Source organism: Gastrolobium bilobum, unplaced genomic scaffold, assembly GCF_033153095.1.
Source record: "Gastrolobium bilobum isolate Gb01-03AN ecotype WA unplaced genomic scaffold, APGP_CSIRO_Gbil_v1 utg4364, whole genome shotgun sequence".
NCBI classification, from domain to species: domain Eukaryota; kingdom Viridiplantae; phylum Streptophyta; class Magnoliopsida; order Fabales; family Fabaceae; genus Gastrolobium; species Gastrolobium bilobum.
The window spans coordinates 131453-275631 of NW_026898973.1; the positions used below are offsets into that span (position 1 = coordinate 131453).

The 144179-nt window shown below is 35.1% G+C and overlaps 6 protein-coding genes, 1 non-coding gene and 3 pseudogenes across 8 annotated transcripts; 3 read left to right on the top strand and 7 right to left on the bottom strand.

The window, feature by feature from the left end:
* Positions 1-21292: 21292 nt before the first annotated feature.
* LOC133285987 (small nucleolar RNA R71) lies at positions 21293-21398 on the top strand. Its single transcript, XR_009748073.1, has one exon. It is a non-coding gene; the product is annotated as a small nucleolar RNA R71 (small nucleolar RNA).
* A 16160-nt stretch (positions 21399-37558) lies between these two features.
* On the bottom strand, positions 37559-41882 carry LOC133285966 (uncharacterized). Its single transcript, XM_061483293.1, has 5 exons — positions 40952-41882; positions 40749-40810; positions 40498-40660; positions 39152-39513; positions 37559-39034 (listed from the first exon to the last, which is right to left on the bottom strand). The coding sequence occupies exons 1-5, from the start codon at positions 41880-41882 to the stop codon at positions 37559-37561; spliced, it is 2994 nt and encodes a 997-aa protein (XP_061339277.1).
* Positions 41883-46424: 4542 nt separating this feature from the next.
* On the bottom strand, positions 46425-54274 carry LOC133285948 (DExH-box ATP-dependent RNA helicase DExH12-like; annotated as a pseudogene).
* An 18817-nt stretch (positions 54275-73091) lies between these two features.
* LOC133285967 (serine--tRNA ligase-like) lies at positions 73092-74260 on the bottom strand (annotated as a pseudogene).
* Positions 74261-78845: 4585 nt separating this feature from the next.
* Positions 78846-81039, bottom strand: LOC133285968 (probable serine/threonine-protein kinase PBL21). Its single transcript, XM_061483294.1, has 6 exons — positions 80943-81039; positions 80725-80838; positions 80609-80615; positions 79873-79957; positions 79627-79762; positions 78846-78904 (listed from the first exon to the last, which is right to left on the bottom strand). The coding sequence occupies exons 1-6, from the start codon at positions 81037-81039 to the stop codon at positions 78846-78848; spliced, it is 498 nt and encodes a 165-aa protein (XP_061339278.1).
* A 748-nt stretch (positions 81040-81787) lies between these two features.
* Positions 81788-82360, top strand: LOC133285969 (uncharacterized). Its single transcript, XM_061483295.1, has one exon. It carries the CDS (start codon positions 81788-81790, stop codon positions 82358-82360), a length of 573 nt encoding a protein of 190 aa, XP_061339279.1.
* A 4457-nt stretch (positions 82361-86817) lies between these two features.
* Positions 86818-90769, bottom strand: LOC133285947 (ABC transporter G family member 21-like). Of its 2 annotated transcripts, none has more exons than XM_061483270.1 (5): positions 90483-90769; positions 89498-90305; positions 88137-88307; positions 87852-88030; positions 86818-87627 (listed from the first exon to the last, which is right to left on the bottom strand). In XM_061483270.1, the coding sequence occupies exons 1-5, from the start codon at positions 90621-90623 to the stop codon at positions 86977-86979; spliced, it is 1950 nt and encodes a 649-aa protein (XP_061339254.1). In that variant the 5' UTR covers positions 90624-90769; the 3' UTR covers positions 86818-86976. The 2 variants fall into 2 exon arrangements, with proteins under 2 accessions (XP_061339254.1, XP_061339253.1); XM_061483269.1 differs by having other exon boundaries at positions 87852-88066.
* A 29372-nt stretch (positions 90770-120141) lies between these two features.
* On the bottom strand, positions 120142-121320 carry LOC133285970 (uncharacterized mitochondrial protein AtMg00810-like). The gene has a single exon (XM_061483297.1). It carries the CDS (start codon positions 121318-121320, stop codon positions 120142-120144), a length of 1179 nt encoding a protein of 392 aa, XP_061339281.1.
* Positions 121321-122379: 1059 nt separating this feature from the next.
* On the top strand, positions 122380-126775 carry LOC133285971 (uncharacterized). Its single transcript, XM_061483298.1, has 2 exons — positions 122380-123243; positions 126701-126775. Exons 1-2 carry the CDS (start codon positions 122380-122382, stop codon positions 126773-126775), a joined length of 939 nt encoding a protein of 312 aa, XP_061339282.1.
* An 8880-nt stretch (positions 126776-135655) lies between these two features.
* On the bottom strand, positions 135656-137414 carry LOC133285963 (uncharacterized; annotated as a pseudogene).
* Positions 137415-144179: the final 6765 nt, after the last annotated feature.

Below are 144179 nucleotides of genomic sequence, written 5' to 3' on the forward strand. Positions count from 1 at the left end.
AATGGACAAGACCAACATTGATCTTTTCGCGAATTATGTGACAATCAAGCTCTATGTGTTTAGAGCGTTCATGGAATGTCGGATTATGGGCCAAATAGATGGCAGATTGGCTATCACAGAAGATAGAAGCAGGTTTAGTGGAAGCACAACCAAGATCCGTGAGTAGAAAATGTAACCATTGTAATTCACATGTGAGGTTAGCCAAAGAACGGTACTCAGCTTCTGTTGATGATCTAGAAACAATGCTTTGCTTTTTGGAACGCCAAGAAACAAGGGCCGAGCCAATGAATATGCAGAATCCAGTTATAGAACGTTGAGTGTCCAAACAACAAGCCCAATCAGCATCTGCAAATGCTGAAATGTTGTTGTCATTGGTAGCAGGGAAAAACAATCCAGTTCCGGGAGAAGCCTTTAGATATCGCAGAACCTTCATAGCAGCAACATGATGATCATGCATGGGATTAGACACATACTGGCTTAGCTGTTGTATAGCAAACGAAATATCTGGTCTCGTGGTGGTTAAGTATAAGAGACGCCCAATAAGACGTCGATAAGCAGCGGCATCTATATAAGGCTCTCCCTGTTCTCGTTGAAGTTTATGAGAAGCATCCATAGGTGTGGAGGATGGCTTAGCAGCTAACAACCCACTATCTTGAAGAAGTTCAAGAGTGTATTTACGTTGATTAACAACTATACCAGTAGGAGAACGAGACAATTCTAATCCCAGAAAATAACGTGCTGGACCAAGGTTCTTAATCTTGAATTTCGTATCCAAAACATGCTTGACTCTGTTTATTTCATCAGAATCATTACCAGTAAGTAAAACATCATCAACATAGACCAAAAGGGCAGTAAAAGAAGCTCCTGTCTTACGAATGAACAAGGAATGATCTGCCTGAGATTGGGTATATCCAATGAACATCAGGGAAGAGGATAATTTTTCATACCACTGACGGCTGGATTGTTTCAAGCCATATATGGATTTCTCAAGTTTGCATATTGTCCGAGGAGAAGAAGCTATAAATCCTGGAGGTGGACGCATATAAACATCTTCATGGAGATCACCATGAAGGAAAGCATTATTTACGTCTAGTTGTTCAAGCAGCCAGTTATTCGAGGAAGCTAGACTAAGGAGAACTCGTACAGTAGTAAGCTTAGCCACTGGGGAAAATGTTTCAAAGTAATCAATTCCCTCCAATTGGGTGTAACCTTTAGCAACTAGGCGTGCTTTGTAGCATTCGATGGAACCATCAGCCTTATGTTTAATGCAGAAAACCCATTTACAGCCTATGGGTTGAGCTCCGGGAGGAATGTCAACAAGAGACCATGTACGGTTTAGTTCAAGAGCATGCATTTCAGCTTGCATTGCATTACGCCAACAATCATATTTAATGGCTTCATTATATGATTTTGGTATCACATGTGCACTCAGGTTTAAACAAGTGTGTTTATAAGATGGGGAACAAAAATCAAATGAGTATACAGAGGATAAAGGATAAGGATTACCTTGGCTACTTTGGTTTGTTGAAGAAGTAGATAGGCTGCAATGATAGTCATGAAGATAATGTGGAGCTTGACGAATTCGTGTGGATTTGCGAGTTAGTGGAGCTGGTTCTGGTGTAGTATGGTCTGTAGCTGGTGGATCTGGAGCATGTTCTGGAGAATGAGTAACTAAAGGAGCTTGAGATAATGGTGGAAAGAGAGGATCATGAATAAGTGTTTGGGAGGTAGGTGTAGTAACTGGGGTGGGTAATATATCTGTATGGGGTTCTGGTGTTGGGAAAGGAAAATATGTTTCAAAGAAAATAACATGTCTAGAAATGAAAATAGCATGGGATGAAATGTCAAAAAGGATATAACCTTTGGTGTTGGGATGGTAACCAAGAAAAGCACATTTTCGGGCCCTATGATCAAATTTAGATATGTTAGCTGTCAATGTAGTAGCATAAGCAAGACAGCCAAAAATCTTTAAATGAAGTAATGGAGGAGGTGAAGCATAAAGAACTTCATATGGGCTTTTATTGGCAATTACTGGTGTGGAGGTTCTATTGATTAAGTGTATGGCATGTGTCACTGCATAACTCCAAAGTTTGATGGGCAAGTTGGCTTGAAAGGAGATGGCACGAGCCACATTTAATATATGTCTATGTTTTCTTTCCACCACTTCATTTTGCTGTGGAGTCTCAACACATGTGCGTTGATGGATGATCCCCTTTGTATTGTAATAGTCTTTCATGATAAATTCTAGGCCATTGTCTGATCTTATGGTTTTAAGTTTATATTGGAAGTGGTTTTCTGCATATGTAATGAAAGTTTGCAAAGATGATCTGGTTTCAGCTTTGGTTTTCAACAGAATCAACCAAGTGTATCTACTAAAATCATCTACAAGGGTGAGAAAGTATTTGTGGCCATGGATTGAAGGAGTGGAATATGGACCCCATATGTCAGCATGTAGGATTTGAAATGGTTGAGTGCTGATAGTGCTACTTAAAGGAAAAGAAAGTTTTGGTTGTTTGGCAAATTGACAAATATCACAAGGGGAAATCTCCTTTATTGACATAAAAGGGAATTGAGTACACATAGTTTTCATTACAGAATGAGACAAATGACCAAGCCTCGATCATTTTCTAATGCAGCATTATTACAAGTGGAAAAATTACTGCATTCTTTTGCTGTATAAACAGTATGCAAATCTGATGGCCAATGGTCTTGTTATCTTTAATGACTAACATATAGAGCCCATCTCTTACTTCAGCTGAACCAATCGTTGCCTTGGTATCCTTCTGTTTAATCAAACATAGAGAATGATCAAAAATGATATAACAAGGAATGTTGCTTAACAATTTGGTTATAGAAATAAGGTTGATTCAAAATTCAGGTACAAACAATACATGTTGTAAGCAAAGTTGGGATGAAAGATAAATGGTACCAGAATACTCAGATATGACATGATGGCCATTAGGAAGAGAAATAGTAATTGGCAAGACTTTAGTAAGGGAATGGAAAAGAGTTTTGTCAAAGCAAATATGGTCTGTGGCACCAGTGTCCAAGATCCAATTTAGCTGAGATTTACCTTGGGATTGAGTTACCTCTGTATTAAATGCTTGAACCAAACTCACTGCATGAGACTCATTTGATTCACTGGTACCATTGGTAGATTGTAAAAGTGCACGTAGCCTTTTGTGTTCTTCTGCAGAAAACATAAACTGCTGCTCATGAAGATTAGGATCCTGAGAATGAAAATCACCTCCAATGACATTTGCTACAGCTGCACAGGTTTGATTCCTGGATTTATATCCAGGTGGAAAACCATGTTTAAAGTAACATGTCTCAATTGTGTGATTGTTCTTCTTGCAATTCGTGCAAAACTTGACAACAGCACATCAATGACAGCTAAGCTTGAAGATAGTTAGTTAGTTATAACTAACATAGTTTGTTGTAACTAATCGAGTGTGAATAGCTTCATGCATGATAGTTAGAACCATTGAGAATTGGTGAAACTAACACAATGGAAGGGCTTTCACTAGGATGAAGGTATAGAGAGTGTCCTGGATTTGTGAGAAACTCTGGTAATTGATTATTGTTTTGGACCAAAGCTGGCAATGCTTCTGCCATGGCTATGATCGTATAGGAAGAAAAGAAGAATTTGAAGAATCAATACCAGAGCTTCACAAAAGAAGCTCTGATACCATGAAGAAACCCATGGAAACTGAAACAAAGAAAACAGAGAGGAAGAGTATCGAAGAAAGATTCATTATCTTGTATATTGGAAAAAATGAATAGAAGGTTACATTCGATGACTGTTCACTCATCTAAATATATATTACATCATGAAGCTATTCACACTCGATTAGTTACAACAAACTATGTTAGTTATAACTAACTAATTATCTTCAAGCTTAGCTGTCATTGATGTGCTGTTGTCATTGGTCAATAATAACTAAAAATGCAACGCAACCTTTGAATCTTTTTTTGAGTTTCTATATCGCACGTTGAAGTGTCGGGGAGTGTCGGAGAGTGTCAAAAAGTATCGAACCCGACACGTCAGGATTTTTAAAATGTTGGTGCTTTATAGTTACTCCCTATCTCAATTATTAATTTTCGTTCATCTAATGACTACAAATTATTTGGAATTAATATGTAATTAATTAATTGGTATAACTTAATAAACTCTAACCATTAGTTTATTGAAATCAAAATATGAGATAAGGAATAAAACTTTTTAGTCTTACGCTGGAGTCAAAAGATTTTTCCTCAATATATAAAATTATAAATATAACATTCACTTAAGTGCTTAAGTTTTTTGATTGAATTGAGTGCATTATATAGTATTGTAGCCTTCCGTGGTCATAAATTAGATCATCATTATTCCTATTCTATTATTAAAAAATTAAATAAGATAGTTTATAGATGAATTTATATGTTACATGTTCTGTCCTGGAGACAGAGATGTCTAGCCCAATAGGCTAGTTAGTTACTTTTGGATCTAGGTGTTCTCTAAGGTATCTATGAGTTAGATACCCTTGAGTTTAGTGGATCATTGTGCACAAAAGAATAAAAGACAGCTTTCGCCAAAGAGATGGTGTGTGTTCACAGTGACAACATAACAATATTAGAGAGAATGATCATACCTGTAGATTTTACCTCTTTGATTAGTATATGGATGTCCTAGAGACAATCTTTTGATTAGATTAGGACATATGTGGACCTTTTTATATTGTCGCAAATAAATAATAAGCACTCTTTATCCTGTTTCATATTTTGTCTCAATATTATTGTTAATATATTATATGAGTAACTGGATAAACCCCTTGGAATAAAATAGGTATCTCTTGAGTATCTGTGATGAGATCACGATCATGAGGATTTAAGGATACCGGATGTTTATTCCTAATTTTATGTTCCTAGTCTAGAGACACTGAGAATGGGTATCAGTAATCTCGGGTAAGACTAGCACGACTTATCTACTTGTATTCGGATACAAGGTAAAGACCTCTTGAGCTACAGATATGGAGATGTCTTAGCTAAAGTCGTGGGCGGACCTATAAGGGTATAGCTTGCACTGAACAGACCCACAAAGAGACTCTATGAGGAAATCTTACAAAAGTATCATTAGAGCAGTCTCTTAATATTTGGGTATGTCTTTCCTTAGACCAAAGTTGTCACCTAGACTGTGTTCTAGAAGGCATGTTTTGATTGTATACCTCATCTGCCTGAAACATGGAGACTCATAGGTATACTTTTGGGCATGTCCTGAAAGAGCATAGGCCTAGGGTGATAAGCTGAAGGAATTCGTCAAATCTCTGTAAGGGATTAGGTTATCCGTAAACCGGAGAAATCGGGATGACATTTACAAGACTCGGGAATCTATGCATAGTAAAAGAGATCACGAGATGATCTGCCTTTAGAGTCAGTAAATTGAAGATTCCCTATTTCGAATTAAAGCTTACCCTAAACCGCAAGGGTTGATACATTTCCTCACCCTAGGTTTAAAGGGAAGGTAACCGAGACGAAAGGAAATACATGTGGTAACCAAATATATGTAATAGGATGATCTTGTCATTAACCTAACTAGCTCTGGGGCAACAAAGCATTGCTAGTGCTCTGTGTTGTCATTAAATGGGTTATGGGCTTGTTGGGCCCAAGCCCATTTATGTCAGTGGCTATGTTGGGCCTAATGGGTCACACACTAACACCTTATTGTCTTGATGAATATAGCATTAAAGATATTAGGCCTAATAAAGGTTGTTAGCCCAAGAAGAAGTTTGGAAGCCCACCTAAGAGGGAAAGGGCGCATGGTACATGTAATGGGCTTGGATGGTCCAAGACATTATTAATTAATTAAATTAGTTAAATTAATTATCAAATATTTAAATTTTGAATTTAAATTTTGAATTTGAATTTTAAATTTAAATGTTTGAACGTTTGAATTTAAATGTATGAATTTAAATTTGAATTGGCTATGAGAAGTTGTTTCATAACAAAAGGATAAGATAAGATCTTGTTAGAACAAATCCCAAGTATCAAGAAGAGATCTTTGGGCATCATCCAAGGCTGATTTGGGGCGCTGATTTTGGGGTCTTATGATGGTCATATGATCAACCAAATAAGCTCCAATCAGATTTGGTTGATTGAGAGAATAAGTGAGTGAGTTGGTTCAAATTTGAATGCAACTACTCAATGTATTTGGACTCTTTTTGGGCTGAATAAGGGTGCATCATATGGCTGGCCATATGATGGTTATTAAGTCAGATTTTTGACTAGGTATAGACTTAGTCTCATGAGGATATGATAGGAGGTTGTTGGCTAGATTTGAATTGCAACAACTCCACTTATTCTTCCACCATTGGGCGCTACATAGGTCAGATTTTTGGGAGAAAAATCTGATTTAATTTCAATCATTCTCTCATCTCCAAGTGTGATTCCTTTTGTGAGGTTCTCTTTAGGGTTTTTCGAAAATTACCTAGCCTTTTCTCATAGAATCCATGCGCCAATTTGTGAGTTTTTCATGCTGAAAATTCACTCATCTAAATACATTAACCTTGCCTCCTTCTTCTTCTATTGGGACACCTAAAGTATCTTCCTTGTGGTGTTCGTTTGGTGGCTTTTCAAGAAGGGTTCTTGCATCTTGACGTAGGGTGGTGTGGATCAACGTTAGAGGGTGTGAACCTTCAAACCTAACACTGATCATCTTTGAGTTTTGAATCACGAACAAGGTACATCATATTGTCTTAAAGCATGTATCTTGATTAGCATGTGTGATTCCGCTTTGAAAAATTCTTGTTTTCATCCTCGCATGTTATCGGCCTTCAAGGCCATTTTCTTTCACATTGTGCAAAAGAATAAAAGACAGTTTTCGCCAAAAGGATGGTGTGTGTTCACAGTGACAACATAACAGTATTAGAGAGAATGATCATACCTGTAGATTTTACCTCTTTTTATATTGCTTACTTGTGGGCTAGAAAGCACTGACACGTAGTTTTTAAAAAACTCCGACACGAGGTCAACATTTTAGGAATAACAGTATTAGAGAGAATGATCATACATGTAGATTTTACCTCTTTTTTATATAGCTTACTTGTGGGCTAGAAAGCACTGACACGTAGTTTTTAAAAAACTTTGACACGTTCCGACATGCGTCCGACACGAGGTCAATATTTTGGGACACGCGGTTAACGCTCCGACACGCATCCGACACATTTTATTATTTAGGTCTAAATTTTATTTTATTAACTAAAAATAAAAAAAAAATTATAAGTCAACTTTTTTATTATGGAATTTGACATAAAAAATTAACAAGGTATGAAAAATTACTTTTGCTTTATATTTATGATATGCAATTTGAATATTTTATTGATTATATGATTTATAATGGATTGTTATATGTATTAAATATAAATTATATTATGAGTAAACACCTTTTTTAGTCCCTGTCAATATCTACGAAGTCCTTTTTAGTCCCTGGCAATAAAAAAGGACCAAATTGGTCCCTGAAATTACAAAAAAAAGGGCCATGTTAGTCCTTATGTCAACTCCCAAATATGTAGAGTGGCCCTTTTCTTGTACTTTTAGGGACCAATTTGGTCCTTTTTTATTGCTAGGGACTGAAAAAGACTTCGTAGATATTGACAGGGACTAAAAAGGGTGTTTACTCTTATATTATATATATTTAAAATATTATTTAATATTAAAACGTGTCCTAACGTGTGAAAATATGGTATTTTTTTAGAATTAACGTGTTGATGTGTCGGTGCAACATAGCCTGTGGGTATTAAGATTCTGGACCTTTTGTGCCTCTTCTAGCAGCCCAAGCCCATGTTTAATGTTGTCGTATTAGGATTGATATCTTCGATGGATACCCTTCTTGATTATATCATATTTATATTTGGATTACCCCTTGTTGGGCTTGATAATAAATGGGCCTCATACATGAGTCCATAACAGTTGCCCCTCAGCCAGGCAGTCTAGGTGTCCAGGCAGCCGAGGTGAATATAACTTTAAAAATATTATGGATTTCTACAGGTTTTATACCTGTCCGGGTTTCTTGAAAAATTATCCAGATTGCCCGAATTTTTCAATCCAGAAGTATCCAGGCTTGGATCCATACTTATCCGGATTCCCTTTTGGGAGTATCCAGATTTGTTATACGTATTCAAAGGGGTAATGTATATGTTGCCCCTCTCTTGGCAAATTGAATCTTTGAATTGTCAAGATATAACATATATTGATTCAATCCAAGTTGTGGTTAGCCTTCGATTATCTTCACTCTTTGATGATGAGTTGCCCCCAAGTCCAACCCTTTATTGAAATCCTGGTTCAACTGCCCTTTATAAGTCTTATCATTATTTTGTTATACAAGAGAGTGTCTTTCTCGGAACCCGGTTCTCAATCTCTATATAATTTCTTATGTTAAGATTTTATATGAAACAAGTTAATTTTCAGTTTTTGGCTGTTTGCAAAACTATGATTCTGAGATAAGAGCTTCACACTTGTTCGAATAATGATGCAATCTTTACACATGGTGACTTTTGCTCTTACTAGTGTGTTGTAACCAACATGCACAGTCTTCGTATTTCGTGCGCATTAAATGCACGAATCATTTCACCCATCTATCATTACTTTTTGGGGTGGATTGACGCTTATGCCCATGACCTTTGCCATTAAAAACTTTAGCAGTTACATATCACAATTCATATTCCCCCTATTTTGTTATTCATTTCGTTTTGATATTTCATTTGCGTTTCTGGGAAGTTTTTCTACTGTTGTGCGTCTCTCCTTTGTTTTCATTTTTTATAGGTCATCTGATTCCAAATGCGTCATTATTCTATAAATAGTTTGTACTCAAGTATTTTCTATGATCCTTTGGACCTTTCTTTGTCTTTGCCTGCTGTAAGCTTTCGCCATAATTTTCACTTTTGAATCTTTGCGTACTTTTTGTTCAATGCGTATTCTGAAACCTTAATCTCTTGCTGCTTTCTACCTCACATCGTTCTTTATTCGTTGAGTTTCTTGGAACTTCTGTGGTATTTCTGGGCAAGCATGCATCGCTTTTTTGATGTTTCTGGGTAAATAACCATGCATTTTTTCCCATTTTATATAAAGCACTCTTAGGGTTATAGTGTTTCTATCAACGATGAGAAAGAAAAGAAACTTCTCTCGTGATGATATAGAGAAGGATGATGATGATGCCTTCCTCCAAAGCCTTCCTCCTGGACCCTGGTTTTGGCTTTTTGGTGTACCACGAACCGAGGAAGAAAAGCAAGAAGCCTTGCTTAGGGGTTATCGGGGTGGAGGTAGTAGAAAAAGATCCGAGTTGTCTAGTTCTAGGAACCGAGGCCAAAGTCGTTCCAATATAAACGTTCAAATTCCTACTTATTTTTCAAGAACTAGATCAAATCCCTCTCAGACAGTTTCTCATCAAACCACTGATGTAGCAACTTCTTCACAAGTTCGCAATCCGGACAAATTTTCAAAATCTAAACTGGATGATCCTTAATATTCATGTGTCTTTTTGAGTTATAAGCTTATAGAGAGAGGTTGTGAATCTTTACCCGAGTCCACCTTGTCAAGTTGGCGTCATGGAAATATTCTGAGATTGAACACGGCTTCTAGTGATGCAAATAATCTGATTTTGATATCGGATAAATCTGCGAGTTTATCAACTAGCGATTCTTCAACTAGAAGCAATTTTGATTCAGGTATGTTTGTCAATTTGTTCTAATTTGATTCTCCTTATTTTAGGTATTTATGGGGTCTTCTCTGTCAAAAATTATAGGGGAATCTTGCTCTACTGAGTCGGATTTCGAACATCCTCCTACCGCTTTGATATCCCAGTATCCCTGGGTCACATATAAAGTATTAAGTACTTTGTCCGAGATGAGCGTGGTGGATGTAACTGAGCTCAATGTCGACAACTTAGAAAATTATGACATTGTTCCTCCCCACGAAAATGAGCTGGTTTGCTCAGGGAGGAACCCGGATAAGCCTTCATTTTTCTTCTTATATCGAGATTTAATCGCAAAACTCGATCTTTGGTTTCCTTTATTCGAATTTCAAATCTATGTTTTGAATCATCTCCACATTGCTCCCACCCAACTTCACCACAATGGTTGGAGTTTTGTCAGCTTTTGAGCGTTTCTGTGCATATTTAACTTTTCCCTGTATAGTTTCCCTCTTCTTTTTCTTTTTTCAGGCCATTACTTCCCGCACTAGTCGTGAGCCTCCTGAAAGAAAGGGTTGGGCTAATATTCGAGGACATACCTTAAGAAAACTTTTCCACGTCTATTCCGAGTCTTTTAAGTACTTCAAAGATAAATTGTTTAAAGTTACTGCTCAAGTCGAAAAAGATCCTTGGTTCTTTTGCTCCCCTAGAGGCTGAGGATGTAGAAGGGAAATTCCTATTATATTGGTTTCCTGACCATCATAACTTTGCTCCTTCCAGTTACCGTTTCAGCGAAATCGAGTTGTCCGATATTGAGGTTAACGCAGTTGTCTCCATGCTTGCATATGTGAAGGAGTATGGTTATGTTAGTGTGGCATCATTCATTTTCAAATCTCAAGACGAGTTAGATTTGGAAATGTGTATGATTTCTCTGTTATTTATTTATTTGATACATGAAACAATAATATCCCATTTTTTACATGGTTCTATTGTTTTAATTTTGTAGTTCCATATATAGAGGGACAACAAAATGAGCAACCGAGTTTCCTTACTACGTTGGGTTGTGGTAAGAAGATCTCGGCCACTGACCTCACATCTTGAAAGTGCAAGACTCCTGATTCAAGGGTTAAGAAGAGTGTTATTGGGGATAAGTCCAAAGGGACCTCGGCTAACAAGTCGAAAGATATCTCCACTTCTCTTGTCGGTGCTTCTTCCCAAGCTTTGGCAGCTACAATCTAAATTCATCCTTCTCATTCTTCAGCTAGTTTTTCCCAAGGTGATATTTAGGAGGTTGGAGTTAGTAGCGATCTCTGTAATGTTCTCTGTCCTCGTGCTCGCTTTTTTTATCCCAATCCTTTCTCTGATGCCGAGATTAAGGAATTAGAGGTGTGATTGAATTGAACTCATGAAGATGACTTCTTTAGTGAGGCCTTTTGATGCTTTGAAATATAAATATAGCAAGGCTCACGCCGAGATGAAGGCTGCCAGAGAGGAGAAAGCCAAAACTTATGAGGAGCTTCTCAAGGCGAAGGAGGATTTCAAGACAACTAACTCTGAGTATCTTTCTCTTCAATTGACTCATGCCAACAATGTTGAAAGCATGTAGTCATTTAAGGTGATGTTTGAATCTACTAAAGCAGAGTTGAAAAAGGCCAAAGTTGATGTTTCTCATTATCAAGCTAAGGCTTCTCAATATCGTGTCGAGCTTGAGAAAGTTGTTTTAGCCTCTTTCAACAATACTTTGAATCAAATTAAGCATCTCAACCCAGGCATTAAGCTCAATATTGATGGGTTGCATCATCTGGCTTACATTAGCAATGGACAATTAATCCCCCCCAGTCTCTTGCAGGTGACTCTACAACTCGGCTAGATAGGGATCAGAGCGAAGGAGAAGAGGAGGTTATTGTCGGGGTCGGTAATGAGATGCCGTATCAAACCGAGAAGCCCTCAGAATGAAGAGCCGGGATGCCAGTTTTATTTATATCTCTTATTTAGGGCCTTGGAGCCTATTTTGATGTTGTAATGAATATTGTCGGGATTCTTCACAGTTTTGTCTCTTTATTTTTAACATTTTCTCACTTCACATTACTTACTAATTGCATGCACTACTTTTCAGCTAGTATTATCTTAGTCGACCTTCGAGACAAGGCTTTTATCATATATTTTCCTTGATAATATGGTTTTATTTGCCTAGATTTTTAGGCTTATTTAGTAACTCAAATATAATTTCGAGCTTTTCAAACCATAACAAGATTATTTCATTATATTTATTAACTCGGATATGAATTTCGAGGACTATTGTTGACCTAGCCATGGTCAATCTATATTATATGGATTTCCCACTATTCTTTGTCAGGTATTAATTTCCATGACATTTTTTATTTTATCTTAGCATTTTGCGAAGTTTTTATTTGAGAAGATAAATATTGATTCCTTCAATCTGTAATCCGGGTTTCATTACCAAGATTTTATCCAAAATAAAGGCAATATTGTCACATGTTCGAGTTTGGTTTAATGACCATAATTTTGAACATTTCGACTTGATCAGAGTCATTATGACAAATCTCATCTTTATTTTGGATCTGTATATGGATGCATCATAATCATAAGGATAAATTTCAAAGAAAATTTCCTCAATTATTGAAATTGAAAAATGTTTACTACCTGAATTTGTCTATGTAGTTGACTATAGACAATTCCTGCAAAAGCAAAAATAATTCGCCTAGAAATTGAAAAAAAAATATTCAAAATAGTCTTTCCATTAAACTCGGATCTTAACTCCAATACATCTTCAGTTTATCTGCATTCTATGTTCTCTTGATAGGCTTTTCTTCTACTGTTTTCAGGATGTAAGCTCATTTATTGAGTTTCTCTCTTACCCGGTAAAGGTCTTCCCGGTTTGCAGCCAGCTTATCATCTTTAGCATTCTTGTTTCCAATATCTGCTCTTCGAAGTACCAAGTCATCTTTTTCAAATGACCTTGGTCTTACTCTTCTATTATATCTGGTTGCTACCAATTGCTTGGTTGTCACATTTTGGCAATGTGCCATGACTTTCATTTCATCTATCAGGTCTAACTCTACTGCCAGAGCTTTACTATTCTCTTTTTCTTTCTCTTTAAGAGTCTTCATTCTCCTCCAAGATGGCTCTCCTATCTCAACCAGGATCATAGCCTCGCATCCATAAGTAAGTCTGAATGGAGTTTCTCCAGTTACTGTTTGGATACTCGTTCTATATCCCCATAAAATGAAGTATAGTTGATGAACCCAACTATCTTTAGCATTCTCCATCTGTTTTTGAAGTCATCCACAATTACCTTATTAGCAGCTTCAGCTTGCCCAATTGAATGGGGATGTTCTACAAATACAAAATGATGTTGAATCTTGAAATCAGCCATCATGTCTTGGAACCTCTTGTCAGTAAACTGAGTTCCATTATTTGTCACTATCTCGGCTGGAATTCCAAATCTGGAAATAACATTTATTTCAAAAAAACTCTAAGCCTTTTCGAGGTAATAGTAATGACGGGTTCATCTTCTATCCATTTTGTGAAATAATCAACAGCTACAATCAACCATCGTAACTGTCCTTAGGACGCTTTAAATGGTCCCAGCAAATCCATTTCCCATTTATAAAAGGGCCAAGGAGCCGAGATATATATCAATTCTTCTGGAGGAGAAAGTATCATCGTGGCATATTTTTGACAGTTGCTACATTTCTTTACATGATCTTTCGCATCAACTTCCATGGTTGGCCAATAATACCCTGCTCGAAGAGCTTTTCGAGCAAGGGCTTTGGCTCACTTGTGTTTCCTATTAATTCCTTTATGTATCTCTGCCAAGACGTACTCGGCTTCTTCCGAGTTCAAGCACTTCAGAATTGGAGAATGAAAACCTTTTCTATATAGTTGATCCTCTACCACTGTATACATGGTTGCATCTCGAATTAATTTCTTAGACTCCACTGAATCCTCTGAAAATGTTCCTCTTTCCAAATAAGCAATAATTGGCTGCCTCCAAAAATCTGACGACGTAATTATGCTTTGCTGAACCACGGTTCTGTGATTATCCGGATTCTTTATGCTTGCCAATTTGGACAGGATATCAGCTCCATTGTTGTCAAAAACTAGTGTAAAAACTTATGTTTTTATGTTTTTACTGAAGTGATACGTGTTAAAACGCAAGTAAAATCTTTCCTCAATAAAAACTACGTGTAAAAACCTAAAAACGATAGAAACATAAGTTTTTACATTTTTACTTAAACAAAAAACTAAATCGGGTCTTATACAGAAAAAAATTGAATTAGGTCAACTTTTAATCCATGACCTGATTTTCTTTTCTTTTTTTTAAAACTATTTCCATTCCCCTAAATCAAAATGCGCAATGAAAAAAAAAGCCTCTCACGAGGTCACTATTGTAGAGAAAAAAGAAAGTGAAACCACTGGGGAAAAGTTGAAGTACAAAGTTGAGGTTGGTTTTAAATCAAAATATTACGTTTTATTGCAACTGAACTTGTTATAGGATCAAGAGAAGAGGACATACAACTGATGCAAGATGATGTATTTGATTTGAATCAATTGATATAAATTAGGAGTTATTAAACTTCATTCTTTTGATGTTTTGGAACTTATTTGTAGGAGTTGTTAAACCTTTTTTGTATTTTTGAACTTTTATTTTATATAGTTATGTGATTTTTGTCTTTTAAATAAGAAATTGTTCATTGAATTATGAGTAGTGACTTATGTGTCATTGAATTATGAGTAGTGACTTATGTGATATATATATATATATATATATATAATTGCTCAAAACGACATCATTTAGGAGTTATAAGATTAAAAAATTACAATGATAAAGACTAATATAACCCTGTAATATATTAGAATTACAAAAATATCTTGATTTTCCTACCAAAACGACGTCGTTTTTGGCTCACCAGAGATAACTTATCTCCATTGACTGGAGAAATCATTTACCCTATATATATATATATATATATATATATATATATATATATATATATATATATATACATATATATATAATTTTGTATCTTAACCTTGAGTAGTAGAAACTTTACGTTTCGTATCGTTTCTGCGATTTACGTTTCTACCATCTCTTTCTGTTTCTACGTAAAAACTAGATTTTAACAACATTGATCAGCTTTGTTGTTCTCTCATCGAGGAATATGAGTGATCATAACTTCATCAAATTCAGATATGATCTTCTTCACTCTATTTAAATATTTCATCAAAAGAAGACCCTTGGCATGATATTTCCCATCAACTTGAGAAGTGACAAGCTGGAAATCACTGAAGGCTTTAACTCTTTTTGCCCCATGCTTCTTTACCTGCATCAATCCAACTATCAAGGCTTTATATTCTGCTTGATTATTTGAAGTTGAAAAATTCAGATGAAGAGAGTGTTCTATTGAAACCCCTACGGGACTTTCAACTATGATTCCAGTTCCATTCACTTTATTATTTGATGAACCGTCAACATAAACCAACCTTCCACATGTAATCCTTCTCAGCACTCCCTCCATCAGATGGAGTGAGCTCTATTACAAAGTCGGCTAGTGCTTGAGACTTAATGGCATGTTGAGTTTCATAGGTTATATCGTATTCAGAGAGCCTTATTGCCCAGTTAGTCATCCTTACATCTGCCATATTGATTGGTTAGTTCTTACTACTATTTGATGTCCTTGAAAGTATAATCGTAGTCTTCTAGGCCATCTTCTCTAACTTTTGGTATCTCAATTCAGGGCCTTGAAGAGCTCTACTAACAAAGTATATTGGCTCTTGGCATTTATTTGTTTCTCTCACCAACACAACATTTATTGCTTCTTCTCCAATAGCCAAATAAAAGATCATTACCTCTCCTGGTTCTGATTTTGATAGAACTGATGGTGCTATAGACATCTCTTAACTATTTCAAATGTAGACTCATAATCCGAGTTCCATCCATGTTCAGCTTTTTTCTTTAACAACTTGAAGAATAAGAGCGCATTTTTAGCCGATTTTGGCAAGAAACTAGTCAAGGAAGCCAATCTACCTGTTAATTATTAAACTTTCTTTTTTGCTTCTAAGGACCTTTATATCTAACACAGCTTTGCACATATCCGAGTTAGCTTCAATTCCCCTGTGGGATAACATAAAACCCATAAATTTTCTAGTCGGGAGTCTAAATACACATTTAACTGAGTTTAACCGAATGCGATGAGCTCTAAGCTTCTCAAATGTTTGATTCAAATCTTGAACATAGCTTGCAAGGTCTATTGATTTGACAATCATACCATCTATATAAACTTCTACATTCTTGTCGATTTGATCTTCAAATGCTTGGTTCATTACTCTCGAATATGTGCCCCCTGAATTTTTTAACCCAAAAGGAATTACATTATAATAGTAATTGGTTTTTTCAGCAATGGAGGTCGTCTTCTCTTGGTCTTCTGGATACATAGGTATTTGGTTATAGCCGGAATAAGTGTCCATAAAGGATAACAACCAAAACCCGGCTAAGTTATCCATGAAGCGGTCTATGTTAGGTGATGCTCTCCGGCAAGTATACCGATCGCACAAGTAATATAAGGATAAGAAAAGTTCGTCTCCACAGGGATTGTGGTCGTATATCAATTAATAGTCCTTTCAAGAATGGAGGAATTCAAAAGGGTTTGTTTGTGACATATAATGTCGATTTGAGTAAAATTAAAAGTAAAGACTTATTTTTGGGATTTTTCTGTGATGAAGAATAAAATTGAAAATAACAATGAGAAGTGATTTGTAAAATATGAGAAAAACATTGTAGCTAGGATACACTCACCAAATGATTACCGCTTCTTGCTCTAGATTGATTTACAATATTCATTTATAAAATTACTCGGATAAATTATTATCTAAAAAATATTAATAGTTAACCATCAATTCCATGCAAGGTTAACCCTTTAAACCCAATTGGAACCCCAATTCCTTGCAATGTTCCTCATGGAATTAAGCAATGAACTCAATAATTTAGGCACCCGCAATTCAATACGCATCTATTCCTAGCATGCATACGAACCGTTATCTTACCCTCTTTCTAGATGAAAATCCCAATATTTCTATCTAGGGTTTTAACCCTCAAACTATTATCAACTATTAGAGTGATCAATTCTAATAAAGAAAATAGAAAATACGAACAGGGTAGAGATAAAGATAATTATATAAACGAAGAATCATAAATCAATCTGTTGTAACAAGAGTTCACATAGGGCTCGTGACCCTAACTACAACAAAAATAAACTAGCCAACCATTATTATGGCTAAATATTCAATATTCATAAACCCTGGTAAATTAATAGAGAAAGAAGAAGAAGAAGTCGATATCTGGAATCCTCTCTGAGCACCACCGTCGTCTTTCTTCAATAGAATAGGTCTCGATACCTAATTCTGTCATGAGGATCCTATTTATACGTCTCTTTCATTCTTCCAAAATTGCCCTTCAGAAAACATGGTGCATCTTTCCCGCAAACCGACGCCAGTTGGCGCCGGTATGGCGCCGCGCTTCTGTCTGAATGGAAAAGTCGGACCAAATTCCTCGTAACTTGGCACCACTAGGCGCCATTCTCCTGACACAAAATGACGCTAGTTGGCTTCAATGTTGGCGCCACTTTGCTCCAATGTTGGCGCCACCTAGCTTCACTTTTGGGAAACTGGCGCCATTGTGTCGGCAGTTGGCGCCACTTGCAAAGTACCGTTGTGAAGTTCGTAAACTGGCGTGGGTGTGCGCCAGTGTGCCGCCATTCCGCGCCATGTTGCTGGAAATTGTACTGTGATACACCAGTGTGGAGTCGCGTCAACAGGCTTTTTATAATTTGTAATCTTTACTCCTTTACCTGTATAAATACAACCAATAGGTGAGAAATATTATTGACAAAGAAAGAATCAATATACTTAGCAAATATGTATTTAAATTGCTCTTTTATGACTCAATTCTTATTAATTTCAACTTGAAAAACCACACTTGCCAGAGGCACATCAAACCATTCCCAGATTTAAACGTGTTGTCCCCAGCAATGTACAAGACTCAATCCAGGAAATATACAATTAATCCAACATAACAATCCATAGACACTCTCATACACAATATGCCATGCATGTTTGACCCAATATCATAAACTCACAATAATGTCATCAACTTATTAAAGATACAAGTCTACATTGATTACCCCTCACACAGATAAATAATGTCCACTCATCACTCAGTGTTTAAGGGTATCATGAGCACTCAATCAATCACAGCTATAACACTACCATAGGCTTGATCATATTCTCAAAAATTCTTAAAAATGAAAAATTAAACACATGCATCAATTGATCAAAAGGACTTCATAGGTTGTAACTTGGCCGGGTTGAGGGGTAGGAATATGTGGATAGTAGCTCAAACAATAATAAAATTGAAAAACTGATATTATTTCATTTTTAACACATTCAACTCAATGATTTTTCTCCACTAACATTCCCACAGAATTTCGAGAATTAATTCCTTCCAACCACCTTTTAAGCACATTCACCCTTTTTCTTTTTCTTTCTTTTTCAATTTTTTTTTATAAGGGTACAGGTGACATCTACATCCCCTACTTACTTGACCTTTGTGGAGCTTACCTCAATTTCTTTGTTTTAACTTTCAACACATCAGTAATTCAATCTAAATCAAGGTAAGTCACTTGGATATAGGCTAAGCCATCAATCAGGCCACAGGTCATTTATCAACAAAATAAGTTCAGGCTCAAAGGGCTAACAATGGAAAAATTCATACAGGTGGGTTATTTTGGCCAATAGCTAACAAGAACAAAATGCCTTTATCACTTCAACCAATGCATGCATAACAGAGAAACATATCAAGTTCTAGAGTGTTACAACAGTGAGGTCTCTCAAAAAGAAAATTCAGTGTTTAAGCTCAAACCTCACAGCTATGGTATCAATATAGACTCAAGAAAATTGACCTCAGGCATTATCAGAATTTCACAACATCAGTCCAGACAAACGAGCAATCATGTAATCCAATTATATCTATGCAATGTCATGCCAGAATGTAATACAACATACTTTCAAAAATTCAATCAAGCATATTAACTAGATAAGCACATTTAAACCTGAGAATTGCTTGAAAAACAGATCTCTATTTTTTTTTTTATATAGCACACAAAATAACTATAAAAATAACTAAGAAAATTAAAAGAGTTAGAATATCTCCCCTGATAGAAGAATTGCAGTTCTAAGATGCAAGCCTACCATTCCCAGATTTAGAGAATTGTTGTCCTCAGCAATAATTAAACCACAAGAAAGAAGAAAAACCTGCACAATGGAACAAACAGTGGCATATAGGATAAACTATAATGCACACATTAAAACATCAGAGAAAGATATACCAACACTAAGTTACTAAAAATACGAAGCAGAAAAATAAACTAATATACAAAATCTTCGTCAGTAAGGAGATATAATCAACCCTCCTCCATGTCATCCCCTTCAGCAGTGTGGGATGACTCAACAAATAGAGGATCCGGTGGTACTGGATGCCTTGGTGTATGAGACCATCATTCCCAGATTTGGTCCAAACCATAAAACCATGTTAAGAACTCTTTGAAGCATTGATTTTTCTGAGAGAGAGAGTCTCGGTATCTCTTGTCAAAGACTCTTCTTTTTTAGGCCTTCATTTGTCGGTGATCCGCACACATCGTCCAACCAGTATCAAAAAGTTAGACCACCTCCTTTCTCAGTACCTTCTTCTGTATAGGATGACGCCTCCCTTGGGGTTTTCTCCCATGTTTGTCATCATCTTCATTGAGAATTTTGTGGGTACGGGAAGAGGGATCTTTATCTTCCAAATCAGTCTCTTGTTCCTTCAGTGCTTCAATTACCGCCTCCTTATTACCCAAGAAGATATCTTTTAAAGTTTGAGGAAGCTCCTTCAATTCCACTTTTGAGGTACTATCTTCTTTGTCATCATCTACTTTTTCAAGAACTTCAACTGCTACATTTTTTTCTTCCTTCAAGACTTCAAGACTAAAACAATCGTCTTTGTGAGAAGAATGTTTTATAGAATCAAAGACGTTAATAGTAACGGTCTCATCATTCATTCTTAGCTCGAGCTTCCTGTTTTCAACATCAATCATTGCACGAGATGTAGCTAAGAAAGGTCTACCCAGAAGAAGAGGCATTTCATTTTCTGCCTTCATATCAAGCACCACAAAATCAGCAGGAAAGATGAACTTGTCCACCTTCACAAGAACATCTTCAATTATTCCACTAGGCTTCCTTAAAGATCTATCAGCAAGTTGAAGAGAAACCATAGTGAGTTTTAGTTCTGTGATCCCTAAGGATTTGCAAACAGAAAGAGGCATCAAATTAATGCTAGCCCCAAGATCACATAATGCCCTGCTGATTTTTGTGTTACCAATTTCAATAGGAATGTTGAAGCTTCCAGGATCACGAAGCTTAGGAGGACATTTCCTTGTAATGATAGCACTGCACTCCTCAGTAAGTGCTACAGTTTGGCACTCTTGTAACTTGTGCTTCCTTGATAAAAGATCCTTCATGAATTTAGCATAATTTGGCATATTGACCAAAGCTTCAGCAAATGGAATATTAACATGAAGCTTTTTGAAAATATCCAAGAACTTTTCATAATGCTTCTTCTGAATGTCCTATTTGAATCTTTCAGGATACGGTGCCATAGCCCTCACATATTCGGGACTCAATTCTTGCTTCTTCTTTTCCACTGGCTTCACCACTTCAGTAGGTTTTTCAATTTCTTTTTCTTTTTCTGGCTCACCTGCAATGTCTAGCTTTTCTTTAACCTCAGGAGATGGAAGTATTTTTCCACTTCTAATTGTAATAGCCATACAATCTTCCTTTGGATTGGTGACTGTGTTACTAGGGAAAGTGCCTGGAGTTCTATCAGCAACTTGCTTAGCCAGCTGGCCAATTTGATTCTCCAAATTCTTGATAGAAGCACTCATGTTTTTAGTATTGGCCTTAGTCCCTTCCATGAAGACATTGGAGTGTTGAGCCATTTGTCCAACTAACCTCTCCAAATCAGAAGGTTCTTTGTTTGGGATTGGTGGAGGCTGCAAGAAATTGTTAGAACTATAATCAAGACCACCTTCTTGACCTCTCCTCTGAAAATTGCTACTTCCAGAAGGAAAATTTTGACCTCTTTGAACCTTTTGTTGCTGAGGTCTCTGATCATACCAAATGTCATTCACTTGCATTTGTTGAGGTGAATCAGAAGGCATCAAAGGACATTCATTAGACTCATGATTGTCCTGGAAATATTCACACACAACGACAGCAGCTTTAGTCTGAACACCAACAAGCTGCATCTTGTCAAGCCTTGATGTCAAGTTTGCTACCTGCTGAGATAATAAACTGTTTTCAGCCAGCACCGCATCATTACCTTCCAGTTGAAGGATACCTCTCTTAGGCATGGATGACAGCAATTCATTTTCATTGGCAGTCATCCTCTCAATCAACTCAAGAGTCTCATTTGCTGTTAGGGATTTGATCGTGCCACCGGCTGCACCATTCAACACCATCCTCACCTCAGGTTTGCAACCATTGAAAAAGATTCTTACCTGATTACCAGCAGTCAAGTTATACTGAGGACACCTCCTCATTAGATCCTTGAATCTGTTCCATGCTCCACACATAGTTTCACCCTCTAACTGAGTGAAATTGGTGATATCATTCACCATTTGGTTGTACCTCTCCATCGAGAAGAACTCAGCAAAGAACTTCTGAGACAGATCATCTCATGTAGAAATGCTTGCTGCAGGCTGCCTTTCCAACCAACTCATAGCCTTTCCCTTAAGAGCAAAAGGGAACAACCTCAACCGGATTGCATCATTCGACACCTGAGGGTGTTTGGTTGAGTCACAGATCCTCAAGAATCTGTCAATAAATCAGTGAGGATCTTCACTCTTCTCTCCTCCAAACTGAGCTCTCTCCACCAATTGAATATGAGAGGACTTGAGCTCCCAATTGTTGGCAACATTTGGCTGAACAATACTCGCATTGGGCCTGTTGAATGATGGAGTCAGAATGGTATCCATGAGCAGATTGTCCGCTTCATTGTTTGCTGCCATCTTGTGTGCTTCTTCAGACAGAATTCCTAACTCCTTGAATGCAAGCTTCTTCCGAGCAAGTTTTCTGTTCCTCTTTTCTGTTTTTGTAATCTCCAAGTCAAGTGAAAATTCTGGCTCTTTATCTCACATACAACTCAGAAAAGAGATTAGTAGCACTGTTCAAGAATCACAGAGAAATCAAAAATAAAATAATATAAAAATCCAATCTTAAAAATCAAAATTAATTGATATAAGAAACGCCAATCCCCGGCAACGGCGCCAAAAACTTGATGCTCTCTGGCAAGTATACCGATCACACAAGTCATATAATTATAAGAAAAGTTTGTCTCCACAGGGATTGTGATCGTATATCAATTAATAGTCCTTTCAAGAATGGAGGAATTCAAAAGGGTTCATTTGTGACATATAATGTCGATTTGAGTAAAATTAAAAGTAAAGACTTATTTTTGGGATTTTTCTGTGATGAAGAATAAAATTGAAAATAACAATGAGAAGTGATTTGTAAAATATGATAAAAGCATTATAGCTAGGATACACTCACCAAATGATTACCGCTTCTTACTCTGGATTGATTTACAATATTCATTTATAAAATTACTCGAATAAATTATTATCTAAAAAATATTAATAGTTAACCCTCAATTCCTTACAAGGTTAACCCTTTAAACCCAATTGGAACCCCAATTCCTTGCAATGTTCCTCATGGTATTAAGAAATGAACTCAATAATTTAGGCATCCGCAATTCAATACACATCTATTCCTAGCATGCATACGAACTGTTATCTTACCCCTTTTCTAGATGAAAACCCCAATATTCCTATCTAGGGTTCTAACCCTCAGACAATTATCAACTATTAGAGTGATCAATTCTAATAAAGAAAATAGAAAATACGTACAGGGTAGAGATAAAGATAATTATATAAACGAAGAATCATAAATCAATTTGTTGTAACAAGGGTTCACATAGCGCTCGTGACCTAACTACAATAAAAATAAACTAGCCAACCATTATCATGGCTAAATATTCAATATTCATAAAACCTGGTAAATTAATAGAGAAAGAAGAAAAAGAAGTCGATATCTGGAATCCTTTCTGAGCACCACCGTCGTCTCTCTTCAATAGAATATGTCTCGATACCTAATTCTGTCATGAGGATCCTATTATACGTCTCTTTCATTCTTCCAAAATTGCCCTTCAGAAAACATGGTGTGTCTTTCCCGCAAACCCACGCCAGTTGGCGCCGCGCTTCTGTCTGAATGGAAAAGTCGGACCAAATTCCTCGTAACTTGGCGCCATTTTGGCGCCACTAGGCGTCATTCTCCTGACACAAAATGGCGCTAGTTGGCTTCAATGTTGGCGCCACTTTGCTCCAATGTTGGCGCCACCTAGCTTCACTTTTGGGAAACTTGCGCCACTTGCAAAGTACCGCTGTGAAGTTCGTAAACTGGCACGGGTGTGCGCCAGTGTGCCGCTATTCCGCGCCATGTTGCTGGAAACTGTACTGTGATACACCCGTGTGGAGTCGCGTCAAAAGGCTTTTTATAATTTGTAATTTTTACTCCTTTACCTGTATAAATACAACCAATAGGTGAGAAATATTATTGACAAAGAAAGAATCAATATACTTAGCAAATATGTATTTAAATTGCTATTTTATGACTCAATTCTATTAATTTCAACTTGAAAAACCACACTTGCCAGAGGCACATCATTAGGCTTGGGTATGAATCTTTAGGACACACTTTATTAAGATCAGTTCAATCCATACTGACTCTATTTTCCACTAGGTTTCTTAACCATAACCACATTGGCTAGCCATATAGTATATTGAATATTTCTTATGAACCCGGCATCAAGAAGCTCTTTCACAAAAGGTAAAAATAATGATGTAGAAAGTGATGCACAAGAGACTTCTTACAAGATCCAAAACAACACAGTAGCGTGAGGTAGATGACATGTTCCCAGTTTTTGACCTAGAGAGGGAGAATATTTCACATGTCATTCGAGACTGTAGTGAAGCCAAATCCGTGGGGCTTAAATTAGTTCCAAGTGACAAAGTTGATGATTTCTTCTTAGGAGATATGAAACAGTGGCTGTCGGAAAATATTGCTATGCATGTTAATGACAGGGAAGATAAAAAATGGCTAACTACTTTCTTTCTAACTGCTGGAAGATTTGGCATTGGCGAAATGAAAGAAAACATGGTGTCTCGTTGACGCCCATTTTAATCAAGGAAAACCTAATCTGAAATCCTACAAAGGATGAGGAAGAGGCCGCAAACAAATGTACAAATTTGGCTTCTGATAGAAGAATCACGGTAGCGGACATATCTTGGCAGTTTCCCAATTCGGGTGCTGTCAAGGTTAATACAGATGGGGCTGCGCGTGGTAACCCTGATCCAGCTGCTTATGAGGGTGTCATTCGTGATGAGTGCGATAAGTGGCTTGGTGACTTTGTGTATAAATTAGGGAGGTGTTATTCATTCAAAGAAGAATTATGGGGTGTCCTTATGTGGTTAGAGATTGCTTGGAATGTTAGATACCGTAACATCATTTTTGAAAGTGATTCAACAAGTGTGATCATTGTGCTCACTAGAAATGGTGCAGCAGTCCGTGAGAATGATTTCTCGCATATAGACATGGATCGATAAAAAATAGTTTGTGACTTTCTGGCATACTTTGAGGGAGGATAACTCGTGTGCAGACTAGTTGGCGAATTTCATATTAGACTATGAGGGGCAAGAAGACTATCTTATTTGGCAGGAACCTCCCACTGGCATCTAGTTAGTGTTGCTTGCTGATCTGTCAGCTGTTGGGAGACCTCACGCTTTGAGTTGTAATATTTTGATTCTTTTTTGTGTTCTTTTTTTGTTTGGTGGCTTAGGCCTTTAGTTTACCAAAAAATAAATGTTACACTTATAGGCAGATAATACAAGTATTTATGTTTAAGCAAGAGCCAAAGACATACCAACAAAAGTATATTGTGTACATCTTGCATAGCCACGATCAAAATAATGAGGAGGTTATTTCATCAAAAGAATATAACAAATAAAATTGAGATGATAAAAGATATATGTAGCATAAATTGTTGGTCAAAGACTGAATCTCATCAACAGTGAAATTTGGTCTCGTTCTACAAAACATGATAAATTGCTAGGATAATAATACATATCCAGAAATTTCAGGATTGACTATACTTCTGAAATATATCCAAAAAATATTAAAAGAAAAAAGCCAAACCTTAAAATAAAAGAGTCAAGAACCTATCTCTAACTTGAATGAATAATTATCATAGCCAAGATGATCGAGTTCCCTTCTCATGTAAATTTTATATGAATCATGGCAATGAAACACATAAGCACTACTAGAAAGTAACCTGATAAAGATCACAAAAGCAAAAAAACAAAAACAAAGAAAGACAACTAATAAATAAATCGAATAATAACAAACAAATATATTTAGTAAATGTAAGGATAGGATGATAAATAGAGCATCATGATGCTAACCAAATCAGCCCTCCTCTCCTCCATCAATCAGGTGCTAAACCATATAGTGAAGGATTCCTTAACATACAGACATACAAGCAAGTGTACAAAATCCAATAACAAGCGTCCCTAGCATTTAGAATAGTACCAAGAACAATTTTAGCATTCAGTTGATCGGCTAGCTTAGACGCAAACGGCCTCTCAATTAGAAGTTGTTGGTTCATATAAGAGAGGTAATATTGCAACTCACTATGGCCATTAACAATTATTCCCTCACTATATAAGTCATATTGGGGCTTTCCAGCACAAGCACGACCCAGCATTTGCATTACATCAAGAGGACTTAGTTTAGTCTAGGCTCTATAATAACCCAAATGAGTAAATGTTGATAAATAATAAAATCTGCTGCATCGCTTTTATAACCTGTTATAGCGATTATGGGAAAACATGCACTAACAAGTATGTAAATGGAATATATGAGAGGTTAAACCTATGAAATGAATAATTACATATATTCTGTGATTAAAATGAAGAAATTATATTAATAATAAAATTTAGAGATTTTTGGGGAAATGTGCAAATAGTGAAAATATCGCGATAAAAATGCAACTATGCAAAATTACCTGGAAACTTGAAAATGAACTACTAAGAGTTTATTAATGGACAATGGTGAATGTTAAAATGATGATTTGATGATCAAAACATGAGTTAGTGGGAGTTTAAGTGAGGGGTAAAATAATCATTTCTTAGGTGTGAAAATTTGACCTAAGTCAAAGCTCCACTTAAGTGGAATCAAGACACAAATCAAACACATTTTGCTCCATCTTCTTTGTGGGTTGTTGCCATCAAAACCGTGAACCCATTCGTAGGAAGCTTGAAATTGTAACTTTTGATATACTCCACCAAATCACTTGAAGTTTGAACGAAAATTGCTTAGAATCCTAAGGGGAGTAAAGCCTATAATTTAGTTTCCATCAAAAATCCTTATATAGAGAGATTTTGTAGCATGAAGGTGGCGACCTAACTTGGTTGGAGAGGCTTGGAAGCTTGCATTGCTTGATTGGAGGCTTGATTTTTGTTCCTTGGACCCTTATGAGTTGATTGGTGGTAAGTTTCCTTGATTTTCGTTGTGTTTCTTGAAGATCAAATTTTGAAGTTGTCTTGGAAGAATGATGTGTTGGTGGGGCTGTTTTGGTGGTGATTGAGATTGTTTAATGTAAAATAATTGGTGAAAATGAGATAAAAACATGGTTGTGGTCATTTTGATGTTTGACCGAAAATCATGTGTAAAAAGTGGTGAAAATCCCAAGTGTTGTCATAAAGGTGTGTGAGTTAGACTTAATATATGTTAGCATAGATGTTGGTGAGTTTAAAAAAAATGATGGAAAAAGATTTAAATGATCATTTGGGATACTAGCAAAATTTTCAAAATTTTGTAGGAAGTGTTGAATTTCAATTCTTTCCATCACTGTTTAAATTTGTTTTATGGGGTTACATACCTCCAAATGGGGCAAACGATATATCAATTTGAAGTCCAAGATGTCTACTTTCTACCATTAAAATTTCAAGTCATTTGAAAATAATTTCTATTTTATATGATTTTTGGAGTATAGATAGTTTTTCTTGAACCCAACTCACCAATTTTCATATTTTGGGCAATGTTGTTAACTATTGATGAAATCCTTTTGTTCTATGATCTAATACAATTAAATGGGATGTGTATCATGTGGAAAAGAGTTTGTGGAACTAAGATTAATGGTGAAAAGTAGTTGAAATAACCATTTGTATGACTTTGGTGTTATGGCTGAAAACTAGCATGAATAAAGTGTTGATTTTCTTGTGTTAATCACTTGGATAGAGTTTTGATGTTGATAAATATGATTGATTCGTTATGTAGTTTGATATCAAGTGATGACTTGATGCAGGATCAAGCATTGAAGGAGACTATTGAAGAAAGTATTGATACTTAATTGGTGGAATATAGGGTAAGTTTTTTAATGTGTTTGGTATTTGAGTAAATAACCATTAAATTAATGGTTGATATTGAATTCATTGTTTTGATTGAAGTAGTGAACCTTGATATAGGTAAATTTGTGGTATAAAGTGTCATCGTGGGCTTACTTGGGTGACAAGAAAGCTTGGTGTAACACCCCGTGTGCACCCGGAGTATTAAACATACATATGGTAATAGCGCAGCTAAATAAATGCGGAAGCTAACTTTTTCTTTCCAATTATGAACTATTTATTATTAACCAAGTGGGTTATTTTTTCCATTTCAAACTATCGCATGTATGTAAATTGCAATATAACTAACTGAATAACCTCATCAAATATACGTGTATCTAGTCACGGAACAACAACACGTACACCGCACAATATCCAGATACGGTTAAACAACTCAAGCATAAATAAACATGTCTGATAACAATGTGGCATGGACAACCCACATGCTCACCAAATAAAACAACATAATAAGCATGTCTCAAATACAATAGTCATAAAATGAGAATTAGGCATAATCATGTGCTACAGGGGTACCTGCCACCTGCCACCAGAGGTCTCAACCTCAAAGGTACCTGTACTTAAAAATGTTCCCCACACAGGGTGAAATCTCTAAAAAGAAATCTCAGTAAGGCAAGGGGTCCTCTAGGAACCAATAAACCATCATGCACATAAATCATCCCTCCATGAGGTATGGTGAAACCAATAATGGGCAAAACTGAGGACACGGAAGCCTACCTCGCAAGCTATCAATCCAACTCCAGAGTCTACACCAGCCCAAGGTCACCCAACAGCACAATCACAATCTATTTAGACCAGAAACCTTATCAACATACACAATCTAGAAGTTCATTGCATTACGACAACATTTCCTTTTTCGTTTCGTGCTCTTAGGCTTCTCCCAAAGCCATAAGCCTTTAATCTAAGTGATTCCGACTTAGTTAACTTATTACAGAGGTTCACATTAACCAATCATGGATCCAGAAATCCAATCTACACTTCTGTTTGGACAGAACAGTGCACAACTCAAAATTCCTAAAATATTTGGATATTTGTCGGGGGCATATCCGGATATCACAAATCCCATATCCGAATATCAATATCTGGATATCTTATCCGGATATTTCGTGACAGAATGCAGTTTCTGCATTTCGCGAAGATATCCCTTCAAGGTTCCATTTTTAACACTCCACAACGTCCAAGCATGCATATTTAGACACATTTAGGTCAGTGTTCATGTTGGTTACTTAATATCATCGTTTTACATGCCAAGACTTAATCTTTAACTAGGAAACTCATGAGCAAAGTTCAAGAACATACCCCCAAGATCAAAACAGAAACAATAGGTGATTTAGAGCTCCCAATGCAGCTCTAAGGTTCTGACTTCACAAGGCCACGAAAATGGCTATCAAGCTTGGTTTTTTCTCTTCAAATGTAGCTTCTTGGAGCATCAAGTGCCAAGAAAATAACTCTCACTTCACTAACCAAGAAGAACAGCCCCAAAACTCACCTCACACAGAGTAAACAACTCAGAAATGGAGTATCTCTCTCCCTCACAAGGTTCACTCACACATAGTTATGATGTTTTGGTGAAGAAACATGAAGAAAAGTGATCCATTGAAGGTTTCTATGGAGGAGGAGAAGGGTGGCAAGTGAGGAACACCAAACTTCAGAAATGGGGGCACATAGAAACTGATGGAAATAAGCCTAGGGTTTTGTGCATTTAGTATATATAGGGACTTTAAGTTTAACCCGTCAGTATTATCACTAATAGCTCCGCTAATCATTATAATCTCAAACTTCAGATTATGAACTTAGCCATTTTTCTAGGATTTATCATATTTTTATAATAATTTTCGCAGCACTTTTGCGATACACATTTTTACGTAACCGGTATCAGTCTTGACGTCAGTTCTCATTATTTCGACTCCAAACTTGCTATACTTGACCTGGATATTATTCTAGAAATATTCATGTACTTATTATAATTTTTTGGGATACTTGATCGGTACACTCTTATACCGTGAAGCAGAACCGATATCTGCATTTTTCATCAGAAAAGCGACTTTCAGCGTTATTAAGACCTTACTACAATTATTTAAGTCTTTCTATATTTATTCAAGTCAATTATGGAATTATTTAACAAACTCATATTTAAATTAATTAAATTATTAATTTAACGGTGCGGGTTTTACAATAACAGTGTCCAGCAAGGTCACGGATCTATTTTTATGACATTCACATTATGAATACTCAAAAGTCTAGTATTTCATCGCATTAGGACTACATTCTCTTATCTTTTAACAAACGTAAGCTTTTTCCAAAGCCATAAGCCTTTAATATCTTAGGTTCTGACTTAGTTACATTGTTACAGAGTTTCATACTATCCAATATAGGGTCCATAATCAAACCCACGCTTCTGTTTGGATAAAACAGCTCACAACACGAAAATTCTCAGAATATCCGGATATTTATCGGGGTCATATCCAAATATCCATATCCGGATATCAAGATCCCCATATTCGGATATCAATGTCTGGATATCATATCCGGATATTTCACGACAGAATGCAGTTCTGCATTTTCGCGAGAATATCCATCCAAGGTTCCGTTTTTAACACTTTTAAACGTCCAAGCATGCATTTTTGGACACATTTAGGCCAGTGTTCATGTTAGCTACTTAATTATATCGTTTTACATGCCAAGACTCCTTCTTTAACCAAGAAACTCATGAGCAAAGTTAAAGAATATACCTCAAAGGCTTGTAGGAAATAATGAGAGGCCTTTAAGGTTGTAAAATCCACTCTTTGTTTCCACCAAGCACTGAGCACGAAAATGGAGTGATGCACTCCACTCCCTTCACCACAAGAAGCTTCCAAGCAAGCTCAAGGTTGGCTCAAACTCTAAAACTCACAAGACTCACACTCTCTCTTCCAAGGCAGCAGCAAGGGGGGTTCAAGAATGGACTTTTCTGCCTCAAGTGGCTTACTTTCCACTCACAAGAAGTATCAAGAGGAAGAGGAATGCTTAAAAATGGACTCTTTGCAAACTCCCATGAAGAAAGGTGAGATCTTCCTAGGGAATGGAGAATAAGGTGATCAGAATGTTAGAAATAGTTTCGTAGGTCTGTTGGTAGCAATAGGAATAATTGTTTGAGTTCCATTTATATAAGGTTACTCATTTAATCCATCGGTATTAGTTATAATAGCTCCGCTTATCATTTTGCTCCAAAATTTAATATTCTGAACCTAGCCATTTTTCTAAGATATATTATAACTTTTGCAGCATTTTTCCAGTACACATTTTATACATAGCTGGTATTAGTTCTGACATCAAAACTCATTATTATGACTCCAAACTTGATGTTCTTGACTTGGTTATTATTCGAGGAATATTCTTATACTTATTATAATTTTTTGAGATACTTCACCGGTACGCAATTATACCGTGAAACATAACCGGTATCTGCACTTTTCATGAGAAAAGCGACTTTCAGCGTTATTAAGCCCTTACAATAATTATTTAAGTCTTCCCATATTTATTCAAAGTCATTTATATAATTATTTCTTAAACTCATAATTAAATTATTAAAGATCCTAATTTAACGGTGCGGGTTATTACACTTGGCAAGAGGAAACCTACTTGAGATAAACTTCTGGCCTTGGGGTTAACCCCTTGTGTGTTCCACCATATTCTATTGGAAGGAACTGTTAGATAATGTGATGTATGATAATGATTGTGATAGTATGCTTATGCATTGTTGGATATGATATCTATATGTATGTGTTATTCTATATATTTCTTTGGCCAGTAGAATTGCACAATTGTGGGGACTTCCACTGGATAGGTCTCTATGATGAAGTTCCAGTTGGTATGATGTCTTAGAGTTGTTATCTATGATGGAGCACTCTAGGAAGTCTCAGGAAGTTTGGAGATTGATTGATGTATGATGTACTATACTCTTGTTATTATATTGCGCACATTGAGTGAACCATTGGGTGTAGTGGTCTTCCAAGACCCTTGGTTTACTGAGATTTATAATCTCACCCCGTGTTTGGGGACCACCATTTCAGGTACAGTTGATAGAGCTGGAAGATCCATGGGTAAGAAGCCCGTACAGGGTCGATGATATTGGATATTTTGGATTCAGCATATTTTGATGTATGTTGGACTTAGCATATGAACATTATGTTGTTGCATGACTTTATGTATGCCATGATCAAGGTTTTGTTTATGTGTTATTTTGTCTAAGTACATATTTGTATTTTGGGACATTTGATGTAATTTGTAAAGGTTATGTCTAATATGTATTTAAATAGTTTGTACCAAGTGATGCAATTCTAATTATGTTTATTTGAGATTTGGACATGTAATTAATGATTGATGCATGATGGAGGAGCTTAGGCCTATTATGGTATGTTTTGATGTCTTATATTGGTTATGGATTGCATAATTGAAGAAACTATATGATTGGTATAGGAATCAAATGGATGAGGTAAATATGTTAAGTGTTGAAAGGGCTAACTTGATGATTAGGTAATCAATGAATAATAACTTGAGGACAAAGAGTGGATCAAAATATGATAGTTGTTGTTGGACGTAATGCTCCATTGTTTGTTGGGCAATGGATGACCATTCTATGTCTATTAGGTACAAGATTGAAATTAATGGCATTAGTTGAAAATGCACAACGTTGCTGCCCAAATTTTCTGTAAGGCTTAGGATTGACCTCCATCTTTTAAAAAAATCATAACTCACTCAATTATTGGTCAAATGAGGCATGTGAGGTACCAAAATGGAGCTTAGAATGTCTACTTCCTTTTCCTAAAATATGAGACAATTCTTGGTTGTAAAATGTACCCATAAAACGGATGTGTGAGGGCTGTTTTGGAATGCAAAGTCACTGTCAGTTCTGGGCAGCAAATTCAAATGCCCATATTTCCTTCGTTTCTTATAGAAACAAGGTGTATCATATGTCAAATTAAAGCTCTAGGTGTCTAGTATTGTGTATAAAAAAAATTAGAATAAAATGGGCGGTGGAACTCACCCAGATTGCATCTCTATTTGCAGTCTTGTCTCCAGGAACCCAGTTTTCAGTTGTTAATTTACAACAAATATATCTTGAGTTATACAAATCCAATTGAGGCTTACAATACCTCGTTTGGAAAGATTGAAAAGTCTAGATGAACATAATAAAAAATGAGAATTTATAGTCAAGTAGATCATCCCCAGTTTAGGAAAAACCAAGATCTGTTCAGTGAGGAGTTTAGTGAAATTGTGAAATTGGTTGTGTTGATTTATGGGAACGACATAGCATCAAAAAATAAGTAATATACGACATGTATGACTTAGAATTAATTATTCCACAAATATGTATGAGTTCTAATTACAGTTTAGAATTTTGTAAAATACGAAATTGGTTTCAAAATAAAAAGGTTGAATAAAAAGGAAAAAAATTTATGATATTTTAATTCAACTATTGTGATTGTAATTGCACTTAATACCACACGTAATGATAACATACCGGTATACAACGAGCTGTTACAGGCTCCCTTTTCAGGAATGTAAATTTATATCCCTTTAATAATCACAATATGAGCAGGGATTGCTTTGTCAGGATTTCTTAATAAACACAAGTGCTTTGTCATAATAGACTTTCATAAGTTATAACTTAGTCCATGTAATGTAACTATCTAAAAATGAAGGAATTAATCATCAAGTCCTTTTTATTTGGTTCCTTCAATCCTATAAATGTTGTGTGGATTTAAACAATCTTTTTGTTCGTATAAACATGCATATTCACGGATGTCTCCAATTTGTTTCTCAACATGTTAATCTCGTAGCTAGTTTGTATACATTGTATGTTTTCCTCCCTAGCATTTTAGGGTGTGTGGATAACTTGTCTTCTCCAGCTTATAGCTCCAAGTTTTACAAAATAAATGCACACTTAAAAATTTTGATTTCTAAGATAGGTTGTTTTTATTTTCCCCACCTATATTATGGGCAAAGTATTGGTAAGTGTGAATTTTCTTTTAATCAAGGTTTTAAGGATTCAAATTTGGTGTTCAGACATAAAATGTACTTATTTTCGATGGTGGGTGTTTTAAGAATTGTACGTTAAAATGTAAATTTTGAAATAAATTATTACTGTTTTTATAGAATTTATTAAAAAAAATTATACATTTATTGATTCATCAATTACCTAATTAATATTGTCGAACTTATTATAAGGAGCGATTCTTCAGCACCGTTATTATTATTATTATTGATTTTTAAGGAAAAAAATAATAATATAAATAAGATTGCATATAATCAATATTCATCCTTACCATTAGAAAAAGGTTTGCCCTTTATTAGAGCTTTAAGAAAGTTACATTTTCTTAATATTTTTTATTCCTATGGGCAAGTTATTTTCTCGGGACATAAAAGAAAAAAGAGTAAATACCTTTTTCGATCCCTAGCAGATTTCATGGTGCCCACTTTAGTCCCTAGCAATAAAAAAAGCCATTTGTGGTCCCTGTAATATTCAAACTAGACCCATGTTAGTCCTTCTGTTAGTTGAGCTCCAACGTCGTTACTAACGTTGCTCACGTTAAATCGCTGAGTCACAATCCACCTTGGACAAAATACGATATCGTTTTGGCTAGTCACACAGTCTTTGTTGGACAGGTGGCTTCAATACTCAAGAGGGGGGTGAATTGAGTTTTACAAAATCTTTTCGCAAGGTACCTCCTTTGATGTTTTAAAGACTATTTCTTCAATAAAGTAATTTAATAAGGAAATGTCTAATTGTAAAAGCAAGTGTAATGATCAACAAAGTAAGCAAGCGAATGTATAAAGACAATCTAAGATGCAATTTTAATACTTAAATAAAGAGATTAAGGTTAGAGAAATTGCAAACTAGATGTATCCTGGTTCGGTCACTACCACCGTGACCTACGTCCAGACTGAAGCCGCTCGATCAATTCTTTTCACTAACTATCAAGCTTGAGGGTGCTTGACAAACCACTACAACTTTTCAAGACTTCGGGCTCTTGATGCCTTACACTTTTTCACTCCAAATTTTCTTAGGAATTTGGTAACCTCTCAAATATAGGGTTCACTCCCCTCTCAAATCAAGAAGTAGGATTGAGGTGATTAGAAGTGGCTAAGTACTCTCAAAGTACAGATTGAACAAATTGAAGAACTAAGAGATGTATAACTTCAAAGGAAAGATGAGCTCAATTGTATGCAATGATCAAAATGAGTAATTAATGAGTAATAAAAGGCTAGCAAGAGTAATAAAGCTTCAATAAATGCTATAGGGTCGTGTACTGTTCATCCCAATTGATGTGGGTATTTATAATGACACCTCCTATGAAAACTAGCCGTTTCTAGTCGTTTATAGCCGTTGTAATCCGTACATATCCGGATATTCATCGGGCTCATATCCGGATATTGTATATCCGGATATTCTTTGTTATATATCCGAATATCTGATATCCGGATATTCAAAGTGGAATATCCGGATATTTCATAGCAGCAGCCTTTTTGTACGAGTTATGAGTTTCTACTCTTTCCAAATGGTTTTTATGACGTGTAATGCCTGTTATTGGTTATGGAAATTATCTAGAAAAGTTTGTATCGCATAGGTACTTCTTCCAAACCAAAATTGTACATATGAAACCATTTGTCTTGACTTTTCTTTTTAAGGATGCATGTTTTTGAAATATATGATTGATGAATGACCTTGAGCTCATGCAATGCTTTGTTTCTATACATCTTTACATATTTATCCTAAGTCCTAAATGAATATACCATTTGAGATTCTGGACTTGGATTGATGCTTGAGACTTGGTGCATACTTTCACATTTGCTTTTTGGATATTGCTTCGTCTTTGAATCATTCCTCTTTGTTATCATCAAAACCATGTTGTCGTGGAATCATCAAGTATATGTTGTATCCACATCATCACTTTGATTCATCAATCTCCCCTTTTTTGATGATGACAAACTTTAAATTGAGAAAGAGAGTTAGTGTTGCATAAATTCATTCAATTGAAATATAGTACTCCCCCTTAGTTCATGGCATAGGTTATTTTCAATTTTCAATATCTCCCCCTATTTACCTTGCAACTTGAGTGATTGAATATTTCGCAATTTAGTAGATGTTTCTCCCCCTTTGGCAATATCAAAAAGAAGTAATCCAATAGTGAAAGGAGTATGCAAGTAAGAAGATAGTGTAATGAAATTGCAAAGAAAATGTGATGCATATCATTAAGCGAAAAGTGGTTACATACATCAAGTAGATACGCGTAGTACTCAAACAAAATATTAATCAAAAAGGAGTACAAGCGTCCAAAAAAGGCATAGTCTAGCTGCGAAACAAAATGACAATAAGTAATCCTATACTAAGAGTCGTCGTCATCACTGGAAGTATCCGTAACTGAAGCAGTGGCCTCATCATCCTCATCTCCCTCAGCAGGAGAAACATGAGAGCCGCCAGCATCACTGATAGGAGAGTGAAGGCAAAGGGAAGTCTCGATGCGAGTGAGACGAGAAGAGACATCCTCACGGAAGTGGTACCAGTCCTCACGGAATGCAATATGAGCAGCTTCTTGCTGCTTAAGGTAAAGCATGATGTCGTGAGAAGTATAGCCACAAGTCGTGGTGTGTGGAGGAGGCAGAGGAGGAAGGCGAGTCGCAGCAGTAGAAGGTGGATCTACTGGCCTATTAGCAGCCTGCGGAGTGTGCAAATCTTCCTCCATGTCAACAGCTGAGGCATCTCCATATGTGGCCTCATCATCCCATTGCCACTGACCATGCAAGTAAACGAAGTTCGTCTTGATCAGCAGCTTTTCTCCAAAGCAGTTGTGAGCGGGCCTGAGCTTCTTTTTTGCTTCACCATCCATGGGCACACCCTTAAGCTCCATGATGCGCTGAATGAGCATAGGGTATGGTAGATGTGCAGTGGAACCATAAGAGGCATCTCTCATCTGACAGCAGAAGGTGTGGCGCCAGTCAATGGGGAGCTGAGTGCCAATGGCCCACATAGTAAAAAGATCATTCTCCTGAACAATGGTATGATTTGAATGCCTAGGGAGAATGATGTGAGATATCACATAAAGCAGGATGCGAGCAGAGATGGTCAGCTTCTTGGCTGAGAATCGGACCAGGTTTATCTGTGCAGTCCGGGGACGAAGGATGGAAGCCAGGAATGCTGCACGATCGTAGGACTGAAAGTCGGAGAAGTGAATCCCATCAAAGGTAAGCGGCTCATCATCAGTCACAAAATCATCGTCAGCAGCATCATTAATCTGAAAGGTATAGCTAACTAGCTCTTCCCAGTCATCAGGTGTGACGGTAATGTCGACACCCTTTACGCGAGAGCGTAAAGTGCCATTAGAGTACTGGATGTTCTTGTAGAATGCTCTAACAAGAACTTCGGAGTAAGAGCACTGTAGGGCAGCAAAATGGAGTAAATTGACAGAGTCAAGAGTTTGGCAGATATCAAACCCCAGAGCTGCCAAAAAAACAGTGTCCAAGTACTTCGGCTCCAGAATGGGGCGTGTGGAGAACCTCTCAATGAATGTACGGGTTTCTTCGGGATTTCCATCGAAGAGATACCCGAAGCCCGAGCGGTCAACGGGGGCAGAGGCAGCAGGGGCAGAGGATGAGGCATGGGTGTCAGCCCTCCTCTTGGAGCGGCGTTCTCGTGCACCATTGTCAGCCATGGCGTGTAGCAGATGACAGAGACAGGACCGGCGACTGAGATGCGAGGACCAGAAGTGGGTCGAACAGGGTTAGGAGAACGGAGAGGCTATTGAGATGATTGGAAATGATTGCAGGGAGAGGGACACCAACGATGAAAAGGACGGAGGCGGCAAGGCAGATGGAGCGGAACGAAGGTTAAAAGAGAAAAGGAACGAAGAAGATGAGTGGACACCTGTTTTAAAAGAACCACAGCGCGACAAATATCCGGATATGTGAAACACAATATCCGGATATCCAGTATCCGGATGTCGTATCCGGATATAGATATTCGGATATGGTATCCGGATATACGTATCCGGATAATTGTATTCGGATATTCAATGTTGAATATCCGGATATATCCAGACAGATACGAAAAAAGACCAGAAAAGGCATACTGAATTCAATCAAACATGTCATATGGCATATACTTCATAGTAAAAAGGTTGAAAGGCATATATAACAGGTATATTGGGCTATGAGTTATGAAAAGAGCAAGATCAAAGCAATGGTCAAGGTATGGTTTGCAAGTTAAGAAGCTATTCATGCATGATTACAAATATGAAGGATCAATCAAACCAATTTCTCGTCGCAAATTGTAAAACACTTCTTTTGGGAGAGGTTTGGTAAAAATGTCGGCCAATTGTTTTGAAGATTCTACAAATTCTAAAATACAATCACCGTTTTGCACATGATCTCGAATAAAATGATGCCTAATATCAATATGTTTAGTCCGTGAGTGCATAATGGGATTTTTGGTGATATTGATGGCACTAGTGTTATCACACCTAATGGGGATGTGATCAAGATCAACCCCAAAGTCCTTTAGTTGTTGTTTCATCCATATGATTTGTGCACAACAACTACCGGCCGCCACATATTCCGCTTCGGCCGTGGATAATGCCACACTATTTTGTTTCTTGCTATGCCAAGAGACTAGTGAGCAACCAAGAAAGTGGCAAGTGCCACTAGTGCTTTTCCTATCCAATTTGCAACCCGCAAAATCGGAATCGGAATAACCAATTAGTTCACATGACGCACCTTTAGGGTACCATAATCCCATGTGTGAAGTGCCTACAAGATATCTCATAATTCGTTTTACGGCACTTAAGTGTGATTCCTTAGGATTAGCTTGAAATCTAGCACACATGCACACACAAAACATAATATCGGGCCTACTTGCGGTTAAATATAGAAGTGAGCCGATCATACCTCGATATTTAGTAATTTCTATGGATTTACCTCCTTCATCCTTGTCTAAAGAACAAGATGTACCCATGGGAGTATCAATGGCCTTGGAGTTGTCCATTCCAAATTTTTTGAGTAACTCCTTGCAATATTTAGCTTGATTAATGAATATCCCATCCTTGTGTTGCTTTATTTGGAGACCAAGAAAGAAGTTTAGCTCTCCCATCATAGACATTTCAAATTCGCTTTGCATGAGATTAGCAAACTCTTCACAAAGATTAACGTTAGTGGCACCAAAGATAATATCATCAACATAAATTTGTGCAAATAATAGATGATCATCTTTCTTCTTTATAAAAAGAGTTGTGTCCACTTTTCCTCTTGAAAAACCTTTTTCTAAAAGAAATTTGCTTAATCTTTCATACCATGCTCTTGGAGCTTGCTTTAAACCATATAAGGCCTTTTTGAGTTTAAAGACATGGTTAGGTAAATCAAGATCTTCAAAACCGGGAGGTTGATCAACATATACTTCTTCTTGAATATAACCATTTAAAAAGGCACTTTTGACATCCATTTGAAAGAGTTTAAAATCCATTATACATGCAAATGCAAGTAGTAATCTAATAGCTTCTAATCTAGCAACGGGAGCATAGGTTTCATCATAATCAATACCTTCCTCTTGATTATATCCTTTAGCAACAAGTCTAGCTTTGTTTCTAGTTATTATGCCATTTTCATCAAGCTTGTTCCTAAAGACCCATTTGGTTCCAATTATTGGATAATCATTTGGTTTTGGCACAAGTTCCCAAACTTGATTTCTTTCAAATTGATTTAGTTCTTCTTGCATTGCCAAGAACCAATGTTCATCAATAATTGCTTCATTTATGGTCTTAGGTTCAATTTGAGACACAAATGCTAAGTGATTACAAATATTTCTAATTGAGTTTCTAGTAGTTACCCCTTTGGATATATCACCAATTACCGCATCAATGGGGTGTCCTCTAGCTACTCTCCAATCTTGTGGTAGATTGTTTCCATCATTGGTTTGTTGACTTGGAGTTTCTTCATTGTTTGCTTCCTTTTCTTTTTCCCTTTCATTTTCCTCTTTGTCATTCAAGTTTATGTTTTCCATGCTTTCTATAACATCATCATCACAAAGTTCCTTTCTAGGCAAGGCATGGTTAGTCTCATTAAATACAACATGAATAGACTCTTCAATGACCATTGTTCTTTTGTTATAGATCCTATAAGCTCTACTTGTAAGTGAATATCCTAGAAATATGCCTTCATCGGCTTTAGAGTCAAATTTGCCAAGGTTTTCTTTTCCATTATTTAAAACAAAACATTTGCAACCAAAGACATGAAAATATGAAATATTGGGTTTTCTTCCTCTGTAAAGTTCATAGGGAGTTTTCTTCAAGATAGGTCTAATTAAAGCACGGTTCATAACATAACATGCGGTGCCAACGGCTTCCGCCCAAAAATATTTTGGAAGATTATTTTCATTTAACATCGTTCTAGCAAGTTCTTCTAATACACGATTTTTCCTTTCTACAACTCCATTTTGTTGTGGAGTCCTAGGAGCGGAAAAATTATGTTCAATACCATTTTCTTCACAAAACATTTCAAATTCTTGATTTTCAAATTCTCCACCATGATCAGTTCTAATTGAAACGATATTTGAAGATTGTTCATTTTGAATAAGCTTGGCTAGTCTCTTGAATGATTTAAAAGCATCGCTTTTATATGTAAGAAATAAAGTCCAAGTATAGCGAGAATAATCATCCACAATGACCAAGGCATAGTAATTGCCACCAAAGCTCATGGTTCTAGTTGGTCCAAAAAGATCCATATGTAAAAGTTGTAAAGGCTTTGTGGTAGAAACAATATTTTTTGATTTAAAAGAAGCCTTTACTTGTTTTCCCATTTGACAAGCGTCACAAACTTTATCTTTTTCAAATTTGAGCTTTGGTAACCCAATCACTAAGTCTAAGGATATCAATTTGCTCAATTGACCCATGCCAATGTGTGCTATTCTTCTATGCCATAACCAAGAGTCATCTTCCTTACTAATCAAACATTTATCGTCATTTGAAGGCATACCATCTAAGTCTATCATATAAATGTTATCCACTCTATGACCAAGAAACTTAACTTGCCCATCAATTAGACTTTCAATTTTACAAGAGGTCGAGTCAAAAATAATTTTATAATTTTTATCACATAATTGACTAATGCTAAGCAAGTTATGTCTAAGGCCCTCAACAAGCAAAACATTTTCTATAGAAACGGAGGAGGAGTTACCAACTTTTCCAATACAGAGGATCTTTCCTTTGTTGTTATCTCCATAGGAAACGTGTCCATGCTCTTTCTTGGTGAATGATTGGAACTTAGTTACATCTCCCGTCATGTGACTTGAGCAACCACTATCCAAGTACCACTTGGAGCTTTTAGCCTTCAAACAAACCTACATCACAAAGTCAAGATTTAATCTTAGGTACCCACACCATGTTGGGTCCTTGTGTGTTAGTCTTGGGCTTAGTTCCCTTAGGAACCCACACTTTCTTTTGCCCAACAATACCATTCTTTCTAACTTTACAAGTGGATGCACTATGACCTTTTCCACCACAATGAAAACATTTAATGAATGGGCTACTTGTCATGTAGGATGGTGAAATGAAAAAGTTTTTATATGATTTTTCTTGTGTGTTAGTGTCAAAGCCTAAACCGGATTTGTTGAACATGCATCTTTGTTTACCAAGCAACACATTTAAGTTGTCTCTTCCACATGTGAATTTGCTTAGAATTTCATTTAAATCATCAATTTCATTGTTTAGATCTTTGCATGAAGTACATGATGATGAAAATGCATGATCATTTGAAGATAGGCATTTAATACAATCAATGCTAGCATCAAGTAATTTGAGAGTTTCATTTTCATCCTTCAACTCTTTTACTTCCTTTTCTAAAGATGCAATTTGTTTTTCCAAAGAATTAATAGTTTTCCTTGATGCTCTAAGAGCTTTAACATGTATTAGTGTTTCATTATGCATTTCTTCAAACATGTCAGACAACTCATCATATGAAGGGGAAAGAGTAGAGCAAGATGAGTTTACCTCGGTTTCGGATTCATTTTTGTCCTCATTTGCCATTAGACATATATGTTGAGTTCCTTTGCTTGATTTCTCCGATGGTCTTCCATCTTGCATAAAGCATATATTTGCTTCTTCCTTGGAATCATCATCGGAAGAACTAGATTCATCATCCCAAGCAAGATAAGCCTTCTTGAAGTTCCTTCTATCCTTGCCTTGCTTCTTTTCATATTTGTCTTTCTTTTGAATATTTGGACAATCCGATTTGTAGTGACCGGTTTTTCCACATTCAAAGCAAGTGATGGTAAGTTGTGAGGATCCTTCATCTTTAGATCTTCTTCTAGGAGGAAATGTGGATTTCTTTGAAAAATTCTTCTTAAAGAATTTTCCATACTTCTTTACGAAGAGACTCATCTCATCTTCGTCAAGACCATTTTCGGAATCTCCATCTTCTTTTTCCTCATCCTTCTCTTTGCTTGGTGTTGAGGCTTTCAAGGCAAGTCCCTTGCTTTTCTTGATGGCTTGTTCCTTCAAGGTTATTCTAGTTAGCTCCATTTCATACTCTTGGAGCTTGCCGAACAAGGTTGCAAGATCCATGGTTTTCAAATCTTTTGATTCCGTAATAGCCGTCAGCTTGGGTTGCCATTCCCTATTGTGCACACTTCTCATCACCTTAGCAATTAACTCAAGGTTAGTAAAAGATTTATCTAAAGCATTTAAATGAGTGACAAGGTGTGTGAATCTCTTTTGCATACTCTGAATACTTTCATTCTCATGAATTTCAAACATTTCAAATTCTCTAGTGAGAGCATTTAATTTTGTAAATTTAACATCACTCGTTCCTTCATGGGTTATTTGAAGAATATCCCACATTTCCTTAGCATTCTTACAATTTGAAACACGAAAGTATTCATCACGACCTAAGGCATTTGTGATCAAGTTTTGAGCTCTAGCATTCCAATTTCCTTTCTTAATTTCATCTTCAGTGTAATTTTCTATATCTTTAGGAATATCTTCATCCTTCTCATTTTTTATAGTAGGTAGTGTGTATCCTTTTTCAACTACACTCCATACTCTTAAATCATTAGATTGAAGAAATATTTTCATCCGACTCTTCCAATAAGAATAATCGACACCATTAAAAAATGGAGGTCTAGTACTAGATGATCCCTCAAGGGGCATATCATGGTTCAAAGAAGTCATCCCTTCTCTTGAAGCGGTTAAGCTCTTTACACAAGAGTTCAAGCTCTGATACCACTTGTTGGACAGGTGGCTTCAATACTCAAGAGGGGGGTGAATTTAGTTTTACAAAATCTTTTCGCAAAGTACCTCCTTTGATGTTTTAAAGACTATTTCTTTAATAAAGTGATTTAATAAGGAAATGTCTAATTGTAAAAGCAAGTGTAATGATCAACAAAGTAAGCAAGTGAATGTATAAAGACAATCTAAGATGCAATTTTAATACTTAAATAAAGAGATTAAGGTTAGAGAAATTGCAAACTAGATGTATCCTGGTTCGGTCACTACCACCGTGACCTACGTCCAGACTGAAGCCGCTCGATCAATTCTTTTCACTAACTATCAAGCTTGAGGGTGCTTGACAAACTACTACAACTTTTCAAGACTTCGGGCTCTTGATGCCTTACACTTTTTCACTCCAAATTTTCTTAGGAATTTGGTAACCTCTCAAATATAGGGTTCACTCCCCTCTCAAATCAAGAAGTAGGATTGAGGTGATTAGAAGTGGCTAAGTACTCTCAAAGTACAGATTGAACAAATTGAAGAACTAAGAGATGTATAACTTCAAAGGAAAGATGAGCTCAAGTGTATGCAATGATCAAAATGAGTAATTAATGAGTAATAAAAGGCTAGCAAGAGTAATAAAGCTTCAATAAATGTTATAGGGTCATGTACTGTTCATCCCAACTGATGTGGGTATTTATAATGACACCTCATATGAAAACTAGCTGTTTCTAGTCGTTTATAGCCGTTGTAATCCGTACATATCCGGATATTCATCGGGCTCATATCCGGATATTGTATATCCGAATATTCTTTGTTATATATTCGGATATCTGATATCCGGATATTCAAAGTGGAATATCCGGATATTTCATAGCAGCAGCCTTTTTGTACGAGTTCTGAGTTTCTACTCTTTCCAAATGGTTTTTATGACGTGTAATGCATGTTATTGGTTATGAAAATTATCTAGAAAAGTTTGTATCGCATAGGTACTTCTTCCAAACCAAAATTGTACATATGAAACCATTTGTCTTGACTTTTCTTTTTAAGGATGCATGCTTTTGAAATATATGATTGATGAATGACCTTGAGCTCATGCAATGCTTTGTTTCTATACATCTTTACATATTTATCCTAAGTCCTAAATGAATATACCATTTGAGATTCTGGACTTGGATTGATGCTTGAGACTTGGTGCATACTTTCACATTTGCTTTTTGGATATTGCTTCGTCTTTGAATCATTCCTCTTTGTTATCATCAAAACCATGTTGTCGTGGAATCATCAAGTATATGTTGTATCCACATCATCACTTTGATTCATCAGTCTTCCTGGCTTCTCCTCTTTTTTCTTCTTCTTATTCTTCCTCCCCGAAAATGTCATCTTTTTGTGGCTCCGCAGATTCTTCTCCGTTAATCCCTTCTGCAACTAATGTCGCTGCATATAGCCTAGCTTTCCTTAGAGGAGAGAAAGAAGCAGAGGGTTCTAGAGTTCTGGAGACCAAACATGAAAACCTTGGATGCCCAAAATGTGAAACGAATCGTTTGGGTATAGTTGAAATTGGGGTTTGTGTTTGGAGATTTTCATTCTTGACACTATTTCCAATATGATAAATATAATACACGAAAAAACAAATTTCCAACCTAAAGAAAAAAAGACACACCAGCCGACCTCTGGCTACTACCCAAAAATTGTTGCTTAGTCTTGGCCAGTTCCCGTCAACTGCCTGTGAATGATATTGTCCCTGGGACAAGTTTTCTTGACCAAAAAAATTATGGATCCTATCTCCTACTTCGTTTCCAGGCATAGGTAATCTAGCCCACAAATTTTCAGCAGACAACTATTTGTAAAGCCTAATTGACCAAGGCACAAAGTTTAAATTTTAAACAGCCTATGTAGCAGGAAGACTGAAAAAAAAGTTTCTCCAAATATTATGAGGTCCAAAAACACACCTCTGAGCAACTACCATTCAACCTTGGAAATTAGTAAAAAAATCCTTACAAGTAAAAATTCATTTGGTGTATATTAGCTAATAGAAATAGCAGTGAATAGATATTGCAAGATAACGATAATAACAAACATGCATGTGTCACAAACATCATATAATTGGGCACCATAAATAAAATGCATCATGTCATTTACAATGTGTTTTGTTCTGAAACAACAAAAGAAATGGGTTTTACAATACTGGAGGTTTTGCCAATGTTGCTGTAAATAATGGACTTGTTTCAAGGAGTAAATACATCCTTTTTTATGGAAGCTGTTAGCATTAACAAAAAAGCTATAGGCTGTTAGCATTAACAAAATAGCTATAGCCATACATCCTTGAATTGGCCAACAAATTTACTCCTTGAATTGGCCATTCAACTTGTAGGTCTCAATGAGACCATGCATCCTTTTATGACCAGCCATCTTTTTTCAATTATTATATGCTTCAAAAGCTTATAGGTTATACTACAACCTTGTTTGATTCATCTTTTAAATAAGCTCCAAAGACTCAAGAATCCTCAAAAACCAGATTTGCAAAGATCAACAAAGTCACTGCAAATATTCAAGCCAAAACTAATTAGACAAAAAAAGTAAGAAACATGGCATAAAAGCATTTCGTAAAGCATTTGGCATAGAAGCTTTCTTGATGTTGCGCTCAAAATATCTTAAGGCACATCAAGCTTCTTGGCTTTCTCAAGTACAACAGCCAAAACTGAATTTGATGTTAGACCACCTTTCTTTACTTTGTCATTTAGTAGGATGAAAGTTACAATATGGTTCCTTGATCAATATAAAAAACTATGGTTAGTTAAAGAAACTTACGCAGACATAACTTTCTTTCCAATCATTGAGTATAGTTTTGCTTTTTTACATCTTGGGCTTATTGCCGTTGTGGTAAATATGAAAATTTGAAAGTAGAATCTTTCAAAGAAAACATGCGTGAAGTATTTTCAACAAATAAGTGTCATGCATACCCAAACTAACAACATCAAAGCAACTCAAAGTTGAAGTGAAAGAGTGACCTTTCTACTAGCAATTTTGCTGGAATGCCTGCCCATACAAATAGGAGTGGAAGTCCATATCTTTCCGACTCAAGAGTGATCAGTATAGGCTGCATGGAGTGGATGTGTTTGGATTGAAGTGAAGTTGTGCTGGGCTACAACGATGCCATTTTTTTATTTTTGCTTAGGTAGAAGCAGTGAGAGAGAAAAGAGATGTGACTCACAGAATGTGAATGTTATCAACGATGTCGTTACTCATCCTATGTGGAATGTGACTCAGATTAGTAATGTTACACGTAAGTAACTTTATTGACGTCGTTGAAGCTTCACTGACGAAAGGACTAACATGGCTTAATTTTTTATTTCTAGGAACTAATGTGAGCACCGTGAAATTTACTAGCGACCAAAAAAGGTATTTACTCAAGAAAAAAATATCCTTCAAAGATTATAATATCCGGTGATCCATTTCTCTACTCTTGAATGCAATCTCTCTTCAATTTCTCTATGCTTGGCAATTGGTCACCAATGATTCTCTTTTCATCCAATCAATTAAATACATTATTTGTACTTGTTTTAGAATTTGATGCGATTTGACTTTTCTTTGATAAAAACACAAGTTGATTATCTAGTACTTTTTTCAAAAAAAAATTAAATAAAATTTGCTCATTTAACCTAACGCTTCTTATCTCTCAAGATGATTTTGAATTTTTCATCAAGTATGTTACTATTTCCAAGACTACTGCAGAATAACCTTATAAGGAATTAGAAATATATAGTAGAATTGTGAGAGCTAAAATTTACTTTCCACAAGAAAGATATATCCAGAAATTGTTAAATACATTTTCAAAATAATTATAACGAAGCAAACAAACTTTCAAAAACATCCTCTAAAATATTAAAAGGTAACAGATCATACTTTTGAATTTAACTTGCGATAGCATTACGAATTGTAGTATTTCCAAAAATCTAATTCCGAGGAATGTTATGTTCATATTATACTACAGTGACATAACTATCCCAAAGCAAAAAAAAAAAAAAAAAAAGGTAACCTATCCACTTTGCTTCCTAATGCTGCCACTAGTGCCCCGCTTGCTACAGTATTCCATTAAGCATCCTACAGTGTTACTTCCTATTGCTGCAATTACTTCCTTGCATGCCAATTGTGTACAATTGTAAGCATCTTATTACTGCTCAATCAACAAGTAAATTCCAAATAAGGATCAGGTGTAGTGCATACCAGAAGAAGACATAATCTTCAACAAGGAAGTAATATCCTTCCATACCATTTGCAGATTCATGAAACTGTAAAGAATACAAATTTTATCAAGTCCAGAACCAACGAGCGCTAACTAATGCCAAATAACAGTTATCATGAAAGTATCAAAATTTTGGCATGAAGGGATGGCAATGCTAAACTCGTTGTATATGCCATGAAAAAGATGATTAAAGAAAAGAGCACGCAAGAGAAATCTAGAGTATCCATTCCCCAAGAGCCAAATAATATTTCAGTAAAAGCTGAACAGATACCCTAGGTTTAATTTCGATAATATAGGCTAATAGCAAACAAATATCTCAAATTTACTAAAAGGAGGTTCCTATGGAATCTGGCAATCATTCAAGCAATTATAAGATATCAGACAGACATTAATGGCAGTATGAGTGTAAGAATCTAGTATGTTACACGTCAATAAAAGTTTTATAATAAACTCATGGATATTTTGATTCCAATGCACCAAATTGAAGGATGGACCAATGCATGTTGCTGTACAAAAGTAACAACGTTGCATTCTTTCAATTTTTTATAAGAGGCTGTGACCAGAAAACCACCTTTTCAGTCTCTGCCATTATACTCATCACCGCCATCTGCTTCCTTAACATCAACAGTGAAACCATACTCCTGGTCACAACCCAGGTACGAATCACACATGAAATAAAGTGCATAGGATTTCTTTCCAGCATCAGCAGGAGCAGCAAACTCCAGCTTGGCTTTTAACTTCCGCTGCAGGGAAACCCGTTTAATGGCAAGCAACAAGTTGGTTTTCGTATCACCAACAACAAGCCACCATCCTTCTTCCTTGGCTTTTGGATACCTGGGAGCATCAACAGGTCCTAGTTCGGTCTTACTCTCAAGATCCCGTTCAAGAGTAACCTGTATTGTGATATCCTCCCCAGCCCGCACATTGTCACTGTCCAACACCTCATACGACAAATCAATATTAGGGAAACGATTGCAAAATCGGGCAATATCCAACAACTGTAAATCTGACATGCCCAACAATTCACGCCTCTCATCATCCTCCATCTCTAATAAATCAAATACAGTTTCTATACTCTTCCCCGGGTTCTCCTGGCATTTCTTAGCCAGATCCTTTGTGAAGTGAGGAAGCTGTAATAGCATGGAGTCGCGTTCCCACATTCCCTGCGTCACCATTTGACTAACTTCCATAGCGAGAAGAGCCAGGCTCAGCCAACCACTGCTCGATATTACATCTACCATTGCCTGAAGAAGTCTATTTGCAGAAAGAAGCACCTCTCTCTGGTCCAATGCAAGGTTCCCACCTACAAAATGCCTTGAGAAGTGGGCCTGAAGCAAAGCATTAGCTTTAACATGCGGATCTGTCACTTTGGGGTTTTCAAAGGAAAACCTCTGGTGATTGATTAACCTACGAACCACCTCTTCCTCCCCAGGTCGTATTGGAAGCTGAGCATATTCTGAAGCTGATGCAAGAACCTCCAAAAGACCCTTCATTTTTGTTTTCGAAGTCAAAGATGATGAAAATCGTTCAATTGTGGTATAACTAATGTAATAATATGAGGCTATCATTCCAAGATTCAGAGGAGAAAGGTCCATATCATCCTCAATAGAAATACACTTGCTCGCTTCTAAATCACTCAATGTATTTTCCACCATCTCTGAGAGGTGATCAGAAAGATGTCTGTGACTAACTCCTTGTAAATTGTAATAGTTAGGATTCTGTGTGAGCCGCCTGTACATGAATGTCCATGTAAGATAATCTACAGCATCTTGCTTGTTCTCAATAATTCCAGCAACAATTTCAGCATTCAAGTTATCATGTAAGTAGTGATGAAGATGGCTTTCAACCGGGAATGCTTCATACAAAAACTTCTTGTAGTATTCCTTACGAGGCGCATGGCACAAGATGACACATTTACCAGAATTGTCAACCAAAGGACGGCTAGCATGACCCATCATCTGCAGAAGATCAGTAACTGGGTAATCAGTATGCGCATTTTCCCGCCCATCATAATATTGTGTACCCATCACAACTACCAAATGAGCTGACAACGTCATTCCCCAACACATGGAACTGCTCAAAACACAGACCTGAATCCAGCCAGCTTCAAATAGCTGTGTCACAATGTCATGATCAAGACTGTTCAAGCCCTCATGCAAGTATCCCACTCCTTCCCGTAAAGTGACTTTCAACATTTCATCACTAATCTTGTCAAGAAAAGGCTCAAGCTCTTCTGCGGAGTGCAATAAAAATGGCTTCTCTCCACTGTCTGCACTTGAGTATGTAATCAGATCTACAGCCGTCAGTCGGACATGCTTCCTTGTAGGTACAAATATGAGAGCAGGTTTCCCATTCTTGGCATGTTGAACAATTGCAGTGTGAGTTGGTTTGGTCATTGCCTGCATCCTTGCCTCAAAATTGGCAATGTCTACACCCTGGATGTGTATTTCCAATGGCACAGGACGAACGCCAGGTGGGAAATTGAAAAGGCCATGGGAAGTAGCTCCAATCCATTCTCCCAGATCCTTTGCATTTGCAAGAGAGGTAGACAAAGCCACAATACGAATCTTGTTTTCAACCTGACTAGCAATATATCTCATTCTTGAAACAACGACCTCCAAAACAGGTCCTCCTTGACCTCCAATTAAGTGGAGCTCATCTATGATGAAAAGACTAACTTGTTGAACATGTTTCCTTTGTTTCCAACGGCGGGATAAAGCATCCCATTCTCTGGAGTACTAATGATAATCTGACCTTTCTCAAGCAGTTTCAAGTCAGTTGCTGTTTCTCCAGTCAATTCAACCACCCTCAATTTAAGGCCACCTCCAAATTTCTTCTCCCAATCGCGATACCGTTCCTTGGCAAGAGCTTCAATGGGTGCAACATAAACAACACGCATGACACTATCAGGCCCTTTTTGATGATTCCTCAAAATAGCAAATTCTGCACATATAGTCTTACCACTCCCTGTTGGTGCAGCAACCAAGACATTGTCATCAGAATTATACAGAACAGTGAAGACTTGTGTCTGAACAGGATTAAAATGCTTAAATTCCTGATAGAGGGCTTCATACGATGGATTTCGTAAGGCAGTCACAGGCAGTGGTTGCAGATCCAATAGTTCAGTTGGTGGAGGATACTTTTCAGGTAAGATTAGGTGCCTGAAAGAAACAGGTAAAACAGTTTCTGATCTAAGCCATCTATCTGAAATAACACGTATAAAGTATTGAGGAGGAAGAGGCTCATATATTGGCACTGTGAAACTAAGAGTGTGATCCTCATCGATATACTGTTTTTTCAAAATAAAATACTCATGATGAAGAATATATTCGCCATCATGATCCTCCACAATCACCCAGAATGGTTCAACATATCCATGAACTCTGTCGTCCCATGAAAAATCTGGAGTTATCGTGAGCTCAACCCCCAAAACTGTGCGAGTTATTGGCTGCACATGGGCAGCAAGGTTCAGTTTCGGAAATTGATGGATAAATTTATGCAGTGTCCTTCCCATCTTTGGTGCGCGAATCAGTTCACCTATCTCTTGTGATGATAGGTCATAATACCTTTCCCAAGCCAAATCTTTCTTCTCCAACTACGTTAAAATATCACTTGGGATTCCATTGAACTGACGAAGAGGAGTTTGGACACTCCACATCCTCTTGGTCACCATCTTACATAAGTCCAAAGCCTTCTCAGCCAACTGCGCCCAACCACGTTTCAGAACAATCTCAAAGAGAGCCCGCAATAGACGTCCAGCACTCTGAAAATAGAAACAGAACACAAGAATTAGCAAAAAGAAACATACACAGCCATCATTTCCAAAATTAACTTCTCAACAAAGGTAAGGAATGATGTCTAACCTGAGTTATAAAGACCATATCAGATGTCAGTGAAAGTCCTTCGAGCTTTAATCGTGCAATGTACACTTGCAGTAAAACATTGATCTTGGCACTTGGTTCTTCTCGACTTTCTTTGATGGGAATGGGAACGCGGTTCAAAAGCTTTGCTAGCTCCATTTTCTCATCCTAACTTACTGTCACGTACTTGAATTCTTCACTCAGTGAGAACAACCGACAAAGCTTGATGTATCCCATTGTAGGCTTCAAATGCTCATTATAAGTGGATATGGTTCCATGTGTTATGTAGTAGTAGCTTGCAATGCGACCCAAGTCAGTGACCTGAAAATATCCAGTCTTCCTATCATACTTCACCAAATTATTTCTATCTAAGATGCTTGCTGCCGTATGAATCTGCAAATTTTCAACGAGATGGATCAATATTAGCCACTAAATCAATAAAAGACAGAACAGCTAACACATCCAGAAATTTCAGCATTGACTATCCATTCGAAATCCATCCAAGAAAATATTAAAAGAAGAAAAACCAAACCTAAGAATAAAATAGAGCCAAGAACCTATCTCTAACTAGAATAAGTAATTTTCACAGCCATGAAGAACTAGTTCCCTTCTCAAAGTAAATTTATATGAATCATGGCAATAAAAACCAGAAATATACCGCATAAAGATCACCAAAAGCAAAAAAACAAAGAAAGACAGCTAATAAATAAATCGAATTTTAACAAACACATCTATTTAGTAAAGTTAATAATAGGATGATAAAATAGAGCACCGTGATGCTTACCAAATCAGCCCTCCTCTCTCCTCCAACATTATATCTCTTGTTACGACATCAGGTGATAAACCATATAATGAAGGATTCCTCAACATACGGACATACAAGTAAGTGTACAAAATCCAATTACAAGCTTCCCTAGCATTTTGAACAGTACCCAAAACAATTTCGGCATTCAGTTGATCAGCCAGCTTAGACACAAACTGGCTCTCAATTGGAAGTTGTTGGTTCATAAGAGAGAGGTAATACTGCAACTCACTATGGCCAGTAACAATTATTCCCTCACCATATGAGTCATACTGGGGCCTTCCAGCACGACCCAGCATTTGCATCACATCAAGAGGACTTAGTTCAGTCCAGGCTCCCTTGTCAGGATTGTAAATCTGTGTCCCTTTAATAATCACCGTATGAGCCGGCAGATTCACACCCCAGGCAAGGGTCACAGTGGATACCAAAACTTGTACATGTCCATCAGCAAAGAGATCCTCAACAAGCTGACGATCTGTCCTGGTCATACCAGCATGATGAATTGCAAAACCATATGGCAGAAGGTCTTCAAGATCATTGCTCTTAACAAGATCAGTGAAGAATCTCGCGGCTTGCACTATCATCTTTAAGGAACCTACCCAGAGTATCATTTGCAAGTGTAGTATCTCTGATAGCTCTAGCAGTTTTGGCAGTTTCTTTCCTTGAATGTACAAAGATAAGAACCTGATGCTTTCCAGCAACAGCCATAACTTTCTCATAACAGATATCATTCATCAGCTGGAACCTCTGAAGGGGCTTCTTTACTGTGATTCCAATATACTGTTGAGAAAGAGGAACAGGCCTATAACTATTATCAAAATAAAACAACCCCTTCTTCAGATCAACACGTAAAAACAGTGCCACATCTTCATAATTAGGGAGAGTAGCAGACAATCCCACCAACCGAATATAGTCCTTTGTGGTTTGAATATGCCTTACAGTTCTAGCAACAATACTTTCAAGAACAGGTCCTCTGTTATCGTGAAGAAGGTGAATCTCATCAATGATAAGAAGCTTTACAAGCTGAGTATAAGTCCGATCTCCTGACTTTCGAGTGACAATATCCCACTTCTCAGGAGTTGTCACAATAATTTGAGTCTCTTCTATCTGTTGACGGGTAAGTGATTGGTCTCCACTGAGCTCCCTAACTTTAACACCATAATCCTGCAAACGATTGGACAAATTACCAACAACCACAGCTACAAGAGCTTTCATAGGCGCAACATAAACAATTTTATAGGCACCATGGTCAATTGAACCATCATCAGCATTTCTGTGCTGTGCAATCTGTTGAAGTATCGTGAGAACCGCAACATTAGTTTTTCCAACCCCAGTTGGAGCACATAGCAGAAGATTATCAGGCTTGAAGAGGGCAGTGTCGTAAACCTTGCTCTGTACCCTATTCAACCGTGTCATTCCTTTAAAGGCTGGTTGTGCCCAGTGGGGCATAGAGGATATTTCTATGAACTTCTCATTAGCATCAATTGGTTTAGGCTTCAAGGCTGGCACATGGATTTCTTCATAACCCTTGCTGGGATGCCTATAAGACCCATCTGGAAGGTCACACTTCTTTTTTGCCATAAACAATCCACCTTGCGCAAAAGCAAGGCTATCCAAATCAAGCATCTGGCGCTGACCCTTCAGCCAACCACTCTCTGCATCTCTATCTCCAATTCCCCTCCTGCTTCTGTCCCTGTCCTTATCCCCATCTCCGCCAGTATCATCCTTCAACCGGCGAGCCTCTTCTCTTATACTCTTCTCCAAATCTTTTGCCTCTCCTTGGCAGAGGGCCTTGTAGCATGTAATTGCTCCAAAATTGGTTGCAAATCAGCGCCCTTCATTTCATCTTCAGCCTATTCCGCACAAGAAACTTAATGAGGCTGAACTTATCGAACTCCAGATGGAACAACAGCTTGTTCTCAACCTCCCGGTCATCACCTTCAGCCAGAATCTTGAGCACCTCTTCGGCGAGTTTCTGGCACTGTTGCGGATCAATCTGCTGCTCAAAGGCCTGAGAGATTTTCATCTGAAGCCAATGCGCATCTATATCCTGTACATTGAGTCCCATACCTTCATTGGCTTCCTCCATATCTTCTTCATCAATCCCACCACCCATTTGGATACCCCCAGTCCCATTGGGCTCAGCAAGATCATCCTCGCCCTCTTCCTCCTCCTGAACCATATCAAGATCACTCTCCTCATCCTCATTCTCCTCACACTTAACCACAACAACAGCGTCATTGGCAGCTTCTGCAGCCTCTTGGAAATCAGTTATGAGCTTCCCAATTGAAACCAGCCGATCAAAAACACCACTGGGAATTGGATTCAACAACTTCTCAATATCCTTCTTCTTTTCAGGGTTCTTAACAGCATCATTCTTGAGCACGGCGAGAATCTCATCGGCGGCCCCTCTAACGATGCTAAGTGGCTGGCCACCGAGCTGTTACTGGATGACACTAAGCATGGCCTCATAGGCATCCCTGGTTTCCTTTGTTTTCGGCTGGTACACGCCCTCCTCGGTGGCGGTGAGGACGCTATCTTCCTGGAGGCGCCTCCGCTTGCTCTGGCGGCTGGGGACGGAGTCCGCCGCGGCGGCATCACGGTTCTTATTCTTCTTCTTGTTCTTTGCCTTCTCGTCGAGCTCAGGGGGACGACTGCGGGAGGCGCGGTCGCCGAAGCTTCTAGGGTCGATCTTTCCCCACAGAGATTCCGGTTGGCCGGTGGGTTCGTGGGTGTCACGGGGCCGAGAGTCGGTGGTGAGAACTAAGCTAGAATTGGCTCGGTATTCGTACTGCTTGAACCGAGCGTGCGCCTCTGCACCATCACCAAGGTGCGCCATCGAAGAAGCGGAACCTGAAAAAAGCTATAGAAGCAAAAATACTAACGGCCCGTTTGGTACAAGATAAAAAAAATTTATCTAGCAATTATAATTTTTAAAAATATGATAAAAACATTCATTTCTCGAAAATCCTAAAAAATATCTTGTACCCAAGATCCTGCAAGATGTGATTGAAGAAACGAAGCGAAACGAAACCCTAAGGTTAAAGTGATAGGAGAAAACTCTAAGGGAGCGTTTGGTACTGGACAAATTTTTTTTTATTCTGGAATCACGATTACTGGGTATGTAGGTGGAACAAAAAATGTCTGAGAATTTTACAAAAATGATGTTTGGTAGGACAAAATATTATCGGGAATATTGGTTAATTTTGGTGAATGAGTGTTTGGTTGAAAACAAAATATTGCTGGGAATATGATAAAATTTGACAAAAATACCCTCCTCAAGAATAACTTATAAAAAAAAGATTAACTAAAAAAATAACAAAACAAAATGCAAAGATAGACCTGTTGCATCGTTGGTGACCTAACGTTCGAGTGCCAATTCACAGTATATGGAAAGCATACATTTAAATGCATTTGCAATCATAACAACGCCTTATGTTTCAGCATCATGATTATTGGATGATTTTGCTATATGTCAAGTTTTAGCGAAGTTCCATAACTCGTGAAGTTTTAGCGAAGTTCGAGGGTAATTTTGTCTGCCAAATTCATTGTGTGCAAACCAAATCATGGGAACTCATAATACCCACCGATTAAATGGGAATCATAATATGTTGTTGCTAGTGTTAAATGGATGCCAGAGAATAAACGGTACCCGGAAAAAAATTTCGTTTTTCTTCTACCAAACGTGGAAATAAACCATTCCAGCTTTCATTTTCCAGGACATCCAACAAATTCCTCCATACCAAACAGCCTCTAAAGGAATGTATTGGATTAGGATTTTAAAAGATTTTTTTGGGCTAAAAAATCTTATAGATTTTAAAATACTATTTAAGATTGGAGAGATTTAAAGACTTTTAAAAGATTTTTTTTACAATCAAGATTTCATAAGATTGGATTTTAAAGGATTTTAATAGAATTTATAAGATTTCAAAGAACAATATGGATTTATAAGATTTTAAACACCATGTGAATTTTTAACAAACATTCAAAATTACAAGAGTCAATAAAAAAAGAAAAGGTTATAACTTGGCAAAAAAAATTAATTTATTGTTTTTTAAATAAAAAATTATGAATTTATGACTGTTTTGAAAATAATTACACATTTATTGCACAATATCACGCCCAATTCGGGCATCACCAATCTCGCCTTCTTTTTTAGAGATCTAGAATATTTATTTAATTCTTTTCTTTATTAATACAGATTTTTCAAATTGATTTTTGAGTTTAAATCACAAATTAAATCTTTATTTATTTTTTATATTAAATCACAATCCCAGAACTCAGAAGCTTCTGGATTTAACCGCTCTTATAATATCATTCTTGCAAATAAAATTGTGTTTGTGAGAAATAAAAGATGTCAAATGAGATGTCATTGTGTAGATCTCGAAAAGTTATGTGGAATCAAAAAAAGAATTACCTGATTTGGATACCCAAGTCAAAAGTTATGGCTTTCAGAAGTTTTACGATTAAATTAAATTTTTTTTGGAAACAAAATGTGACACGTGTCAACACTTGATGAGTAACGCCCAAATTAGGCGTGATTGCCTCTTGAGTGATGCCCAATTTAGGCGTGATTGGTGACGCCCAAATTGGGCGTGATATTGTGCAATATATGTGTAATTATTTCCAAAGCTGTCATAAATTTGTAATTTTTTATTTAAAAAACAATATATCAATTTTTTTGCTGGTTATACTTACAACCTATTTTTGTTTACAACATTTTACAACCATATGTTAACCGTTGATTTCCGTCAATCAACGGTTATCATTCATTGCAAATTAAATATTAATTAATGAGTTTGATTTGCGAAAATAATAATCGTTGATTGACGAAAATCAACGGTTAAGATATGGTTGTAAAAGGTTGTAAGTATAATCTTCCCCATAAAAAAATAACAAATAAATGCAGTGAAATTAATAAAAAAAAATTAAAACGTAATATAATTTTCTCATTCAGTAAAACATATTATAATTTTTAACAAACATTCAAAATTACTAAATAACAACTTTTCATATATCTAATGGGTTGAAAATTATCTTCTTCATTTGGTATCAAAGCTATGCATATATGATTATAAGACCCAATTTTTTTAATTATAAAAATAATTATAAACTTGCATATAGAACCTAAAGTTCATGATAAAATTTTGTTTGAAATTTTTTGCAATTGATTTTGAAAATCTTGGGATTTTTGTTTTACGTGATGAAGATTTTTTAACCATATATCATGTGCATATTTTCATTGAATATTCTAAGAAAATTTTGAATTTGAAATTTTGGGTTTAAATACATTAAAGTTTAGAAAAAAATTCAAATTTTTTTCAATCGATACATTGAAACCTTAAATTGCTTTGGGGCTTTAGTTATTTATTGACACAAAAATTGATTCAAATTGTTTCCTATAGTGAAGTAATTTCGTTCATGAATGTATTGTTACAAAATATAGGGTTCATATTATGAAAGTTTCAATCTTTCTTTAAATTAATATTGTTTCATTGATATAAAACGAAAATTGGTTTGAGGGTTTTAGTTCTCCTGTTATTTTTTCACTGTTTTATATTGTTTTTAATACAAAAATCACACGTTTTTGTGCAAAGAAAAATCATGACCCATAGCTTGAAAAATCACTTTTTAAATTTCCAAAAATGGCTAAAAAATATGTTATTTTTGATATAGATTATATTAAAATATTGTTGGTTTGTTGTTTTTTGTTGTTTTGTGATGAAAATAGCTCAAAAATATGTTTATTTTAGTTTTGACAAAGCTCCCATGGCGAAACCCAATTTCAAGCAATCAACCTTCCAAAGGAAGAAGAAAACACTGCAATAGAAGAATCTCAAGAAATCATAGGGGTTAGGGTGACATTGTGAGAGAAGCATCCTATTTATATTTTTCACTAAAAAGTCTCACGAAATCCACACCAATAGAAAATCCATTAAAATCGTCACATTTTTGAATATCACGAGATTGTGATTTTATTGTTTAAAATTCTGATTGAATATCAACGGATTGAGACGGATTCTAAAATAATCCTTTAAAATCCTAATCGAATACCACGTAACTTTTTTTCAATCCATTAAAATCCTAATCGAGTACCAACGGATTTTTTTGTCCAAAAATAATCTATTAAAATCTTTTGAAATCTCAATCCAATACACTCCTCTAAAGCTGAAGAGAAAACCTAATTTGAAGTAGCTCTGGTAGTGTGATTGCTTGTGTTGTGAATTTCAGATGTAGTTGTTACACACAAAGGAAAGAAACAACAGCATGAAATGTAACAAAAGGGTTTAGAGTCAGTGAGTATGCAAAACCGAGTTCGAGAAAATAATGTATGCAATTAAGATAAAAGAGATTATTTATTGTTGTTAAATGTATGGGTGTTAACGGGCCGAGCCAAGCTTTAATCTTAGAAGGCTAAGCCTGTATTTAAATGTGTTAGCCTGACCAAGCTTGTTACCTGTTATAAATATAATTACCCTATTCCCTTAGTTTTATTCTCTTTGATTGCTGAGGACAACAATATTCAAATCTGAAAATGTTTGATAAACCTCTAGTTTATCATGTTTATAGGGCTAATATTGCATGAATTATATAGTCAAAAGCACGAATACTTAGGTTTTATATTAAAAATCATGGAAATTGAATTTCTGGCTAACATATCTTGTTCTTATTGGTTTTGAAGGAAAATTAATACAAATTTGAGCAAGAATGGATATAAAGATTGAAGTTGGAATTGGAAGATCAATGTTCATCCAAGAAGTTAAATCTACAGTGATAAAGCACGTTCAAATGTTATTTAGCACGTTAAAATGTGCTAACTACTGAGCAAATATGAAGGAAGTATCTGGAAGAGAAGATTCAAATGTCATAGATCACCATTCAAATGCTCAAACATGAAGAAAAATCTCTGCTGGAGCGCGTTCAAATGTTATATCCAACATTTGAACGCCCTAGCATGAAAGAAATCACAGCCAAGAAGAGCGTTCAAATGTTATTTCCAACATTAAAACGCCATCTAACAAAGGAAAAATGCGATGATCAACATTTGAATGTCGTTGTCAACATTCTAACGCGCTGAGAGAAGGACATGGCTGATTGAGTATATGATATGAGATTTCAGTGATGATTCCATAAGATTCTATGGGAAATTAAAAAATATGGTTTCTTCACTATAAATAAAGGGTTCATTCAGAAACAACACAACTTTTGGAACAATTGAGAAGAGCAAATACTATTTTGGAGAGAGAAACACGTCTTTTATGCTTTGGAGCATAGAGAGTGGTTTGAATTCAAGAACAAGCTTGGGGGTTTTGAGGATTCTTCACGTCATCACACCAATGAAGTTTGGGTGATTTTCTTTACTTTCTCTTGTCTTTGACTTTGCTATGTTAGGGTAGATTTTTATGCAGTTAAGAGTAGATGAAACTCAATTGAATTATTATGTTTATAGATTAAATTGTCTTTGCAATTTTCCTTTTTATAATTGAATGAATTTATCTATGTTTAATGCTTTCTATGCGTTTGCTCCTTGTAGATTGATTTAGGGGAATTGTATGATAATAGGGATGTTGGTGCATGAACCCTGATTTGATAAATTCATCATAATCCTTATGATCTAGGGATAGACATAGGGTAATTATACAATCTTTAGATTCTTGTTGTTAATGCATGTTTTTTTGAAGAATAACCGGGACTTAGGATTCTTTCAAGATTACATAGAATTAAGGTAACAATGAATTGAACCTTAATTACTTTAGAGGAATCGATTGGCATTATATTAAGGACGAGTGCTTGATTATTTAATCCATCACATAAGAAGAATATTGGGAGAAATTGAAACCTTAACTACGCTATTTCTTGATTTTCAAAACAAATTTCTTTTTAATAGCTTGTTTAAATTCTGAAATTGAATGCTACTACTTGTTTTTATTTTTCTATTCTCTTCATCTCAATCTTGGTTGTCCAACTAAACTGATTAGTGAACTAGTGATTAAAATTCAATCCTCATGAGAACGATCTCGTACTCAGTACACTTTTATTACTTTTACGACCAATGCACTTGCCGAAGTTGCAACACTCACTCTGTGTTTTGGTTGTCTATATAATGACTCTTTGAATAGTACAAGTGGTTGATATTAGTAAACCATGTCTGTTTGTATTTCCAGGATCTTATGATATTTTGTAATGATCCGTGACTGAGATGCCTTGTATTTAAAGCACAGACATATCATTGAATGATACTTAGCTTGTATGGTTACGTGTATGCAAATTTAGTTTATTTTGCATATCATTTTGTGTAACATGTACCAATGAGTTGGGGCATTATTAGGGATGTGCAAAATAACCAAAAAACTGAACCGAACCGAACTGCTATTAGAATAACCGATTTTTAAAAATCAGTTCATGAACCGAATCGATTTATAAAGAGCTAGTTCATGAACCGAACCGATCTTTAGAACCAGTTTAAGAATCGAACTGGTTTTAAACCGAACCGAACCAAATTGATTTTTATAACTTTTTTTTTAAATTTTTAACTTTTTTTTCTTTTCAAAATAGGATCGACCCGGACCGGTTCCGAACCGAGCCGAACCAAATCACTTTCGAACCGAACCAATTTTGAACCGAACCGAACCATTTAAACCAATTCGATTCGGTTTTTCAAAAAATTCGGTTCGGTTTGACGTATGCACATCCCTAGGCGTTACAGACTGGATTGGTAACAAGTCAATGAATTGTGTTAAATATTTTTATCACCCCTAATAACGATGCTTCAAGATATAAAAATTCAACAAGTAATTTATAATTCACGTTTTAAATTCATCCTCGTTTTATTTGATGACATTTGAACTACTAGTAAAATCAATCAGTGTTTTAAAATCTCACCCCACCCCCCGGGTTGACCCGGGTCAACCCTGACCCCTCCCCTCTGAGGGTTGGGGTCACAAGTTGGACCCTATATGCATATCAACCCCTCCGACCCCCAAAATCGGCCGGATTTCAGTGACTCCCTGGTCAAAGGGGGTCACTGCATTTTTTTTTTTAGAAAAAAAAATTCACGAAACAAAATTTTTTTATTAAAAAAATAAAACAAAAATGCTTGCAAACCTAAACCTAATCATTCTCTTCTCTCCTAGCGACCTAGACGTCTTCAATTTTCACCTCGCTGCCGTGAATCTTCTAGAAAATGTAAGAATTTTATCCATTCAAATGAAAACCTTACGGTCATCGATGGAAAACAAAAATTCATTCTTACTTCCTTTGAATTTTCCTTTATCAGGGATCTTCTCAAACGAGGCAGAACCGGGTCAACGTAGTGACCTAATTAGAGTATGAGTTTTGCACTTTGGTATCTTGATACTTTAATTAGGTTGTGTAATATTGACTTGTAGTTGTAATCGATGAATTATGTTAAGTATATTTTGAATCTTTGATGATATGGTGGTTTGTTTTTAATATTTTCATATAGGATATATATTTATATTTTTTTAATATATAAAATCGGGTCAACGTAGTGACCCCATGACCCCCCGGTTGAACCCGTGACCCCTGACCTCGGCCGGGTCAATGGCCGGGCCAGGTTTTTAAAGACTGAAATCAATTTTAAATTACTCTCGTATCTAACTCTCCTAATTTCAAGAACTTATCACTTCTGACAAAATAGACAATTGATCTTCTCCAAAAAAAAAAAAAAAGACAATTTATATGAAATTCCATAATCCTATTCCACTCGAAAACATACGCTACAGTTATGACATAAAAAATGCATCTTCTCATTCCTAACACTTATATCTAACATCTTATTTATCCTCGTTCAACATTATTTAGGGAAAGATATCGGTGTCTGCCCTCAATGTTTGAGTACATTCCAAGACAATACATTGTACTAATTGAAATTTATATATAATAATAAAACCATTATGATTAATAAGTGTTATCTAATACATCTAATATGATTTTAACTGCTAACATTAGCAAAGATTGATATCTAAATGGATAAAGTTTGCTTTTCACCTTATGAAGAAATATGTAAAAGAGAAAAGTAAATGAACAGACGTATGTCTAATAAAATATATCTCTTCTACATTTACAATTAATTATAAATAAAAAATGGACTTACAATCTTAAAAAAAATTCTAGTGAGAAATTTACAAATTTAAATTAGAATTAATTTTTTATATATATATATATATATATATATATATATATATTTGCATATTATAAAAGTTTTTTTTCATAAACAAATGGGAACAATAAAATAAATAGAAACATAATGAATAAATTGATTTGAATATGAGAAGCCACTAAAAATCATTTCTAAACAAAAGTTTTAAATTATGTTGAAAAAAATAATAATATGCTGGATTATGTTCATGCAAATTTGATTGGAAAAAAAAATGCATACATATTTGATTGGATTGTATCTTTTGACCCTTGTAAAATCTATTGACCACTACAATTGCATGCTTTAAGCTGAGTGTATTTTCTTTTAGTAAATATACTAACTACTCTTCTCATCACATTTGCGTGTTCAAATAAAAATACAAATCAATTCATAATTATTTTTTTTATAAAAGCTGGTTCAGATGGAGTGATGTTTATATCAAACTAAGCAAATATTTTTCTCATATTACTCAACATCAGGGAAATCTTTTCGTTTGTTTGGCTCTTAATGGCTGTAATAATGGCACCAAAAATGAAAATTTCATTATTTGTGAGAAGTGTGATTCTATCCAAAAAAAATGAAAAATTACGTGAGAAACACACGAAGAAGCACGAAGGAAAGTACAAATGCTTCAAATACAAGTCTGCATTCGATACCAAAGAGATAGAATTCTGCACATAAAGGATGCAAACTGCACCAAGATATGAAGTGTTTACTATGCAGAAAAATATTACTTGTTATAATTTAATTTTTTTAATTACAGCTTATGAAATAGATAATATATGTATAAGTATTAGATCAGAATCTCAGTTGAACTTCACCCTAGTGTTGGAGAAGAATAGGCATGAAAAAAAATGTAGCCATAATATCTTATGTCCATATTATTATTTTGAAATTAATTTTAGGTTTCTCCTTTATCTAAGCTTTTTCAATGCAGTAACCATTTTTAATGCAGTAATATCACACACTTTTAAGAAAATAAAAAATATTCTTGAAATTTAGAAAATAAGTTAAAATATTAAAGAGTTATAAGGTGCTATGTTTTTCTATATTTAAAATTTAAAATTTTAACACTTAAAAAATATTATTCTTTACATATATTAAGAATATAAAAGGTAGTGTCTTAAAAATAATTTTTGAAAAATATCTTAATTAACAAATCGACCTAAAAGTATTTTCTTAATAAAATATTTATCTAAAATGGTGAACCAAAAAATATGTAATCTGACAATATTTTAAGATACAAAATTATGTTGAAGGTGATGGTATCAAATATATGTTCGCAATATTAATATAGATGTTACAATAAATGCGATAGAATAAAAAGCATGGAAAGCAACGTTTGCATCAATGTTGTTAAACTTGGCTTGGTTTATCAAAAAAAAAAAAAAAACTTGGCCTGCAAGAAAGTGTTCCAAAACCAGCCCGAACGAGTAAAGATAGATTTGATCAATTGAGTTGAAAAAGAATTGCACCGGCCCAAATGTTCCAAAACCCTAATATTCACATTTTACATTTCTTTCTTTTAACAAAAAAAAAAAAAAAAACAGTAGCAGCCTTCATCTCTCAGTTCAACCAAAAATACAACAGCCGTTTATCAGTTCGATAAAAAAACAGTAGCCTTCATCTCTCTGTTGTTTTTTCGCTGGTTTTAGCTTCGTCCTCTGTTGTCTTTTTTCTTTTAATTTTTGGTTAGTTTTGTTTTCTCTCTTTTATTTTTCTTGTTTCTTTGGGGCTGTGCCCATTTTGTGTATATAAAAAATAGGAAAAATATTTATTTTAATTGACACATCTTATATCTTTACACACTCACACAGAGATGAGATCCATAGCTTTATTTATTTTATTTTTTTTTGTCAATTCTCTTTTCTCCTTTATTTATCTCTTTGTCTCTTTTAAAATGACAATTTTATATATTTTTAAAATGACACACACTTTTTCAATAAAATACAATAGCCGCCACAACTTCTTCTCCCTTCCTCTTTAATTATTGATCAGTTATCAGTAATGGAATATTGGAGTTTTTTGAATCTTCCATAGACAATCTAGTCGCAGAAACATTGTACGCAGAAATCCCCACCTTCTTCCTAAAATCTCGTTGAATGAGTGTTTCTTGAACCAGCCGGTCACCAATTTAAGCAAAATCTGACCGGATCGTAACGAGTCAAACTAGTTCATCTGCAAGTCCAATCCACTAAGCTACCCAAACCGGTCACAATGATCAGTTTATCAACTTTTGGGTTGATCCGATTGGTCCGGTCCTATCTTTATAACACTGTCTTGCAAAACAATTTCTGCAAAAAAAATAAAAAAATAAAAAAAAATTAAGGAAGCCATGAAAAAAAAGTTTTAATTAAATTTTTTAAATTAGTATTGTATAAAATAATAATGTGTTGAATTATGCTCATGCAAATCTGATTGAAAGATAATGCATATATATATATATATGAAAAAATATTTCTGCAGCCACTTTAGATAAGGTTGTCTATAACTATCTTTTTTCACTAAGTACGACTGGTCATACATTAAAATTGTATTTTCTCTCTCCGCCACGTCAGCCGACAATGTTGAGGAAAGAGAAAAAAAAAATAGCTTTATTGTTATAACAACTTTATATATATATATATATATATATATATATAGGTACTGTTTGGTTGGGGAGAAGTGAAAATATGAATGGGTAAGTGTATATAAGTATCTAATAAAACCACATTTGGTTGAAGGTTTTTAGTTTCTTTTCCCATCAAAGAGCTTTCCTAGCAAACCAAGAAAGGGACCAAAAACCAGATATCTTCGCTGTTGAGAAAGCCTTTGAAGAGGTGGAATTTCTCATCAAAATCGGATATCTTAAAAAGCTGATGAATGGCATGCCCAAGTTTACTCCTATTGTGGTTGGAAGGGTGTAATAAAACGGTTTCATTTCTACGAGGATAGTTTTATAATTTCATTAAGTTTTCCCATCAATATTTTATCTTCAACCAAACACACATTCAGAAATTTAATTCAATTTTCTTGGTAAAATTTTGCCTAACCAAACAACTTTTTTAAAACTTTCCTATCTAACTCACTTTTCCTCCAAATTCCTAGTATTAAAAAATTTCTCCCCAACCAAACACTAAGTCGTGCAAAATAACCGAATTGAATTGAATGGAACCATGTATTTTTGTTTCAATTTTGAGAGCCGAATAAGTTTAAAAATTAGACCGAATCAAAAGAATTTGTTCAAAAACCGGTTCAAAGACGATTTAAAACGTATTCAAAATAAATTAGCAGATCTGAACCGATTCTGATTGATTCTAAAACATAAATCGGTTCTAAACCGGTTTCAAACCTGAATTGGACTCGTTCAATTACTTCAGAAAACAATATGCTATAGACTGCGAGAGATTTAATTTTTCACATTTAAGTCCTCCCTCCCTCCATCTTATCCAGCACTTGTACATAGCTAGATGAACACAAATAACAACACATAGAAAAAGTTTCTAAAAACTAAACATTAAAGGATAAGAATAAGCAAACTAGAAATGTTGTCCCAGACAAATTCTTTCACTATTTTTTTCTTGATCCCTGGTGAATGCCGATAAATATAAGGCAAGGCTGCCTGACTGCCTCCTATAAACTGATACAAATTCCAAAATCCGAATTATTGTTTGTTCTGCTCCAAGTAAGGTCCTTTAGTTTAGACATCCAAATTTCAATATTTTTAAAACAAATATCCTACAGTCACCAGGTGCGCATTTAAAAGAAAAGAGAAAAAAGAAAAACATGTTCTTGATATGTAATCCTTAACAGTATTGTTCATTCCTTTCCAGGTGAAGCTTCGTGTGAGACGATGAAGAGTGGCTTTCACACCAGAGTGTCCCCCTTGCTTAGCGTCGTGGACTGCATGAAGGAGATGAGGGATTAAGGAAGAGGCTGAAGGCAGAAAAATTCGATGTTTGTGAAACAACAAATTATTTTTGTATTGCCAATCAGGCCATAGACTAGGATCTTATTGTATTTCTTGTATAACTTTGGTAGTCAAGGAAACTTGTTCTTTTATTTCACAAAGACAAAACTGAGAGTATAGACTAAACCGGCGCATAAGCTAAATTTAATATTATCACTGGTTAGCCGGCTAAACTAATCATCTCCAAATACACTTAGATTTATCAAATTACAGTTAATCTACTCATAAAAATAATAGAACAGCTCTAGAATAATGAAGCAACCTCATTAGATTCAAGATAAAATTTATGACTATAGGTGTTGGTAATGTATACATCTTATCTTACTTTTTCGATCTCATCTAATTTTTAAAAGAATAATATGAAATAATTAAGCAAAAATAGTATACTAATTAAAATTAATGATAATTGAGCTTGGAATTTGAAGAATAATAATTCTAATTTAACTAATTATTAATAATACTAATAATCAAAATTATAATCTAATCTACTATGTTTTATCTTTCTATAAACTCTAGAAATTTATGATAATTAAAAAATATCAATTTCAAATATTGATGTATATTCTACAATCATAGTAAAATTCCATAATTAATCAAAAATAAAAAACTAATTATTTACTATTTAGCTTTACGGTAATCTAGTAAAAACTTTAATTAATTTTCAATGTAGGTTTATTTAAATAGTCCTAGATTGAAATCACCAATGAGCAGGAAATGTAGCGTGGAAAATTTAAGGAATGAGTGCTAAAGATGGAATATATTTTTACTTTTGAATACAATGATGGTACTGAATTTTTTTTTTTTTTTTTGGATATTAGGGAAAATTAAAAACAAGGAAACAGCCTAAGGACTGTTAGAAGCACTAGCACCCAACAAATCCTTCTCAACTAACCGCCTACAACCAGGGGGAATATTGGGAAAAACAGCAACGTCCCAAGATTTCAGATCCATCATTGTAGCCATCCAATTAGCAACTTCATTCCCTTCCCTCTTGATATGAGAAAATATGACCTTCCATGGTTTAGCAACCATATCCTTGATGCTGGACAGCAGCGAAAACAGAGGATGCACACCAGCAATTTGATCCTGGATCAGCTGCAACATTTCAACAGAATCTCCTTCCAAATGCACCTGCCTGAATCCATGCTCCCAGGCTATCTGCAAACCGACTAGAGCTCCCCAAAGTTCAGCCTTGAGAGCATTACCATGATCAACCTTCCTCATGTAGCCCAGTAGCCACTTCCCCTCACTATCCCTCAAAACTCCTCCACAGATGATGGTACTGAAATTTAAACCTATAATTTTATACAAACTACTCAAATCCCTTATCAATAGACCAATCTTAATCCCTTAAGGAGAAACACATTGTGCTTAAGCAATAATGATATAAATCATACAATGGAATTTGTCAATTTGTCAATTATTTTCATATCTTCCAATTCAAGATTATTTGCTCATACCGCTCAATAAAAGTTAGTTCTAAAATTAGTTCTTAGATCAAACAAGTAAATATTTATCTTATACTAGTTTTGCTATGGGAAATTTCTTTGCATGGATTCAGGCACAGTGATAGTGATAGAAGAGATATGGATCATATGTGTCACGGCACACGAGTGCGATAAACATTTTAGAGACCAAAGAAATTTAGAAAATCATATGGAGATCCATGGAGGCAAAACAAATGTTTTAAATGCAAGTATCCCTTTGATACTAAGGAGTGTATTGGATTAGAATTTTAAAAAAGTTATTTTGAAATAAAAAATCATATAAATTTTAAAATATTATGTAGAATTATAGTGACTTTAAAGACTTCTATAAAAAATCTTTTTTACAGTCAAGATTTCGTAAGATTGGATTTTAAAATTTTTTAATATAATTTATAAGATTTGAAAAGACAATATGAATTTATATAATTTTAAAGCGAAGTGAACATTTAAACAATGCAAAATGCATCAAATGAAGCTTTCTTATTTTATATAGTTAAATTTTAAATGTTGTATATCTCTTTTTCTTCTTTTTTTAAATGTTATCTTTTTGCTATTCAACAGAATAATTTCTTCTATCTATCAATTGTTTTCGTGTAGGTTTGTGTTTTTCAATTCTCCACTCTTATATGAAATCAGGTTTATCTAATGCTTGAAATTCATAGTTATGATTGACTACTCACGGTAAGTAGAGCATGTAAGGCAGAACGGGTATCGAAAGTTTTTATAGAGTTAAAGTGATGAACAAAGGTTTACTAAAATAAAAATAATGAATAAATAACAAAATGATGTTGATCCTCCCGAGTCCCGTCTGTCGCTATTATATATTTGTTATTACTCTTATTTATACGTGCAAGGGCCAAAAGCTTCCAACCACAGCAACTTTAGATTTTAAAGCATGATTGATCGTATCATTTATATGCTTGACCAAAATATCATTTCATAGCTTTAAGGTAGTATTACTAGGGATATAACATTGTAATAATAGCATTAATACTATTAGTGTTGTAAATTAAGGAAGAGAAATTAAGGAAGGAAAGTGAAGAGAGGAATTGCATATTTCTATATTTTCCAGAAGCTCTTCCTTTGATCTTCATATACTTCTTCTCTTCACTTTCCTTCCTTTATTTCTCTTCCTTTATTTTATAACAATTAGGAAATTTTATAAGATTGATCTTTATTGTAGATGTGTGGCAAACTTCCTTAAATCTTAAAATTTAATAACATCACAAGTATTGCTTATTATCAACAATTTTTGTCCTGCCAATTATTTTCTTTCTTTAACTTTCACATTCTTTATGAATATTCCTAACATATGTCAGGTAGAAAATTTTAATTTCTAGTTAAATCTCCAGCGAACAAGCAGTTTTGGTGCGTTTGTATTGGCTTTTTAAGAAAGTCTTTTTTATCACTTCCTTATTTTAAAAGTATTTTCTATAAAAGTTACAGCTATTTAGATTTTTTAAAAAATATTTGATTTTTGAAAAATAATATTTGATTTTTGAAAAATAATATTTGGCTTTTGACTTCTGTTTTTTTAAAAGTTAAAATTTTCAGCTTCCGAAAAAAGTAAGTTTTTAGCTTTTTTTTATAACTTCTGATTTTTTTAAAAGCTGGCATCCAAACAGACTTTTTTCGAGAAGTGCTTTTTTTTCTAGAAAAAAACAGCTTTTGAAAAAAAAAAAAAAGCTCATCCAAACGGGCTCTTAGTTGAAGTTAAAATTGATTTTGAATGTGCAAATTTGAGATGTAACATGAACATCAATGATTAAGGGACGGTTGTTCTTAAGGTATCAATTGGATGGTTCACTACACATCCAATACAATTTTTTTTAAAATTTGCTAAATATAAACTATTAATAACAACTCTCCATTAAATTCCCACTAATGAGGATGGGATGATTAATAATCAATTAAAAATGGATGAATTGGATTGAGTTTTTGTATAACTGGACCAGATGGGTAATGGACTAATAGGTACATCGATTATTTTGCCATATCTGGGGAAAATGTTTAAAAGACTAAAAAAAAATAGGATAAATTATACAATACCACCTTGTACTTATGTATTGTTTTAAAAGAACACTTTAAACTTTCAATTGAATCAATTAACCCCCTTAAACTATAATTTTAAAACAATTTAGCATATTTAATAAAATTAGGACAATAATACCCTTATTCTTAACCCACCCATAACCATTATCATCGCAATCTGATCTTGTACTACGGCCTCCGATCGCCACCTTATCACCAGCTATCTTAGTGCTCATCTTACTGCTAATGCTATTGCATTACTGCTTCCTTTTCTGTCACACGCCATTCTAACAACTTGAAAACAAGCCCTCCGTCACTAACTAGAGTGCCAAAACAAAACCCAGGCAATTAAAGCAATGATCGACCGTCCCTACCCAGTCTAACGAGGCATTCTCTAGCAGCTCCAAGACAAGAGCTGAGAAGGCGAAAACATAACAGTTGAAAAGACATGAAAGAAGATAGTAACTTCTTAAAACTCAAAACTCTAATTGGTGAATGAATCATTAAACATTATGATTTTTTTGTATAAAAAGTAATTTGTCTTACATTTGTCTTATATTTCTCCTATTATGGTCGGTGACAAGATGGCAACCAGGACGGCGGTGCAATTAGTGGGTGGTGGCAATGGTTATGATTAAGAATAAGGGTATTATTGTCTTAATATTATTAAATATGTTAAATTGTTTTAATATCATAATTTAAGGGAGTTAATTGATTCAATTGAAAGTTTAAGGTGGCTTTTTGAAACAACACCTAAGTACAAGGTGACTTTGTGTAATTTACCCAAAAAAATATATTGAAACTCTGTTCTTAAATCTATCTTCTTTGTATATTGGTGTGATTTGAACTATTAGAAAATTTTGTTTATAAATTGAATTGGATTTTGATATGATAGGACTAGTTGATAATGGATTAATGGTTTATTTTGCCATATCTAAATTAACATATTAAGGACAAAGTAAAGCACACATTTGCCTATTTTGTAGTTGGCGACATTTGAACTACTAATAAAAAAAATTAATTAAAAGTAAATGATATTTGTCCTATGCATTGATTAATTATTCTGATATTCGACTTCTGAAATAAACTTGATTTCGAACACTCACTGCATGAGGCTTGTTTGGAAGTTTGATATTCTTATGCCAAATATAAGTTATAATTATTTTCTGAGAAACTATAATATTAAGGATAACCCTACAAAATGTATCATGATCTCTTTCTTAAGTCCTAACCTTTCTTTTATATTATTTTTCTGCAATCAATATCAATATAAAAGTTTAAATATAAAGATATATAAGGATAGAGGAACGTTATTCTTTTTTCTTTTCTTTTTTTTCTCTTTTTTTTTTGGAGTTACCCAACCCTAATTATCTCTTTGAGACGAGTTGGCTCCCTCCGATATCCCCACGAGCTTCGACTCTTTGAGCCGGCTATGAGACTAATCCGGAGTGCGGGTTACCACTTAAAAGTTTTACAATCTTTTATAATTTACTTTTTCACCGTTAATTTTCGTCAATTAAATAATTATAATTTATTAAAATTAATAATTAATTAATAAATGTGATATAATAAAACATAACCATTGAATTGATGAAATCAAAGATAAAAAATAGGTTGTTAGAAGTTGTAAGCGAAAAAGTGATAAGAATAATGATCCTCATAAGGATAATACCTTAAAATAATTAAAAGTATATATTCTAATAAATCACCTGTCATTAATTTCTCTCAAGCTCATCTAAATATACAAAAATAACTCAGAACATTGTTATAAAAAAAAATAACTCATAACATTAGTGGAGATTGGCATACAACGGAGAGTGAATTTTGCTTTTCATGTTTTCAGTAAAAAATAATTTAAGAAATAAACAAAGTGAATCTTATTAATTTATTTAAAAAGCCATTGATGTTACCGTTCTACATCTATACTTGTTAATACAAACCTTATTTGTAAATAAAAAATAGTTTTAGAATGTTGAAAAAGAAAATCTCTCATAAAAATGTACAAATTTAAAGTAGAATTATGGTTTTTCTCTACATTCAATAATAAAATAGTATAGATGAAATATATTTTCTTTTATTTGAAATATGAACGGTTTAGATGAAAATAAAACAGTAAATGAATTTCTTTGAAACAATATAAAATTACGAGACGTTATCAATAATCATTTGTAATTACAAAATCTAGACTATTTTAAATATAATAATGATAAATTGGATTATGTTGATGCAAATTTCATTCTAAGGAAAAGAATGCATATATGTTTTGTTAAAGGGCTTTGATTTTGTCTGTTACAGGAATAAATTTTTTTTATCTACAAAGAAAACGACAAAAAAGATTATAATAAAGAAAATAAAAAATGCACTGTATTGAAAGACTTTCTGTTGTGGTAATGGTTGCATGACATCAATTTTTTGCCTGTAACATAATTCTTATTTATCCCTTTGTTAAAGTGTATCTATTTACCATTGTACAATGTATTGACTCCTAAAATTACATGCTTTTCGGTTATGTTTGCCATTTCTTTTCTTCTTCTTTTTTTGTGTCACTATGTATGCCATTTCTTCTAGTACATGTACTAATTATTGCTCCCATCCTTTTTGCATAAACAAACCACAATTTTAATTGTTTTATAATTTTTATTTTATTATCTTCATGACTTTCCCTTCATGTTTATTTGCACATATTACTCTATAAAAGCTAGTTGTAGAATACTAGAATTAGTACTTTTATTATCTTCATGTAACTTTACCCATTTGCCCAAAATCCCTCAAACTTTATTTTCCGTCATCCAAATATTATTTCCCTTCGAATTTCACTTTTGATTTGTGCAATTTCACCGCAATGGATCCAGATTGGGCATATTTGCCAGCACTTCCTCTCATTTTGATTCTTGACTAGTTGGTAGAACGATTAGATCACGTTTGGTTTGGTGCCGTGTGCAAGAATTGGTGCTCGGTTGCAAAGCTAAACCATCAAAACAACGAGTCGAGGAGTGAAGTACTGCCCATGCTAATGATCCCCACAAAAAGAAAGAGCAGAAAGGAGAGAAGTTTATATGGCATTGCCGCTGAGAAAGTTTACCACTTTCAATTGCCAGTGCCTTACAGCAAGAGGTGCTGTGGTTCAAGCCACGGCTGGCTAGCAACCGTAGATTCTCGTTATGTTATAACATTACTGAATCCTTTTAAGAATGTTGCTCCCATTCGTCTGCCACCCCTGAATCCTGGATTGTCACATAAGTATCTCTATGAACAAAATATGCATAAGGTTACTTTGTCTGTTGATCCCACAAGCAACCCAGATGATTATGTGGAGGTTATATTTGCAAGTTGTGGGGGTCTTTGACCGCCACAAAAGATATTTGTGGCATTCCCGTCAACCTCCAGTTCTGCATGCGCCACAACATATTTTGTGGGAGTTTTTTGTGCAACGCCACAATTTGTTAGAATATTTTCAGGAGATTTAAGACCCCCACAAATGTTGTATCCTCTGGAAGTTTCAGACCCCCACGGCATTTATCTCTTCCTGGAGGGTCCATAATTTGTTTATTATTTTGACAGATTTAAACCTCCACTATTTGTCACATTTTGTGATAGCTTTAGATTATCGGTATCTAAAAATTAAAAGGTTTATATATCATAATTTGAAAATTAGGCCCTATCATATGATTTGTTAGCCAATTTATTATTTAATTGTTTAATCTCTTAATATTTTCTTGAAAACAATTACTAAATACTAGTTAATCAAAAGCAATATAGATGTTTCAATCCAAAATTGTATTCATAATATATAGGATTTATAAAAAAAAAATGGCTGAATGATCATATTTTTTACACTATATAGGGACAAAAAAAAAAAGCTTAGTTTGATAACCATTTTTTCCATTATTTTTACGTGAAATGATCATATTTTGCATATACAAATACAAAAGTTGGCTGAATTTATAAGTTCGTTGATGATGAGCCAAATTAAGTGTAAAAAAATTAATGAACCAACAACAAAAAAGCTATTAAATAAGAGTGCAGAATGAAGCTATATTTTCATAAGCTCAAAATGGGTAATGTTAATCAACTAGTCTTTTCAATCTCTACCCAACACATATGGGTAACGTTAATCAACTGGCCTGATAGTCTGTACAGTTTGAACAGGACACTAGATCTCTATAAGCTTGAGATGCAGGAAACCAAGCTTCTAGATCATACTTATCTGCTACAGCATCATTCGAAGCACTAGATACAATGGCAACAACTTGATATGGAATGTTTAACTGCAGTAAATAAAATGTAATTATTATATAAAGGGAATTAAAGAGGTGAAAGAAAGGAGTTAATTTGGATAGGAAACAACCAATACATTATACGTCAATTTATATGAACAAACAATAGAAAGTGATAAAGCCAACGTATGAGTACTTGGGAGACAATCACAAGCACACAGATGCACTAATACATTTTAATTAAAATCCCACATATAATAAATTATAAAGAAAATATATCGCGAACTGGGAATGCATTAAACATTACCCTCATTAAACATTACCCTGGTTAGACATGTTAGGAATTTTAAACAAAAAATATGCCTATCTCTATAATATAGCAGAAGCCTAGGATTCAGTAACCGTTCTCTAATTAGATTGCTATTTAAAATTTGAACTAGTATAAAGGAATGGTACTAAACATATACTAGTTGCTTAATGAAGGTATAGAAACATACTGCTTTGTAGAAATCTTCAGAGTTCTTTAGCATTTCCTCATGCATGTCCCATGAATCATTGTCATTTAGGCTAGTAATGCAAAAATGCCCCACTTTCTCAAATTGATGAATTCTGAATATTCCTAGAGTATATCGACCATGAGATTCCAGCTTCTTTACGAAAGCATTGTGGTATCACTAAATAAAAAAACAACTATTTTCTAGTGGAGAAGACAACTTCAGAGAACAAAACTTGTATTTCTCTTCAACTTTTGCTCTGTGTACTTTGCTTACAATATGGATTAGTTTATATAGGCAGTAGATTGCCTTTTCATGAACCTAACATTAAAATAGCCATAAACCACAAAATTAAACTTCCAACTCTTGGCCTCTCATTTTCTTCTAACTCTTGGCCTTTCACTTTCTCACAACTCTTGGCCTTTCACTTACCTAAAAACAAGACTGCTTAATTAAGACTATTAAATATAAAACTAACAAACCATTTAAAGTTTATTCAACAAAACTCCTCCATAAACTTAAATGCTTCTGCCATCTTTCATCCCAAGCATCTTCTTGCAATTGTTGAGCAGCACCGTCGGTAGTGGCTTTGTGAAGATGTCCCCGACTTGCTCTTGACTGGTCACGTGTGTTAGCTCCACATTTCCTTCTTTTACTTGATCCCGGATGAAGTGAAATCGGACGTCAATATGCTTGCTTCTTTCATGATTTACCGGGTTCTTTGCTAGCTCTATAGCCGACTTATTGTCAATTCGGATCACAGTTTGGCCGACTTGTTTTTCCTCCAGCTTGCTTAGCAAATTCCTGAGCCACATTGCATGACAAACACACCAAGATGCAGCTACATATTCAGCTTCACATGTCGACAGTGTCACAATAGGTTGCTTCTTCGAAATCCAAGTGAATGCCGTGTTGCCCATGAAAAACACATAACCAGCCGTGCTCTTTCGATCATCTACGTCTCCACACCAATCACTGTCAGAATATCCAATCAACTTGTATTTTGCCGAGCTCGAGTAGTGTAACCCATGTGAAACTGTACCTTGAACATACCTCAGAATTATCTTCACCGCCTTCCAATGTGTGTATCTTGGCTCCTCCATAAACCGACTTACTATGCCGACACTCAACGAGATATCCGGCCTCGTGCATGTGAGATAGCGTAGGCTTCCCACCAAACTTCTGTACTTGCTTGCATCAACACGGTCTCCTCCATCAAACTTAGAAAGTTTTGAACCAGGTTCCATTGGTGTTGAAACCGGGTTGCAATCTTCCATCTTGCACTTTTTCAATTGCATAAGCCTCCTGTGACACGAAGATTCCCTTCTCATTTTGTTTTACTTCCAAGCCGAGAAAGAACTTCATAAAACCGAGATCTGTCATTTCGAACTCTCTTGTCATTGTGCTCTTGAACTCTTGTATCATCTTGGCATTGTTTCCCATAAAAATGAGGTCATCAACATAAAGAGCCACAATTAACAAGTCTCCTCCATTTTTCTTGACATACACAGCATGTTCATATGGACATTGTTCAAGTCCATTCTCCTTGAAATATTTGTCAATACGAGCATTCCATGCTCGTGGTGCTTGCTTCAACCCGTAAAGTGCTTTCTTCAATCTCAACACCTTCTTCTCTTCTCCTGCCTTCATGTCGCCCGGCGGTTGTTCCACATAAACTTCTTCTTCAAGAACACCATTCAGGAATGCCGACTTTACATCCATTTGATGTATTAGCCATCTGTATTGAGCAGCCTGTGAGATGAGTAGCCGAATTGTCTCCATCCTTGTAACAGGGGCAAACACCTCGTTATAGTCAATTCCAGCCTTCTGCTTATAACCTTTTGCAACTAGCCGAGCTTTATATCGTTCTATCTCTCCTTGAGCATTCATCTTCTTCTTGAACACCCACTTCACTCCAATGGGCCGACTTCCTTTTGGTAGCTCGGCTAACTCCCATGTGTTATTTCGGTCAATGGCTTCTATCTCCTCATCCATGGCGTCTTTCCATTTCTTATCTCGGATGGCTTCTTCAAAACTTATGTTCTCAGAGTCTGCAAGAAGACAAACAAAATGTACCTCACTTGTTGACTCATATATGTCTTGTATGCTTCGCATCCTGGGTTGTCGTACCTCGTCTTCATCATCAGAAGCTTCAGGACGGGTTGATAATTTGTGTTGTGATTCCGTCTTCAAAGTTTATCTCGGATGAATTGCTCCAGTCCCATTCATTTGCTTCATTGAGCTTTACATCTCTGCTCACTATGACTTTCTTGTTGACGGGGTCAAACAGTTTATACCTCTTTGTTTTTTCATCATATCCAATAAAAACATATTTCTTGCTTTTATCCTCAAGCTTGGTTCTGAGCTGGTCCGGTATGTGTGCATAGGCCACACTACCAAAAACTCTGAGATGAGCCACTGAAGGCTTTTGACCGCTCCATGCTTCCTGTGGTGTTTTGTCATCCAAGCTTGAATGTGGACATCGGTTCTGCACATACACAGCACACTGCACAGCTTCCGCCCAAAACTCCTTCGGCATCCTTTTGTTCTTCAGCATTGACCGAACCATGTCAAGAATAGTCCGGTTCTTCCTTTCAGCCACGCCATTCTGTTGTGGTGAGTATGGTGCTGTTAGAAACCTCCTTATCCCCTGTTCCTCACAGAACGACATAAACGCTGTTGAGGTATATTCCCCACCTCTGTCAGACCGCACCGATTTGATATAGCTTCCTGTTGCTTTCTCAATCATCACCTTGAACTTTTTGAACACATCAAACACCTCGGACTTCTCCTTCAGAAAGTAAACCCAAGTTTTCCGTGAGAAATCATCAATAAAGGAAATAAAATACTTCTTACCGCTGAAGGAACCCGGATTGATGGGTCCACACAAGTCGGTATGTATTAGTTCCAGAGGTTGCTTAGCCCGGAATCTTGCCATCTTCTGAAACGTGGTCCTGGCATGCTTGCCAAGTACACAACTCTCACAAAACTTTCCTTCAAAGTTTATGTCAGGTAACCCGTCCACCATCTTTTTCTCTGCCAACTTGGTTAGACCACCATAATGTAGGTGACCAAACCGGAGATGCCAAAGTGACGCCTTATCTTCTACCTCGGCTTGTAAACATTCAACCTGTACACATTTCAAATTCAGTTTATACATACGATTCTTACCCATTTGAACTCGGACTATCATCCGACCTTGCTCATCTTTCAAATACAATACCCGGTCTTTCATAATAACCGAGTAACCTTTCTCCATCAGTTGACCCATGCTTAAAATATTGCTTTTTAGGTCGGGTACATAGTACACATCTCGAATTGAGCCAATTAACCCGTCCTTTTGTAGGAAACAGATCGTACCTCGGCCTTTTACCTCAACCTTTGAGGCATCCCCGAACGAAACATGTCCGATTTCCACTTTTATCATCTCCTTGAAGAAGTGTTTATGTCCGCACATATGGTTGCTCGCACCCGTGTCAAGATACCATTCCATGTCATCGTCAGGACTTCCTTCACTGTATGTCATTAACAAGACACCATCCTTCATCTCGCCTTCTGTGGCTAGGTTGGACGTCTCCTCCACCTTTTTCTCCTCTCTGCATTCTCTTGCGAAATGTCCGACTTTGCCACAGTTGTAACACTTGTCCGAGTTACAATCTTTCGCATAGTGACCAAACTTTCCACATTTGTGACACTCGATGTTTGAATAATGTGACCGACCTCCTCGTCGACCTCGTCCTCGTCCTCTCCAGTTTTGTTGATTTGACTGTCCTACCTCATCACTATACACTTCTTGACTTCGGCCTCGACCTCTACCACCACGGCTAGTACCTCGTCCACTGCGGCCACGTCCTCTACCTCGGAAATTTTGAGAATAGAGCATCTTTTCATCTTTAATTGTTGCTTTGGTCTGAAGTGCCTGCTCAAGAGTTTCCTCCTTCTTCTTCTTTCTTTGTTCATGCGCTTCAAGGGAACCCGCCAACTCGTCAATGGTGAGTGTAGACAGATCCTTGAACTCCTCTATCGCACAAACCACGTTTTTGAACTGGTCTGTCAAAGATCTCAAGATTTTCTCCACCACTCTGGTGTCAGGTATATCTTCTCCATTCCGTTTCAACTGGTTCACAATTCCTTGAACCCGGGCAACGAACCCGGATACTCCTTCCGTGTCCTTCATCTTCATTCCCTCCAACTCGGCACGAAGGGTTTGAAGCCGGACTTGTTTAACCCGGTTAGCTCCTCTATAGACATTTGCCAAGATGTCCCAGGCTGCCTTTGAGGTCTCACAATTTGCTATCTTCTCAAACCCGGATTCGTCTACAGCTCGGAAGAGCATGAATAACGCCAGCTTGTCTTTTGCACGCGTCTCTTTCAACGCTTTAGTTTGAGCCGCCGAATAGCCTCCAGTATCCTGTGGTTCTACAAAACCTGCTTGAACATTCTCCCAAGTGTCCTGGGATCTGAGAAGAGCCTTCATTTGGATGCTCCAATTCTCGTAGTTCTCCTTCGTCAACTTAGGTAGTGCCATATCACTCCCCCTTTCCATAGCTTTGATACCAATTTGTGGTATCACTAAATAAAAAAACAACTATTTTCTAGTGGAGAAGACAACTTCAGAGAACAAAACTTGTATTTCTCTTCAACTTTTGCTATGTGTACTTTGCTTACAATATGGATTAGTTTATATAGGCAGTAGATTGCCTTTTCATGAACCTAACATTAAAATAGCCATAAACCACAAAATTAAACTTCCAACTCTTGGCCTCTCATTTTCTTCTAACTCTTGGCCTTTCACTTACCTAAAAACAAGACTGCTTAATTAAGACTATTAAATATAAAACTAACAAACCATTTAAAGTTTATTCAACAAAAAGCATGATGAATATCCAACACTAAAAGATTAAGCATATTAACCAGAGATTCAAGTGATGCAGATAAGCACTTAAATGATTTTCTTGAGTAAAATAAAATTGAAATTATATATAAAGGCTGCACTAACATAGACCACACCAACATACAGATAAATAATTGATTCATCAACTTACGAAATTTACCTTGTAAAGTTCTTCATCAAATTGGCCTAAGTGAACACTCTTTCACATTATTCAATGCTGCACACGACATGAATACTGAATGAAAACAGAGCATGCATCATGATGATGCTAAATTCCCACAATATAAATAAATCTGGCAAATATGCCAGATCGAATTAGAAGTTGTAAAAAAAATAAAAAAATAAAGACACAAGTGAAATCTTCAAACACGGTAACCATTAAAGAATCTCTTCCAGTTCCACATTCAAATCGAATTAGAAAAAGGATAAAAAAGAGAAAGAAGGGAAACTCACAGTGAAGCTGAGGAGCAAGTGAGACCAATGGCTCTACTTACTGCACTTCAAGTCTTCAACAATCCCAATTAGTTTGAGGAAAAAAGAGATTTAGGGAATGGGAAGGAAAAAACTCCAAGCTGAATATTAGTGGGCCCAATCCCAATTATCAATTGTAATACCTTATAGACAAGTTGGGCTATTAGTGGCTCAATCTCCTCTCCTTCTTCTTCAACTTGGTTGTCGACCTTTGCTCAGATAATCAGGTTAGTTCCTTCTCCTTTGCTCTCTTCGTTCAATGCTTCACTGCTTTGCTTCAAAAAAATTAAAAATAAAAAAACTCAAGAAGTTTATGTCCGCACTTGCGGATAGTTTCCCACAAGCAGGTCCGCCATTGACATTATAATTGCTTACAAAATATAGTATACAGTCATTAACAAAGTCCCTTTTCTTTCTCCTTTCTTTAATAAATTCTAACAAAATGCTATAAAAAAATTTGAATGTTACATAAATTAAAAGACATACTCTTAAAATGATGATTCTCCAAGCTTCCACGAAGAATGAACTCATATACTATTAGCCTTTTATCATCTTCAATGCAATAACCAATCAATTTAACTAGATTTAGAAGACCGAGTTCCCCAAGATAATTAACTTCAGCCTGCAATTATACACGAAACAGTGAACACATATTAAGTGATGTAAATCATAGAACTTTGCCAAAATAAAATAGTTTATATTTAGGGTTAATTATTTTGCATAGTAACTTACAGGCCATTCCCTATCACCCTGAAGTCCATTCTGGTTATAAGTCTTCATCAAGAAAATTTTGAGGTTTGAAATTGCTTGTTGCCACCTTGAGCTCATTGAAAGGGAACTTCTGAAGATTAGAATAAGCATTTAGCTCCTCGCTAAAGTTGGAAGAAGATGTAGTAATTCCTTTTAACTTGGGAGATGATCTTGCTGTTCTTGGATTATCGTTTCTTCAGGATACATGAGCAGAAACTGGTTTCTGATATCTAGCATTGTCATTGGTTGTTGATCTACTTCCTTCTGATTTACAAGGATAAAAAAAAAAATTAGTTCAGAACATAATTGTGACACTTGAGAATGAGATTAAGTATAAAGAGTCATGCCATCACAAAAAGTAATGGCTAAACAATTACATTAAAATTAAAAAATAATAAACAAACGTTGCACCTAATATAAGTATGTATTAAAAGTGAATTATTAATTAAAATTAAAAAACGATGTAAACTCTAAAAATAGTAGTTAAACAAGGTATATGTAGAATACCATCTTTTTTGTTATTGCCACTAGAGGAGTCTTCTTCTTTAGCTTTAAACCGCAAAGCCATGCAACTTAACAAAAACCATGAGTTTCTAAATTCAAATCAAGACCAATCGCGAAACGAATATCAACATTCATATATTTTGATCACAGGTAAGAAAAGAGGAACTCACGACGGCAGTGGCATCGTGCAAGACAGAAGTGATGGTTCACTCACCTCTTTCCTGAACACACACGATGATAAAAACACATAAAATCTCATTGAGTCAATTCATCGAACACATCATTCTCAAAACATAAACACATAAGAGAAAGAAGAAGAAGAAGAGAAACTCATGCAATCAGGGTTGAGAAGGGAAACACAACGAGGGCATCGAGAGAAACCGAGGACAGGGTTGATGGTTGGATCTAGGACAAGCTCCCATTGCTTGAAAACTTTCTGAGAATCTGCAAAAATAAATGAATAAAGAAGAAGAAATAAAGAACTCCTAATAGAGATGAAAACCACTAAGAGAGAAACAGATATGAAAATATGCCTGAGTCCTAAATACTGTATAACTCTCTGTAGCGATTAACAATGAGGAGCGAGAAGCACACCGCCACAAGTGTGATCTTCAAACCGTAAGAGGGAAACAAAGTGAATAGCATTGGCTTTAGAAGATGCGGCTGAGAAAAGTGAAGAGATAAGTTAGCATTAACAAAGAAAAAAAAACTAGAAAAAAATATACACTTTTATTAAACAAATTATAACGGTCATTTTTAGAAAATTTACAAAATTTTTAAAATTATAAATATTTTTGGGGTCATAGCCCTCTACAAAATTATAAAAACTGATAAAATTTAAAAATATAGTGTAGTGTTCCTTCAAAACGCCAGAATGCACATAATTATTGGAGGTTTTTGTTAGAATTGAATATCCACACAGATGCAAGAGACAACCAGACTTGTGTATCTATAAAAAAACTTTTCTTTTCTATTCTTGCTTTCTTGCTCTTTCTCTTTTTCTCTTGATCTACTTGATCTACATTTCATACAAACTATTAAAGGCTATTTATAAGCTATAAAACTGACAGACATAACTCCACACATAACACCTCATTACTTTATAACTGACATAACTGACTCATTAATATTCCAACTGACATAACTGACTCATTAATGTCCACTAACACAAACTAAGGACGTGACTCTTCATCGGGAAACTCTTCACATTTCTATTTTATATTTTCTATTTTTATCTTACTAAAATTTAACCCAACAGTTTTATTAACCTCCACAAATTAAACATTTCTTTGTAGTGGCTTGCCGTCTTGTTTTCATGAAAGTAGGCCAAAAGTTTTGGACTTATATTGACGAAGATTTTTTATGTTTCACTGATATTACATTCTATAAAGGTATGGTATATGTTGTGGGAAGATGGAATACCATTGTGTCCTTCAATCTTTGTTATTCAGATGACCCTCGTGGTATTGAGAAGATAATTCCAAATATTGTTTTACAAGGAGTATATGATCAAACTTATTCGGATAGGGCCTATCTTGTGAAATCATTAGAAGGAGACTTATTGATGGTTAGAAGATTTTTGGGTTATCACCGCCGTGAAGATGGGTATTCATATAGCAGTGGTACTGAGAGTTTCGAAGTGTATAAGTTGCAACTCGATGTCCAAAGTGGAAAGCTTTTGCAGATGTCCAAAGTCAACAGTTTGGGAGACAATGTTCTGTTCCTGGATGACAGTGATTCAATTTCTTTGTCGGCTTCGTATTTCTCCAATTGTCTGCAAAAGGATTCTATTTACTATGCAGATGATTTTTATGACGACCACCCAACTCCTTATCCTTCTAGCCCATTTGATAATGGAATCTATAATGTAAAGGATCAAAGCTTTGCTAAACATTACCCTTACGATTCTTCCTTCGAGCGTATGCCACCTCCATTATGGGTTTTACCACCATTCAAATGGGATTGATTAGTTCACCGAGGTATACTATGGATTGTATCCTCTCTCTTTTTTGTTAACATGGATTGTATCCCTTTATCACTTGTCAAATAATATCATTCAGTGGCTTTAGGATAATATTACTAGGAATATAACATTGTGATGGTAGGATTAGTATTATTAGGAAATTGTGTAAGCTTAATCTTTATTGTAGAGATGTGGCAAACTTCCTTTAATATTAAATTTAAGAACAACGTAAGTATATTATATGGATTTTATAAGAGTTACTTTGTAAGAAAAGTGATTGTCTAATGTTATAGAGATTCGTTCTACGTGCCGTAATTTTTTCTTTTTCTTTTTTCTTCACAAAGTGTGGGTCCCACAAAATATTGTGTGTGTAAGAAAGTTTGTTATGTCATGTTAAATGACAAATGTAAATTCCATATTATATTGCTTATTATCAACAACTTTTGTCCTGCCAATTGTTTTCTTTTTTCAACTATCACATTCCTTATGTGTGGATATTCTAACATGTGTATGTAAATTACCCAAACCTCCCACCACTAGATCAATCTTAGTGAGTTTTAAATCTGTCTCTTAGATTTAAATGAATATAGACCACACATATCACCGCACGATTATGAGCATTAACCTTTGTCCCCAAAAAACTATTTATCATTGACTTTAGTCGTACAATGTGAATCACTACAGCTGCACCCTCTTAATGTTTTACATTCAATACTCTTGTAAGGTTGTGAGATTGTGAACAGAAAATATGAAGTGGAAAGATTGTAAGTTTTCTTTGATACCGAAACATGTTTGAGCTTTTAAGAAAAAAAGAAACGGAACATGATTTTTCTATATTGGACCCAAGTATGATTTCTATATTGTTTAAACTCCAGCGCTCTTGCGTGAGGTGCTATCACTTATGATTCCAAAGTCCGGCATCATGTAGCACAGTGAGAGATTTATAACATGATAGAGCTACATCAAATAAGTATACGAGAAAAACCAAGTGCTCTGATTATAAAAAGAAAAAGCCTAACTCTATTTGGACTTTGAGCATGACTGGTCCGATTAGATAATCACTGGTTCAGTAGTTGAATTGGTCGTAACAATTACACCACCTTTTTCAAATTATGTTTTAGAGCTATTGGCTTCTCATCTCACTTAAGTAAACTGTTATGATTACGGCAAGTGAATCGGCGGTAGAAGTAATAAAGTGAAAAGTAAAGTATTGATCTATCAAACACTAATTTCACTACGCGATCAAAGTTGGATCAACAGTAAAGATTTTTGTGAATGTGATTAAAATATAAAAACATGCGCTATTGCTACCAAATAATTATCAAGAACAAGAACTCAGACTAAAAAAAGTTGAATAAAGATTTCTTAATGAATGAGCCGTTAGGGTTTCGACTTTCTCAATTTCCTCCTAATTAATCTACCATTTCCTTAAATTAATATTCAAACTCCTGTTGTTGACAATTCATCTTAGATTAATCAAAATTCAATCCTTTCGTATTTCAATTCTTTTACCTATTAAGAATCTCAATCCCTTAGTAATTTTGCTTAGGGTAAGCATTAAGAGCGATGAACAAACACACCATATGTTCTATCCTTGGATCAAACAAAACCTAGCAATTATTCAGATCAGAATTTCACACCAACATCCCTTATTGTCATGCAAAATTCAAATATCCATTCACAAAAGAATTAAGAATAATAGACAGAATAATTGCACAACATGAAATAAGAATATTATATTAAAAGGAAAGAGTAAATTTAGTCAAAATTCAAAAGGTTCCATATAGCCCTAACTAAAAAAAGGGGTTTAGCTAGACATGGCAAATAAAATAAAAACAAAAGATGAGATAAAACTAGTGGAATCTATGAAAAGAGATAAATGATCGATCTTCATGGTGGCACTCCCATCCCTTGAGCTAGCTTTTGGGGTGGTGTATCTCAAGGTTCTTTACATGGTATCAGAGCCTCACCGTCCCCCGCTTTAAAAAGTGAAATTAAAATAAAAAAAAAAGCACAAAAAGGTAAACAAAAAATGGGCATGTGCAATTTCCACGCTTTTAGCCTAAAGGGCTCTTGCGTGAGGGGGCGTGTTGAGATATATAGTCCCACATTGATTGGATGGGCAACTAATATGGCCTTTATAAGGCCTTGAGCACTCCCACCCCTTGAGCTAACTTTTGGGTGGTGTATCTCAAGATTCTTTACAAAGCTTTGACCGTATCTCTAATTCTCAGTCCAAGAACCAAGCGTTTCCTCAGTCCAAGAACCAAGCGTTTCCTCTCCTATAGTCGCTGTCTTAGCGAACTGCCCAACCCTCTTTCTTTTAATAAAAGTCTATGGGCTTTTTACACTTGCTAAGTTGCTTGCTCCAACAATGGCCTTCCTCGCTGAATTTTCTCGCTCGAGCGAGCAACACCGCGAACAGCTTTTGGATTTGCTCGATGGAGCGAGCAAGTTAGCAAGCATCACTTAGCTTGAATTTTATCTTCCTCCAGTTACCTTGATCCATCAATACTCTATTATAACAATTTTAACCTGAAATCGATATATTTTGTATCATACTAGACATGAAAACTCCGAAGTCTTTTGCAACTTAACAATATTTTGTAAAACTAGTTGTGTCTCATGTGTGACGTGTGTCAATTGGTTTAATTAATAATAAAAGAGGCTTTATGGTAATTGACGTTTCACATTAATGATAATTGACGTTTTAACGTTTTGCATTATGGTAACGTTTCGCATTAATGATAATTGACGTTTTAACGTTTTGCATTATGGTAACGTTTCGCATTAATAGTAATTGACGTTTTGACGTTTCGCATTAAGGGAAGTTAATTAGAAATAACTGTGATAGGCCAGTTATATAATAGTTTATATGGTCAGTTTTCATATAAGGGTATATGAAGAAAACAAACGTCCTTCTGAGTCTGCCTAGAAAAGTTGTATCCTATCCCTATCAAAGAAGGTACAGAACGGTGAAAGGGTTAAGGCTTAGAGAAAGCATTCTACTGTTAAAGATCTTCCGCAATTATGGACAAAGGTATGTTTGTGTGAAACTCATGAATTCTAAAGATCCTATGTCATGTTCTTGACTGATTACTGTTGAACATGAATTACTGATTAAATTGCTTACATATTTTTCATGTCTTTGACCATATTCAATAATATTTAGCATAATTTTATCCTAAAACATGATAAGTTTGACACTTTACATAAACCAAACAACAGAAAAAATTCACGCATACAAATAAATTAATTAGAGAGATTCTTAGATGATGTGAAAGGAAGAGGTTTTTCTGTGCTTTGTATTGAATGTGTATAGCTTTAACTACACATTACAAATGTTAAAATGGGAGACAATGATAACGCGTGTTAGTTGTGAAGAGTATTTAATGGTACGGAGCATGAAAATTCTCCTTGCTCCCAAAGAACCTTAATTTTTCTCAATAATTTAACTATATTGCATAGTTTGGTATACATGTAGCTTTTCTTGTCTAAAGGTGGAGTTCTGATTTCTGACAGTCAACCCTGGGATCAATACCAGATAAATTTTACAAGAAGTATGAACTTATGTACAATTTTTGTGTTTCGTGAGAAATCATTAAGCCTTAAATAAATATAAGCTTGATCTGTATCCATTTTGGAAGATTAGATGACTATTCATCTACAAAAAGGATGACTAGATGACCTGTGACTCGGTATGTCTGGAGGTTGTTAAATGATTACAAGTTTAGAATTTAAATATATATATATATATATATATATATATATATATATATATATATATATATATATATATATTCCTAACAGATTCAAACTTCTAGGATGAATGGTTCCTTGATGAAGCAAGGTCAGAGGCATAAAACATTTTTTTTCATTGAAAATGGAAAATATATAAACATCCTTTCTTTAGTTCAATGTGCATAACAAATTGCTTTCATGGAATCATTTCCGCAGAATGATGATCAAAGGCTGCTTTCAAATTGAATTCAATAGAACAGGAGAAGATTTTCAAGAGTTTTCAGCTAATTAGACTGATATTTCAAGTTTATATTTTTCAAAAGAATCATTAATGAATCCATACAAGTGCAGAAGTAAACTAGAAGAAGGTAAAAGAGGTTGCATAGGATGAACAACTTTAGCATTTCTTTTGGGGGCATGCAGGGGGAAGATTGTTAGTGCTGGCCTGATGGATAGACAAGACAGAAGATGAAGCTTCTATAAAGTCATTACTAATAGCTTTTCTATGTCCTTTTTTTTCCCGATTTCTGATTCACTTATTTTCTGTTTGAACAAACATTTGGAATTCAGAGTTTCAGTTAGAGAGCACATTAAAAATACAACTCAGAGGTATTTTGCTTCTGCTAGTTTTATCAGCTTCCAATTGCACTTTATTTTTTAAAATATGTTGCATTTGAAATTACTGGAAATGTTGCATGAAAAATATGGATTATAGCTCTACAAATTTTAATTGCTTCATTTCATATCATTTGATTACAAGGATTTAAGGTATGCTCCTTATAGCTTAAATAGAATTGCCACTTCAACTGAGGTGGTGATCCAAACAACCAAATGTGTAAATTAATATTATGGTCCCTGATCTACTATGAAGTCTCTAGTCAATGATGCAGCCCCATCCTCAAAGCTAGATAAGCCACAACTCTGTATCCAATCAACATTACAGTCAACACAGCCACATCTCCCCACATATTATCAAGCCCGAGACACTTAATGGCAGGAAAATCTCTTATCCTACAATATAACCTTGGTCCGCACTCATAAACCTCATTTACCGAGTACTGAACTCCTACCAGAAGCTCATAGCTATAGTGACTAAAAGAAATGTACTTCAACCAAGCTATAAAAGATGGCATTTGCTGAATATAGTAACCACCAGCTAAAAGAAACACCAGCATTGTTACTGAAGCTAGAGTTGTGGCCTGTTTAACATCCATTAGAATGGCACCAAGTGCTAGGCCTATTCCTTGAGAGACTAGCACATTAAAAAGCATGATCAAGAGGGTTAACACAAATGTAACCAGTGAAGGCTTGAGACCACTCATCCAGTAGGTGATGGTTACAAAGATGGTAGGAAGAGCAAGCTCCATTGGTAAGTCCCCAACCATCCTGGCAATGTAGTAGGAGGAGAGATGGTACATGCCTGATGATCGTTCTTTCATCAGCATTGGCCGGTCCAATGGAAATGCAAAGATGGCATTAAAGAGAGGGAAGAATCCCCAGAAGATGGAGAAGAAGAAAAGCAGGCCTACCTGTAATACAAATATAACATTGTCATAAGTACTACTATACTACAAGGGAAAGTAACTTCTTCCTTATTGTGTGTTTAATCCTAATTAAATTGTAATTGAGAATGCAACACAAGAAAATTGGCCACTAATTGATGATTTTGATCCATTGTCCAACTAATATCCATTTATCTATGAATTTTCACAAAAACAGAAAGAAAGAAAAGAAAAACGTAGGTTCACAATACCTGATCTTGTATATGTGAGGAATCAGAATGCCACCATAGAAGTCCTGAAAGAATTGAGACAGACAAGACTTGGAAAATCCTTAAGCCAGAAAAAGACTCATGCCTCCTCTCCTTTAAGCCCCTCTTAAGCAGAACCTTCAATTGTTCCCACCAGCCTGTGGCCCATTGGTTCTCAGTACCTACCAAAAATGCATAAATATCATTTAGCCATGGTACTATTCCATGGCTCTGTTCTTACTGCTATAAAGGAAAAGCAACATCGAGATAACACAAAATTTCACTTACTTCTGGGTGTTCCTGTAGTAAAAAATGCTGGATTGCTATCATTCCGCTGAATCTCTTCCTTGAGAAGAGGGTATAAGTTCTTCTTGTAGGATGAAACTAGGGACTGCTTGATTGAAGCTTGATCCTCATGGTGATCTATCTGATCATCCTGTTTGACATCAGCAACTATGCCTGCAAACCCATAGAATCTAAAGAATTAGAAGGTTCATCTGCATGTCTCTACAAAAATTCAATCCATGTCTACCATTTTTTTCTCTGTTTACGGCCAAATATAATAGAAATCCAAACATAATCATATCCCTGCTTGAAGATGCTTCGACCATCATAATTTCTAGGATTCAAATATCTAGTTTAATTCCAGAAATTGGGCTTAATGGTTAATCGAAATTTAATGTTGGAATTAAATTTACTTTAAAATTGTCATAAGACAGCTAACACAGTGCATAAGGACCAATTGTTATGAGATCGAAGATTAAATTTATGACCATAATGCATGCCACATTATTAAAGAAGGAAACTATTCTGCCAAGGAAGCTTTACTACTAAAATTGAAAATAAAAAAATGAGCCCATCTAATAAAAAAATTGGAAGCAATAAGCACTATCTAATTCCAAATATATACCTATCTTTGAGCATAAACTTTATGTGGTCATGGGAGTTGGACCATTTTTCTTACATAAAGTTTCTCGCGTGTTGATCCAAGTCGACACAAAAAGAAACTCACATGTTGTGAAACCGATTCAACAGAGATTTTGGTGCTGTCTTATCAATTCACTGCTTCTAATGACCCATTAGCAATTGCCACCTTGTAAACAAGGTTCATGGGGTAAGAAACCCCAATCCTTTTGCACCCGTATTATTTAATTTTGAAAACGAACCCTTACCTAATATCGACCAAGTGTAAAACACTCTTTTGAACATCATGCTTGGTGTCAGTTAACTAATGGGCCAATTGTGTTACTAAGAAGTTAGGATGCACAAAATCCTAGACTTTCCTTTCTCACAGTCAAAACCACAAATCATTTGAAAGATAAATTTTTAATCTTCCTAGAATATTAAATGTTACATACTACTTAAGTTCCAACACATTAAATCACTTAATTGTATTTACATTTCTTTTTTCAACTACATAAATTCGGATGTTACCTAAGACCAAAGTTCATGATACAATTTAAATGCATGTAGTACTAAAAAAAATTTCCCTTTTGATATTTTGCACCTAATAAATTTGGTCAAATCAACCACTAAGCATGTGATCAACATAAATTCAAATTTCGTACCTATACGAATGAGATTAATTGAATAATGAATGATCGGATGAATAATATTTAGAAGAAAAGAAAATTGATTGAATCACTTACCGTTAGCAAGGTCAAGAAGAAAATCAGCCGGGTTCATGAAACTGAAAGCGGGTACAAAGCCCATGGACTCAAGATAATTCATGACCCGATCCGCTTGCCCGTTGTAAATCGGGTACCCGTCCGACAACACCACCACCTTATCAAACATCCTATACAACCGGCTAGAAGGCTGATGAATGGTGGTCACCACCGTCCGGCCACCGCGTGCCAGGCTCCGGAGCACCGCTACGATGCGTTGCGCCGTCGTGGAGTCAAGGCCGGATGTGGGTTCATCGAGCAACAACAAACTCGGGTTCACAAGCATCTCCTGCCCGATACTGACCCGCTTCCGCTCCCCGCCGGAAATACCCCGGAAAGCGGCGGTTCCGCCGCCAACGGGGCTGTTCCGGCACCTTGACAGCCCCAGTTCAACGATGACATTCTCAGCTTTCTCCACTTTCTCTTCCCTAGTGAGGCTCTTGGGAAGTCTGAGCAAAGCAGCGAAGGCAAGTGTCTCAAGAACGGTGAGGTGAGGGTATAACACGTCATCTTGGGACACAAACCCTGTGTTGCGCCTAATGAAGCTTGAGAAAGGGTGGCCATTGTAAGTGATGGTTCCGGTGACTTTTCCGGCGAGACGGCCAGCGAGGGCGGTGAGCAGGGTGGTCTTGCCACTCCCTGATGGACCCAGCATTGCCATAAACTCCCCTGGCCCCACTATCCCCGTCACGCCGTTCAGCACTTTGCGAGTTTGCTTCGCCTCTTGTGATGAAGTTACACAAACATTCTTCTTCCTTCCGAGGGTTATGCTATATGAAACATCCTCAAACTAGCACTCAAATATAGTACAACGTTAGAATGCAATAAAAAAAGTGGTTAATGTTTATTAAATAATGCACATGATTAAGTGTTACCAAACAAAAAACGGATAATGAAAGTGTGTGTTTATTAATTAACATGTATGTATTATATATGCATGCGTGTTTGTTGAAAAATTGATGAGTACTTTGAGAGTAACAGGACGCCGAATTTGGTGAGGAATTGAAAATCTTGCTGGTGATTCGGCGTGGACGGAGGTGTTCTCCGGCCGATTTGTGATGTCCGGAGTGTGTGGTGTAATAGTGTTTTGTTGCTGAGGGGGTATCATCTCAGAGATTGGGTGCTGTGGTTGAGATTTTGAGGTTTAGTGAATTGAGGAAAAGGTCGATGGTTAATTTGTGTGTGTGTGTGTGTGTGTGTGAAGAAGCAGATGAAGAAGAGAGTCACGTGAGGGAAGAGTTAAGGTGACTTATAAAGTGAGAGAAGGCACGAGAAGCACACGAAGGAGTGATTCAAAGATAACAATATATAGTATTAGGAAGGGGGAACAACTACCTACTACTACTGTGTTTGGTGGATTAAATATTCTTTTTGTTCCTAAGCGAATTTCACAATATCCCGCTCTAGCAAATAAAAAGGCCCATTATTGTCCCTAAGAAATTCAAAATAGATCTATTTTAGTCCTTTTAGAGATTAATATGGTCTTTTTTGAATTTGTGAGAGACCATGATTTCAACTAAAAGGGTCCATTTTGAATTTCTTAGGGACCACGATGAATCTTTTTATTTGCTAGGGAGTAAAACGGGCGTCGTGAAATTTGCTGAGGACCAAAAAAGGGTATTTACTCAAAAATAAAAGAATCAATAGAGGTTGTATGCATTTTAATAAGGGTTCTTTTTTTCTTGTGTTTCAGGAATTTCAGAAAAAAATAATTATATATCACGGATAACATATAATTATAAAAGATATGATAAAAAAATTAATATTATAATTATGTATTATTTACAGTACATTATTATTTTATTTTTTAAAATTTATAATTATACACTATCCGTAGTCTATAATTATTTTTGTGTTGCATGAAAATTATTTTTTTGCCTTTTATTAATACTTTTTTATGGAATAAGTAAGAAGTTGGGAAAGAACATGTGAGTTTCTCTCTCTCCAATTTTCTCGTACAAAGATATATGTAAAATAAATTATAAAGACATAAATGTAGTAATAACATTTTTTATTAAAAAAATGTGGCTGGGTCATATTTTGTTTTTGCTTTATATCTATTTATGATTCGGATTCAAGTACAAAGAATAAATCCTTGTATAGCAAACCAAGTAATATCAATAAGAGGTGTTAAAGTGAGGAATCCGGCCCGTAATTAATCCGTCAAAAAATAAGTTAGCCCGCTCTATTTTATTTTTGAGAGTAAACTAAAAAATTCTGCCGATCCCATCTCGATTGACGAGTGGTGTGAATTGGCCCATCAACCCAAATCTGTTTTACACTAACCCGTTTAACCCACCATCAATCAATCCACTAAAAAATGAGTCAATCTGTCTCATCATGCTTTTGAGAATGGTTATAAAACTCAGCTTGTCTTGCCCCATTTTTGACATGCGGGGAAGGTCAAAAATTTGGGTCGAGCCCTTTTTGTTTTTGCCGACAATAATAGCAACATAGAAGTGAAAATTTATTTTGGATTATGTAAAATTAATATACTTTTGCACATCTTAAATTTGTATAAATCATATATATATATATATATATGTGTGTGTGTATGTAGAAGGATATATTTATCACCACATCAGTTTACCACCATTACAACCAACCTAATCATGTTGATTTTTGTCAATGTAACAATTATAATTTATTGAAAATTATTGGGTTGATCTTATTAACTAATTATTAATTCTCAAATAATTATAACCGTTAGATTGACGAAAATTAACGGTTATTAATTAAGTTGGTTGTAAGGGTGTTAAACTTTTATGATCATAAGTATATTATATATATATGAGGTAGGATCATTTAGCACTGGTGTCAAATTTGAAATTTGACACCTCATCTGAGAGCCGTTAGATAAAAAAAATCAACAACTCTAATTTGTAAGTATGTGACACCATTGATCTTTTTTATCTAATGGCTCTCAGATGAGGTGTCAAATTTCAAATTTGACACCGGTGTCAAAGGATCATATATATATATATATATATATATATATATATATATATATATATATATGGAGTTTACATTTCTGCAGCTGTTGTACGTGCAGCAATCAAATACTTGCCATATATATATTTGAAAACATTAAATGCGGGAAATCATAATCATACAAAGGATGAAAGCATTAAATCTAGTGAATCATAACCATACACCTATCGTTGTTGCACGTAAAGCGGCTGCATAAATGATTTTATATATATATATATATATATATATATATATATATATATATATATATATATATATAGGAAGGTTATATTTACAAAAAATTTGTTTGTAAACTCTTACAAACTATACTGAGTATGACCGATCATACTTCAATCAAGAGTGTATATATGACTGATCATACTTAGTGTAATTTGTAAATGGATTATTCCTCACATATATATATATATATATATATATATATATATATATATATATATATATATATAATGATAAAAAAGGGTTATTTAGTCCGAATTGATTATGTGAATCACTTAACGCAAGACTGCATGAAATGAGAATTCCTCCGTTGTAACATCTTCGGTTTGCATAGTTAGGAGAATCAGACAACAATTTTTATTAGTAGAAGAGCTCCTAATTAAAACTATATTTTCATATTCCTAACTTCAGCCTTTCATTGCAGGATATCCTTCTTCTTCTTTGTGAAGGGTGTGTCTCAGAAAATAGTGGAACATCTTTGGTACTACTATCATAATGAGTATTGAATATAATTTTCATTTAAAATAAAATCATAAATTATATATTTTTTTAAATACTTAAGTATAATATTAAAGTTATTTTTTTTCTTTTTTAAGAAATATGTCAACTAATATATTATATTTCTATTGATAGAATATAAGTACTACGATAATATATTAGTTTTTTTTCAAAAAAGTGGAGGAAAGTAGAGTTCCTGAAGTTTATTATTTTTTTTATTTTTTTTGATAACACCTGAAGTTTATTTTAGGTATAATAAGAGTAGGCACTGTCTTGCCAAAAAAAAAATATATATGAAAGAAAATGATTATAAAAATAAAAGTAGGAATTTGCATTTGTCATTTAACATGATACAACAAATTTTCTTACACACGCAATATTTTGTGAAGCCCACACTTTTTGAAGAAAAAAGAAAAAAAAAATTACGGCACGTAAAACGAATTTCTATAACATTACACAATCAATTTTCCTACAACATAATTCTTATAAAATCCATAAAAATAATAGAAATTTGATATATTTTATATTTGATAAAAGATATACTAAGTGGATATATACATTTACTGCAAATATTTTCGAGTTTCCAAAGATCTTTATAGGTGTCAATTACCCATTCATCCATGGAAGTAGTGGCTGAAATTGATGTCGTCTTTCCCATAAAAGGCATTGGTTGCAGCATGGAATCATTATCATTGAAGGTGCATCTTTAGCAAACTTTTTCTTGAATTTCGAATTACGGATTAGGTGTTTTTGTTTCAGAAATTATATTAGTCACCTGTCAGCTGATGGGAGAAAGCTATCTTATTTTAAATACAAATTATCAATTCATATTCCTTTGTAAGTTATTTATCAATTTAATTATTTCACATTATTTATCAATTTATTTTAAAATAATGACACTTTGGTTAATCAACCTCACATTTCCCTAATTTTAAATAAATATAAAATGTCCGTAGTTTATATAAAAAAAATTATTAACTTTATATAAATTGACACATACTTGAATGTGATGCTCTAATTTAGGATAAAAAAATGTTGAATTGAAGAAAAAAACTTGGAAGGACGAATAATATATATTCATAAAAAAGCGTGGATATATTCTCACTATTTCTGTATTCCATTTGGTGATTAAAGAGAAGCTTAAAGCGTTTTCCGAAAAAAAAAAAAAAAAAAAAGCTTAAAGCTGATATGATATAATATATAATATTCTGAAACTTTTGAATATATATTCAACTCATAATTGTTGCCACGTGTCAAATTTAGTAATTTTTGTTATTAAAAATGATTAAAACATTGCATGAGATATGAGACAAAGAAAGGGGCCCTCTACTTAAAGAATAATTCTTTTTTTTTTGGTATCCTAAAGAATAATTCTTATTTATGTAGTACAGGTGGCAATATTTTCATTGTTAAAAATATATTAAAATAAAGTCCAAGTACCCATAATGTGATTTGTCCTATTATCACTGGTTTTTTATGGGTTTTTTTCTTCCAAATTACATTATATTTAATTAAAAAATTATATAATTTTTTTTTTACAAATTAAAGTATTTTAACAATTACCTCTCTATTTTTTTAATAATAAATCTATTATTTTAAGGATAAAATTCAAATACCTCCTCCTGTCTATTTTGCCAAGCATCCCCCTTCCTTCTTTAATTTTCATCATTATTTAAAAATAAAAATAAAAACCGATTAGGGAAAATAATTTGTAAGATTGCTGGCATATTTGTCAAATCAGCTCCCATTGTCGATACGAAAATGGTTCTAAGTACTTTAATTTTCTTTTATGTATAGTACTCTAAATCAAAGGAAATAAAGAACTTTAATATAAGAGATAAAGACAAATTATTAAAAAAAAAAGACAAATTATTATATATATAAAAAAAAAAAACATGCAATGCTATGTACGTATTTGAATTATAAGGAGAAAAGTAAAAACATTTTGGCTTAATACTTAGTTTCAAGTTTCAAGCTTGTGATGTTATATTAATTTTTTTAAGGAAAGACAAGCTTGGTTCTGTGCTACGAGTATTAGTGTAGTTTTATATATCAAGTTTTGTCACCTTTAATGTAATTTTTATTTTATTTTTTGGGTATTATTTAATTTTATGTATATGTTTTTTATCATTCTTTATTATTTTAGTTTACACATTGATAAATTAATTTTTTTTATTACGTGTTTTATTTTATTTAAAATAAATTAAAAATAAAATTGATAAAAGGGTTTGGTGTTTGTCATTTTAAATGACATAAGTTATGTCATTTTAAGAGAGATAGATACAAGGAATGAAAATCATGGAAGAGAAAGTGAGTGGTTTTTTTAATTTAAATTAAAAAAAATTCTTGTGTCTATCTCTCTTAAAATGACATAACTTTATGTCATTTAAAATAACAAATATTTTTCCCTTGATAAAAATATAAAATATGAGAATTTTCCTCTCTTTTTTATTAATTAAAAGGAAAAGGTTTACCAATGCCTCTATAATTTGCTTCAGAATCATCTATGTCCCTGTGTTTTTTTATCACATATATCTCTATGCTTTAGAAAAAAATAAAAAATCACAGGGGACATATGTGATAAAAAAAACATACCATTTTACAAATCACAGATGCATATGTGATAAAAAAATCATAAGAACATAGATGATTCTGAAGCAAACCACAGGAACATCGGTGAACTTTTTCCTAATTAAAATGAATCAATCCAAACTTAAAAAAAAAAAAAGAATAGTTGGCTTTGATTCTCTCATTCAGATATGTTGGAATGCAAGCAGTAAAGCTATTTTGTTTTTCAATTGTTACATTTTTATATGTTGATTGCTTTTGTGAGATAAATTAAATATGTTTAAGGTTATTTAATTTGCGCAGTTAACTTAACTTTAGGGTAAATGTTCAAAGACAGATATATAGGTTGCTTACGTGGTTAAACTTCCACCATCCCCCTATGCTTAACCGCTTCCTAAATCCAATTGATTTTGGCAGAATAATTTTAAAATTATTTATTGAATTATCAACTGTTTTAGGGGACTCCTCAAAAATTTATTTTTAAAAAAAAAAGAAAAATTGGAGTAACCCCATCGCTATCTTGGTCGCTACAATTCTATACTTGGAGAAATATATTCTAGTTGAGAATAAAACATTCCTTGCACCAGACATCGCTTAAGTATATATTTAAATTAATTACTTGGATTTGGTTGCATATGGTAGATGCCTTTTGATTCACGCTTGTTGCATTGTATGTCAAATATTTATGATTATCTAATAACAACATAATGTTATTCAGGTAAAAAAACACTTTGGTCCCTCATTTTTTTCTTTTCAATTTGGTTCATTAACGGCCACACTACCACTGTTTAAGCTTAGATTCTTTATTTGATTTAATGGAATTGTCAATTATGACAATTTTACTTAATGATTCACAAGTTATGGCACCAAAACAATTCAAAAAAAATACGAAACCAAATTTAAAATGAAAAAGTTCAAAGATCAAAGAACTTTTTCATAAATTGAAATGTAAATTAATCTTACTTATATAAAATACCTAATACCATTATCCAAAAAATAAAAAACCTAATACGAATACCATTTGACATGGTCAATATAAAACGTATTACCTAAGCATAAGGGTCAAAAAGTATTCAAAGCCGTACCCCCACTTAAGATCCTATGATTACAATAATTTTACCTTTTACATAGTATAAGCAATAAGGATATGTATATCCAATTTACTTTTTTATCTTCTTTATTTTTTTGTTAGAAACTTTTTTATCTTTTTATTGTAGCTGACACTTTGTTGTTTATTTCGTAATTTGTATAATAATAAAGCACGAGTGGCGAATGTGCCTGTCTGCAAGAATTGGTATCTTGTGGGACACTTTTCAGGGGACAGTGATCATTTTATCACGTCTGATCAAATTATTTATCAGACTGCTGTGTTAACAGTAAAAATTCTCAGAATGTCACGTGGCATAATTCGCTACACTGTACAGCAAATTATCCTTGCAAATAATTCGCTACACAGTGTAGTGAAATATGTCATGTCAGGCTGCACAGTTAGCAAGAATAACACGTGGCAAGCAGGCAGTAATTCCCTACATTATGTAGCGAATTATGCTTGAATTACTGTCTGCTTGACACGTGTCACTACTGCTATCTGTGCAGCTTGACATGACATATTTCACTACATTGTGTAGCGAATTATTTGCAAGCATAATTCACAATACAGTGTAGCGAATTATGTCGCGTGGCATTCCGAGAATTTTTACTATTAGCATGGCAGTCTGGTAAATAATTTGGTGAAGCGTGGCAAAATGGTCATTGTTCCACTTTCCACAATTTCCATCAATAAAAAGTGTTAGACATATATAAAATTATTAATATAACATGATCCAATGTTTTAAGATTTTGTGTTAAATTGACGATTTACATGATATTAAAGTTTAAATATCATTACCACATGTGAAATATTCATACTTCAAATTTAAATAACTCTTGCATAAAAAATATGTTATAGAGATATAAAATCATTAATATAACATCAACGAACCTTCTAATATTTTGGATCGAATTTAGGCTTTATAAGAATAGAATAGAATGACTCCAACTTTAACACGTTGGCTGAGATTGTGACAAAGTTTCGTTTCAAATCTTCCATCTATTTTCCAAATTGCATATTATTTGTGTAGCAGAGTCATCATGAAGTTGCCAATCACCTTTAATATTACTATAATTAAAGAGAAATAATTGTCTCATGTTATCTCATGCAACAGAGATAAAATAGTAGAATCTACTATATTTTTTTGTTGGAAAAAGTAGTGGACCCCGCAATCTTATCTCTGTTGCATGAGATAATTATCTCATGCAACATGAAATTAACAGATCCCATAATTAAAAGGTAGTAGTGTTACCAAAAAAAGTAGTAGAAAATGAAGCACACATATAAGAGAAAGAAATTAATAATTTTAAAATTATTACAAAAAGAGATGATGACGTTATAGATAGCCTGCTTTAAAAAGTAGAAAGTTGCGTTTTAATAGCATGAGATTTTATATTTTCTGAGTCTAGCTAAAGATCATTAAGCATCCTTTTTTTCATGCTATATAATTATATAGAAATTCATCTGCTTTCATGTTTCTGAGCTACTTGAGAAGTATGGTTGTGAAATAAATTAATATCGTCAGCTTTCTATTCATAGGATTATTATCAATACCAGTTAATATTTCTTTTTAAAGTATATATTATTATAATTTCAAAAAATATTCCTTATATAAATTCTCACTTATTCCAATTAACCACATATACTTAAACAAGTGAAGGGGGAAAAGAAGTAGAAAAAAATTGATGTATTCAAGATTAGAAAATTTTTATGATAAATCCACCATATAAGCAAAATCTCAATTAATTGTTTACCTACCTTTGACTATACATTATATCATACTTTTAATATTTGCATGAACGTCTTCAAAATTGAAGACCGAATAACATGAGAATATACGTTCATGTGTGCTTTCAAGTTTTATCAAAATGTTCTAAATGCACTTATAATTTATGTACTTATCAACTAGAATTCTGAAATGGCATAGGTCATTATTATATTATCATATCTTCCCATTCCATTATTTTTTACAGCTTTTACTATGCATTAACAACATAAAAATTAAAATTATGTACAAGGAAATGAGATTATAGAAGTTTTGAAAATAAAAGGAAAAAAAAAAGGAATCGAATTTTGCATTTTCCTTCTTTTACTAAATTATTATTATTTAATAGAAAATAGTAAAAAAGACGCATTTAAATTCGAGAAAAAGTAAGAACAAAACCTTTCTTTATATACCGAATAGGAACTAATAATCGACCTGGACTCATCATGTGGTAAAAAAATAGCCACGTAAAATGTTTTGGCATACATAGAAAGAAAATAATTGGATGTTTTTGATCAAAAAACAATGTCAAGTGTCAACTACAAAAATATAATTCTAGAAACAATGAGGAGGGATATTCTCACTACCAAAATTTTTCACTACCAACTTATTACCTACCTAATCACCATTAGATTAATATTTTCTCTCTTTTCAAAAACTTTTTAACATCCTCTCTCTTTGATCCAATGGTAATATGATGGGTGATAAATTAGTAGTAAGAATTTTTACTAGTTAGAATATCCTTACTCGTAACAATACCCATCTTTTCTTTTACTTTTCCTATGAATCAAACCCATGAGTCCATGACTTCAATAGCTCCACATACTCAACTTTTCTAAACGAAGAGAGGAAAAGTGATTCGATGACTAGGGGTTTATCTAATTAGAGAGCATGTCATCGGGGTAAAGGTTTTCATCTTTATCATGGAAATTGCTGCAAAACAACAACTTTGAAGACGTGCACGGAAGCGTAAACCATTAATCAACACATCATGTGGGGAACATCTCAAGAAATGCACGACCAGATGCATTAAAAGAGGCTTTAACAAGCCTGCATTAATTAAAATTAATGCTTCGACTCTCCTTCAATTAACCTTTAAGTTCATTCACCACTCATATTGTAATATATTGATGCAATTCCACACCATATATTCATGGTATTATTCCGGTTCCTATCTTTTCTCAGGTATCGTAACCATCAAGGATTTTATAAGCGGTTGATTTTTTTTAAAAATATTTATTGAAAAATTACCGCAGAATAAATACGTAAATTAAAGTTAAGTACCACACATATAAAAATACTACATCAATTCACCTTTTTATCTTTTGTGTGTGGCCACCTTGGAATTCCTCTTTCGGACTCTATGTATCTTGCTATCTTTTTAGATTCTGTAGAGATGGATACAAGATAAAGAGAGGAGGGGAAAAAAGACAAGCAGGGAAAGGTGGGGGGTGGGGGAATTAGAACACAACTTCCTTTTCTCATCTAAATGTCAAATAAATGGATGAATGAAAGTAAAATAAGCAGGCTTTTTGACCCTTATGACCCTTAATTAATAATTAATTACCAAATTGCCCTTCATTCAAAACTATTTTGAAAATTTACCCTCCCAACAAACATAACACCAATCTGCCCCTGTTTGACCGTTGACCACGAAGCCTACCTGGGTACACCATTACCTACCCGGGTAAATTTTGAAAATTTTTTATCTACCCGAGTATGTAGGAGTGTACCCGGGTAGAGTTCTTGAATCTGGGAAAATGGTTGAATTATTTACCCGGGTATGGATCAGTGTACCCGGGTAAATCGCGTCCAGAAACCCCAATATGTATGGGTTTCGGCCATTGTTGCGAGGTATAGGGTTTTTGAAACCCCAAATCTCTCTCTCTTACCCTCTCTAATCCGAAACATCACACATATTTCATCTCATCATTTCAGAAAGCTGAATCTTGGTGAGACATTGAGATTACATCTCCACACTCCCATTTTGTGCTCAAAAATCTGAACCAACCTCCAAACCCAAAACCTAGATCTAATTTTTGTGTGAAAGATGAGTTCAAGTCCAAACATGGTTCCTATAGTTATTTACTACAATGGGAGGCATTTTGAAGGTCCGAACGGTGTCCGATTTGAAGGAAAAACAAAAACGATGAAAATCAAAGTGGGCACTACATGCAATGAACTGAAGGAGAGAATTCTTCAAAAAATGGGGTCAGAAGGCATACATTCCATCCACCGCATGATAGCCAGGTTAGAGACTGTAGTGGATATGGATACAATATACTACATTGGAAACGATATAAATGATGATGAAGATGTGGAGTTCGTAACAGATGCGTTTGTTGAATGGAAAGTATTAAAATATATTGAGATATATGTTGAAGTTGATGTTGGACAATCTTCATCTTTACCGGTGCATACAACCACTACTGCACACTGTACCGGTCAAGAAGATACAGTTGTACGATCTTCTGCACCTCCTCAGGTAGCATTGGATGAGGATGAAGAGGATGAAGACGAGGACTATGTGGACAGCGAAGATGAGGGAGAACCTGAAAGTGCTATTCCAGAAGGTGATTCGTCAGACACTAACGTGGACGGTAATTTTGAGGCTGACATGAGCGCCGTAAGTCTCGGTACCCCAGCCTTGTCACCACTTCATGTCGACCCAGTCAGTAGTGGTAAGTTATTAAATTTGAACATTTGCTTTAGACAATTTATTATTTGTGGTTGTATTCATTCAGACAAATGAGAGTTGATCTTTAGATGCAGGGTCTGAGGAGCCATTCTGGAATGAAAGCCAACATTATTCATTCATTAACTGGGCGCACCCTAATGACGAGTTGGAGATCCTATATGGCGATGATGACTTGCACGGAGGTTGGAAGTTAGGAGATCCGTTATTTGTGCAACAAGAATTTGGGTCCAAACCAGAATTGCAACATGCTGTGAAGATACATTGTATGAAGGGGCGCAGGACAGCCATAGTTGAAAAAAGCGACGAGTCAAGATTTGTTATGAAGTGTAAAAACCATGCTGACGGTTGTCCCTGGTATATGAGGGCAATTAAGCCGAAGAAGGGAGCTAATTGGGTGGTCCGTAAATGGGGTCAAGGTCACACATGCCTAAATCAAGGCCTAGCACAGGATCATAGACAGTTGGATTCAAATGTCATTTGTGCGGCTATAATGAGTATGTATTCTACTGTGTATTTAATGATTCAGATTAATTGAGAATATGGTAAAGTTATTTTTTTTTTCCAGATATGTTAAAGGAAGATCCATCCACAAGACCAGCTCTGATACAGGAGAGGATACAGGGAACATATGGATACAACATAACGTACAGGAAGGCCTGGAAGGCAAAAATGAAGGCCATCGTTAAGTTGTTTGGTGACTGGGAGAAATCGTACGCATTCTTGCCAAATTGGCTGAAGTATATGACGGAGGTGAATGTGGGTTCTGTGTTCAAGCTTGATACAAATCAATGTTTTGTATAGTGGGTCCCGGTTATAATCACCAAATATATGATGGCTGTCTCCATCATATAGTGCTGCTCCTGTGACACCATCAAAATCGAACCCCAGTAGCTCCGTCCAGATAGGAGCAGTCATGATGATATCAATCCCGCAGACACGGGAAGTCAGCTCGCCTTGCGAGTAGCCAAGGTTCTGGTAGAAGGCTCTTACCATAACCTCCGAGTATGGGCACCGCATCTCCGTCAGGTGAAGTAAATGTGTCTGCTCAAGAAGCGACACAATGTCAAAACGCTCTAGGTTGAAGAATGCCGAATCCAGTGATTTCGGTTCGCAGATCTTTCGGGTCATGAAAAACTTCACGAACTTCTCGTGTGAAGGTATGTCATCCTCAAACAAATATCTGAACGTCAAGTCCGGAGCCTGACTCGAAGCAGCCTGGGGCTGAGAGGATGACGACCCATCGTGACGACTCTTGGTTCTTCTCTCGGAATGGGTCACTGGCAGCTTTGAAACGCGTCGAGAGGTCATTGTGTCACACTATTAAACTGAAAAAAACCAAAATCAGAAATTAGATACATGTTAGGGTTAGGGTTAGGGTTAGGGTTAGATTCAGGGTTAGGGTTAGGGTTAGGGTAAGCGTATGACATACAAATTGATAAAATAATTCGGACAGAATCAAATGATATAAACGAAAATACAATGAATCAGAACAGAAATCATAACATAATTGAAAAAACTGAAAAAAAAATGCACCTTTGATCGATTTCAATCGGTAGAAGGCAGAGAGATTGCAAGGTCCGCGAATGATGATCAGAAACAAGACGAATTGGTGCAAGATTATGCCTGAAATCGCTCAAGAAGACACTCCTCCAGCAGCTCTACTCGGGTACCCCTTTTGTGGGTTTTCGAAATGGGGCTGCTGGGCTATTTTAAAACCCTACCGTCGATGTTTACCCGGGTACACTGCTCCTTACCCGGGTAAATAATTCAACCATTTTCCCAGATTCAAGAACTCTACCCGGGTACACCCCTACATACTCGGGTAGATAAAAAGTTTCAAAATTTACCCGGGTAGGTAATGGTGTACCCGGGTAGGCTTCGTGGTCAACGGTCAAACAGGGGCAGATTGGTGTTATGTTTGTTGGGGAGGGTAAATTTTCGAAATAGTTTTGAATGAAGGGCAATTTGGTAATTAGTTATTAATTAAGGGTCATAAGGGTCAAAAAGCCAAAATAAGCATGATAAACGTACTTATTATTCATAATATATAATAGTACATAATAAATTGAAATATGAAAAATTAACCTATTACAAATTTCTCTTCACTTTCTGTTTCTTCTTGAAAAAGATTTATAACTATTTCTTACTTTTCACTCTTCTCTTATATCTTATATCTTCGATGAATGTAATATGAATTTTATTTTTTTTAAGAAAACGTTTATTTCACACCTTTTTCTCAAACAAAAACCTACACTTGATGTGTAAAGACATATATAATATAGGAAAATATTAACCTCGTGTGATAGGAGATAATAAGTCTCTTCTACATACTCAAAAAAATATGGAACCCACTTCAAATTCTTTTTTCTCTTTTTTTGTACAATAGGACCTACATAAGTTTGTGAGTGTAAGTCATGTTGCATAAGAAAATATAATTCCTATAAGAGCATTATTTCTCTTGCGTTGGAGAGAATTCTTATCTTATATTGAGACAAATAAATTGGGACCCATCATTTTCCTAAAAAAGAATGGCTCATCTTTTAATGTGCGGAGAGCATGAGAGTACTATCTCGTGTTTTTCAACTTTTAAATATGTTAATAAGTTATTGCTTACTTGTCATCTTTCTCCGCCATTGGTAGGTACCTGTACATTAGCTGTTTGTTTCATTTGTGTTCTTAAAAATATTTAAAAAAATAAATAAATAAAATATGTTAAAGAATAATATATCATAAGATAATAAAAAAATTATCTTCACTTAACAACTTAAATTTTTGGTTGAAATAATTCTTTACAAAATATAAAACAAAATGTATCTGTGTTTGATCAAAGGGATTGTATTTGATATTGAATTCATCAATTATTGATCTGCTATGGAGAATATGATCATAGGTGACCACGGATCACAGATGCGACGATGCCAAGACTTTAAGCTGAGGTGCGATGCGTGCGCAACACATGAGAAATTAGGGCTTTTAAAGTATGTACCTTGGAGGTGCACCCATGCGGAGGTTATCTAAGAGTTTTACTTGGAGTGGAAGTCCTATTCATCAAGCCAAGGGGTTTTGATGGGATAATTTTTTAGTAATTCAGGACCATCGAATTGGATAATCCCTTTTACTTAAAAGGAAAAAAAAAACAGTAAAAAGATAAACTTTTTTCCCTTTTAATTAAGGGTTTGGTGTTTGTCATTTTAAATGACATAAGTTATGTCATTTTAAGAGAGAGATAGACACAGAAAAACGGAAATCATGGGAGAGAGAAAGTGAGTGATTTTTTTTAATTTAAAATTCAAATTTTCTGTGTATGTATCTCTCTTAAAATGACATAACTTTCTGTCATTTAAAATGACAAACACTTTTTCCTTTAATAAAAAGGACTACTAAAGTTTTTCTCGTTTTAATGAGGCAAATAGGTGATTTGAAATCGTTCTAGAAGTCGAACAAAACTTTTCAATGCTTCATTACATCGGTAATTCATTATACTAGGATATGTAGGCGGTTCCTGGTCCGCCTACATATCCTAGAATAAATGAAATCAAAGATTTTTTCTTAGAAGTCTAACCATTTAGTTGGATTGGACCTAGCCAAATAAGAATCCATACTAGAACAACTCGATTATTTATTTGTTATATAGTTGTTTTAAAAAATGCTTTTCCATAATTTACTTTTAGGGTTTTTTATATTTTTTCTAGATTCTCTCACTTAAAAATTGAAACCAATGTTATAAAACTTGAACAGGTCATCGATTCGGTCGGGGTACCAAGTCAATGGGTTACTAGGGGTGTACATGGGTCGAATTAAAATGAATTTATTGAAGAACTAAACCAAACATTTTCTTTCATCTGAAATCAGTTCGATTCGAAATGGTTCGAGTCGAGGCGAAGACAATTCAGTTTGGTTTGGAACCAGTTCAGGTCAAACCTATTCTAAAAAGAAAAAAAATTAAAGAAATAAAGTAATAACAATAAAAGAAGCTACTAAATAAATAAGGGATAGATTATTCTGCTTACTCTTATTTTGCCTACCTTTTTCAATTTCGTTCGATTACAATCTCATCCAACGGTCGATATTTGCGATATAAATAAACCTTTTTTTTTCCTTTCTTTCTCCTCATTTTCTCTCATAGCCTTTATCTCTCCTCCTCTTTCTCTCTTCCTCTGTGACCAATACCGAAATAATTAGAAATATTATTTTGCGATCCTCTAGGGTTCCAAAATGCAGGCAGGACGGTGCTATTGTGATCCAATGGTATATATTTGTTAAATTATATTTCCAATTTGCACAAAAGAGATGAAAATTTGCACAATAATCTTGAATGGATAAAGGTGCAGCAAGACAAAGGTGCACACCAAAGGACGGTGCTGCAATTTTCAAATCCTTTTAAATTATATCTTGCATATTTGACTGTCTCGTATTTGAGATTTATAGAACTATATGAATTATTTTCAGTTACTCTTTCTCCGGTCACCTTTAATTCTGAAGGTATTTTGTTTAGGTGTAGGCAAAATAAGTTAGATTTTTTAATTGATGTGTATATGTGTTTTTCGTTCGATTTTCTCATTATTTTTGATCTTGGTCACAGAGGAAGAGAGAAAGGGGAGGAGAGAGAAAGGGTGTGGGAGGAAGTGAGAAGAAAGAAAGGGAAAAACAGGATTTATTTATATCGCAAATATCGACTGTTGGATGAGATTGTAATCGAACGATATTGAAAGGGGTAGGCAAAGGTAGGCAAAATAAGAGTAGGCATAATAACCTATCCCAATAAATAAATAAGAAAAATAAAGAGAAAAAGAAAAAAATTCGTTTCTTAAACGGGTTCTTAAAAACTAATTCTATTCTTAAAAACCAGTTCAGTTCATAAATTGGTTCTTAAAAATCAATTTGTTTCAAAAATTGATAGTTATTTTAAGTGCAATTCATTTCATTTTTTTATTCTTTTGCACACCCCTATGGGTCACTACGAGTGGATCATTGGTTACACTATTTAAATTGAATTTATGTGAAGATATTTAATAAATATATGAATAGAAGTAATATAACAACCAAAGTAATTTGGTTTAGTGGTTAGCATGTCACTTTTCTTGTATAAAAATCATTTTTTTATTTTAAGAAATAATTAAAACTCAACGAACAAAATTTTTTGAAGAAATAATTCTATAAAATAATTTTTTTAAAATAATAATAGAATAAGAATAGAATAAAGGGATAAGTTATTCTACCTACTATTTGTTCTGCTTACCCTTCCCTATCACTCTCCAACACCGTTAGATCAGAATCTCAAGAAGAGAAAGAAAGATAAATATTAGTTAAGATTCTGATCTAACGATGTTGGAAGGTGGTAGGCAAAGGTAGACAGAAAAAATAAAAAAAAAGTAGGTAGAATAACTTATCCCTAGAATAAATAGTTCCCTGAACTTTTTATTTTTTATTTTTTATTTATTTTGGTTCTCAAATTGGATTCTCCCCGAACGTTGCCTTGCCACATGCAAAGTGAATTCACGTGGAAACGAGTCAGAGGCATCAGAATTGGGACCTCGACATAACTTTGCCACTGTTGTATCTATTTGATAAGAATGTTGCACAAAAGGCACTACTCATCGCCACAGCAATCTTAGCTGTAAATTAGTGAGTCATCAAGGAAACCAATAATGTTATCATATAAAAAGGTTCATTAATCATGGACCAGAGTATTCAACCAGGGGAATTAGATATCTGCATCTACTTGATCATGAAACTTTTAAAGTTTCTCCTTCCAAATCCCAATTAGTGTTTTTTCCGTGCAGAAACGCAAAAAGAAGATGTGTAAGGCTTGTGATAATTCGGGCACCATTGTAGAGTAGTGAATTTAAGCCCCAATAGTCGAGGGACACATAAAAAAGGTAACAACAAATTGTCCACCCCCTCTTTTACATGGAAATCTTGGTTCAATGGAAACCTCAGTAATTGGTGCAAATCAATATGCTAAAACTTTGTGACTTATTACTTGTTGTTATACTAAAGTGAAGCACCCACTAATTCTGTCATGTTCAGTATGTTTTGTTTTATGTCTGTAATATCTTTGCGCACATTAGCCTCTCCCACTCTGTTCTCTCTCCATATGCATAAGTATAATATGTGTTTGTGTGTGTGAAGTAATAACACAATCTTATTAGTTATGTGAAGGGAAAAATTAATCTCAACCATTTAATTTTTATAAATGACCCAAATTAAAAAGTTAATTGAAAGTTACATGATTACTTAAAAAAAATACATTATTTATTGTTTTAATTTTGGATCATATATAATGAAGCTAAACCCAAAAGGATTATATACATAAATATACGAGAAAGATTATATTTATAAACTTTTTGTTTACAAACTACATTATGTCTTATCGATAAAATATTTTTGAATAAAGTTTTACCGCGATAAGACATAATATAGTTTATAAATTTGTAAAAAAAAAGTTTGTCAATATAATTATTAACACAAGATATAGTTTTATCTTGCTGCATCCTTTTAGTGTAGTTCCAATTCAGTTACACAATTTGTATTTAGTTACATTGTGGTTACAGCTGTTGTAACTAATTTGTTACAGCTGTTGTAACTGATTGCTGAGTCACTCCCCCTTATGCTCTCATATATTAGAATAGAGCCATGTGTACAGATTCATTCAATTCTCATAATGCTAAAATACTTTCTTCGTTCGTCTCTCCCTCTTTCTCTATTCTTGTTTTTCTCTGTTACTTTTCGTTCTCTTTGATGGTATCAGAGCCTTCTCGTTGAGGGCCTGATACAGATCCACACCATGACTTCCGCATCGTCTAGAGATTCAATGGCAAAAAACAAAGCTCCACAACTCTTCAATCATCAGATCTCTGTTAAACTAACAGAGAAAAACTATATTCTTTGGAGTCAAGTTGTAGAACCGGTGATTACATCTCATCAGCTTCATTCTTTTCTTGTTAATCCCAAAATTCCATTGCAGTATGAGTCAGAGCAGAACAGAATCGATCAGATCGTGAATCCAGCTTACATTGACTGGATACGGCAAGATCAAATGCTCCTCTCTTGGCTTCTTTCAACGATTACTGAAGAAATCCTCAATGAGATACTAGGAGTTCAACATGCATGTGAAGCATGGGAACAGATCCATAAACTTTTTCATGGAATGATGCGTTCAAAGCTACGCCAACTCAGATCTGAAATTCGAACCATCAAGAAAGGAGGTAGATCAGTAGTGGAGTACCTTCGACATGTAAAAACAATCTGTGATAAGCTTAAAGCTATAAAGCATCCAGTTCCATTGGATGAACAAACAGAGATAATTCTGGATGGACTTCCACCTGAATTCAATTCCTTTGTCTCCTCAGTTCGTGCACGTGAAAATCCATATGCTCTAGATGATCTGCGAATAGAGCTCATAGCACACGAGATGATGTTGGCTAAACAAAATGAGGTACTGTTATCTGAATCAATGTCAGTGAATGTTGCTCAAAAGAGTTCAAACTCTAACCATAATGATAACTCCAACAACACTACTCTTTTGATCTCAACTTCCCTTGGTCAAGCACACAACACTGGATTTAACTCAGCAGGAAGAGGTAGAGGGAGATTTTTTGGCAGGAACAATCGTGGTAGAGGTCGTGGAGGTCACAACAATCTGCAATGTCAGTTGTGTTACAAATTTGGACATGATGTTCACAATTGTTGGCATAGGTTTGATGAGAACTTTACTCCTACACTGCCAGCACCAGAAGCACCTCAGTTTTTCCGGTCAACTCCCAATTTTTCACATCAGAGGTCATTTCAGTATGTGAGGCCATCCAACACTGTTCAGTCTCCACAAGTTATGCTCACATCTCTTCCACAACAGCATTCTTCCTCACAGCAAAATACAACATTTCAACGAGGACTTCTCCCTACTCCTTCACAACTACCAGCACTAGATTGGTATCCTGATTCAGGTGCATCCCATCATGTTACTGCTGAACCTCAAAATCTGCTTCAGAGTACTCAACTTTCAGGTTCTGATCAGATCTTCATAGGCAATGGCCAAGGTCTGCAAGTTCGAGCTACTGGTTCCTCTTATTTTCCCTTTCCTCTCAAACCACACACAAATCTCTATCTTCAAAATTTACTTCTTGTCCCTTCTATTACAAAGAATTTAGTCAGTGTTAGCAAGTTTGCTAGAGACAACAATGTGTTTTTTGAATTTCACCCACTGTCTTGCTGTGTCAAATCACAGGAATCTCATGAGGTGCTGTTAGAAGGAACATTGGGCAATGATGGATTATACAGTTTCAATGGTGTTCAACTTTCTCATCCTCCAAGACAAAAAAGTCAGCAGAGTCATTCCACTTTATCTCCTAATCTTTCCCTGTGTAACTCCATGTGTTCTCCTTATGTGTCTTCTACTCCCAAGTCCACTGATGTATCATTACCTTGTGTAAATAACACTGCTGTTGTAACTAGCAAAGCAATAGGTTCAAATTACTTGTACAATCTGTGGCATTGTCGTTTGGGTCATCCTCATAGTGAGGCTCTCAAAGCTATACTTAGTTCCTGTAATATCTCTATTCCTAATAAAGATGACTTGTTTTTCTGTTCTGCTTGTTGCTTGGGAAAAGCTCACAGATTGCCTTCTACACTTTCTTCCACTAAGTACAACAAGCCTTTCGATCTTATATACAGTGATTTATGGGGTCCAGTCCCAATCAAGTCTACTATGGGATACACTTACTACATCTCATTTGTTGATGCATACAGTCGATTCACTTGGATTTATCCTCTAAAATTAAAATCAGAGGCTCTTCCAATTTTTAAACAATTCACTACTCTTATCTCTAATCAGTTTCAAACATCAATCAAAGCTATCCAAACAGATTGGGGAGGTGAATTTTGATCATTCACTCAACTCCTCCAACAACTAGGAATTGTTCATCGGATTGCCTGTCCACACACTCATCACCAAAATGGTGTAGTTGAACGAAAGCATCGCTATATAGTTGAAACTGGTCTTACACTTCTTGCACATGCCTCTTTACCTTTAAAATTTTGGGATCATGCATTTATCTCAGCTGTCTACCTCATCAATTGTCTTCCTACTGCCCCATTAAACTTTGAAGTCCCATACACAAAGTTATATAAGGTTGTTCCTGACTATAAGTTCCTTAAAGTCTTTGGGTGTGCCTGTTTCCCCTTTCTTCGGCCCTATAACACACATAAGCTTGAGTTCAGATCCAGTGAATGTATTTTTCTTGGATACTCACCTAATCACAAAGGGTACAAGTGTCTTAATTCAGATAGGAGGTTGTTTATTTCTAAGGATGTTCTGTTTAATGAAAGCAAATTCCCTTACAACTCTTGGTTCCAATCTGATTGCTCATCTTCTAACAGCACTCATTCTCCTGTAAGCAGCATTATACCTCTTGTACCACAAAGTCAATTTTTGCCAACAACACAGTCTCCTACAATCTCCATACCTGCACACTGCCCTGGTAATTTTTCTCCTCCCAATACTTCTGATTTCCACACTGATACGGCTTCTTCTCCTAATTTGGATTGCTTCACTGACACATCTTCTCCTCTCAATAATTCTACTTCCAACAATCCCATGACTGATTCTGCTCCTATTATTCAGCCTGAACACCAAACTATTCCTGTAAGACAGTCCACAAGATCATCAAATCCTCCACCTATCTCAAAGATTATTGTTGCAATCTGTCCTCCATCCCTATTAAACAAAAACCATAGGCTCTTACCACCTCTCTTGAACCAAGCTCAATAAAACAGGCCTTGGCTGCCCCTCACTGGCGCTCAGCTATGCAAGCTGAATATGATGCACTACAAGCTAATGAAACATGGACCTTAGTCTCACTTCCTCCTAACAGAAGAGCCATAGGTTGCAAGTGGGTTTTTCGTGTGAAGGAAAATTCAGATGGCAGTATAAATAAATATAAGGTAAGACTTGTTGCCAAAGGGTTTCATCAACAAGCTGGATTTGACTACAATGAAACATTCTCCCCTGTAGTCAAACCTATTACTATTCGTACTGTTCTGACCATTGCTGTATCCTATGGATGGTCCCTACGTCAACTAGATGTCAATAACGCCTTCCTAAATGGAATCCTTGAAGAGGAAGTTTATATGCAACAACCTCCTGGGTTTGAATCTAATGATAAGTCTCTTGTTTGCAGGTTACAGAAAGCTCTCTATGGGCTGAAACAAGCTCCCAGAGCTTGGTTTGACAAGTTAAAGAGTGCACTACTGCAGCTAGGCTTCTCTGCAAGCAAATGTGATCCTTCATTGTTCTTATACCGGAAAGACACACACTGTGTTTTCATGTTAGTCTATGTGGATGACATTATCATCACGGGCAGCGATTCAAACTTTGTCCAGTCTCTGATTGCTCAACTTAACTCCCAATTTGCACTCAAAGACCTTGGTGTTCGTGATTATTTCTTAGGCATCGAGGTTAAACGAGAAACTTCTGGAGCTGTCATCCTTTCTCAGTCCAAGTATATCAAAGATTTGCTAATCAAGGCCAATATGGCTGAAGCCAAGAGCATCTCAACTCCCATGCCATCTGGGTGTAAGCTGTCTAGAACTGGATCCAATTATTTTTCTGATCCTTCTTATTTTCGATCCATTGTTGGGGCATTGCAGTATGCCACCTTGACTAGACCTGAACTCAGCTATCCTGTTAACAAGATTTGTCAATTCATGTCTCAACCTTTGGAAGAGCATTGGACTATAGTTAAACGTATACTCAGATACTTGAAAGGTACCATTCAGCATGGGTTGGTGCTGCAACCTAGTCACCCTAGCAGTCATTTTTCTATTACAGCCTTCTGTGATGCAGACTGGGCAAGTGATCCAGATGACAGAAGGTCTACCTCAAGAGCTTGTGTTTTCTTTGGATCCAATCTTGTTTCATGGTGGTCCAAAAAGCAATCGGTTGTAGCCCGTTCAAGCACAGAAGCAGAATATAGGAGCCTTGCTCTTGCTGCTGCTGAGATTCTATGGTTGAAGTCCTTACTCAAAGAATTGCAGATACAGTTCAGTACTCCTCTCATCTATTGTGACAACCTTAGTACAGTATCTTTGTCTCATAATCCAGTGCTACATGCCCGTACAAAACACATGGAACTTGATATTTTCTTTGTTAGAGAGAAAGTTATTGCCAAGGAAGTGCAAGTCATTCATGTTCCTGCCATTGACCAAGTTGCATATACTCTCACAAAACCTCTTGGAGCTCCTCGATTCCTTTCTCTTCGTGACAAACTCAGAGTAGTGGATTCTACAACTTTCAATCAGAGACTCTGAGTTTGCGGGGGTGTATTAACACAAGATATAGTTTTATCTTGCTGCATCCTTTTAGTGTAGTTCCAATTCAGTTACACAATTTGTATTTAGTTACATTGTGGTTACAGCTGTTGTAACTAATTTGTTACAGCTGTTGTAACTGATTGCTGAGTCACTCCCCCTTATGCTCTCATATATTAGAATAGAGCCATGTGTACAGATTCATTCAATTCTCATAATGCTAAAATACTTTCTTCGTTCGTCTCTCTCTCTTTCTCTGTTCTTGTTTTTCTCTGTTACTTTTCGTTCTCTTTGAATAATCCTCGGTAAATATATAATTCTCACATATTGGTTCAATAGTACTGCATGCTAGAGGTCTGTAATTTCCCTCAACTAATGCCTCATTCTTCTTTTGTTGGTGATTATATCAAGGGAAATAATTATCTCATATTGCATGAGATAATTATCTCATGCAACAGAGAGAAAATAGTGAGGTCCACTATTTTCTTTTTCTTTTTTCTAAAAAAGTAGTGGACCCCATAATTTTATCTTTGTTGCATGAGATAATTATCTCATGCAACATGAGATTAATAGATCCCTTATATCAAATGGCCAAATTCTGAACTGTCATAATCAATGTTATCAAAATCGAGTTTCTACATAGAAACGGAAGGGGTGGTAGAAATATAAATTGTAGAAACGATACGAAACATAAAATTTCTACTACTTAAGGTCAAGATATAAAATTATATATATATATATATGTGTGTGTGTGTGTGTAAAAAAATCACATAAGTTACTACTCAAAATTGAATGAATGATTTCATATTTAAATTATATAAATCACATAATTATATAACACATGAGTCTAAAAACACATAACGAGAAAATTGAGTTTAAAATGAAAAAGGATTAAAAAATATAATATAATAATTGAGTTCAAGTAAAAAGCATAAACTTATGTTTATACCATTTTTATGTTTCTACGTGGTGTTTCTAGCTATTTTTACTCAGAACTTTAATATGTTTTTAAATTGCATTTTTACCGTTTTTATGTCTTTACGTTTTTAAATTAATTTTTGGCAATAATATCGTGATTTTTTGGCCTTTTAATTTGTCAGCAGAAGTGTCATTTTAGTAGTTATGTATTTGAAAGAGACAGTAGAAAATATCAGAATCAGATTTTCTTACCAGAAAACAAATATGATTGGATTAAATTCTTCAGCCGTACGTACATAGGGATTTATAAAGCTTACAATTGTTCTCTCCATTCACGGAGTTTAGGAAAAAAAAAATGTAAATAGGATTTATAAACAGTAGAATCACCGAAGCGGATATTGTTATCAATTGTAAAAGCTGAGTTACTTCTATCATTTTAGGAATATTTTAGAAGTAAGACCAAACATAGGTATATATGGTCCATCTCGTCTTAATTAAGAACCTAGACATCTGGCAAGTATGAATGGTCATTTATTTGTTTATTCTCTTATTTGGTATCTCCTTTTTACAGTGGAATGTCCATTTCACTGGGAAAGCTATGATGTCTCATAGAGAGTGAATGACAGTTCTCTAAATACGGAAATAAAAACTCAACGAATATAGGAACACAGTGAAATTGACAACTAATTAACCATCTTAAGAATAAAGCATCTCTTTAAAGTTATAATTCAAATTATAGGTCTCCCACACGTGAATTTGACTCATGTGGCATAGACAATCACTTTGAATAAATAAAAATTAAAAATTCAATTTTTAATTAAAAAATCAATGACTCTGATAAAGTACGTATATATAAAATATGTAAATTTATAATGGTACCCCGTGGCCTGGGTTAGGTAACATTAACAATGTCTAATTCAGATTGTCCGTCTCTTTGGAACAAAAATTTAGTAAGACATGTATATTAGGATATGTAAACGGATATTGAAATTCTAGAAATTTACATAGAATTCACCTATATATCATAAGATAAATGAACTATCAGTACATTGAAATTCACTATATCGATAACACCCAAGATTTTTTCGTCTCTTTGAAAGTTCAGGGTATTGATTTCACTTAGCTAGGTTTATTATGCAATAACAATATGTTCCTTTGTGTTTATCACAATTAAAAAAAAAAAATTGATAACTCAAGAATGATTAGTCTAGTGGCAGTTCAGCGAAATTTTAGTATTTGTCATACCTAAAGAGGTATATAGCATATTTTTAGGATTTTAGGATTTGACAACAATGCTCTGAATTTCAAACCAATAAGTAAAGTCCCCCATCACTCGCTCAGTCCTAAAGCATGTTTTTAATATTATAGGAAAAGATATTACGAAAAGCGGGACTCACGTCAAAGCTCAAAATAATATTGTTTTAAGTTATACGATTAAAATATTATAATGATAAAGACTAATATAACTTTGTAATATATTATAATTATAAAAATATCTTAATTTCCAGTGACCTAAAAAATCCTTTATCCTTAATTTATAAAGAATGAATCAAATAAGTAAAGGTCGATGTGTTTTTTTTCTTTCAATTTTAATAAATAATTCTTCTTCAGTATCAATGAAATACTGAAAATATTTTCCCCGTGCGTTTAGCCTTTAAAACAATTTCTCTAACTATATATTGATACATTCTTCTTACATATAAAATTATTGCGTTTTATTAACGTTAAGGAATAAAAACAACATTTATTACTCTTTATTAAATCATCTCATGCGAAACATGAATTCAATAATTCTGATTTAACGGGGTAGATAAGTTAAGCATGAAAAAAAAAGTAGAATAATTTATCTCTTATAAAGAACTATTATAAGCTTTAGAGTCATCTTAATTAATTCTTAAAGTTAATTATTATTACAATAGGTTCTCTTATTAAATCTCTATTAATTAAGATATTAGGGTGTGTTTGGTACAGGAGAAATTTTTTGGTGACCGGGAATCATGATTAACGGGAATTCAGTAGAAATTGAGTTTACTTGGAATCTTACGAAAGATGTGTTTGGTTCGCCAAAATATTACCGGGAATACTGGGTAAAAATTACTGATTCCATATTTGGTTTAGAACGAAATATGACTTGGAATATGAGGTTATTTTACAAAAATAACCCCAAACTATTTTTACTTTTGTAATTGATAGATTGGGTCTAGATTTTTATGTGTATTGGAGTATTTTTGTCTCAAAATTTATTGTTGTGTTTTCCCTTTACTTGGTATTCTGATTGGTATTCCGAATTACCATATTATTTTTGGTAATCTGAATAGTGACTTTTCTTTATAGATCAAATTACCGGTAATCCTTGGATATCCGGGAATCGTAATTTATTCCTTCTACCAAACGTGGTAATTACATTTACCAAAGAAGGATTACCGATAATCCTCTCCAAAAACTTGATCCAAACACCCCCTTAAGGTAAGTGCCTTTTTGCAAACTATCCAATTCCAAAGTTTAAGTGTCGGAATACGCTTTTCCTTATCTTAATTACTCAAAAAATAAAATATTAATTTTTTATATTTAATTTTAAGGTGGTAAATACTTTTACTTTTAATTATTTAATATTTATTTTTAATTTCTTAATTTGTGAGTTTAAGAACACACACAAATTAAAAAAACTCTAAATCTATTTTCTAAATTTGCATTTTGAAGAAATTAAATATGTATTAAAAAAGTGACTGAGGAAAGAAAAAAAACTAACTTTAATGATATAACTATGTATATTGGTGGACCTAAATTTTTTTATTTATGTGTGCATATTTAGTCTGAATATTTAGCGGATGAGATTTGCCCTCAAAATTTTTTTGAAACAAAGTTTCAAATGCATTAAAAAGACAAGACCAATTCATTGAATAATGTGCCATATCACTTTCTTTAATATTATATAACTTGTCTTTTTATTAATATGACAAAAAATTTCATTCATATAATATGAGGGATATAACCCTCAAACAACAAAAGAAAAGAAAACTTCGACTTAACATAAAAAAATAGTAATCAACTTAATGATATAAAACCACTAAAACATAAGCAGTACATAAAATGTGTTTCTTTCTTAGTACTTGTGCTTGTATTCCTGACAATGCAGCTACTAAATTTGCTCCCCTAGTAACATTCCTAATTAATTAAAAAATATATCTCTTCTTTACTAAAAAAATATATGACCAAATTTATGTGTGCACTTGCACACATTGGCAACCAAATAGGTCCGCCAATGAGTATGTACTACCGGTAGTATATAGTTATAAAGAATACTTGTAGATAACCTTATTTAAATGGCCGTAGAAATGTTTACCCATGTATATATATATATATATATATATATATATATATATATATATATATATTATATATATATATATTTATATATATATATACATATATATAGGAAAAATTAAAAATTCAGTCACTGGACCATTCAGTGCACTAAGTTCTCCCACGAAAACTTAGTGCAATAAATATTACAATGGTGTTCTTCAGGTGTTCTCCCGGGAGAACATAGTTATAATTTAACTATAATTGTGTTATCGCGGGAGAACATAGTGCACTGGACCATTTTTTACATCCAGTCACTATACACTCACTAAACCCATATATATATATATATATATATATATATATATATATATATATATATAGGTTAAATCATTTATGCAGCCGTTTTACGTACAGAAACAACAAGTGTACGTACAATAGCTGCAAAAATGTAAACCCCATATAAGTGGGATCAACGATCAAGATTGAGAGTGTAACTTATATTGGTGTAAAATGATCATATATATATATATATATATATATATATATATATATATAGGAAAAATTAAAAATTCACTCACTGGACCGTGCAGTGCACTAAGTTCTCCCGCGAGAACTTAGTGCAATAAATATTACAATGGTGTTCTTCAGTGTTCTGATAAACCTTGAGTTTATCTTGTTTTATGGACTAAACTAATATAATTTATTAGGTTGAACAAGTCAAAAACTAGGGTTTTAACAATGAAATCATGAACATTATCTGATTGTTGTATTAAATAATATATTTTCTATTTTAAAGGGATTTTAAGATAAAAGGAGGCAAATTTGAAGATTGAAATCACAACCAAAAGAGATGATAGATGAAGATCAGAAACAAGAAGATTTGAAGATCTTATCAAGTTGTTGAAGAGAAAGCTTAAGCCCCAATGTGGAGCTTAAGCCCCCAAAATATTCCAAAATATGCAAATAGCCACTGCCTCTGGGCGCTTAAGCCCCCAACTCAGGGCTTAAGCGCGGGGCCAGAAGAAAGTCCCAAGTCGAGGAGCGCGCTTAAGCGCCCTCAAGAGCGCTTAAGCGTGCAACGCGAACTCTGCAATCACCGTCCTAGGGGGCTTAAGCACCCCGAAAGATCCAACTTAGGCCCATTCGAGTTTTCTATTAGGATACAAACTCTTGGCCAATATAAACACCATTCGGGACCAGAATTAAATAGGTGCTTGGAGGCAGAAGGAACGCGGAGAAATATCAGATTTATGTTCGTGAGCGGCGGAGACGGATCAACATCAAGTTTTCACTGGAGATATTGAAGATTCACCAATCACCTATGGAGTTTGGGGGAGCTTTTACATTGTTTTTTATTCTTGATTTTGCTATGTCTGGCTAGTTTCTTAAGTAGTTAGGGTTAGATGGAATTCAAGATTTTTATTATGTTTTGAACAATTCGCTATGTTATTTTTTCCTTTATATAGGCTTGAATCTTATATATTGATCCTAGGTAAATGCATGACAATAGGGATGTTGGTGTGTGATCCATATCTGATAACTTCATCGTAAACGTTATGATTCTAGGGATAGACATAGGGTTTGCGTAATCTTTAAGATTCTTGAACTTAATGCTTACATGCTTGGGGAATAACCGGGGAACTAGGGTTCTTCCAAGATTGTAAAGGTTTTAGGGTAACAAGGGATTGAGCTCTAATAACATGCGAAAGAATTGATTAGATTGATACTAAGGATGATTAACGTAAAGAAGAACTTCAAACATAATAAAGGGATTAAAGGAAATCGAAACCCTAGCTACGTTCTTTTATATTCGTAAATTCCATCTTTAATTTCTTGCTTTTATTTGTAATACTCATGAGAGTTACTTCACGTCTTTAAATTCTTATTCTTGCGGTTACTTAGTTTTAATATTTTAATTTTTCAATTCAAATTCTGTTTCCAAATACAATTTCGATTGTCCAACTTAAGTCGCGATAGTGAATTAGTGCTTGAACCGTAATCCTCGTGGGAACGATCTCTTATTCAAACATTATATTACTTGTACGATCGGTGCACTTGCCGTGAGTAGCAACATGTTCTCCCGGGAAAACATAGTTATAATTTAACTATAACTGTGTTCTTGCGGGAGAACATAGTGCACTAGACCGATTTTTACATCCAGTCACTGTACACTCACTAAACCCACATATGTGTGTGTGTGTGTGGAAAATGTTTTTCTTATGTTGTAGGAAAATAATTATCTTATGTTATAGAAATAAAATTACAAGTGGGACTCATAAGTAAGAGAAGAGAAAAAAAAAAGTGGTGGGACCCACCCCTCTTTTGTGTGTGTAGAAAAATTGTTTCTCTTATATAAAATGAAACTTATGTTCTCAACACTTATACTACATATTGCACATTCTAGTCAAAATCAAATTCCTTTATTGATTCGCAGATTGAGTTTAGTTAATGTTTTGTGTATTTGACATGTGTGGACGACGATAGTACGAGTAGGTCCAATTTAATTAATTCGCAAGTTTGATGATATTTCAAAAGACGGTCTGACTTTTGATCACCCGGCCGGACATATTATATATAGTACGAATTCACAAATTATTGATCTATTGTTTTCAACTATAGACTAGCTTAATCAATTACTCTAGTTATTGTGGGTTGACCTGTTCTTGTGAGCTTCATTATAATGGTAAAATTGGAGTGTCGGCTGCAACCCACCGAGATGCTAACACACAATGCGGTAGCTGCATCTGACACGAGTAACTACTAATTCTTCAATGCTTCTTTCTAAAATTGCCACGCAATTCCTTGCGGTGCACCCAATTCATATGTTTAATATATTAATCTATAAACAAACAATATTAAGTAATTTTGAGTTGTTGACTTCATTTACTTAATAAAGAATTTTGGGGGTTACTTCATCATGAATAATTCGCATCCAAAGTGAATGAGATAAAGCACAAAAGTAACTAGAGATGCATGCATGCTCATTAGTGATAAAAATAATCTACCCTTGCAATAAGTGATTCTGCTAAGTGTATGGACGAAAGCAATCGTGTTGCTAATGGCAGAGCCCTTCTTTTTGACTTTTTTTTTTTTTTTGTCTAGATTCCCACTTATCAGTTATCAGGTTAACTAGCGTACTTATTCTTGAGGTAAAGAAATGAATCATTTTCATTCATTGTGTAAAACGATTACATGGGAACTATTTATAATCACACGCTACAACTCAAAGGTTTACAATCGAATAATAACTAACTAACAAACTAACTAATTCAGTTATTCTTCCATCTATCATGATTGGTTCCACGTGGCTTGATAATGTGTGAGAAGGAGAAGTTAACTTGATGAGTTGGGCCTGGATCAATTAACTCTGGGCTTGAGTCAGATATGTATGACTTTGGTAAGAGCCCCCCGCAAGCTGGACTGAGTAAGTTTACGAGGCCAAGCTTGGACACACCAGAGATGAAAAGTGAGGATGATAGTGATTTGGTAAACATATCTGCGACCTGATTAGCTGATGATACAGGAAGAAGGCGAAGGAGGCCAGAACGGATCTTGTCACGAGTACCATGACAGTCAATGTCAATATGCTTGGAGCGTTCATGGAATGTTGCATTGTGAGCAAGGTACATAGCGGACCGGTTGTCACAGTGAACAGAGGCAGTGTGCCATGGTAAGCCAAGATCATGAAAGAGGTATTGGAACCACTGCAACTCGCAAGAGAGACTAGCTAAAGCTCTGTATTCTGCTTCTGAAGAGGAACGGGAGACAGTGGTCTGTTTCTTCGAACGCCAAGCTACCAATGAATCTCCTATGAAGATGCAGAAGCCTGTAACAGATTTGCGAGTAAGAGGACAGCATGCCCAGTCAGAATCAGCAAAGGCTCTTATGTTCAAGGAGCCATGTGAAGGATAGAAGAGTCCATTAGCAGGAGCATTCTTCAGGTACCGTAAAATTCGTTGAGCAGCAGTAAGGTGATGATCACATGGGGAAGCAACAAATTGACTCAGATGATGAACAACGTATGCAATGTCTGGTCGAGTTGTAGTTAAGTATAATAGCCTACCAATCAGTCGACGGTAAATTGAAGGATCCGATAATGGAGGACTCTGCACTTGAGTGGCAGATAAAGTTGGAACTATCGGAGTGGAGACAGGTTTTGCAGCAAGGAGTCCAGCATCTATCAGTAATTCCAAAGCATATTTTTGTTGGTTTAGAAGAATTCCAGACTTGGAACGAGCAACCTCTAAGCCAAGAAAATAACGGAGCTTGCCAAGATCCTTAATACGAAAATGTGCATGAAGAAAATCTTTAACCCTTTGGATCTCTGTCATGCAGTCACCTGATAATACCACATCATCAACATAAATCAGCAATATTGTGAATGAAGTTGCAGTTCGAAATGTGAACATGGAGTGATCTGCCTGGGCTTGAATATATCCCAAAGACATAAGAGCAGAGGACAGTTTGGCATGCCATTGGCAGCTGGCTTGCTTTAGCCCATATAACAAGCGATGCAGATGAATCTGTCCTATGGCATAGAAGATTGGGACATCTTTCGAAAAATGTATTACAGAAAATGTCTTTGTTTTTACCTTTTATTCCATCTACACATGTAGCACCATGTGATGTATGTCACTTAGCAAAACAGCGAAGGCTTCCTTTTAATTCCAGTGAGACTAAGACCACCAAAGTGTTTGATTTGATACATACAGACATATGGGGTCCATTTTCTACTACATCAATAAATGGTCATTGTTTCTTTCTTACTGTGGTTGATGATTACTCGCATTTTACTTGGATATTTCTTATGAAAAGCAAAAGTGAAGCTTGTCAGTACATTCATGATTTTGTTACCTTTGTTGAGACACAATTCAACACTTCCATTAAGTCAATCCGCAGTGACAATGGAATAGAATTTGCTATGAATGAATTTTATAAGAAAAAGGGCATTCTTCATCAAACTAGTTGCGTCGAGACCCCACAGCAAAATGGCTTAGTTGAACGCAAGCATCAACATCTGCTAAATGTAGCCCGTGCCTTCCTATTTCAAGCCAATCTCCCACTTTCATTCTGGAGTTATGCCATTCTCCATGCTGCTTATGTTATCAATCTGCTATGTTCTCCTCTTCTAGCCAATCAAACACCATATCAGAGATTATATGACAAGCCTCCACTGCTGATACATCTTCGAGTGTTTGGTTGCTTGTGCTATGCCTCAACATTGTTTGCTCACCGAACCAAATTCACTCCTCGGGCTCGCAAGGCTATATTCTTGGGATTTAAAGAAGGAACAAAGGGATATGATGCATCCTTTGTTTTTGCATCCAAATGAGAGTCCAACACTGGTTTTGGTTTCACCACCCTTAAATGGTGAAAACTATCACTCATGGGCTCGAGGAATGAAGGTAGCACTGATTTCTAAAAATAAACTAGGTTTTATCGATGGCAGCATTCCTGCACCAAATCAAGACGAACCTACGTTTGCTGCTTGGCAACGATGTGATACGATGGTGATGGCATGGATCCAAAGATCCATATCTGAATCCATAGTGAAATCAATCATATGGATAGAACATGCTCGCGACGCCTGGCTAGATCTACAAGAACGATTTTCCCAAGGTGATGTGTTTCGAATCTCAGATTTGATGGAAGAAACTTTTCGCTTGAATCAAGGAGACAGATCTGTTACTGATTATTACACACACCTCAAAACAGTATGGGATGAGTTAGACAACCTCAAACCTCTCCCTAATTGTGTCTGTGTTGTTCCATGTGTATGTGGAGCAATTGCTAGGATGAGAGAGTATCGTGAGCAAGAACAAGTTATAAGGTTCTTGAGAAGGTTAAATGATCAATTTGCATCTGTAAGGTCTCAGATCATGTTAATAAGTCCATTACCTAATATCAACCGATCCTTTTCACTCGTTTCTCAGCAAGAAAGGCAATTCAAATTGGACAATCATGTCACTGATGCAAACCAGTCATCAGTCTTCAATGTCACAAATCGGAGAGGAGGTCCTAGTTATGGTGGAAGATTTAATGGAAGAGGACGAGGTCGAAACTTTGGTGGCAGATCTCAGACTACTCGCATATGCACTCACTGTGGCAGAAACAACCACACAATTGAGACATGTTATCAACTACATGGATTTCCACCAGGTTACCGCAATAATAATAGGATCTCCAATACAAATGCTGCAAGCACAGATCCTCAGAATTTCAATCAAGATGTTTCAGTTGCCTCGAATTCAGAATCTTACATGCACATGACCAGAAGTGAATATCAACAATTGATGGAGCTTTTACAAAAGTCTCCCTCCACTGGTCTTCTTAGTGCACCTGCAACAAATCATGTGAGCAACATGGCCCAGGTTTCCAGTATAAACGCAACAGAAACAAAAGAAAAATCAGGTAGCCCAAATACTCAATGGATTGTAGACACAGGTGCAACATATCACATTGCACATTCCATTTCTGATTTTTCTTCAATTCATACCATTGCTCCTTTATCAGTAATTCTCCCAAGTGGTTCCCAAGTCTATGCTTATTACTCAGGCTCCATTCGTTTAACACCCAATTTAATTCTTCATGATACACTATATATTCCACAATTTCATGTCAATCTGATTTCTGTATCAAAACTTGTCACTACCCTTAATTGTTTACTCACCTTTGATTCTGAGCTAGCTTTTGGGGTGGTGTATTCCAAGGTTCTTTACATGGTATCAGAGCCTCGCCGCCCCCCACTTTCTCTTGTGGCGTTTCTTAGCACAGGTAGGATGAGCCTGTTGCATTGTCCACTCTTCAAGCCCAATGGGCTCTCGTGTGAGGGGGCGTGTTGAGATATATAGTCCTACATTAGTTGTATGTGCAACTAATGTGGAGTTTATAAGGCCTTAGGCACTCCCACTCTTTGAGCTAGCTTTTGGGGTAGTGTATCCCAAGGTTCTTTACACTTATCTTAAGTAGTTAGTACAGAATTATGCAAAGCAATTACTTCAGTATGTATAAACAAATATCAATCTATAACTCTTCACATGCCTGCCATTACTTTAGGCTTTGTTTGGAAGAGAAAGAAAAGAAGGGGACCGGAGGGAGGGAAAGGAAAGGAAGGAAATTGAAAGGTATTTTCTTTTCTTGATTGGGAATTAAAAAAATGATAAGAAAAAAAAATAGAGGGTTGATGAAACATTTTACCATTTTACCCCATTTTTAAAATTAATAAAATTATTATAATTTAAAAATTAAATTAAAATCAAAAATTTTAACAAAATTATTTATGTACTTTTCACAATACTAAAAAAAATCATATTTTCGACGAAATTTTTACGTTACAAACGACGAAAATTTCATCACAAAATTTTATTTTCGTCAAAAAGTGACGATATTTTTTCTCCAATAATATTTTTACAAAAATAAATTTTCTATCAAAATTTAGTTTTCGTCAAAAGTCTTGACGAAAATGATTTCCATCATCAAATTGTTTAAATGAAAAAAGAATTTCGTTAAAAATTTTGACGGAATATTTTCCGTTCAAGATTTCAATGGAAATGAGATTTGACAAAAATTTCTACTGAAATTGTTTTGTCAAAATTTTTTAGGGAAATGTTTCATTCGAAACTTTAGATGAAATTTAGATTCTATAAAGAATTTTAACCGAATATTTTTTCCGTAAAAATTTTTGATCGAAATATTTGTCGACAAAATTTTTATGTCGAAATTTTTTGACAGAAATGAGTTCCGTTGAAAATTTTGATGAAAATGTTTTTTTATCAAAAAAACTTGACGGAAACATTTTTCATCGAAAATTTTCGATGGAAATGTGTTTCGTCAAAAATTTTGACGGAATATAAATTCTGTAAAGAATTTTGATGAAAATTTATTTCCGTCAAAAAATTTCAATGGAAATGTGTTTCGCTGAAAATTTTGATGAAAATATTTTTTGTCAAAAAATTCGATTAATATTTTTTTTTTGTGAAATATTTTGACGAAATTTAGATTTCGTAAAGAATTTTGACAAAAAAAAATTTCTGACAAAATTTTTTACAAACATGTTTTTAGTCCCAAATTTTGATAAAATTTTTTTTGATGGAAATGTTTTCCATAAAAAATTTTGGCGTAATTTTTTTACGTCAAAAAATTTCAATGGAAATGTGTTTCGTCAAAATTTTGGACGAAAATCTTTTCTTTTCGTGAAAAGTTTTGACAGAATTTAGATTCCATCAATAATTTTGACTTGATTTTTTTTCCTTAAAAAATTTATGTTAGTGATTATGGCAGAATCTGGTTTTGTATCTATTTTTGTGTTTAGTTTTGATGTAAAAAATTTCACGTATATGATTTTCATAAAAAATTTTATCACTATTTTTGACGTAATATTTTTCATCGATAATATCTGTCAATATTTAAGACTTTTCTAATAATGTCACATTTAAAAAATTCACATTTATATAGTTTTCATATTTTAATACTAAGGGTAGATAAGTAATTTTTAATATTTTTTTCCCTCAAACCCCCCAGATTGGGGGAACTTTGATTTTAAGAAGAAGGATATTTTGAAGAGTTTAGTAAAAATCCCCAATTTCTTCCCCTAATTTTTGTAAACTCACAAACAAGAGAAGGACTTGCTAAAACCAACTCCCAAACAAAACCTTAATGAATTTCCTTTTCCTTGTAGTTGAATAGTGACGAACTATTGAACAAAATGGCACTTCAAGGTTTGCATTACTTGTTTTCCAAAACAGTAGTTCAATCTAATTTAATTTTCAGTACAATTTGAACTCTTAAAAGCCTAGTCGTTAAAAATTATGCGACACCACACCACGATATGTTGCAGCAATATAATTTTTTGTAATTAAACAAAAAAACCCTAACACAAATGCTAATCTCACCTAGGTACGACCCAACATCGATGGAGGCAAGTAAGTAACACAATCCTTAATGCTAGTTGTGATATTTTTGCAATACATCATGATAAAAGTGTTAATAATATTTTAAATGTATTGGTCAATATAATCATATGACAATGTATTTTAGCTTTGAACAATGGAAGGTAGTGCGCGATATATCTAAAATTATCATGTGCAACTCTGACAATGCATGGCCTAATTATAGGGTTGTGCCAGATGTCGTCAAGCAGAACTAGTACAACGAATTGATGGTAATATTACCTTTCAAACTTGACCATATTAATGTTTACATATTTACAAGTTTTTTCATGTTTATTATTGCAAGAAAAATATAAATACTTGCTAGAGGACCATAATCATTTCGATGAGGCATTCAAGACCAAAGCCACTGATATAATTAAAAATCACATACATTTTCTTAGAAATTGAAAGGGCAATACCTCTTGGATGTCTTCAGATGTACATGATGCTTTGAAGGAACATTGGACTAATAATAAGAAATGGAAAAAATTAGCAGAAATAAATAAGAGGAACATGTCCACATATGATGGACCTTCACATTTTGGAGGTGTAATTCCATAAACTGAGAATGCAAGGCGGCTGGTAAGAATACTTATAATTGTGTATGCTTGTTTGTAATTAAAATGATAAGCGTTCTTTTATAATTAGCATAATATATACTTATTGTTTTATGTTTCATATGACACAGCAAGCAAATGGGTCACAAATCCATCCGCTTTGGATTGGGCGATGTACAAGCATACACACAGACGCAAAGATAACTGTGAGATATGGAAAATGACAAGTCCAAGGCAATAGTGAATATTATTGATTTTTACAATATTTATATACTTCGAAAGATGATTAGTTTTAATATGCTTAACTTTAACACATCACATACTTTCTATGTAAATTGTAGGATGAATTTATCAGAATGAAAGAGAAATATAGTCAAGTCACTCCAGGAGAGGATGCTAGCAATGTAGGCGGTTAGTCGGGTTAACCGTAAAGGACGAATATACGGTTTAGGTACATCGGCATGAGCATACAAGCAATCTCGGTTCTTCAGTAGGCCACAACCTAGAGTGTCCTATCAACAGCACGACAGGATGCGCAAATTGGTTACGTAGCTACAGGGTATGGTTGCACAGCAAGAAAGTGAAATGCCATTGATGCAGGATAAACACACACAACAAAAGAGTGACCTGTCATTGGTGCGGGGTACAGTTGCACAACAGGATACTCTCATTTCAATAATGCATAGGCAAATGGAACAAATGGAGAAGATTATAAACAGGATTCCTGCAACATTGTTAGATACCGAGGATGATGATGAGACTCAGCTCTCGTCTCAAGACCAAGGTGACGACCATGATCATGAAGATCATCTAGCAGCATGAATTTTGTTAATATTGTTGGATGTATTTGATTAGTATACGGACTTCTGTACTTTTAATTGTATTGATTAAGTAGATTTTGTTTTGATATGTTGTTTACTTAGATTAAATTTGTATATCGGGTGCAATAAAAAAAATTGGTATTAATTTAGATGTAAAGAGAGAAATTTATCCAGCTGCATGAATTTTGTTAATATTGTTAATTTATTTTTTTGGTAGACTGTTAATATTGTTATTTATTAGTATATCATATGGATTTTTGTACATTTATTTGTATTGATTAAGGAGATTTAATTTTGATATGTTATTTACTTTTATTATATTTGTTTATTAGGTGCATTATAATACTATATTTTTAATATTATATTTCCAAAAAAAATTGACAAACTAAGTATTCCGTCGAAAATTGAGACAATAGTTTTCGATGAAAATTCATTGATTTTTCATCAAAATTCTTGGACACAGTTTTCGATAAAATTTCATTGATTTTTAGTCTAAAAATTTCGACCGAATTAAATTCGGTCACAAATTTTGACGAAATTCTAGTTAAATTTCGTTACAGATTGAGACAGAACTATTTGATAGAAATATATTCCGCGAAAAACTTGTTCGGATCCTCTTCTTTTTAAGTTAAAAGCTACTTATAAGTTAAAGTTTAAAAAAAAGAAATTAAAAGTTGTTTGGTAATTACATAAAAAATTTAATTTAAAAGTTACTTAAAAACACATATTTCAACAAAACTATCTCTCTCTATCTCTATAGCACTTTCAGCTTAAAAAAAAATATCATCCAAATAAACACTTAAAAGAAGAGTAATGAGAATCATTACAACGAGTGAGCATAAAATATCATAATAATGTCTTCGAACTATATGATTTTTATAAAATAAAAAAAAAGGACAATTTCTGAACCCATGCCACTGTAATTTTTTCTGTCCCATTAATGCAACACTTTGAATCCCTGAAGGTGGACACAGACATTCTCTGGCCCAGATACACTATCATTGTCAATTTTCAGCAACTTACGAAGGATATCTAAGAGAGGATTCTTCTCAGGTTACATATTTCAATAATCTTCTCCACAAAAGTAATATGCATGCCCCAGTACCATGTCCTTGCAAAATAACGAGAAACACTGGTCTAAAAACTTCTTGTCAAAGCTTCAGTGGAATAATTGGTTTTTTCAGCACTCTGATATGTTAAGTACGATACATAAATTTAAAATTGTAGTGGGTTTGGTCATTATGAGCTTAGATTTGTTTTTGAGTCATGTGGTGTATCAATTATATGCTGTGGGAAGAGAAGTATTAATTACCATTCATTCTCCACTTTTTCCTATTCGTGCACCCTTTCTTCTTCTATTTACTAACTTCCTCTGTTCATGCCCTGGCTCTAGCAAGGTGGTAGTCAAAGGAAAGCCAATTAAGCCATTTAGGATTGCATTATTGAGAGTTATAAAGGAATTGAAACTCTGGTACCTAGAAAAGGTGTGAACATACCAAACTGGACCAATAGCAGTTTTGTCATAGGTCTTACGCTGGTAATACTAGCCTAAATACGTTACTTCGTTTAAAACAAACTGACCCCAATTGACAACTCATGCAGTGTTAAAGGCTTTGACAGCAGTGGCTCATAATGCAGTGGTTTCTTGATGAGGCCCTTGAGTTGATTATATTGCCTTGAATTAAATGATTTCCTGTATGAGAAATTATACCAACATTTTAATGAACTGATTATATATTCAATATTAAATATTTGCTTGGTATTCTGTGTTACATCTGAACAAGGTGGCACCTAGCTTTTACATATATGAGTTAGGCCGGTTGGCACCAATGACAATAGAATAAGTTTTTTTTTTTTTATATATTAAATATAGAATAGAATAAGTTTTTAGGTCAAACACTGCAGTAACAGCCGAAATCTGTAAAAGGATAATGGAAGTCAGAGTCCAAGATAATATAAATAATGAAGATCAGATAAGTAAGCAGCAATTTGTTACGATAAATGAATTCGACATTACGTCTCAATTCAAAATGTTAAGATAGATTTATGAATTCTTCTACTTATATGTATTAGTGGATAGAGGGAGAATCGAGCATTGGCAGCCGCCCTTCTCTACATTTTAATTTTTTTTATTAAAATAAATTTTAATAATAATAGGCTATTAGCAATAATAACTAGTCCCTCTCCAAAAAAATATTTATAGCAGTTAATAGGCTTTAATGTTTTTATAATGAATGCAGATAAGTTATCTCTGTTCATTTCCAAAACGACGTCGTTTTGGAGTTGAAAATTAAAAAATTATAATGATAAAGACTATTATAATCCTGAAATAAATTAAAATTATAATAATACCTTATTTCTGCCCTAAAATGATGTCGTTTTAGGGGTGTAAATGAGTTAGTCCGGCCTACAGAGGCCTGTGGCCAAGCCTATATTAAGGCCAGGTTTGGCCTATTATAAATAGTAAAATAGAACAGGCCTAGACTTTTAAAAATATCTATTTAGAAAACAGGTCATAGGCTTTTTGTGTACATGTCGAGCCTATAAACTTACAGAGCGGCTTATATCGTATTATTTATTTTAAATAAAATAAATAAAATTATTATTTTAATAATTTTGAATGAAAAAGTAATATTATTTTTGTTATTCTTTTAATTGTTAAATATTTAATAGACTTAAATAGGCTAATAGACTCAGGCTAAGGCTTTTATTTTTTAAATATAAGTCAGATCAGACTTGTAATTTGGGACCTACACATGCCAGGCCAAACTCAGTGTATTTTACACAGGCCTAGTCTATTTAAGACAAAGCCTAACTAGCCTAGCCTATTTACATCCCTAACTGCAAATAACTTATCTGCTTTTACTGCAGAAAAAATGAACCTTAGTTAATATCTCTTATTTGTCTTAATAATATTTATAAATTTAAAATTTTATTTTCGCCTCCTATTATAAAAAATTATGGGCCCACTACTATATAATCTTTATTTAGTTCATTTATAATCAATGTGAGATTTAACTTCGTATACTTAAGTTCCCAACATTAACTTCAACCACTGGGGTGGGAAAAAAAAAATCAGTACAATTCTACACGAGTCATTCTTCACTTGGTAGTTGGTACCATAGAGCTAGTACTTTCGATTCAAAATAGACTGGACACCACTATGACAAAGGGAAATTGTGTGGTTGCTTGGGGCAAGTTTCAATTACATCATACCTTGCTGGCACTTTTGATTGAACCTCACTTCCCTGAATGCAGGCATGGTAACATCTTTAAACAACATATGGCATATTCTAAATTTTGTTGAAAGGAAGCTAGTGTAATGAAAATATTTGAGACAGGTATGTGTAATTAGAAGTGGCAATTTGGGTTAAATTTGACGCATCAACCTATCTAAACGAGACGGGTTGGGTTATACTTTTCAACCCATTTCAATCCACCCCGTTTAGTTGTGGGTCAAAACAGGTTGGCGGTGGATTGGGATGGGTTGGCCCGTGGGTCAATTTTTTTTTAACTAATAAGTAGTATTTTAATTATCACTAAGCTTTTGTGATATAAAATATTTTTTATCTTAGTACTCTCCTAGAAAAAATAAAGAAGAAAAACTTTATTTATTACAAAGATTATCCATATATTGAGGCAAAAATAAATTCCTAAACAATATTTAACTGAATATTAGTATACATTTAGGTTTGAGATTAGAAAAATACTAAAGGGATTGTGAAATGAAAATAAGAAATATTATAAAATTAATAAAATAATTTATTTTTAATTTTTAATTTTATTTTATTTTTTAGGCGGGTTGACCTGCCAACCCATCACAAAACGAGGTGGTTGGGATTTTCAACCCATATCAAAATGCAGGGCGGAGCGGGCCAACTCGTTTTTGACGGGTTGGCGACGAGTCGGGTCGGGGCGGGTCGACCCATTTTGCCACCTCTATGTGTAATTAATAATCAGATTCCATTTTTGTGGGGAAGATAATATCTTCGTCAAAGAAATTAGAAACTGAAAACGATTCATATAATTATAGGGTTCGCTTTTTCTGCAGTTACTGCTGATAATTTATCTGCAGAAAACCCAATACTACATCGTTTTGGACAAAAATCATGGTGTTTTTGTAATTTTAATTATTTCAGAATTATAATAGTCTTTGTATTTATAATTTTTTAATATTTCAATACTAAAATGACGTCATTTTAGGAATAAATACAGATAACTTATCTACATTAACTGCAAAAACAATTTTTTTTCATAATCATAACCCAAAACGGAAACGGCATGCCTTATTAAAAACCAATTTTTTAAACTTTTGCACAATAAAATATGCTTAGTTATAAAGTCTTGCCACGTGTAAACTTGTGTTGAAAAGTTCAAGAAAAATGAAAAATCCCTATTCCTTTATTGAGTTGGAAAAATTATCAATATTTAAAAAAAAAAAATGGTCCTCAAAACTAGGCAAAATTTAAGGAATGATACTATTGCATAGACCTTTTTTAACTATTGGGGAATTAAGTAAAATTTTATGGAAAATAAATTTATAAACTAATTTATTTAAGGCTTTAATGTTTCTAAAGTAAATGTATATAAATTATTTACATTCGTTCCAACATGACGTTTTTTTGGGTTGAAAAATTAAGAAAGTATAATGAAAAAGACTATTATAACCCTGAAACAAATTATAACACAACTTGGTTGTTACAATATCCTTTTTCTTACAAAAATACCTTGATTTCTGCCTTAAAACAACGTCGTTTTAGACTCAATGCAGATAAGTTATCTACATTGACCGTAGAAAAAGTGAACTTTTTATTTAAATAAAAAAATGTATCTATAAATTAAGAGTCGCTCGGTTCTACAGCAGCAACAGACGAAATTATCTGTCACAGTCTCACAGACATATGTTCACTGAAATCCGTCGACGAATTTTGGAAAAAATATGTCTGTGGCAGATAAAAAATTTCTGCTGCAAAGACAAAAACACGTTTGCCATAAATTAAAGGGTGTTCATATAAAATATGGATTCGTTCTACTGACCCAATATTTTATTCAGATCTAAAATTTTAATTAGTACGAAATAATTTTGTTAAACCTAAAATTTGTTGCTTGCGCTTGAAGACTAGAAACATTAGGTCATAAGCTTGTAAACTTTGGGCCATTACGCAGAAACCTAAGTGTATTGGGCTGAGAATGATAACTAAACGAATTGGGCCATGTGCTAAAAGACTAGTTGTATTGGAAAAAATCTCCATTTAAGAAAATATTGAACTAAATGTTAGTCGGAAAACTTCCACCAGTCAAACCCATGTTAGAATGAAATCTTTTGTTATCAAATAGTTTGTTCTTGTTAGTAAGAGGATTAAAGTTGCTTCCAATATGAATCCAACAATTCTGGAACCGGATTAAATCCGATTGGATTTAATCCGATTTAATCTTTTGTTATCAAAGAGCTTGTTCTTCTTAGTAAGAGGATTAAAGTTGCTTCCAATATGAATTCAACAATTCTTCTTAAAGTTGCTTCCAATATGAATTCAACAATTCTTTTTTTGGAAATAATGAATTCAACAATTCTAAAACCGAATCAAATCAAATTGAATTTAATAAATAAATAAAATCAATTGCCACTATTATGTCGCATAAATCTTTATTTGTCAAATTTGGCTCAAGTCTTTCTTCTTCTTTTTTATGATCAAAATTCTTTAAAATACTTTTCTTTTTCTACCATCATTTCCCTAATTGGGTGCATTTTAGCCTGGATCATCCATCAAGGATACAATTTCTTCTCTTTTAGGTCTGTTTGGTGTGATATATAAGGCTTGATAGTATAAGCTTATACTATACGTTATGACATTTTCAGTTGTTTGGTATGACCATCGTATAGTATAAGCTTATACAACAAAATCTCTTAATACATCAAAATAACGTATAACTTAATACGGCCTAAGGGGATGGGATTGGGCCTGATAAAAGGTTAATGTATTAATATCGTTGACTAGTGCAATTCTCAAGAATTAATATATTATTTTAATATTAATACATTAAAATAAAAATTAATTTTTCAATATACTAATTCTAAATTTAGGAGATTTTTATTCTTATAAAAATTAATATATTTTTGGACACATTGATCAATGGATTTTTTATAAAAATTAATATCATATGACATATTTGGAAGAATTATATAAAAAAATTATTAGAGAGTATTTTTATCAAAAATATTTATTTTTATCTTATTTAATATTATACAATGCATTATCAAACACTTGATGATATTATTTTAGGGGAAAGATATTGTGACAACCAAGTTGTGTTACTACCAAGTGACTACCAATCAATCTCACCGTAAGATCGATTATGTTGATCCAACGGTTATATTTATTTCCATCTTTGTATGGTCATGATTCTCCATATTTAAAGTGAAAGCATTAAATATGGAAAATCATAACCATACAAAGGTGAAAATAAATATAAAGTATTAAATTTGGAGAATCATGACCATACAAAGATGGAAATAAATATAACCGTTGGATCAATATAATCGATCTAACGGTAAGATTGATTGGTAGTCACTTGGTAGTAACACAACTTGGTTGTCACAATATCCTTCCCCATTATTTTATACAATATCATGTCAAACACTGGATAGTATTAAAATTTAATCAAATTTTATATTATCATGCTTTATACTATTAGACTTTATTTGTGCACCAAGCATTCCCTTAGTTGTAAGTTTTGAGTTCTTATTGGTTTGATAGTTTATAGATTACGACTAGGTTGTTAAATCATACTATGGGATGTTCACCCAACTTGAAGCATTATGCAATAGATATGCGTGGATAGTGCTGAGATAGTAGTAGAATTTAGGAGACAAACAATATCGATAAATATTATCTTGTAAGCATGTGAATAAGGGGATGTGGTATTCAGTATTCACCCAACTTGAGAGGGGTGCTCTACAATTATTTAATTAATCAATGTTATACAAAAATTTAAGCATAAAACCTCAATTTCATCATACAAATACCGATTCAAACTGCGGCGACCGAATTGAAAAATTGAAAACTGAATTAATCGAAAATTGAAATATCAAAAAAAAAAATTGCAAAATTTAATTGGATTAAATCAATTTTTGGATGAGTTGGTGAAAACTGATCCAATCCAAACCGATCCAATGATTCCCCAACCTTACCATCTACCTATTTGGACCTTTTTTCCCAATCATAGCCCAAAAACCATATAGCAAAATTCAAAATCCAAAGCCCATTAACCCATCATGTTGGAGAAAGTGAGTTGTGTTTGATCTATGTTATGTGTTTTTTTTTGTAAGATACATAATATCTTTTTATTACATACGTTATTGTTGTACATAGGGGTGTAAATAGGCTAGGCTAGGCTTTGGCTTAAAGAGGCCATACCTGTATAAAAAAAATATTGGGTTTGGCCTGGCCTGTTAACCTGTGTAGGTCCCGCATTACAAGTCTGGCCTGACCTATAATTAAACATTCAATAATTAAAAGAATAACAAAAATAATATTACTTTAATTTTCAAAATTATTAAAATAATAATTTTATTTATTTATTTAAACCGAAGGGATTGGATTAGATGATTTTTACTTCCAAAACCAATCAAATCCAAACCGCAAACACCCCTACAAATATTTGAATGTTATCGCTTTTTTCATTTAAAGATTTTTATCATTAAATTAAGGCTTTAATGTTTCTAGAGTGAATGTAGATAAATTATCTACATTCACTCCCAAAACGATCTTGTTTTGGATTGAAAAATTATAATGAAAAAAACTATTATAAACCTGAAATAAATTATAATTACAAAAATACTTTGATTTCCGCCTCAAAACGATGTCATTTTGAACTCAATATGTAGATAAGTAGATTTTGTTTTGATATGTTGTTTATTTTGATTAAATTTGTATATCGGGTGCAATACAAAAATTGGCATTAATTTAGATGTAAAGAGAGAAAGTTATCCAGCTGCATGAATTTTGTTAATACTGTTATTTATTAGATATGATATGGACTTTTTAAAGGCAAAATTGTTGAGAGTTTCACTTTAAGACTTGAAATATCTCATTTGGAACTCGTGATACTTGGGTAAAGAATTTATCTCTTAGAAGAACAGATTCATTATTTAATTTGTAACAGTCAGTCTTGAACAATAGATATCAGTACATGGGATTATCCATAGGCAAAGACACCCTAATTGAATGAATGGTATCACCAAGACTGATTTTAAACCCATAAGCTTGCTATTGGTCTGTAAAATCAATACTAGAAGTGTTTAACAATTTGTGCCCAAAAGTAAAGCAAAATGGATTATTACTCAATAGTCATTCCCATTAATCTTAGCATTCAAGAAATGAAAAACTCAAACTGAACACGCAGAATAACACTAAAAATCAGATTTCAGAGAAATATGTGTGTATTATAGAAAATAAGAAATGAAATTCACGGTAAAATTCTATAATGCCAAAAGAAAGCAGCACAATCACTGAAAGTATAATTTGTTCTGGGCATGCTCCTATCGTTTCCTACTTTCCTTAATGAAACTTTCGCTTAAAGTCAAGCAACAACTCTCATCTCACCATTTCTAAGTCAGTTTCTGACAACATGCTATATCTAAATAACTTCAGATCATCCTGAAATGAGAAACAACATTTTGATTTTCCCCGTTGAGAACCACTCTAAAGCTAGAGTATAGGAAATTTGAATTAGCAAATGACAAAATGCCCAAGAACAGAACACAATGAATGCCATAATATAACAATCAGCTCGCTTAAAAACAAAAATCTGCCAGAGGACTCAACAAAGCAAAACCACCCAGGATTGCAGAGAGCTACATCAAGCAGTGAATTCTAACAACAAATACTCTATTGCATCAACAATCACCTCACAAAACCCTCTTACTTTTCTTAGCCTTTACTTCAACACCCACTCTCTTCTTGTTGCCCAACTCCAGATCATCAACAGATAATTTATCTTCAATTTTCTTCATCAAACTTTCCTTCTTCTGTTTGCCACTTTCCTTAGCAGATTTCTTCAGACGTTTGATACTAGTCAACTCACTTAGAGCCCCCTTCACCACTTTAACTCCTTTCTTCCTCTCCTTATTCACTAATTCTCCATTACCCTTTTCATCATTCTCAGAATCTTCTTCCACAACATCTTTAATGAGATCCTCACCAACTTTATCATCCATGTACTTAACTTGATGAATCCTACCCTTCTTCTTTCCCACTTTCTCTTCACCGGTTCACCCTCTTCCTCCTCCTCTTTCACATTCTCCTTCTTCTCGTTCTCCTGAACTCCCACAATCTTCAACTTCACATCAGGAACAGTCTGATAAACCGGCAAGGCGAGGGATTCTAACAACTTGACATGAAAGGACCTCACATTAGACCATTTTATAGGAATGAACAACCTCAATTATCCCATTAATGGCAGCAACAACATTAAATACGATATCATCCCTCTCCATACTCAACTTGGCAACCCTAACAACACTACAAGTCCCAGTACTCAGACAATAGCCCCGAAGAACAAGCCTTCTGAACCTGCTCCTTCCAATTATTATTCTTCAAATCCAAAGCAACAGGAACCTTCTTCTTCTTGAAGAATTGTTTCCCCAAAAACCTCGGAAGCAAAGGAACAACCCTTTTCTTGTGGAACAGTTTTAGTTTGAATTGGCTGATAAAGCATGTGAATTTAACATGCATCAGCTGTCTTTGTAGTTCTTGCTGGGCTAGGCCTTCCTTTTATACCAAAAAAAAAAAGGAACAACCCTCTTGTCTGCGAAAAACACGTCGTAAGAATTGCATAGCTTCCTCTTCGCCTCGAAGGGACGGTAATCGGAGGCAAGCTTCGTGAGCTTCAGAACCTTCGAGATGGGGGATGCTCTCGGACTGGATCTTGTTATGGGCTTGGGCTTTGGTGAGTTGGGCCTTGGGCCTGTCGTCGATGATCAAGCACTGCTCGGAGAATGGAGAGAGGAGGGAGTGAGGGAGAGGGATCTTGTAAGGGTTAACTCGACCCTTTTGGAGAATCTTTTTGAGAGTGAGAATCAGATACACGAATTCCTCGTCTTCGTCGAACAGCTTCGGCTTTTGGGTTTCAGATTGTGAGTTCCTCCATTTCAGGAGAGAATCAATGGCTTTCGCCACTGTTTCGGAGCTTACCCTTTCGGAAGCCATGCGAGAGAGGGTTTAAGGAAAGAAGAAAGAAGATGAACCCCACACACAATTTTCGGGAAAAATTAGGGTTTAGTTTGTAAGATAGAATCAGCCAATTTGGGGTTTTGAATTTCGATTCGGCCCAAATGGAAAAGTTCAAAATCTCCTTTGTGGATTGTCCAAAATCATTTGATCTCCTGAATTATTTTTAACTTCATCAAAGTTCATCCTTTTTTTTTTTTTGGTAACATGGAGGAGCAAATCACCCCAAAAACAAATTCAATTCAGAAACACCCTACGAAAATTACAAACCAAAGAGAAATCAGTCAAATATAATGGCAGAATACCAGGAAAAGGGGAATGAAAAGCAACAATATTATTCTCCAATCTATTATTCAACGGATATTTGGGAAGCTAGTCTGCACAAGCATTACTCTCCATGAACACATGAACCAGATGAATCTCCCAATCCCTTTGTAACCATGTAACCATGCTCGAATATGAGACACCAAGCGGGACTCTCGAGCTACTCCTCCACTTTTGGTGAGTGATAGAGACCCACTACCCGAAGAAGGAAACACAGACAGCCATAGTAGAAGAGAAGGAGATACAGAGGAGATAGATGTGCATCAGAGAATACAAGTGCCTGTTAGGAGGAGTGGTCGAGTGAAAGTCCCATCCAAATGGACCAACGATTACGTGCTTGAGACACGTGGATGACGAGTGGCAACAGGAGGATACCCTTGTGTCGGTTAAACATTGCTGAGGCTTTATTGTAATTGGGCCAGTACCTTAGCCCATTTAGTATAATTCCGTTTAGTTAATAGGGCCAAGCCATTTGGCCCAATTGTGATTTCTCTTATCGTATAATAGGAAGTAGAAGTGTGAGAATGAGGGTATTGAAAATCTGTAACAAACTTGTCTTCTCTCTCAACTTGCTATCTGGAGTAATCAGCAAACTCGAATTGCTGAGTTGTAATCGCAAATTTCATTCAGAATTTCTGTTACTTGTGAATCATTAGCTTGAGGCTAACAATTTGGTGCTTTCATTGAGAGGCAACTTCTGATCATCACTATGGCAGAGGGAACTCGCAGCTCTGTTAAGCAAACAGCCATTGACGAGTGCTTGAACCGATTAGCACATCATGACGATCAGTTCAATTCTCTTGGTAATCTGTTGAAGGAGATAAATGTGAAGTTAGCCTTAGTAGAGGCAAAGCTGGATCAGAACCAGAAAGGGAAAATCAAAGGAGAAAGTGCATCGCACGGAGGGTTGGGGGATCTCTTTGGAGAAAATGCATTCAAGTCAGTCAAGCTTACCATGCCACGATTTTCTGGAGGCAATCCGGAGCCATGGATCCACAAGATCCAGCAATTCTATGGGTTTCATACCCTCACTGACGTTGAGAAATTCACACTCACTTCATTCCACATGGATGGATCTGCGGAGGAATGGTACCACTGGATGGATCGCAATGGGAGGTTGCGAACATGGGATCATTTCTTGGTAGCTATACGTGCCAGATTTGGACCTTCACGCTACCGTGATCTGAAGGGCGAGCTGGGACGTCTGACTCAGGGAGCAACAGTGGCTGAGTATCAAACTCAGTTTGAACAATTGGCTAACCAGGTGATTGGAATCGACGATATCAGCCTTCAAAGCTACTTCGAATTGGGTCTCAGACCGGAAATACGCAAAGAGGTCCGTATGCATTTACCTGCAACGTTAGAACAAGCCATTGACTTAGCCAAATTAATAGAAGACAAACTGAATGATAAAAGTACAGTGAGATCGTATTATAACAGAAACAACCTTGGTTCCAATCATGTGAATCAAACCGGAATATTACCCATGCCTCAAAAGGGTGCTGCTCTAGGACCAGTGCAAAAAAAGAGAGTATACCTATCAAGCGGCTGTCATCAGCAGAAATGGCTGACAGGAGGGAGAAGGGATTGTGTTTTTACTGTGATGAGAAATACAACCGGAACCATATTTGTAAAGGGAAGATGTTCATTCTAGTGGTGCAGGATGAAGGGGGAGACACAGTAGATATGGATGCGCATGAATTAGAACTGGAGCATGAGGTTTGCAATGAGAAAATAGGTGGAGATGATACTGTCATGCCTGAGATCAACTTACATGCAATGGCTGGCCAACACTCCACTAGCACATTACGTGTGAAGGGCAGAATCAACAATGCTGCAGTACAAATATTAGTGGATGGAGGTTCGACCCATAACTTTATACAGGAGCGGTTAGTAAATTTTTTGGGCTTGGAAACCAAACCAACCCAGAAATTTCAAGTACTGGTAGGCAATGGAGAAGTTATGAACTGCTTATGGGTATGTGCAAAGATCCCTCTAGAAATACAAAGCCATGAGTTTTATCCTGACTTGTATGTGCTACCAATTCAAGGTGCTGAAGTTGTGTTGGGAGTACAGTGGCTATCGGTGTGGGGAGATGTAACTATTAACTATAAGCAACTAGTGATGAAGTTTGAGAAGGATGGCAGTGAGGTGGTGATTCAGGGAGAAACCAATTTGAGTTTGGAAGCAATTCAACTCAACCAATTACGTCGACTGACATCGTCCCATTCAGTTGCTTGCTTATATCAGCTCCAAACTATAGAGCACATCAGAGACGACTCCCAGCCAGACCAACAAGAATTGGATGTACGGGTGCAACATGTCCTACACGAGTTCTCTGGAATTTTTGAGAAGCCTTCAAGCTTGCCCCCTTTTCGAGCAGAGGACCACCGAATACACCTGGAACCTGCAACCACAACAGTTAATGTCAGGCCATATCGGTACCCACATTTTCAAAAATCAGAGATAGAGAAAATGGTTAAAGAAATGTTAGAAACAGGGGTGATTCGTCACAGCCTTAGCCCCTTTTCATCCCCGGTCCTATTAGTCAAGAAGAAGGACGGAACTTGGAGATTCTGTGTTGATTACAGGGCTCTCAATCAAGTAACTATTGCCAACCGGTTCCCCATTCCAACAGTAGATGAAATGCTCGATGAATTGGCAGGAGCCACCATCTTTTCTAAGATAGACTTACGCTCCGGCTACCACCAGATCCGCATGGCTGAAAATGATATTTTCAAAACGGCTTTCCGGACCCATGAAGGCCACTATGAGTTCGTGGTCATGCCCTTCGGTCTCACCAATGCTCCGGCTACATTCCAAGGGATCATGAACTCAGTACTTAAACCCTTCTTAAGAAAGTTTGTAATTGTTTTTTTTGACGATATTTTAGTGTACAGCAGGACACTACTCGAACATTTGGAGCATCTCTGGACAGTGCTCAATTGCTTACAACAGAATCAGCTTTATGCTAAGAGGGAGAAGTGCTCATTTGCTCAATCCGAGGTAGAGTACTTGGGGCATGTGGTAGGAGCCATGGGAGTACGGCCAGATGCCAATAAAATCCAAGCAATTATGGATTGGAAGACACCAACAACAGTAAAGCAGCTGCGAGGCTTCCTGGGGCTAGCTGGGTATTATCGAAAATTTGTCAAAGGATTTTCCCAACTAGCAGCTCCATTGACCACACTCCTCCAGAAAGATGGGTTTCAGTGGAGTCCAGCTGCTACACAAGCCATGAACAAACTCAAAGAAGTTCTTTCGAACCCACCAGTGTTGGCTTTACCAAATTTTAGTGAGCCATTTGTGCTGACAACTGATGCTTCCGGGATTGGAATTGGAGCTGTACTCAGCCAACGAAACCAGCCCATTGCTTACTTCAATCGAAAGCTGTCCAACAAATTGCAGCAGTCATCCACCTATGTCCGCGAGCTGTTTGCCATCACGGAGAGTGTTGCAAAATTTCGACAATACTTGTTGGGTAGCAAATTTCTCATACGAACAGACCAGCACAGCATCAAAGAGTTGATGGCTCAGGTAATTCAAACCCCGGAGCAACAACGTTTTCTGGTGAAGTTGTTAGGATATGATTATACTATTGAGTATTATCCCGGGGCTGTCAACAAAGTAGCAGACGCATTATCTAGAGTGCACGAGGGTAATAGAGGTGAAGAACCTGCTCACAGTGCCTTATTCACCTTGTCTACATTGATTAACCCTCTGTTAGATTCCATTAAAGCTGAGACCACCAGTAAATCAGAATTAGTGAAAATAGGCAAAGCAATTGAAGAACAGCAAGATGGTTACGAACATTACTCACTTAAGGATGGTTTGATTTTTTTTAAGGGGCGGATTGTGCTGGCCAGTACTTCTGAGTTGAAGACCACCCTGCTGCATGCATTCCATTCTACCGTCATTGGAGGTCATGGAGGTACTCGCAAGACACTGCACATGATATCAACACATTATTACTGGCCCAATATGAAAAATGATGTGCAAGAATTTGTCAGGACTTGTCCTGTTTGTCAGGTTACCAAGTACCAACCCTTGTCTCCCGCAGGCTTACTCCAGCCTCTGGCTATTCCTCACGCTTTGTGGGAAGAGTTGTCGATGGACTTCATTATAGGACTTCCACAATCAGAGGGAAAAACTGCCATCATGGTCGTCGTAGATAGGCTCTCTAAATACGCTCACTTCTCAGCCTTGACCAGCAATTTCACGGCTTCTAAAGTAGCTTCAGTATTTGTTTCAGATATCTGCAAGCTTCATGGCGTTCCTAAATCAATTGTTTCCGATCGCGATCGTATCTTCATCAGTCGCTTCTGGCAAGAGCTTTCTCGTTTAAGTGGTACACGTCTTCAGTTTAGCACAGCCAATCATCCTGAAAGTGACGGACAGACAGAGGTTACAAATAGAGGACTGGAGCAATACCTCCGTTGCTATACAATGGAAAACCCCCAAAGTTGGGTTCAGTACTTACTGTGGACGGAGTTTTCGTACAACTCCTCCTACCATTCGTCCATTGGTTCCACTCCGTTCCAGATCCTTTATGGCCGCCCACCACCCACTTTACAACCTTATGAAGGAGCAGCTTCCCCTATTGAGGCCGTGGATACACTACTCACACAAAGGGATGTCATTATCAGACAACTCCGTGAGAACCTCCATCGCACCCGTCAGCGCATGAAAAATCAGGCTGACAAACACCGCCGTGACATCCAGTTCACCGTAGGTGACCAAGTGTTGGTCAAACTCCAACCTTATCGGCAGAAATCGGTCCGTAATCAGTCCTTCTCTAAGCTCTGTCGCCAATATTATGGCCCTTTTCCTGTCACAGCGCGCATCGGGGCTGTCGCTTACCGTTTGGAACTTCCCAATGCGTCACGGATCCACCCTGTCTTCCACGTCTCGTTGCTTAAAGCCTTTCGCCAAAATCTGGCTTTCCACCCACAACCACTACCAGCAGTGACTTGGGATGGCCACCCGGTGACAGATCCACTAGCCATCCTGCGTTCTCGGACCATTTCTGGGGGTAAAGGTTCGGACTTGCAAGTCCTGGTGCAGTGGAGAGGGCTACCCTTGGAGGACGCTTCCTGGATTTCGGCCTCTGAGTTTTGCACGGCTTTCCCACAGTTTGATCTTGAGGACAAGATCGATTCTTTAAGGGCGGGGGGATTTGATAGAGACCCACTACCCGAAGAAGGAAACACAGACAGCCATAGTAGAAGAGAAGGAGATACAGAGGAGATAGATGTGCATCAGAGAATACAAGTGCCTGTTAGGAGGAGTGGTCGAGTGAAAGTCCCATCCAAATGGACCAACGATTACGTGCTTGAGACACGTGGATGACGAGTGGCAACAGGAGGATACCCTTGTGTCGGTTAAACATTGCTGAGGCTTTATTGTAACTGGGCCAGTACCTTAGCCCATTTAGTATAATTCCGTTTAGTTAATAGGGCCAAGCCATTTGGCCCAATTGTGATTTCTCTTATCGTATAATAGGAAGTAGAAGTGTGAGAAGGAGGGTATTGAAAATCTGTAACAAACTTGTCTTCTCTCTCAACTTGCTATCTGGAGTAATCAACAAACTCGAATTGCTGAGTTGTAATCGCAAATTTCATTCAGAATTTATGTTACTTGTGAATCATTAGCTTGAGGCTAACAGTGAGCAAAGTGATCACTGAACTAGTATCACTTTCCTACAAACAACGCCTCCAACCCCCAGCCCAAGCCATTTCCAGACCTTTGAGCACTCCCCAAAGCTCAGCTACAAACGAACAGTGTCCTATGTGATATGCAAATCCTTGAAGCCATCTTCCAATCTCATCCCTAATCAGTCCCCCACAAGCAACATCTCCTCCAGAAATTTTGGTTGCCCCATTTGTATTTATTTTAACCCAACCAACTTCCGGAGGATTCCAACCAGCAGGAATATAAATCGGGTTCCTCCTAACCTGACCATCATGGCTATACATCCAAGCATGGGAGATTTCATTAACTTTCTGTTCTATCATATGTATTTTGTAAGCCAGCCAGTTTTCCTCAGCTCCATGAACCACCTCATTTCTCCAACTCCAAGCACAAGAAATAGTGACAGCAAACACTATCGGCCAGTGGGTATTAGACCGCTTCAAATCTGCATTATTCAAATTCATCTTCAACCAACCGCATAAATCTGCACTAAAAAACACCATATACATATTTGGGTTAATTAAATCCAGCCACAATCTCTAACCATATGAATAATGGTTTCTTCCTCAATTTGACAAAGAGGACAGATTGGATTTGACATATTAAATCTGGCCAGTATGCTTCTAATTGGCAGACGTTGATGAGCTAATTTCCACAGAAAAACACTAATCCGGTTAGGTATTTTTAACTTCCAAATGACAGACCAGATCCTATGATCAGTACAATCTTCATCATCCTGGTTAGTTAAGGCACTA

Excerpts from the sequence above, each read along its gene's own strand:
- LOC133285966 (XM_061483293.1), bottom strand. The coding sequence starts at position 41,882 with ATGGATCTTGCAACCTTGTTCGGCAAGCTCCAAGAGTATGAAATGGAG. Across the intron at positions 40,811-40,951 it reads CAACTTAAATGTGTTGCTTG|GTCATAGTGCATCCACTTGT; the intron begins GTAAACAAAGAT and ends GTGGTGGAAAAG. Across the intron at positions 40,661-40,748 it reads TTGGGCAAAAGAAAGTGTGG|GTTTGTTTGAAGGCTAAAAG; the intron begins GTTCCTAAGGGA and ends TTTGTGATGTAG.
- LOC133285968 (XM_061483294.1), bottom strand. The coding sequence starts at position 81,039 with ATGCTATTCACTTTGTTTCCCTCTTACGGTTTGAAGATCACACTTGTG. Across the intron at positions 80,839-80,942 it reads TCGCTACAGAGAGTTATACA|ATTCTCAGAAAGTTTTCAAG; the intron begins GTATTTAGGACT and ends TTATTTTTGCAG. Across the intron at positions 79,763-79,872 it reads AGGGTGATAGGGAATGGCCT|GCTGAAGTTAATTATCTTGG; the intron begins GTAAGTTACTAT and ends GTATAATTGCAG.
- LOC133285969 (XM_061483295.1), top strand. The coding sequence starts at position 81,788 with ATGGTATATGTTGTGGGAAGATGGAATACCATTGTGTCCTTCAATCTT.
- LOC133285947 (XM_061483269.1), bottom strand. The coding sequence starts at position 90,623 with ATGATACCCCCTCAGCAACAAAACACTATTACACCACACACTCCGGAC. Across the intron at positions 88,308-89,497 it reads TCTTCTTGACCTTGCTAACG|GCATAGTTGCTGATGTCAAA; the intron begins GTAAGTGATTCA and ends ATGGGTTTGCAG. Across the intron at positions 87,628-87,851 it reads CCTCACATATACAAGATCAG|GTAGGCCTGCTTTTCTTCTT; the intron begins GTATTGTGAACC and ends TTTGTATTACAG.
- LOC133285970 (XM_061483297.1), bottom strand. The coding sequence starts at position 121,320 with ATGTCTTTGGGATATATTCAAGCCCAGGCAGATCACTCCATGTTCACA.
- LOC133285971 (XM_061483298.1), top strand. The coding sequence starts at position 122,380 with ATGGTGATGGCATGGATCCAAAGATCCATATCTGAATCCATAGTGAAA. Across the intron at positions 123,244-126,700 it reads ATGTGAGCAACATGGCCCAG|GATGAATTTATCAGAATGAA; the intron begins GTTTCCAGTATA and ends TGTAAATTGTAG.